Below are 128,089 nucleotides of genomic sequence, written 5' to 3'. Positions count from 1 at the left end.
ACGGACCGCGAGATCGTGACCTGGCTGAAGTCGGACGCTTAACCGACTGCGCCACCCAGGCGCCCCTGGTTCTTCTTTTTCAAAACTGCTTTAGCTATTCAAGGTCTTTTGCATTTCCAAATAAATTTTAGTCAGTATGTCAATTTCTTCAAAAAGCCTGTTGGGACTTTTACTGAAAGTGCAATGAATCTGGTGATAAATATGGAGAGAATAGACATCTTCATAATTGTTGTGTCTTTCAATCCATGAACATGGTATGACTTACTCTCCATATATTTAGTCTTTCAGTTCTCTCACACCACACGTCTCTGACCATTCCTCTGCAATCATATCTCACTTTGATGACAGCTGGGAAAAGTTTTCCACTTTTAAGGACCCAAGTGATTAGATCGGGCCCACCCAGATAACGCAGAGAGCGGAAGTGGAAAAGAAATGAAAGACAGAACCCTGGGAAGCACTCGAGCTCATATAGTGAGCCTGGCCTCATGACCCTTCTCTCAAGAGAGGGTGCCCCCTGGAACTGCAAGGCCACGGGCCAGAGCCAAGGCAGTGGTCATGCTGGAGGACCCTTGGGGTGGAGGATGCCAGCCTTGCCCCTGGCAAGCATGCGACATTAGGACACTTCCTTTACCCATCTCCCGTACCCATAGACCCAGCCCCAGCAGAACAATGACACTGGCCAGAAGTGACTAAATGTTAACATACCTTTCTGTCCCTTCCTGACAGGGAGGGGAAGGGGTGCTCCAGGGGTCAATGGTTGCTGTAGTTCACAGGGTGGAGGTCAACTGCTATGTTTACTGCTGGTATCGAGTGGCTGAAATAAACAAGACTGTCCCCACCATATGCATGAGCAGAGCTCCTGGACCTGAGAGCTCAGAAAGCAATGTATGAGGGGTCAAAAACAGTGGCCTGAGCTCCACGTTACCTTCCCCTCTATTTGACTCTGGGCATCCCTTGCGGAGTCTGTGGGGAGAGAAGGCTTTGAGGGCCTGTAAGCAGGAACCCTGGGAGACAGCCAGGAAGCTGCCCGGCCCAGTCCCATTCCATGGCCCACGGACATCCCTGTGGCAACAGAGTCCCCGCACAGGACTCAAAGACCCAGGTCGAGGTTTCAGGCCCTTTTCCGAGACGTACTGCCCTCTCCTGCCTCTCAGCCTTCACATCGTCCTCCTCGTTTTAGTCACCTGGAACCCGGTTTTCTCTCTCGCAGTATTAAGAACCGTCTTCAGAAGGCAACACATGAAACCATTTTCAAACTGACTTTAATCTTTTTTTTTTTTTTTTTTTTTTTTTTTTTTGCTGCCCAAATATTGTACATGCAGAAGCCATGTGAAGAATTTTCTCCTCAAGGGAACTGGCAAGAATGTTGGACGAAACAGCCGGCAGTCCTCCCAGCCGTCCACCTGCCACCTAGGAGCCACAGCAAGTTTGGGAAGATGGTGCACATAGAAAATGTATAGAGCGCAGATATAAAAGGCTAATTGCTTCTTATCTAAACAGTGTGCTTGTCAGTCCCTATCAGCTATCTCTTTCTTTGCAGGATGCATTTGGAAATTCTAAAAAAGGGGTTCCTGCCTCCTGTGAATTTACATTCTAAAGGAGTGGATGGAATAATCAGGCCAACTTTTCCTAAGGAAGCAGCCACTCTGCCTGCGGAGATGATGTCTGGTGAGAGATTCTGGAGAGAGGAACGGTTTTAAGAAGCAAAATACTTTGACAGGAAGTAAGTGCCCTCTCTCCTCCCATCAGAGACCATTGCCTTCAACGTCCTCAGGTGTTCAACTCTCCCACGGATGTCATTCTAGAAGCAGAAATGAGGACTGACCCGGTCTCATCTGCTGGTGGGGATACTGACCTACGCAGGGCGCAGCTGAGGTTGTGACATCACATCAGCACCGTGAAAATTGTCCGTTGTAGACAACCCTTAATTATTTCTCATCATTATGCAAGAAGAAAAGAGGGAGAACAAACCACGAAGAGGGGGAAGCAGAGTCTGTTAGGATTCCCAGAGTTCTTGTCAGAAGCAGCATCTGGGCATGGACGGATGAGGACCTGCACCCAGTTGGGGCACGAGGGGCTGGAAGGTTCCGGCCTGTGGAACCAGGTGCACCAGGCTCAAAACCCTCCTCAGCTCCAGATCAGACTTTTAAAACCTGGAAGGAACCATGCAGCAACTAGCAAATGCTCTGATTTTGCGGATGAGGAAGCTGAGGCCCGGAAAAGAGAGGAGTCTTGCCCAAGGTCACAGTTTTGGACAAAACTGTATATAACAGCCTTCCATTCCCTGTAACCAGCTGTCCAGGCCATTGACCCGTGGGGCGGATGCTCTGCTGCCCATGGATTCCCAGGGCCCATTTCTGTTAGCCAAACTCTCTGGGCCCCAGTCTCGCGGACCCTTCCTGACAACGGGGTGGACTCCTTGGGGTGGGGGTGGGGGGTGGGGACCAGGGCCCCTGGCCTTACTGGCTAAGTGTCCAACTAGAGCCCCGGAATGTTTTCCCAAAGCAGTAACGCACTTTTCAACAAGCATCGCCCCAAGCTAGTCTAGGCCCCTGACAGAATTCTCTTACTGGTGTGGTTCTCCTCACAGGCACAGCCACGCTGGGCCCACAAAAGCCCGAGCTCAGGGTTGGGGGAGGGGGGGAGAAGGAGTTGCTTTGCTACATGGAAAGATTAAGCCCTTTGTCAGAGAACAAGGTCCCACCATCAGGCACGCCAACACCTGCGGCCCAGTCGGTGCCCGGGGGGAGACCGAGTTGCTCTCTTTGGCATCACCGACATTGCTCTGAGATGCTCAGGCACTCTCAAAATAACCCTTTCCCAGCCAGACCAGGCCAATCCAGCCGCCATCAGGCCTCGCCTGATTGGGCGGGACCCCCCTGCCTTCAGTCGCGAGTGTTTGGTTTTGCCCCGTCCTCTTCTGACCTGAGTGAAAAGCAGACTTGAGGGAGAAGGCAGGGGGCAGTCTACACGCCCATCGCTTCCCTCTTCGTTCAGTGAGAGAGAATCCGGTACAGGAAGCAGCATTTTAGAGAACCTCTTTGCGGGCCAGGATATTGGAGAAAACGGCGAGGAGAGGGAGATACAGGGAGGAGTCGGGCCGGGAGGCAGGCCTCTTCTTTTCCGGCTCCTTGCAGACGCCGCGGAAACGCTGCTGGACAACCTGGCCCGGAATGGTACACCATCTCCCGCGCCCAGGCGGGGGGCACCTCGTCTACACCATCAACAAAGGCAGCCATTTCTTGCACAGAGTTTGCACAGTGCAGGAAGCAATCAGAGACACAGAAGAGCGGCCTTACTGAAGCTCTGCTGCTTTCTGGGCCGAGGAAGAGAGGGAATGGGAGGCAGCGGGAGCCCCGGAGTCCCAGGGTGGGGGAGGAGCTCAGCGTCTCCTGGGCAGCAGGGCGAGGAGCAAGAGCCCTGGTCGCGGGTCAGGGCTCCTGGTAACGCAGTCTAAGATTGTGCTACATTTCATTTCCAAAGACGGACCCTTGGAGGTCTCTAGTGTCTTTAAGGGGTGGGGGAGGGGCCTGCTCTCCTGGAGGCTGGCCCTGGCAGGCGTCATGCCCCTGGGAGAACCGGCGATCCCACCAGCGATGGGCTACACGAGTGCCCTCTCTCTGGAGCCCCGGGGCTCTGCCTCAGCCCCCTGGAATGCTGGCATGCCCCAGAGGGCCTCCTTAGCCCACCACTTCTTTCCTGGGAGAACTGGGAGGTGGAAGAGACCGCATGGGGAGTCCTTTTGGAGATGGTTCTTCCCTGAAGGATCAAATCCCCCTTGTCAAACCTAGACTTGGCCCCGTTTACTGGAGCCTGATTCATACCAAAGGCCCTCAGACCTTCCTGTAGGGAAGGAGTCTAAGAAGGAAGTAGGACACATGGAACAGAGCAGAAACGTGAAGACAGATGCTCTGAATCATCCGTCACGGTTCCTGCCCACAGCCCAGCAATGCCGCGGGGCCACCCCCATCTCCGCCACATCCTCCACGAATCCTGCCTGAGCAGAGGAAGGGGAATGGCAGAGTCCCATCCTGTACTCAGCTCTGGGTTTCACCTGGGGTGAGGAGGCCTTCAGAGCCAGGAGGCTGTACCTGGCAGCGAGTCGGTCCCAGTTCAGGGAGAACTCTGGAGGAGATGGTTCCTTCCTTCCCCACCATCCTCTCCTCAAAGATGCTGCCCTCCCCAGGGAAGGACAGGAGTCTCACTAGTGCTCCCTCCCCTCCTGGGACAGGCTCGCTCCCAAACGGTTTCTCAGACAAACCCCTGGATCCAGGAGGGCGAGAAACAGACCCTTAAATCCAGCCATTCACCGTCCCACACACATCAGTCTCATGTGACCTCACCATCATGGGGAGCGGGGGGGAGGGAATCCACTGGGGATTAGTAACTTATTTGGTGCCAAGGGTTAAAAAGAATAATTCCCTAAGGTCTACCCGGGGAGGATTGCTTCCCGCTAGAGAGGTGGGAGAGTGAGTGGCCCAGCTCTTGGGCAGTTTCGGCAGCTAGGGACTGTAGGCAGGCCCAAGTCACCACACGTCAGGCCCCATCTCTGGCTAGAAGTTCCACGGTGCTAACCAACCCTCCCCCAGAGGTGAGGGCATCGTTGCCTGCAGCTACCCAGAGGCCATTGCTCTGCGGGCAGCCCTCCACCTTCTCTGTCTTCCTGGGCCCCTAGAGGAATGAAGGTGATACCCCTCAGTGATATCCCCCGTTCCCTGGGGATGACTGTGTGGTCTGGGTATCACCACTCAGTGCTACATCAGCAAATGTCTACACTATCCTGTGGATCACTACGAATCCCACCATTCCAAAAGTGTAGAGTACGTTCACACCGTCCTGAGGGAGGCCGCTCTGAAGGTGAACACATCACGGACAAAACAAAAAAATACCCTTTTGTGAGCGAGTTTCCTCCCTTTCCCGACCCTAGGGTCAAAGAGTAGAGCCCTTCACCTTATTTTTAGAAACATGAGAAATGCATGCATTACCCAGTCCCGACAACGGGAGAGAATTTCTGCCTAGAGAGAAAACTCGACCCAGCTGCCTCCTCCCTCGCTCTACGCCCACAGCAGTCCTCATCTGTGATAGACAAGGATGAAGGCTCCGGCAGGAGCCAGGAGCCCATTCGATTCATTTCTTACTGCCCGTACCCACTTTCTGTCTGTGGGCAGGGCTGATGGGGTTTTCCTGGGAGAGAGGTGACCGGGCTCTGGCTTTAACCTGATGTGGCTTCCTGCCAGGAAAGGAGGCCCTTTGCGCAGAGACGCTTCCACCTCCACCTGCCCTCAGAATCCGCCTCTCTGCCCATCCATCCAGCTTTGGTTACAGATGGAGCCCAAGCACTCAGGCCCAGAGACCCCTCCACTGCTCGGCGGGGTAGCTCCCCTCCACCTCGAGTAGGTGGGTCAGAGTCATCGCAACACGTGGGGCTGACGCCGGGGGAAGAGGCAGAGGGACAGTCTTCTCCACACCTTGACCCCTCCTGCCACCTCTTTGCTCCCCACCAGACGCGGACCCAAGGGCTACTGTGTCCATCCCCTGGGCAACCTCTAGCCTTTTGCCCTAGACCCGAGGAGGAAGAGGACAGATTTGGGCATTTCCTAGCAGACATCTCACAGGGCCAGTCCAGGCCCTGGTCCCCACCCACAGGGCCCAGCTGTCAAATGAAGTCAGGGTTTTTGAGTGGCTTTGGGAAGCTCCAGACAAGGGTAGAAAGAAAGCAGAGGCAGGTGAGGCGCCTAGGGCCGGCCAGGCCACTCTCCAGAGGGCAGCTGCGGAGCGCAAGGAGGTGGGGAGGCAGAAAGGGGAAAGTATTGCTTGTACAGAGCTGGTGTCTATGGCAGTCTAGCTGAGTCCAGAGCCAGGCTGTCCATGGGGCCAGAAGGCTGGAGCCCAAGTGAGTCTGAGCTCCCACACAGGGACCCTGGTCTGGAAATGAGCAAACAAAGAGAGACCCAAATGATCAACCTCATGCAGCTAATCCCCAAAGGTCAGACAGGATTCTCAAAGGGCACAGGGCAGGTCAGCCCCAGCGCCCCCCATTCCAGTAAGCAGCCCCACCCTCAGCACCTCCTCCACAAGCCAGGCCCCCCCAGCATGAGCCCAGAGAGGGACAGGACCACCCCCAGGGCCTGGAGAGGACACAGGTGCCTCCAGGGACCATCTGCTGGGGCAGATAACATCCCCCTTCTGAGGCCAGCCTCCTGGATGTCAAGACCCTCCACGTCCACACCTCCTGGGATCCACTGGGAGAGCTCCTTTGGCATGTTGGAAGTGAGGAGGTTCGGAGGAAGACAGGAGGTGAAGAACATGCCTAAGGGAGGTGCCAGCACTTCCCTCTAAGGGGCCTGGCCAGCAACCTTGGGAACTAAGACTTCCTAGCGTCTCACCCATAGGAAGGAGGCAGCTCCGGCCCGAGGGAGAAGATGGTCTCCAAGCCCTCAGCTCCCTGGGCATCCTCTGCTCCCCAGGCCCCTGGCCAGGGCACCAGATGAGCATGGCACATGCTGCAGATGCATTCAGTGGGAAGAGCTGCCAGAGCGCTCGGGTGGGGAGGAGGGCGTCGGGTCCCAGAGGGGCCTCGGGGTGGCCAGCTGCAGTGGGTGCTACATTCCTCAAAAAAGAGCAGTGGTGCTGGGAGAAGCAAAGGTGGAACAAAGGACAAGACAGAAAACTAAGCAGGGACCGCCAAGAGGCGGCCCGGGCGGGGACATGTGGGCTCGGCCCCGGGCACAGGGCCGGGCAGGACGGACTGGCGGCCACGGCCCCCATTTTTACCCCTGGACTCCGGGGGGATTGGTGCCCACACAACACTCCTTTGGGATTCTTTTCAACAAGACACAGAGGGATGTGGATTGTAGCCCATGTAGTCACCAAGACTGACTGTACCCAGACAGATGAACAGATATAACGTGGTCACACACAGACACAGACACACACACACACACACGCACACACACTACAGTCTCCACTGCCAGCTGGGACGGGCCCAGTAGCCAACAGGCATGCAGCAGGGCAAGGGGGCCAGAAAGACACAAAGACTATGTACAAGGGAGGGGAGGCCATCAGGCATCCCTTCCCACACTACATCCTGGCCTCTTCTGGAGGTCCTTAGGAGCACGAGGGGCTGGTGGCACTCTCCAGGGAGGACTGGGACAGGCGCCTGGTGAGGGATCCAAGCGAAGAGTCTGCCACTGAGGACGTAGGGAAGAGTTTGTACCAGCCGGCGACCGCGGCGCTCAGGTCCAGCTCGTCCAGCATGATCTGGGCCATGCCCATGAAGCATTTATGGTCCATGCGGCCGTAGTCTCCCCAGACGATCACCTGCCGGAGGGGTTGGGGGTGGCTGGTGAGACAGAGGCACTGAGCCAACTCCCTGACTCCAGGGCTCAGTAGTGGGCCCAGGAACCTGCAAGTTTCACCAGAGCACAGATGAGACAGAGAGAGCTGGAACGAAGACTGATCTGGGGCAACAGCTTACTGAGCACTTAAGATGTGCCACGGGCTCGATCCTACAGACTTCTATCTATTATCTCAATTGTTACAACCATCTAGGTAAAGGTGTTACGTATCGTTATTTTGACAAAGAGGACACTGGAGCTCAGAGAGGTTGATTAACTAACGCAGAGATATACCGTAATTGGTGGCAGAGCTGGGATGGGAACCTGGGTCTGCCTTCCAGAGCCTCCCAGCATCCCAGATGACAGTCTTCCCCATCAAGGAGCAGACTGAGAGTCCAGGACCTGAGTCATAGCTCCCAGTCTGCCGCTGGCTCATGGTGGAGCTTGGGGAGACCCCTGGCCCTCGCTGGACCTCAGTGTCCCTGTCCATAAAACTGGAAGAGGGGACTAGATGAGCTCAGTGATTTTCACACTTGTGTTTTTATCGGTGGATCCCTTTTTCAAAGCGGAATCCCAATATATGCGTGCGTGTGCGTATGGAAACAGACACCCAAGATCACCCCTTCCCCCACAGAACCCTGGAGTTCCACAGCCCTTGCCATTTGCAACTCTGAGGGCTGTTGCCATGCAACCGCCTCAGCCCAGAGGAACAGCCCTAGATGAGCAGTCGCACAGCCCAGACAGTCCTTGGCTCAGGCCTCCCCTCCGCCACCCACGTGGCCTCCGGCAAGGCCAACAGCCACAGCCACCACCGCCAATACCTAGCGAGTAGCTGTCCGTGCGCCAGGCGCTATGTGAGGCTCTTCACATGCACCTCTCGTTTACTCTTCACAACATACCACCCGCAGACCGTGATGGAGCTGGAACTTGAACCCAGGACTGAACCCAGAGCCCAGCCCCACTGTGAACTATCCCCACTTAGCCTCTCGAGCACCTCAGGAGCCTCATCTGCGGCTGGGGGTGATGATCCCTCCCTCCCAGTGCTGTTGCGGAGGGCACCGCACTCTCAGGAAGTTGGGGCGAGGTCACCTCGGCCCCGGGGGTCACCCTGGCTCTGCAAGTTACCAGCTGAAACCTCACATGGGTCACTTCCCCTTTCTGAGACTGCAAGATGGGGATCATCGTACCTACTTCCCAGGACCATCTCGAGCACAAAAGGAGGTCAGGACTGGAAAGCACTTAACACAGAGCCTGGCATGGAGCTGATGAGCAACAGACATTAGCGCCGGCTGGAAAGAGAAGGCGGCGGTCACACCCTGCTTCTACCTACCAGCAGGGCAACCTGGGGGACAGTGGAGCTGTCCCCCTGAACTCTGGTTTCCTAATGAATCAACCAGGGGCAATAACACCTCCCTGGGCTGTGAAAACAAACGTGTAAAGCGCATCAATGCACCTGGGACGGTGCCCAGCACGGGACACATCATACGTGGAAGAGATCTGAAATGACAACCTGCGGTTTTTGAGGATTGCCCCATCGCACTCACCTGCAGCACCTTGCCCTGGGGCCCCTCATCAAAGAGCAGAGCCTGCTGGTACAGGGGGTCACAGGTCTTCTTGGCGACCTTTGTCTTCTTTTTGGCCAAGCAGGCCCCATTCTCAAGCAGGTAAACCTTGATATAGGTGGCTGCGGGACGGGAGAGAGCATGATGGGAAGGGTCCAGGAGAGAATGCTATGCCCTGCTCCACCCCCTGACATCCAGCTGGCCCTGGAGGTGAGCAAGGTGAGTGGGACGAGCTGACCAGTGGACAGCAGTAGAAAAGATGGACTCAAACACTGACTCGTCCATCCTCCCCTCCCCCCAACCCTGTCCACTGGCCTTCCAGGCAAGCCAAGTCGAGAACGCGGCTCTAGGCCAAGGGCAGCTGAGGATGTGCTAGACCCGGAGCTCAGTTGCATACCCCTCCCTGGCAGGACCCCAGATGGAAAACCCCTCTCCCTGCTGCTCTGCCTTACCTGGGAGGGATTTGGAGCCTGGTTTGGGGGTCAGGCCCCGGGCCTCAATCACTTCCACCTCCAGCTGGCCACTCCGGTCCATGATGGCAACATGCACGTCCCCTGCAAGGGAGAACAGGGACAGTCCAGGCAGAGGCAGACGCAGGGGCAGGCCGGCCAGCTGCTGTAGAGAACGGCGTCTGCAGAGGATGCTACAGCACTGGAAAGGGCACAATATGCAAAAAATTGCATGTGCCAGGATTGCTCTGGGAGGCCACTTGAGAGCAGGCTGTGAAATACTTTGATAGGTCCCCTGAGGAGAGGCAGGGGCATGGCCCTCAGTGGGGGCCATGCTTGAGTAACAACAAATGGCTGCCAAATTCCCAGGTGAGGCTGGTTTCCTGGGGGGCTTCTCTCTCACCGAACAGGACAGCAGGTGTGGGGACAGAACTTCCGGCGTCAGGAAGAAAGCGAGGGAGGCTGTGGGTTTAGCGGCTCTTATTCACCTTCTACACAGCAGCCCTCCACCACGCCCCAAAATACATTTTGTCAAACAAATATAGACAAAATACCAGTTTGAAGAGACGCAGAGATAGGAGCTTGTGTGGGACAGGAGGCCCCTGCCTGGGAACGAGGGGCCTGTTCGTACCCTTGCCAAAGGAGGGAGGAAAGGCCGGCTTTCCTGGGAGCAGAGAGCTCAGAATTCCTCACTATGCTCCCACAAGCGATTATCTCGCTGAGGCAAGTTCTGTGTGAAGTCATGTCAGTTATTTCTAGAACTCTTCGCTTTGTTCGACACCAGTTAGCAGAATTTGAAATTATGCATTAGTCACTTGGAGCATCCTTCAAAGGAGTGCAGAATCACAAGCCTGATGCGGAAAGATTAAAATGGGCCAGACTTTGGGTTCAGCCACCCATTTTAGATACACTGAGCTATCGTGCAATTGTTTGTATTTGCATACTTGGGAAGACGGGGATTTATTACTTTCAGGAAACCTCCTGGAAGTCATCGCCCTCCCTCTAGCTATTTCTGACCTCCCCATGGGGGAGTGGGAAGGGGGAGGTCTCACTGTAACATCCCTAACAAGATGAGCAAATACAAGCCTGTCCTTTCCACTTCTGGACACCAGGCGGCACCACACACAAATGTTCTAGGCTGTGGTGGTGCAAAAGCCTTGTGGAGATGGCTGGCTCCTCTCACTGCCTCCCAGCCCCTGGCTGGGCCTAGGGCTGGGAAAAGCAGATTCCCCAGGCCCGTAAGAGCCTGTAAGCAAGGGCTGGGAATTAGCCAAATCCTACCCAAGAGCCAGAGGAGAGCTGAGGGGTCTCCGTGGACCGCCCCTCCCAGCAGACAAAGCCTCCTGTGTAAGCACATTAGAGCAAGACAGGGCAGTATGGTGGGATGGAAACCCAGCTCCACAGCTTGGCTTACGGCAGAGCGCTGTCTGAGCCCAGCTCTCTCATGGGCTGTGACGTCAGCACTTTGAACCTCAACACTTTGAACCTGTGAGGTCAACATCTGAACACTGTTCAAATGAAGACTGAGTCCAGATGTCTGGGGCAGACTCCTAGGTAGGACTGATGGGGAAGTTAGTTCCTGGGAGGAGCTGCTTAAAGCCAACACAGTATCTAAGAGAGGGAAAGAGGGAGGGAGGGAACCAGAGTGCAGCTAAAAGGACCAAGGGTAGACTCTGGGAAACAGGTCCTAGCTGCAAGGAAGGGAGATGAAAAAATTACTTAAAAGGCTTTTTTTAGGTGCCAGGCACTATTAAGTAACAAGTCAAAGAAGACACACTTTCTAAGGAGTTAATGAAATACTTCACTCAAAGCACCGAATAGGAACTCAGTGAATTGTTGTTAGATTGCAGTACTAAGGCAGGTATTATTATTCCCATTTTACAGATGAGGAAATTGAGGCCCAAAGAAGGGAAGTGATATGGCCAAGGTTACACAGGGCATCAGTGGCAGAATGGACTTGGTGAACGTCAATGCTGTGATGATTTTTGTTCACCATTTTCCGCCCAGCACTCAGCACCGCCAGGCGGGTAGCAGGTGGTGGGGGGGGAGGGGGGTGGTGCGTGGTGGTGAGGGCAGGGGTGTGCTATAAAGCTGCTGCAGGGTAGCCAGCAGAGCAAGGCTGGCTCCCCTTGTCCTCTCTGATGAGAGACAGACTGAGGAGTGCCGGGCTCCTTCTTGGGGCACAAAAGCCGGAGTGAGGGCTCCTCTCCGCAGCTCACACTGTGTCACACAGGGCCCCCACCGAGCTCACCCCTTCCGCCCTACTCACTCTGCCCTCAAGGAGACTCACCCATTGGTGGTGTCGCCAATGTCTGTCGCCCCACAATCTGGGCTGGTCCCAGCCCATCCAGGAAATCACTAAACTGGCTTTCAGCCCCGAGCCGGGTGGTGGGGAAAATGAACCTGGAGGAAGAGGCAGAGGGGTATGAGGTGGTCTAGATAGTGAGATGCAGTGGCTTTGCCCCAAGGACACTGGGCCATGCCCCTCTGTGCCTCAATTCCCCACCCCCTACACAGTACGAGAACACTACTTTAGCTGGGAACAAACAGAACTGCTCATCTCTGCACATTGAAGAAAAATACTTTGATGTCTCTTGAGAAATAATAAAGATAATAATGTTATTCAATCCTCAAGCACCAGGATTTCTAAGATAACCCTTAGAAGGCAGGGCTTGCTGGGCACCTGTGTCCTCCCCAGGGGGGTATGGATGCCAAGAACCAGAAACATAGGCCAGGAATTTCAATGCCTGGAGCAAGTTCCGAGAACTGAGGTTTAGTTGACCATATGTTTGAAATCCAAGTCAATAATCTGAGGTGGTGCCCCAAACAGCAGCCGAGACCAAAATAACACAATTACAGGGTTGAGATAAAAGGCGAGTGATGGTGGGTGGTCCCTGGTTGTGGGGGCCTGGAAATAGTAACAAGCAAACTGACAGTGATTGAAAGTTGGCCAGACGCCAGCAGCACACTGAATGCTCAGCATACATTATATCATTTCATCCTTCTAGCCATTTCCGCGCTCCAGGGGCTATTATTCAGTTTTACAGATGAGAAAACAGAGGCTCCAAGAGGTAAGAGACTTGCCTTGACTTCAAAACAGAGAGGATGCCCAACTCATAGGGTCATGGCAGGGGGGGGGGGGAGGGGGAAGATCAGGGCAGGTGATGCATGAAAGCCCCAGACAAACAGGAAACAAAAAAATGGTAGTTATTATGTTGCTGCTGTTAACATCAAGGGGAAGTGCTACTTGTTCATGTCCTCAAGCCTAGATGTTCTGGAGATGGCCAGCAGAGAAAGGCCAGCTACTAGAGGGCTGACCCGGGTCTTCTCAGGACCTACGAAGGACGGAAGTTCTAAGACCTCCTAGCATAGCCTCGGTTCCTGGCCTGAGAGGTCAGATTGTCCCAGAATGACTCCCTGTTGGAGAGTTTGGCCTTGAGTTCCCCTTGGCCAGTGACAGGCAGGGAGAAAGACACAGGACATACCCTTGTTGAAGAGGGCCTGGATCTCCCCAACTAGGAAGTTGGCTGGGCTCTACTTCCTGGGAAGGGGCTTCAAGGCCCACCCGCTCTTACTGGCCAGCAGCAATAGCCTCATACTGAATTCTGTCTGAGAAGGTTACATACATAAAGTAACAGACTCTCAAGGTCACAGAATTAGAGAGAGCGTAGAGGTTATGAAAAAAAGGTTATAGAGTCCAATGGCCTTAATTCAAATCCTGACTCCACCACCACCGAATGGCTGTGACCTGGGGTAAAGGACCTCACCCTCTTCCCATGCCTCAGTTTCTCCACCCGTAAAATGAAGTTATAATGGTACCGACATCCCCCAGTGTTGTTGTTGTGTTAAATGAGATACTATTTTTGCTCTGATAGTAGCTGGTAGATCCCAGAGTAAAAGGCACTCACCTGATGCCCTGCATACAGTAAGATGCAATAAATGTCACTGGCCATTTGCATTCATGGAAGTGGGCACAGTAGTGACATATGAGGTCACAGAATCCTAAATAATAGAGCCACAAGGTCCTAAAGTCAATGGGCCTTGATGAAGCCAAACCAAAAAATCTTAGTCATATAACCAGTTGCATAGATTTAGGAGAGACCAAGGGAATATCTAACCCAGTGACTTTCAAATTTTTAACTGTAACCCCCCCTTCCCCCCCACCCCCAGGCAACAGAAGAAATATATTTAACACCACGGACCTCTGTGTATCCATATATTAAAAAACCAAAAATTCCCAAGGTAATTCATCCTCACTCCACAGGATATGTTTGAATTTTCCATTTCTTCTTCTAATGTTGGTTTTGACCCACTAAACTGATTTTACTTCCTGCCTGAGTCACCACCCACAGTTTGAAAAACACTGATCTAGTCCAACCTCCTCCTCTAAGCCCCAGGCAAGACCACTTGCAAGAACTCCATTCATCTGAGCCATAACAATGGTTTCAGAGAAGAATTTTAGGATCACATTTTCCTTTCGAGCCCTCTCCTCTGGAGCAGGGCAGCATGTAGGTGCTGGGGGGGGGGGGGGGGAGGGATAGGGGGTGGGGATGAGACATACAGATGGGATACACTGCCCTGGGGCTGCTGGGGGGGTTATTTGGAGGGGAAACAGCAGCCTGGAGCAGAGGAAGACTGGGGCCCAGGCGGCGGACGTCCAGGGGGGGCAGGGACGCAGAAGAACCCGGACATCTGGACTGGAAACCCCCACAGGAAGATTTCCCAGCCCTGCCCCTGGAGGGTGCAGGAGGGTGGGGCGGGGACCACAGTGGGCATGGGCTGCACGCACGTGCCCTCGGAGCTGTTGCTGTTGGTGCTCCCATCGGTAGACTCCCGGCTGCCCTGGCGTGTGACCCGACTCCGCATTTCCACGGCGATGCCTGTCTCTGTGCTCCGCCGGATGTTGCTGCGCAGCTTCTTGGTGGCCCCTTCTGTGACCCCCCCGAAAGCACAGAAAGGGAACAAGGTCAGATCGCTGAAGAGGCTTCGGAGAGCGTGCTGCCAAAGTCACCTCCCGGGAAGGGGCAGGATGGGCAGGACTCGAACTGGAGGCAGGGGCACAGGTGAGCTGGGGCTGCAGGGTCAGGGGGTCACCAGGTGGAGACCAGCCCTGGAGCCCTCACTCAGCCTTAACCCTGCCAGGCTCCCTGATGGCCACCTTCCCAATGCAATTCCAGCCTTTGCCCCAAATGGTTACGTGCTCTTTTCTCTTTTGGAAAGTTTGCTTTCTCTGGCATTCCCAGATTTGCTTTCCCCCTTACCCTCATGAACCCTATCACACCCCGACCTCACAATCCACCTCTGACTCTGATTCCTTCACAGAACCAATGAAAACCCCCATGTGAAGTTTAGCCACTCTCACATTAACCCACATTCTCAATGTGGGCCTGAATGTGGAAAGGGATGTGTGTGGCGGGCTGGAGGGGCAGTTAGGGAAGCAAGACTGACAGGGACCACTAGGTTGGCCTGAATTGACCTTGGCTCTGAAAGAGAGGTCTGCAGAAGAACTCCAGAAGCCATGCGGTGAGAGCTTACTCCGTGTCTCTGTACCTCATTTGGAGGGCCCTCTACCCTCACCCCAGCCCCCCTCTTGAGCCTTGCAGGGAACACGGGGCACTTTGCCTCTCCTAGCAGCGCACCATCCTGCCTGGGTTTCCATGGCAACCTCCTCAGCATTGCAGTGAGGTCCCACTAGACACCCTCTCCTCCTGGGGGTGGGGGGAGCAGAAGACGAGTGGAAGGTTTGCAGGGCTTTCCCCTGCTGGCGCTTTGCTGCCTACGGAGCTTCATAGGGAGGAAGAGGCACTCAGATAAGGACTATACCAAAGGAGCCATTTGCTGTCACTGGTTAGAGGCCTGGGCAAATGAAGAGTGGAGATGCTGACAGGGATGGGGAGGCTGGGAGTGGGGCCGGGAACACAGCCTCCAAAAGCAGTGGGGAGGGGGAGTTGGCTATGCTGGCAACCTCCTCTCTTGGTCACACCCAATGGTAAGTTGGGGAGGGGATGATCAAAACACCAGCCTGCGCAAAGGGGAACTTTATTCCTCCTGCTTCGTCCTACTTACCTTTCAGGAAGTCCCACTGGGTGAGGGACGGCTGAGAGGGCCGGCATCACTAGCAGATGGGATGGGGGTCCTGGGAGTGGGGATGGGCTGGTGGTGAGGAGGAATGTCTTCTCTGAAACCACCCCAGCTTCTGGGATATTGGAATAGCTACCATCCATGAGTCAATGAGACCGCTGATATGACTGTCTGTTTGCCGGCCTGTTTCTCTCCCCCCCCCCCAACCTCCCTCTCTCTCTCTCTCTCTCTCTCTCACACACACACACACACACAGTCACTTTAGCTCATGTGTATTTCTTTCACATTGACATAAGCAGATATACATGAGTGCTAATGATCACACGTATGAGTACAGTGATCTCACACACCAGGTCACGTATGCTCATATAATGGGCACACAGTCACAAATGGTCCTACCAGGTCTTAGTCATACGTACACATGACATACTCTGCCACGGACATGTGACCTTCATGCCCTAACACTTGGAGTTGAACCCATCCACTCAGTCACACACGTAGATACAAACTCATAAATGGTGTGTGACCCACCACACACACAGGGCAATAACAGTGGGTGTAGGGGACTCACGGTGTCCCTGGCTCCTAACTGCCACACCCCCCCTAACCCAGTTAGGAGTCAGAGGGTCTGTGGGAGCTGCACTTTACCCTCCCTTCTCATATCCCCCCCAACAATACACACCCTAAGCTGAAGCCAGAGCCTCACCACCCCATGGCCTCAATCCCCCCTCTTCTACAACTTGAGAAGCTTTGACCCAGCTGGGAGAAAATTTACCTTCTTTGACCTACCCAACCCACTACGAGCCCCTGGGAAGGGTGTCACAGAATCCTGAAGTGTTGGAGACACCTCGCTGACCTCCCACTGCCATAGATGGGGAGCCCAAGGTCCACATGCTCATAGGGCTGGGGCCAGACCCCAGGCCCACACTCTCCCAGTCTACTGATAGCCAACTTTTCACCCCCTCCATCAACTCCACAACGATTTGAGAGGTGATTCAGCAGAGATTCAGTTCTGTGTCTTCTGAGTGGGGAGAAAGTTCTTGCAACCTCAGAGAAAATTCCTCTACTCCAGTCTGAATTCTGTCCATCTGGGGAATAACTTTATGTAGCCTCTCTCTCTCTAGAGAACTGGGTTCCTTGCAATAGTTCTGTGGTTCCTGGAAATTGAAAGACTCAAGGAACTATCCCATCTGTCCCACCACATAGAAGGGAGAGGCAGTCAGAGCGCTCAGCACCACTCACAGGGCATCTCCTGGAAGGGTCCTGAGTCCTCTCCCCACCTTGACCCAGAGCCCAGAGCTGAGGTGGGAAGAGCTGCTGTCCCTGGTACTGAAAAGAGGAGCTCCATTTGGGCAAGGGCTGGAATAGCCCAGGGTGGGCCCTGAGTAGACCCAGCCTAAGGCCAGGCCAGAACCCACCTATGTCCTAGGACCCTAAAACTCTGACCCTACCTTCATCATTGCTCCCACAACTTAGAGAATGTTAGATATAGCCGGAAGCTGGGAGACCGTCTCTATAGTTCCATTTTATAGAAGAGGAAATAGAGACCCAGTGGAAATGTGACTTTCCCAAGGACCCACAGGGAGTTACAGAGCTAGAATGAAACTCTGAAGTTTCAGGGTGAGTTTCTTCAAGGCCACTTTAGGAAAATGTGAGGAAAAAACTGGAAGGGGCAGGCCGGAGGCAGGAGAATTAGAGAGGAGGCTGGGGCAATAGTCCAGGCTAGATATCATGGGTCCTGAACTAGGACAGAGGAGGAGATGGGTGGGGCTGGAGCCAATGCAGAGTATGGACAGATCAGGAGGAAGGAAGCTGCTGGGAAGGGCAGACCTAGAGCTCAGAAGCTGGGGTCCAAGAGAGGAGTTCTCCCCACTTCACACAGCCCAGCCCTTCAGGGAACTGAGCCATCCCATCTGGGGGCAGCAGGGGCACCCTGCTAGGATCTTTTCCCAGAACCGAGTTTCCAGAGCCAGTGCGAGGTAGCCCATACATCCCCCTGGGGCCAGACTCTCCTACCCAGAAGGGGGCTCCAAGTTGGGACACTGGCAACCTCAAGACTGGGGAGAAAAAAAATGGAAAGAAAGAATTACAGATGGGAGAGGAGTATGCTACTGGTGAGAGGCAGAGTTGTGGGGGCTAGAGAACTCACTTCTTGTTGGGTCCTACTGTGTGGCCATGGGAAATAATAATACCAACAATTTACCAGGTATCTATTATGTGCTGGCATGAGGCTGAGTGGCTTTGCATATCCTGTCTCATGTAATTCCCTGGAAAGTCTGCAAGACAGGTATCATTGTCCTTATTCCACAATCAAGGAAGCAAGCTCGGAGAAGCGAAGTAACTTGCCTGAGTCATGCAACTACTAAATGACAGGGTGTGGCTCTGAAGGCCAACTTGAAGTTGTTCTTCAGGAAAGTGCCTTCTCCTTTCCAGGCTCAGATGCCTCATCGATAAAATGAGTGTAGGGGACTAGATGATCCCAAGGGGCCCTCCCTGCTCTCCCATTCGGAGATTGGATGATTCACAGAGAATTTTGGTTAAAAGGGCATCTGGGCAATTCTCCTGGCTCAGGCCCCAGGCCTTCAGCTGTACCCATGCATACCATGGAGACAAGTGATCCAGAAGCCTCACCGTCATTCATCTCCCCTCGAGGCTTGAGATCTTCTTGGTGTTTACTCCAGTCCCTGCCTGTTGACTGTGGAGTCTGGGTAGGTGGACAGCCCCAGGCAGATCACCAGAAGGTCTCCCAGTGACTCAGGCCCCAGCCCTGACCTTGGAAAACCATCTGTTCAAATCACTTCGGGCATGAAGAAGCCTTTGGGTCTGAAGCTGAATCAGCCAGATTCCTAAAGCCAGACTCCTGGAGCCCAATACCTCCTCAACCTCCTAATCTTAATCCCCCAACCTTAATCCCACCCCTTGGTTCTGTGCCAGCCGAACTCCTGGATCCCCATCCCCCTGATTCCCTAGCACCAGGCCCACACTGCAAACACAGAGGCCATGCCTCCTGGGCCACTGATAACCTGAAGCCCCCTCCCCATCTAACATTTCTCTGAGCTAAAAAACACACTGTAGCTTGATTGCTGGAAAAGACCATCCCACGTGCTCCTGTGAAGGGCTTTGTAAAAATCTATTTTAAGGCCTGGAAAAGTCTCCCACCCTCAACTGGGAGTCTTGATGAGCATTCTCTCTGGATCCTCCGGCGCCCCCGCCCCCTCACCACCCCCATCCAGCTGCCTATTTGAAGGTTTCCTGGGGAAGTTGTTACTCTGAACAAAATAAGCAGGAAGAGATTTTAAAACAAAACCAGCTGGTGTCTGGGCTGATGCCACAAAGTGAGGAGGTCTTGGGAGGGGAGGGCTGGCTCCTCCTCCATGATGTGGGGTCCAGGGTGACTGTGTGTGACAAAGTGGGTCACCCCCCAGTCCGAGCATCACTAGGACTCCAAAACTAGGTGGCTGAGAAAATACATTTTTCAGGATGTAGCTGTTAAGGCGTGTGTGAACGTGGCTTTGGGAGGTATGTGCGTATACGTATACATGTGCGACATGTTTCTGTGACCATGGGCTGTTGTGTGTGTGCGTACGCGACTGTGCTTCAGTGATCTGGGTCTGTACATTACTACTCAGAGGAGTGTGCTTGTGTGATTTGCATGACTAGCTTTATTGTGACCATGTACAAGCGTGAATGACTGCAGTATGATTTCCTGGCAGTAGGGGTGAGTCACCTGAGCAAGTCAGCACACACCGTATGACGATACAAGGTGTGTGTGTCTCTCTTGTGACTTGGTGATGTGTAGCTGCACTCCTGCGGCTATTTGTACTTGGGAAATTCAGAGAATGCAGGTGAGACTGTATCCTGTGGATGCGTGTCTGTGAAGCCGTGCCACTTAGCACAGTGCCAGGAATACGGTGGCTGTTGAATGCGTAAGGGTGCGCACGGAGGCAGCACAGCGTAAAGTTCAGGAGCATGAACCCCGCAGCCCGGCTGCTTTGAATTCAGGCTCCAGTGACCCGCTTGCTATGTAGTTGGGGGCATCTTACTTCCCTTCTCTTGCTTCAGGATCTGCCTCATGGAGTTTATGGGGATCCAATGAGTCAGGACACGTACTGGCCCCAGAGTAGCAGCTGGTATACGGTAAGTGCTATATAAGTATTTGTAGGCATGAGGACACCCCCTGGGTGCCCTGTCATTGCAAGGTATCCCACCCCACCCCCTCCGTGTCCCACGTCCCCTCACCAGACTGGGGGAGCTGGAGTGTGCTCTTGCTCCACTGAGTCAGGCCCACGATGGCCACCATCTTGGCCCCAAGGCTGCTGCGCCGCTTCTTGGCCGTGGTGGTCCCGGTCCCACCCCCAGCCTGCTGGGAGCCACAGATTTCACCGCTGATGCTGGAGCTCCGAACCACATTCCTGGAGGCCGCGGCCGAGGCCGGACCAGGCTCCCCGTTAAACATGGTCCGAGGGGCGGCAAGGCCTCAGGCAATCCTGTGGGGGGAGGGCAGGAAACAAAGGGGTGCCACATCAGGCCCTGGGGCCACTCTACGGCAGCCCGCCACTTCCTAGCTGTGTGACCTTGGGCAAGTCACTTGGCCTCTCTGAGGCTGTGAGGATTAAACGAATCAATAAACGTAAAGCGTGTGCACAGGGTCTGGCTCAATAATGGAACTGTTCCTATTAGTACATGGCTATCCTGGCAAGTGACCTGGTTTGGCCAGGTCAAGGCAGAGGCTGTGGAGTCATACGGCCCACTCTTGAATTCCAAAGGCCTCTACACACTGCCTGTGTGATCTTGTGACCAAGTACCTCGCGGCTTCAGTGAACACCTCAGCAAAACGAGAAATAAAAGCACTCACCTCACAAGACTGTCGTAAGGATTAAATTAGAGCATGTGAAGGCGCCAAAACAGTGCCAGGCACAGAGTAAATAGTAAGTGTGATTATTGTCATGGCCAATAATAAGAACAGAGACAGCAAGACTGGCCCCAGCCTGTGGGGTCGGGGTGGGGGTGGCGGCTCCGGAAGGGGCTCTCCTGCTGGAAGGGATAGCACAGAAAAGTATAAAGAAGCAGGCACAGGTCGCCCTGAAGCCCACCACGGAGTGGCGGCCCCTGGAGGTGTTTTGATCTGATTTCCTCCCAGTCTCTTTTCTATGCATTTTTAAAAATAATTGAACTCATAGTGCAAATACAATTTTGCATCCTGGTATTTTTCATTTAACATCATATCACAAGCATTTCCCACTGTCGTGAACGCTTGGTATACATGTTTTAACACCACCATAATATTTCATTGTATAGAGGTAGCATAATTGACTTAAGTATTTCAATATCGTGACCTCTTAGATCGGGTCTGACTTCCTCCTCTGTCTCCTGTCTTCTTTTTTTTTTTTTCTTTTAATGTTTATTTATTTATTTTGAGAGAGAGAGGAGAGGGAGGGCAGAGAGAGAGAGAGAGAGAGAGAGAGAGAGAGAATCCCAAGCAGGCTCTATGTGGTCAACACAGAGCCCAACACAGGGCTCCATCTCACAAACCATGAGATCATGACCTGAGCCAAAATCCAAGAGTCGGAGGCTTAACCGACTGAGCCACCCAGGCGCCCCTCTCCTGTCTTTTAAACAACATCACTCAACACTGCTTTGATCTACTTATTTCCTTAGGATTGAGTCCCAGAAACAGAGTCACTAGGCTGAGTGTGGATACCGCTAGGAGCCTCCCCAACAGCCACACTCCCTTCCTGCTTCTTGACAGAGCGCTGGTTTTGTGCAGCCACCACCCCATCCCATTTCAGAGGCAGATCCTGATTAGTTCAAGCCAATCAGTGAGCAGCCCTCATCTTGGTAACTCGTACTGGTACAAGGGCAGGCATATGACTAAGTTGGCCCCATCTGACTTAAGGGGAAGATTTGGATTCCATGCTTACCAGCGAAGTGGGGTCTCTCTCCCCACTTCTTCCCTCAAGACTCTTCCCCCTAGAGAGGGCCCAGTCCCAAGAGGAATCCAGTGTTGTCGAGTGCAGCACAGCACAGACAGAAAGGACCTCGGCCACCCTGGAGCCTGCTTTTCTCTGGCCTTCTGGTTATGTGAGATAACGTGTTTTCCACTGCTTAAGCCAATTTGAATCAGTGGTCTCAGTTACATCCCAAAGCATCCTACCTGATACCAAGGACATAAACATTTCTCTGATTCTTGTAAAATATTGCCGAATTCCTTTCCAAAGCTGGGTTCAAAAAATATCGAAGCCCCCCCCAAATTTCAAGGCCTGTGCAGAGTGCCGAGGATACAGCAGTGGCGAGCCAGGCCGACTTGGTCCTGCCCGCTCAGAGCCTCCAGTCCAAGAGAGACAGACAGCGAGTGACTGATTATGTAATTAAATATTAAATTGGATTGTTCTGATGAGTGTTAGGGAAGACAGAGGGCATTGGAAGCCACTCTGGGGGAGCTGGGTGGCTCAATGTTGCACAGAGATGGGATCTCCAGCTATCGGCCTCTACAACTTGGCTGAAGGTCCAATGCTGCAGCAGGTGCCCTCTGCTCAGAGTATGGGAAAAACGGCTGCTCCGGCAGGCTCTGCACACAGCCCTTCCCAGCTCTGTCTCAGCCTACAGAGCTCTTCCCAGGGCAGCCCATCTCCGGTCACTTTGCTCGACCCTCTGCTCTCAGCCCTGTCACCCTGAGGGAATCTGCCTTTTCAAAAGGACATAGTTGAAGTGTCAGGTCAGGGGAGAAGGAGGGAGGAGGGAGGATGCCACTCTAGAGGATTTCAGCCCCCAGGTAGCTGTAAACGGTGGCCACTTGGCCTCCTGGTCAGCATGGCTCCTGCCAACCAGGCAGATTAGGGCTGACAGTGGGGATGAGTCAAAGCTGTGTTCTCCCTTCTTTGTGGTTGTCTGGACTGTTTTCGCTCACCCTGTGATGTACACAGAGTCCCGGATTGTATTTCTCCATCCATCCCCCATTAACCTTGCAGCTAATGGAAAGTCCCCCTGGACTTGGGCCTATGATGATCTCTTCTCTTCAGTTTCCAATTCTAGTGCCAATTTGTGTGGGTTTTTTTTGGGTACCTGCATGGTCTTTTGGTGAATGGTGGGAGAGGGCTTCCAGCGTAAGCCTAACTTACTCTTTAAAGTATTGTTGTTAGGGGCACCTGGGTGGCTCAGTCATAAGCGTCTGACTCTTGGTTTCAGCTCAGGTCATGATCTAATGGTTTATGAGTTTGAGCCCTGAGTCGGGCTCTATGCTGGCAGTGCGGAGCCTGTTTGGGAGTCTCTCTCTCCTCTCTCTGCCCATACCCCACTCGTTTTCTCTCTCTCTCTCTCTTTCTCAAAATAAATAATAAAATAAACTTTAAAAATGTTTAAATTATTTGTGTTAGGTGTATGGTAATCTCCACGTCACAGATCAGAAAAGTCAAGGCCTTGCCCATCCTACTTGGCTACGAAATGGCAACACCTGGACTCGAACCCAGGTCTCCTCTTCCCACAAAGATGTGAACACACTCAGCAGTTCCTGCCCCATCAACCCAGACCTCACCCAAAGGTGTAGGCCCATCCCTCTCACTCAGGCTTTGCCCTGGGTCTCCGGCTTTTTGAAAACTCTGCAAGAAAATTATCCCTGATGAGAAAAACCTCTCTGGGCCAGGTTTCCACAGCAGGCACAAGCATCTGGGGGCAGTAGAAACCCCACCCAGACACAGCTGGAGAAGGAAGCGCTTCCCTAGCGCAGCCTACAGGCAGCTCAAGATTATCACTCCCAGGGGTTGAGAAGGGAAGAAAGTATGGGACAAAATTCCTGACCCTGCCAACCCAGGGGCTCATGTTTCCTCATGAATAATGAATGACATTGACAAGCAGATGGTTTGACATCCAGGACTCTGCGCCATCTGGAGCCACTTTCTCATCTTTAACTACCCAGGGATCACCCAGAGGGGCCTAGAGAGCTGGTGAATGCTTCAGAGGGCCCAGCCAGATAGGCCACCCTCAAGGGGACAGGAGGAACCAGACCCAAAGCAGTGGACCCAAGGTCTTAGGGCCTGACCTCTGGTGCAGGAGTGCTGGGCAGGGCAGCCTGGGAGAATGAAGAATCAGAAAGTGGGATTAGAATGCCTATGGATTCTTTGTGTCACTTTCTCTGGGCCTTGGTTTCCTCATCTGTGTGTAAAACGAAGGGGTTGGATTAGGTGATCTCTACAAGTCCTTGTAACTGGAGAGCAGAGCCTAAGAACACATTCTGCATTGGCAGAATGGGGGCTCTGGCTGCTTCTCTGACAGTCTAGTTCAAGAGGGATAAGACAGAGGGGCACCGGGGTGGTTCAGTCGGTGAAGTGTCTGACTTCGGTTCAGGTCATGATCCCATGGTTCGTGAGTCCAAGCCCCACATCAGATTCTGTGCTGTCAGTGTAGAGCCTGCTTGGGATTCTCTCTCTCTCTCTCTCTCTCTCTCTCTCTCTCTCTCTCTCTCTCTCCTTCTTTCTCTGTCCCTCCCCCACTCGTTCTCTCTCCCCCACCCCCAAAATAAATAAATAAACTTAAAAAAAAAGAGGGGTATGGGGCACCTGGGTGGCTCAGTCAGCTAAGCGTCTGACTTTGGCTCAGGTCATGATCTCACAGTTCGTGAGTTTGAGCCCTGCGTCGGGCTCTGTGCTGACACCTCAGAGCCTGGAGCCTGCTTTGGGATCTGTGTCTCCCTCTCTCTCTGCTCCTCCCCCACTCATGCTCTGTCTCTGTCTCTCAAAAAAAAAAAAAAGGTTTAAAAAAGGGGGGGGGGGTAGACAGAGAGACAGAGCCAGCCACCTGGCCCCCATGTAAGTCCTACTTATAGCGCCCTCTGAGCCATGAGACCACAGGGACGGGGAAGGGGCAGCAGGCAGAGATGGGGGCAGAGTGTGAGGGGCCAGCAAGCCACAGAGCACAGCATCTCACATATTGGTGGTTCCAAGAGATTGCTAAATGACCTATATCCTTTCTACAAAAGTCACTTCAACAATTCTCTGCCTCTGAGCAGGACTGTCCCTTTCCCAGCCCAGTTCATGGCACCTCAAGGAAGGGAGCCCTTCCTCGCCGGGTCACAGACACCTCACTCTGGAGTTCTCTCCGCTGACCCCCATCTACTGCCACAGCAGCATCTACTACTATGGCTCGGGTGTCCCCTCCAGGGACGAGTCCTACTGTCCCCACTCCTGCCAAAGCTCCATGCCCGCAGATACCTTCCAAGCTTCCCAAGCAAGGAGGCTAGTGTTTTCTTTCCAGTTATGGATGTTTGGCCTCTACCCTGGAGTCACAGTACCCTAAGCGCTCCCCAGACCATCTCTTGAATCCTGACAGGGGTTTCAGAGCTCTGCCAGGCTACCCAGGTCCCTCATGTGTCTAACCAGATCATAAGCCTGTTTTGAGAGTCAAACAGGGCCATCCAAAAGCCCAACATAAACCTAGCTACCCACTCTTTCAACAGGAGAGACCAAGGAATCTGTCACAGGGTGATGGACTGGTAGGTTGGAAGGGATGGCAAATAACTGAGGCTCTTACCACCTCTCTCCTTCTCCCACCCACAGCAGACATCACTAATCCATCTCTTTCCCACCAAGGACAGATTTAACCTCAGAATCCCTCTCAACACAGCTCCAGCACCAATTGGTGAAAAGTGGCCCGTGATTTAAAACAGATTTGCCAACCCCATTCCAGCCTGAGTCTTTCATTTTGCAGAGTGGGAAATCAAGGCCCAGGGAAAGAGACACACCCAGGGTCCCACAGGAAGTTGGTGACAAAACTAGAGCTCCAACCCAATTCTCCTAACTCCCAGGTCCCACATCACCTGGCAGGTGCTTCCTCCCCACTTTGAAGAAAACCCAAACTCACCCAACTGATGAATCTGAGCGTGGTGTTCCACATCACAGGGGGCTGTGCCCCTACCAACAGCACACCCCTAGGGCATTTACACGAGGCTTCTGTTAACTTCTGCCCAGACAGCAGTTTTCAAGAAAGGAGGTGAAGGCAATCAGGGTAGCTTCTAGGAGGAGGTGATGTGATAAGAGTCTGGAAGGAAAGAGGGGAGTTTAGAGGAAGGGCTAGTGAAAACATCTATCTTTAAGGGCTTCCAGGAGCTTGCAGAGTTAAGAGACAGACTTCTGAGATGGCTGTGGGATGTTGAGCAAATCATTTAAACTCTCTGATTGTTTCCTACTTTGTAGAAAGCATCTCAATTCCTGGGTCCCCGAATCTGCCTGTAGGCACGTTAATGTCAAACTGCTGCTGAAGCCCCACCCATAATTTTACGACTTTTAACACACGAGGGACAAATGGAGGTCCAACGGCTAAGGAGCTCTACATCTTACTCTTTCTTCCTCAGTCCTTCCTCCCACTGAAGGGATGTCCCTCCCCAGATACTGTGAGATACCCCGGGATGGGGGGTGGAGCACTTCTGGCTCCACCCCCAGCCATGTGACCCCGAACAAGTCGTTCAGCCTCTCTGAACTTCCGTCTCCTCTTCTGTGCGGGGGGGTGGGGGGGGTGGGGGGTGGGGAATGTCTACTTGCCACCTGGACGCAGCCCCTCTTTCCAGGCTGGACTTGGTGTCGGATGGGATAACGAGGAGCAGGAAAACGCTGATTAAAAACACAGGCTTTGGAGGCAGACCTACTTGGTTCAAAACCTAGATCTGTCACTTGCAAGCCGTATGACGCCGGGCAATTTCCTTAACAACCGACCCCCCCCCCCCCCCCCAGCCTACTGCTCCTCACCACTAGAGTGGGGATAATAATGCCTGCCTTAGGATTATTAGATGAGATGCTACAAAATAAGGATCGGTAACGTGCTAAATGCTCGGTTGGCCAACTACACTGTTACTACTCATAATGGTGCCTTTGTTAACAGGGAAGGACTGTGTGGGTGTCAGTGCTCATTGGGCCGGACTGCGCACCGGGTGCAACCACTTCATGGGAAGGCTCAGAGACCGAGAGGATCACCTCTCACCTGCTTCCCCCCAGAGTGCAGGACAGCGTGGGATGTGGGTCCCTGTGCCTCTCAGTTGAGGTGGGAGCTGGCACGTGAAACTGTGCTTTTCTTTGCCAGCCTCTCAGCTCCTGGGCCCTCACTGGGTGCTGGGTCTGACTTTTGAGGGCCCCGACCCAATCCCGGTCCACCACCAGGGCTTCCCGCTACATCTCCCGTACCAATCTGTGTCCATGTCAGGGGCCAGTGTCTGCATCCACAGAAGGGGAGAAGGGTTCTCTTTTTTTTCTAGCCCTGCTTTACCCCACCCCCAGGAAAAGATGGGCGGGTGACAAGGCTGGCATATGGTGGGGGAGGCAGGCTGGGCTGAGGGAGCACACCCAGCTTGCATGGGGAGCACCATGCCAGGTCTCCTCCTGATTATGTGACCTTTGTCTCCCCCAAGCCAGACTCACATGCACAACACTATACACACACAGGGGGAGACACAGGGCACTGAGTTTCAGATGTGTGGTCACACACCATACCGACCCAGACGGATGATATACACTTAAAAGACATAATCCCCTACGTACACAGACAGGCACATGCACCCCCAAGACAAAGGTGCACAGAAGCAGCCACATTGACAGTCACAGGCGTTTGCAGACTCACATATGTGTACACACCCACGCACACTCAAACACACACACCCCTCCTTGGCCTCTGCCCAGCCCAGGGAGGTGGGAGGAGCCCCATCCCTTTAGTGGGCAGGGAAGTAGGAAGGGTCATACCTGGATCCTGGGTTCTCTTGGCTGAGGCACGCACACCAGCTCTGAGCAGGTGCTTGTGCGAGCTTGAATACGTACACACTCATACCAGCTCCGGCCCTGAGTACCACCCTCCTGGCCCCCATCCCTGCAGGCCGGACAAAAGAGCTCATCGGTGAGGTTTGTGGTGAGGAGATGAGAAGGCTGGCAGGGAGCAGCTGCTGTCACCATGGCTACCAAGCTGACCCACTTCTCCTCCACCCAGCCTGGCCCACCCAGCCCAGGCAAGGGAGGAAAGGCAGCTTTGGGCAGGGGGGCCCTCTCCTGTCACACACAGTAAAGAGTCTCTGAGGGTGTGGTGAGGGATGGGTTGAGCACCAGGCTAGTTCCTGCATAGAAAGGAAATAGCCAGACATTCTTTGAGGGCAGCAAGGTGCTCAGGATATAGCCCCTGCAAAACCTAGCCCCTGGCCTCCCTCAGCTTTGGCGCCTCTGGCTCCAGGGACCTACGTGGGTCATGTGCCTACCCTGGACACATTCTCAGACAGTCTTCATGGCAGGGCAGAGGGTGGGGCAGCCGGACCCAAAGCTCTGTCCACAACTCCAAGAGCTCAGGACACTGAAGGGCAAGATAGACCCAGAGCTGGTTGCACCCTGTGTCCTGCTCAGATCAAGGTTCCTGAGGGCAGGGCTTGTCCTCCCCCTTTGAACCAGGGGCTGCTGAAGACACGGCCATGCCTCCATTCCTCAGACAGAGCTACCGTGTGTCTTTCCTCAGCCAGGGGGCTCCTGAGGACATGGCCATGTGTCTTCCCTCAGAACTGGGGAATATAGAGGAAGCACACAGCCTTCAGACAGCTCAGTTTTGTGAGATCATTCACAAGGCAGAATGAATCACTCCTGCAAGACAGCTTGCCATAGCTCCCTAATTCTTTCAGGAGAAGGTAAAAACCCCTCACACCAAGGCCCACAAGCCAAGTGAGCCAGATCGTCCCGTGCTCTTGCTCTGCTTCTGTATTCCAGCTGCACTTGCCTTTTTTCCATTCCTCAAAAGTGCCCTGTGTCTCCTGTCTGCCTGGAATGTTCTTCTCCAGCTGACCCCCACCCTCATGTTCTGATGCCCTCTGTTTCTCTGTGTGCTGCCTTTGCCTGGCTAATCCCTATTCATTGCTCAGTCCCAGTTGGAAGGTCATTTCCTAGGAGAGTCTTCCCAAAATGACTCCCCCTGTCATGCTCTCCCAGACTCTGTACTGTCCCTGCCCGTTATGGGTTGAATTCTCCCCCCGGGAAAGATATGTCGAGGTAGTAACCCCAGTACCTCAGAATCTGACCTTGTTTTGGAATAGGGTCATTGCAGATGTCATTAGTTACACTGAGGTCATGCTGGAGTAGGGTGGGTCTCTAATCCAATATGACTGGTGTCCTCATAAGAATGCAACCACATGAAGGGCGCCTGGGTGGCTCAGTTGGTTAAGCGTCCGACTTCGGCTTAGGTCACAATCTCCCGGTTCATGAGTTCGAGCCCCATGTCAGGCTCTGTGCTGACAGCTCAGAGCCTGGAGCCTTCTTTGGATTCTGTGTCTCCCTTTCTCTCTGCCCCTCCCCTACTCCTGCCCTGTCTCTGGCTCTCAAAAATAAATAAATGTTAGAATGCAACCACATGAAGGCAGAGACACACAGGGAGAATGCCACATGATGATGTGGGCAGAGTTTGGACTGATACAGCAACAAACTGAAGAACACCAAGGATTGCCAGCGGTCACCAGAAGCTAGGAGAGAGCCACGGAACAGCATCTCCCTCAGCGGAACCAATCCTGCCACCTGCCTCCAGGACTGTTAGAGAATAAGTTTCTATTGTTTTAGGCCACCCAGTTTGTTATAGCTGCCCTAGGAAACTCATATACTGCTATTCTTAATTTGTTTAATGCCTGTCTCCCACACTCCACCTAAAACAGAAACCATGTCTTCTTCACCCTGAACCTCCAGTGCCTGGCATAGGCCTGGCTCTGTAAAAATGTGTTGAGGGCGCCTGGGTGGCTCAGTTGGTCGGGCGTCCGACTTTGGCTCAGGTCATGATCTCACGGTTTGTGAGTTTGAGCCCCGCGTCGGGGTCTGTGCTGACAGCTCGGAGCCTGGAGTCTGCTTCGGATTGTGTGTCTCCTTCTCTCTCTGCCCCTCCCCAACTTGTGCTCTGTCTCTCTATGTCTCTCAAAAGATAAATAATGTAAAAAAAAAAAATTTTTTTTAAATGTGTTGAAGGAATGAATGACAATCTCAAACAAATATTAAATTGACAATATTTATATCTGGATAGTAGAATTGTGAGTTATTTTTATTTTCTTCATGTGACATACCGTGTTTTTTTAAGTTCCCACTTTAGAAACTGTATTGATGCGATCATAAAGAAAAACTAAAATACATATTTTTCTTTTCAAAATATACATTAAAATAACAGTCATTTCCACCAGTATGTGTTTTGTGAAGAGGAAGAAGTTCTGCTATATGCTTGATAACTACTTTTTCATCGATTAATTGATTCCTCCTTGTGTCGCTAGAGTACTTTCTCGAGTCAGATTTACAGAGCTTGAGCTCTGGGGCCTTTTGGGGCATAGATTCCAGGTAGGAGGGGCCAGGCAAAGTATGCATGCTTCACAGCCATCTCAACCATCCACCCCTTCTCATAGCTCGTGGGATCTGGCCAGATGTGCCACCTGTCACCTGATGGGGGCTGTTAGACTTGGCACTTAAGAACACCACCAGCCCTGGCTGAAGGCCATTCCCAAACAAAAGATCCTACCCTCAAACTTAAATATTCACACAAATCACTTGGGGATCTTGTTGAAATGCAGATTTCAATCCCATGGGTCCCAAGTGGAACCTGAGATTTTGCATTTCTAACAAGGTCTCAGGTGATACCCATGTTGCTGGTCTATGGGCGACCCAAGGCACTGAAAGTTAAAAATTAAATACTCTGGTTGTTCTTCAAGAGTGAATGCTTCAGGGGGTGCCTGGGTGGCTCAGTCAGTTAAGCGTCCGACTTCGGCTCAGGTCATGATCTTGTTGTCCATGGGTTCAAGCCCTGCGTTGGGCAGACAGCTCAGAGCCTGAAGCCTGCTTTGGATTCTGTGTCTCCCTCTCTCTCTGCTCCTCCCCCACTCATGCTTTCTCTCTCTCAAAAGTAAACATTAAAAAAAAAAAGAGTGAATGCTTCAGGATGAGGAGACTAGAAAAGGCACATTGGGAAGTGCATTGCAGAATACCTCAAAAGATCAGCAGGATTAGGAGAGATAGAAGTGGCAGGAGAGAAATGGAAACTACCTGGGAAGGACAAGAGAGGAAGTGTTATGTTCACAGGATGGTGAATAGGGCAGTGCAGATAGAACAGGAGGTAAGTACAATTGCGGAAGAGAAGGCTAAAAAGGTAGGCTTGGCACAGCCAGTGAAGGGCTCTGAATGCAGGGCTAAGAAGCTTGACTTTAATCCTGTAAGGAGTGAAATCTGACATGACTTAGATGTAATGTTTTACAGAGCTCAATCTGACACTGAGTGCAGAATCAGAAGAAAGCCTGACAGAAGGAAAAACAGTCAAAAAGCAGATAAGAAGACTGCACTGCTTCAGACAATGCAGATGGGAAGAGGAAAAGGGTGGTCAGGAGTCATGAGAAGGCTTGGGGCATTGCCTAGAGTTAGTGATGGGACGAAGTTGGGGAGAGGAAAAAACAGAATCCAAAGTGATTTATAGGAAGGGTAGAGACTGAGAGGTGCCATCAGCAAGGCTTGAGGTCCCAGAGGAAAACACTGGCTTAAGGGGAAGATGAGTCCCATCTTAGATGTGATGAGTCTGAGATAATACTGCAACTCCCACGTAGAGGCATTGGGCAGGTAAGCAGATTCACTGGAGCTCAGGAGAGCAATGTAAGTGGGCAGGATTTGGATGTGTACCCTGAGGGGAAAAGTGGCATATGGAAAGGAAAGAGAATGCCCAGAGGGGAGTACAAAGTGAGCAAAGGGCGAGGGATAGGAGGAATATAGAATCCAGTGAAGAAGGGAGTATCAGCAGAGAAGTCAGAGAAAATGCCATGAGTATACAGATGGCCAACCTGGAGGCCCTACCACACCGTCACATCAAAACCAAGGGAAGACTTGCCCAGCCAAGAATGTAGATGGGCAAGGAAAGTCTAGGCCTGAAAAAAGAAGCACAGCTTGAATAGAAAGCAGGATTTGGATTGGTGGAGAAGAGGACGGATTCCCTGGGGAATGTCTGGGCTTCAGCACGATCCCAAGGGGCCTGGGGCTCCCAAGCACTTATTCCAGATCAGCCCTAGCACAGGAAGGACCATCCCCTCACCTGCAAACACACTTAGTGCTCACACCCCCAGAACCTACAGAACCCCTCCCCCACCCCGGAGCAGAGAAGGTGGGATAAGAGGTCTTTGGAGCAAAGCCTTATTGTGGGGATGCACATAATTTATCATCCAAATAAGACTTTTGAGAGTAAGCAGAGATGCTACCAACAATCACACCAGGACCACAGGTGTATATTAGGGTTGTCTCAGCCAAACACAGCCCTACTTTTAGCCTAGCCACAGCGGGGGGGAAGGGGGCAGAAGATGGTAGATCCTCCAAAATGCCCGTTTGATCCCTGTTCTCCCTTCCTAGATGGGGTGGCGGAACTGAGACACAGGGGATAGGAGCAGGCAAGCTCATCCTCCGAGGCAGGGGCCCCAGCCAGAGCATGTTGGTGGATGGGGAAGATTTCGCTCCCCCCTCCCGGCAGCACCATGGACAGCGGCCGGTCCGCTCGCTCCCCTCCCCCTGGCCCCTGTTTCTCCAGGGCTGCTGCGAGGCCGATCAATATTTCATGGGGGAAGGGGCTCTGGTTACCAGCCCCGCGCCTAGCCGGAAGGCGCCACCCGCTCCCGCCGAGCTCTGGGGACCCTCCCCGGGAACCCAGCACACCCACGGCACGGCCCGGCTGGGGCAGGCGCCACCTTCAGGCACGCTCAGCATTCCCGGGCCCACTGCTCTGCGCCCCCGCCCCTGCCCGGGCACAAAGACCCGCGCGCACGCCACACGGCTTCCCGCGGCCACTCAGACACACCACGTATTCGGATGCGCGCTGTACAAAGCCAGCGGCCACACAGAATAACAGGCACACACCGCACCCAGCAGCCAGCCACCTAGACACACAGCACACACACAATATGCCTCACAGACACGCACCACGTGGAGATGAGTTCACTACAGACCCACACGCACATCAGACGCCCTGCCACACATACGCAAACTCACATGCTGCACAAAAACTCCCTCACAGAGAACCTCAGATTTATCCCACGCAATACATTTACCACAGATGCACATATCACACGCTGTGTGCGCACACACGTACGACATGCGCTCACAGTCCTTCAGATATATCGTTCAGAAGTACATCACCACGGAGAGCTACATGGATCTCACACACACACACACACAGAGTCACACGCGCGTGCACACACACAGTATGCTGGAGAGCGACACTCATCTCACACACACACACACACAGTCACACAGAGTCACACGCACACGCACACACACAGTATGCTGGAGAGCGACACTCATCACACACACACACACAGTCACACAGGCACACACACATGCACACACCATGCCAGAGAGCTACATTCATCACACACACACACACTCTGTCACACACACACACACACACACACACACACACACAGTATGCTGGAGAGCTACATTCATCACACACACACACACATACACACACACACACACTTACTCTCTGTCACACACGTGCACACACACACAATATGCTTTCACAGAGACCCTCAGACATTCACCGTGGATACAGGAGCACATGTCTCACACTACCCAGGCCCCCCACCCTCCTGGAGCCCAGGCCTGCCCTCCTGCTGTGGACATGGGACTGGGGACTGGGGAAGAGTCAGGCGGGACCTCCACCCCTCCTGCCTGGCCCCAGTGTTGACTCCTGTGGATAAATTCTGTGTCCTCTGAGGACTCCCAGGGTTGCTGCCTAATCCCCGGGGGCAAGTAGGCAGCGGCACAAAGGGATGGGAAGGGGGTAACTGGGGAAAGGGAACCTTTGAGACCCCGAAGCCTCCTGGCTTTGTGGCCCCGGGGCCCCAAGCTCTGGGGCACCAGGCTCCAGGGATGGCCTTGCCCTCACTGGCAGCTCCCACGGCCTCTGTGCTCCCTGGGACTCCTGCCCTCTGGGAGGCCCTGAGGTTTGTGTTGTGCCTGGGGACCAGGAGAACTGTGGAGTCTACAGCTCCTGCTCTCCCCAGGAGTGCCCACATGCCGCCTCAGAGATGAGGGGGCATCCTACCGCCGTCTAGACACCCCAACTCCAAGAGCCTCCCTCTCTCGTGGACTGAGGGAAGAGTGGCACAAATTCTGTCTGCAGAATAATCATGGCAGGATTTTCTGAAAGAATCTCAAGACGGGGCATGTGGTGAGGAGAGGGAAGCAGGCTGGCGGAGCAGGAAGAGACCCCTACGTTTTCCAGGCAGGTGGAAGGCACCTTCAATATTACCCAGGTGAACAGTCCATGTCTCTGACATCCCCACAACACTTCCCAATTTTGCATTATCCGCATAACACTGTGTGCCCTCTCAATGATTTCTGCCATACTCTTGTACTGCTCCTTATTTATTGTGCTGACATTGACACTTTTAACTTATACGCATTTATTATAAGGAGAAATTTTGTGTTACTACTATAAATGCAACTATTGTTGCTTTTAATAAGTAGAAGATGAAAGTACAATACCTACAGTAAAAGCAAAGCTGTATTACTAAATTTTAGTTACCTGGAGTTGCCAGTCAAGACCTCTTTGTTAAAAAGGGAAGGGCAGCAGTGTTGGCAAGTTGTTAAAGACATACTGGCACTTTCTCCCTGGGACAAATTTGGACTTGATGGAGTGGAAAGGGAACCAACTTTCTCACTATGGGAGCCAATGCTCTGTCATGACAGGTCTGCGAGCCACTGAAAGTCACCTCAGGTCTCACTGAAGGTGCTACTACCCACGGTGGGAAGCTCTAGGCTTGGGCACAGTGGCTAGCTGGAGCCCTGTTACCACAGTCCAATCTGGTAACAATAATCCTTAGAAATTGCTCAGTTCTTTCCCATTTACCAATTATCCTTAGAGCCACTATCTAGTATGAGCTGCGTACCGGGAATTATCATCCCATTTCCGAATGAGAAAATAGAGGCTCTAAAAGATTAAGAGATTTGTCCAGAATCACATAGCTGTACAGGGTTAAGTCCACGAGTGGGAGACCCTCAACTCTACCTGTCTCCATTTGTCTCATCTCTGGGATCCCTTGTTCTGGGCTGGCCCCTTGCTGGGCAGTGGGCAGGAGAGGGAGAATGGTAATCTTGTATTTGCCTGCGAGGCCCTCACAATCCTGAAAGGCCAACAGGCAAGTGAGTAAGTAGTGGAGGGTAAGAACTTTTACTCTGGAGTCACACTGTGTGTCCCTAGCCATAAAAGTCACCTCTCCGAACCTGTTTCCTTGTCTGTAAAGTGGGGATAATAATAGTACCTATTTAATAGGGCGTGAGGATTCAATGAAATAATGCATGTGCATAGTGTTTGGCACAAAGTAAGGGCTCAAAAATGTTTATTACGAGGGAAGTACAAAGAATAGAATTAATTCAGATAAAAAATGGCTGACGGTGGGGAGCGGGGAGGTAGGCACGGCATGGTTCTTCATAGAGGAGAGGAAATGAGTTCCATCTTAGAGAATGAATATGATTTTGGTAGGAGAACTATCCTGTCTGCTCCCACCCTCCTCTTCCTCCAAAGACAAGTGAGAAAATTTTGGGTCTCATCTATCTATCTCTCTGCTCTGGCCTTTGAATGACAACTGACAGGCTCTTCAAAGCCTGCCCTAGCATTGCTGCCCCAGGAAAAGACACCCCTTTAAGTCACATGCCTGGGTTGTTTTCTCCAGGTGCTATCCAGATGGAAAGGTGGGGGCCAGGCACAGCCTGGCGCTCTAAGGATTCTAGCAGATGTCTTTTAAAAAGTACTTGCCCAGATAACAAAGACTCTCCCCACCACCACCATTCCATAAGGGGGTCAAGAGCAACGTCTGCAAATCTGACTTTGAGAGCCTTCCCAGCAGGCTGCAGTTGATTGGACCAGGGTGGGCACCTGACCAACTCTGAGCCAATCAGATCCTCTCATACAAGTTTGGATTTGGATCTGGCGAACCCTGGGTTCCCTCTCTGAATGTGGCGGGAACGCAGGACACAGTACAGGAACTATAGGTAGTTCAGGGTCTGGTAAAGCAGGAAAAACCAGTCCGTGGAGAAAGAAAGCTAAAGGCGGCCAGCAAGGTGCAGAGAATGGCTGCTTCCATTTCTCCTGGCCTACAGTTTCTGCCTCCCAGAGGCTAACGATCTTTCTGCCCCTCAGTTCTCAGGAATCTCTTGTGTCCTGGTAATAAACCCTTCTTTATTACCGAAGCTGACCTGAGTCGGTTTCTATATACAAGCGGAGACCCAATTAAGACGGGGGAGAAGCTGGGAGCTAAGAGGCACAAAGATGGACAATCCTGGAGGGAAAAAAAAAAAAAAAATCACTGTGCCTGCCCTGGATGAGCTCAGCTGACCGGGAGATGAGGAAGAGTCGACGTCTGTCGAGATGTAGACTCTGAGAAGATGTGGCCGAGGGAGGGTGGGTTAGCTCTGTCCAGGAAGCGCCAGGAGGGTCCTCAGAGGCTTCCCAGCAAAGGTGGCAGCTAAACCAGTTTTGAAGAGTGAAGGACGTTCTCCAGGGAGAGAAAGCTGGGGTGGGGAGGCATTACAGGCGGCGGGAACAGCAAGTGCAGAGGCACAGAGGCACAAAACAGCCTGACGTGTTACAGGAACTGCCAGCAGTTCAAAGTGTGGTGGGGGAGCAGGGAAGACGAAGCTGGAGAGGCCGGTCGGGTGCAGATCACAAAGGGCTTTGAATTCTATGCTAAGAAGATGAGGCCTTTCCTGTCAGCAATAGGGAGCTATTGAAGTATTTTAAGTAGCAGGGGGTGACAGGGTCAGTTCTGTGCTTTAGAAAGATCGCTCTGGGGCCCCCGCGAAGAAAGGACTGGAGAAGGCAGGCCTGAAGGCAGGGAGGCCAGTTAGGGTACTGCAGCAATGATTCATCTAGCCCTTTCATCCACTGAGCAGCTCACTGTGTACCTACTGGGTGCTGGGGCTGGGCAAAACAGGACCCCTGACCCCACGGAGTTCACAGGCCAGCAAGACAGAGAAACAAGGGAGAAGCAACTCCAGTGTCCTGAGTGTCCTGAAGAAGTATGAGGTCCCACGGAGGGGGGCGGTGTTCAGTTTCTGGTTGTTACGCTTCACTGTGGGAATGCCACAAGAGCTGATATGTCTCTGAAGGATAAGTAGGAGTTAACAAGGCACTAGGAGGAGTGCATTCCGGGATGAAGGAACATGTGTGAAAGTCCTGCTGCTGGGAGAGAGGAGAATGGGACCAGATGATCGAAAAAGGTAGGCAAGGACCAGATCACGCAGGGCCCTGCAGACTACATCAGAGTCTGGCTTTTATTCCAAGAAGTCTTAGAAGGGTCTTACACGGGGAAATGATACAGTCAAACATTTATCTTTAGAAGATCACTCTGGCCACAGTGTGAAAAATGAAACAAAGCGGGGCAAGAACAGAAACGTACAGAGCCCAGTCTAGGAGGCTATCGCTGCGGTTCAGGTGGGCACCGATGGTGGTCTGGCATGGGGCGGTGGGCAGGGAGAGAAACACAGGACAGCTAACACGATTGCTGAGGATGGCTGTGGGCTGTGGGGGTGAGGGAGAGGGAGGTGTCCAGGAGAACTTCCAGCTTTCCAGCTTGAGCAAGTGGGTGGATGGTGGCAGCAGAAATGAGCTGGGGATGTTGGAGGCAGAGCAGGTGCTGGCAGGCGGAGCTGGGGACCTGGGTTTGGACTCTAGGCTGATTGTGAGACATCTAAATGTGGTTAGACCTGCAGGGCTTGAGCCCAGAAGAGATCACTCAACTCAAGAGGGTAAGGAGATTACCGGGCAGCGGAGGAGGAGAGGGCAGGGCAGCGAGACGAGAGCAGGGACAGCTGGGAGGAATCCTGGGGGCAGCAGGGCCTGGGGGCAAGAGTGACCAAGAGCTCTGAGCCTGGCAAGTGAGAACCACAAAATCCAAAGGTTAATTCCCTCAGCCCCAGGGGGCATCAGGCTTTGGCTCCCACTCTCCTGGCCAAGCATCGGGCCTCAGCACAGACGCTTTCCGGCAGAGACAGCCCTCTTCTTCCTCCGAGTTACCTTCAGACTCGGCTCAGGGGACCCCTTCTCCTAGAGAAGACTTCTGGTCCGGGCATGCACTGTGCTGTCCAACAACCTGGGTTTGAATCCCAGTTCTGCCTCTTGATAGCTGTGTGACTTTGGCCAAATGTAACCTCACTTTCCTCATCTGTATAATGGCAATAATACTACCTACCTCATGGGGCTGTTTGAGGATGAGTACTTAGCAGAGAACCTAACACACAGTAAGCACTAAATAAATGTTACTATTATTAACATCCCGCCCACCTTGGGACAGTTAGTCATGCCCTCCACCTTACACCTCCTCCACTTGGGAACTATTTGTCAGTCTGTGTCTCTCCCGGCCTCTCCCTACCCTTACCCAATTTGTAGGGCTACGTACAATGGAGGGCACAGTGCTAAAGGAAAATGTGGGACCCCTTGTTCAAAATTAGGAATTTCAAGACGGTGACAGTAAAACTGAGGGTGGGGTCCTTCTAACCCAGGGCTCCGTGCAACCAGACTCGTGAAGCCAGCCCTGTCCCCGCCCCCACCCAGCCCTGGGCCTGGCCTGGAGTAGACGTCAGTGCCATGCTACAAAGTAACGTGCCAAATGACATTGGAATGGGTTCCATAATTTCCATCTGGAATTTCGTTTTATCCTTCCTATAGAAATAACATCAATTCTGTCTTATGGTTGAGGACATGGAGGTTGAGAGATGGGGTGTGCCTTGCCAGAAGTCACCTGCCTCGTGCAATGCAGAGCTAGGATGTGAACGTAGACCAGCTTGGTGCCGAAGCCCTGCCTCTTACCCTCTGGCTTCCTGGGGAGGTAGGGAGAACCTGGCCCCAAGGGGTGAACGTTGTCAACAAGGCCCAGGGGGAGGGAGCTGAAGGGACTGGGACTGGCCCCCTCCTGGGGAGAGCCACATAAACAACGAGCTCCCTGGGCACCAGGGCTGCTACACAGGGAAGGGGGTGTGAGAGGGCAAAAGGTCACTCCTGAGAAGGCTCTGCCCGAGAGCCGCAGACCCTAGCCCACGCTCTCTGGACATGAAACCCTGCCTCCTTGCCTTAAAGCCCTTCAGGGGCTGCCACTGGCCTCAGGATAACTCCCAAGCCTTTAGTATCCTGCTGGACCAGGGAGGTCCGCCCTCTGCTACCTGTGCACTCTCTACCCTCTCTCCTCCACTTCTGTCCTCCCCTCCCCCATACCAGGCCCCACCTGCCATCACCCAGGCCTTAGCCCACACTGGTCCCTCTCCTCATCGCTGCTTCTTTGCCTCAACTCCTGGTCACTCTAGGCTCCCTGAATCTCTCCTTTTGACACACGATACAGGGGCAATCACCTGCCCTGGACCATCCTGGGCTAGAAAGCAGGCTCCATGGAGGCAGGGCTGCTTGGCTCACAATGCTTGGTACATCAGGTGTCTGAAGGCATCCCCCTGCAACAGAGGCAGGAGGGTCCTGCACTCCTTCTCCCCTTCTCTCCACTCCCCCCTAGTCCTCTTTTTCTTGTCCAGGCATCTCGAGCTCAAGGTGGGAGAAGCTCAAACTTGCAAGGGGAAGAGAATCATCATAGAGTATCCTCCCCACGCCCCACCTGCCAGGCCTGGGCTGGGTGTTGTACATCCAGTTACTGTATCTAATCCCCAAGCACCTTCCAGATGGGGGTGGACTATGAATGTAAATTATTCCTATTTTCCAGAGGAGTCTGAGACCACCTGCCTGAAGTGGCAACAGAACCTATAAGTGGAGAATGCAGGATTTGAACCCAGGCCTGTCTGGTGCCCAAATACGTGGCATCCCCTCTGTCCCTATGACTCACTGTTTGGAGCCAGCTCCCTTCCAACCAGGGAGAGTTGTTTCTCACCCATGCCTTCAGTTCACACACACACCCAGGCAGCTCAGCTACCCTGTGAGATCAGCAAAACCCTAGCGCAGAAGGCAGCACCCCCATCAGTGAGAGGCCGGTGTAGAAGTCACCCCTCCCCTGGGTCAACAAAATGCCAGTGTAGTAGAAATACCCCCCAGGTCAGCCAAACACTAATGGGGGAGACACCCCCACTGTCAGCAAAATGCTGGTACAGGAGGTATACCCTGCATCCCAAGTCAGCAAAAAGCCAGTGAGAGAGAAACTTCCTCACTCCTCTCTGCCCAGGGCCCATGACATGCTCTGGGGGTGCACAGAGTCCTCCAAGGTGGTGCTTTTGGGGTGGGGTAGGGGGAAGCAATGGGGCTGGGGCGGCAGCTGCTGGGGGCAGGAGGCTGCAGCTGGGGAGCGGGGCAGACTCGGGTGAGAGTTCTCACATGGCACTAATGAAATCAACCACCAGCCTGCCCCCCCTTCCCCAGGGACCCTCCAGCCTCCAGCTGATGCAATGCCCAGGCCAGATAATTGTTTTCTTCCCTCCTTAAAGGGCCAGCTGCTGTTGCAGCTGCAGACATCACGCAGACCCCTGAAAGACCCCACAGAGCGTAGCACCTGGTTAGGGATAGGGGGAGCCCAGAAAGTAGCGGCTTGGCCCAGGCTCTGCAGAGGAAAATCCAATTAATGCCCGAGACCAGAAACGTCTGTGAGCAAGGAGGGAGAGATGAGAGTTAAGACAGAGACAGCGCCTGGCCCACAACCACATGCCCTGAGGGAAGGGAACCTGGTCCCGGGCTGGGTCCCCAATACCTGGCTTCTTTCTGCCTGCCTGTCCCGTCAAGTCCTTGGCACAGGGGTTGCTAGTGAGTTCAGTAGTTCTCTCCCAAGCTTCCCTGAGTGCCAGGTACTATGTGAAGCAGTTCAAATCCACCATTTCATTCACTCCTCCCAGCAGAACTGGAAGGTGGGACTGTTTTACTGAAGGAGGCTCCGAGAGGGGAAGGGATTTCCTCAATAGCAGCCAGAAAGTGGCAGAGGTGGGTCTGAAGTCAAGTTTGCCTGACTCTGGACTTCATACCTTGCAGAAGGTCGAGTACGTGTGGAACCCCAGGGCTGGAGGTCCCTATGCCAGGCAGCCCAGCACTGAGGTCAGGAAGGAGGGTCTATTGGCCCTAAACAGGTTCAGAAGGGCACAGTGCTTGGTTTAAGCACAGATTTCACAGACCCCTTCCCCAGTCACCTCCCCCAACCCCCAACCAGAGAATGCCCCATTAGGCTGCCCACATGCCCCCAGGGACAGTTGGCAGCTGCCTGATTACAGACTAATTGGTGGCTGGCAGCAATTCTTGGGGGGTGGGGGGGGTGGTGGTGGTGGTGGCTAGTTAACCCTCTGGTGACCAGGCCTAGCCCAGAAAGGCCCTCTCCCCACCACTTCAGGCCTCAAACCCAAGGACCCTAGACTTAAGAAGGCATCATAGGCAGAGGACCGGACCAAAGGGGCATCAGGCTTCCTATCCACACCCAGACAACATCCATGGGGCTAGAGGTAGACTCTGACATTCACCTAGGCTCCCCAGCCCCAAAGCGGCAGTGCCAGCCAGCACCCCTTGTTCCCTGGCCTTGAGTATGGCATTGCCTACTCCATCAAGACCACAGGAGCTATGGATGCTCCCTGGATTTCCAGGCCCAGAATACTGGGAAGAAACCCACTCCTCTGGGCTGGGTTATCCAGACAAGGGGATGTAGGCATGGGTCCAGGCAGCCTGGAGGCTAGCCAGTGAAGCTACCCTCCCCCTGAATGAACGGGTGTCCAGGTTGCCCACCAAGAGTCCTGCCAAGCCTCCCTGAACTCCCCACCATGGATTGACCAACTGCCTTTCCCAGTTTCCCAAAAGCCCCCTCTTCCCCTCCTAGGGCCGGAGTGAGCACCATCCCTTTCCTTTCATGGGCTGAGGGGGTTCTCTGGGCACCACAATGGTGTTTCATTGGGAGGAAAGAGTGGCTGCTTGTCAACCAGGGCACAGGCAGGAGGGAGAAAGCAGGCTGCCTTCCAGCTCCCTTTCCAGGAGAGATTTTAAGCACTTTCCAAAAATGCCATGCGAGGCAATGCTGTTGAAGACCATGGCCCCAGGTGCTCTGAGAATCAGCAAAGAACTCAAGACTCTGGGGTCCTCTACCCCATTTTCCAGGTTTCCTCAAACACCCCACGTTCCCCTCTCATACCTTAGCCCCCACCCCAGAGCCATCAAACACACTCTGCTGATCCCCTGAGGCCCCGCCCCCCCCCCGACCCTGCACACTCACATCCTTACGTGGCTCCTCACGGCCCGAGCCCCCCTCCCCCGCTGGTAGTCCCCCAGACCTCCGAAGCCCCCTCCCCACGTCCACTCCCAAGCGAGCAAGGCCTACTGACTTACCCGGAGGTGGGTCCAGGGTCTAGACAGGGAGGGGTCTCCGCCGGGCTTGGCGGCTCCACAAGGCGGGGCAGGTGCTGCCCCGGGACCCCGCCCCGCGGACCCGGCGGTGGGCGCGGCCCCGTCCCAGGCGGGCGGCGGACTCCGAGGGGGTAGGGGCGCGGGGCGGGGAGGGGCGGCGAAAGAGGCTCACGGGGGCATCGCCCGACACCGGGCCGGGCAGCTCCGCTCCGCCCGCCTGCGCTGCTGGCTCCGCAGCCGCCACGGTTCTCAGCCGCCGCCGGGTGCAAAGCCCAAGCCCCGGCCGGCGGGAGGCGAAGAGGGAGGCGGGGCCTGACGGGGGCGGGGCCTCGGCCAGCGGGTGGGGCCACTGGAGGGGCGGGGTTAATGGGGGCAGGGCCTTTGGTGGTGGGCGGAACCTAGGGGAATGGGGAGAGTCTGGATTTGCCCAGTTGCAGGCCACCCAGGGTAACAAGACCAGCCTCGAAGGGTTTGGGGTCTAGAGGACGCCTCAAGCCTCTCCACGTCTCTCGGACACTCTGGCTTCATGACTGGTCCCCCTCTCCACCACCATTTATATCTGCACTTTTTCATCCTTCCTCCTCTTTGGGGAACCTCGCAGGACATCACTGGCACCATGGTACCGCTACTCCCTGCTGGACCAGATCCAGGAAAGTCAGATGGTGGGAGATGAGGAAATGACTTACAAACTCAAATGCAATGTATAGGTGGAAAAACTGAAGCCTAGAGAGGAGAAAAGCCTTGCGCAAGTGCCTGCTGTGAGGAAAAAAAACTTTCTGTGACCAGATAATGTGGAAGACCTGAAGCTGGATCCCACAACTGGCCAGAGGGGAAGCCAGGACTCAATTCCATTCACACATTAATTAAGCTTTTGTTATCATCTAATCTACATCACGCCTAGAACTAGGGCCCGTGTTGTAGCATGAATGCTCTGGAGCAGCAGGGGCATTATTAGATTGGAGGGACAAGACAGAGACCAGGGAAACGGCTGGAACAATGGTAGAGGTGAACGGTGGGGAGAGCAGAGCCTGTGAGGATGTGGGAGAGGAGGGAGAAATTGAGATTCCCCTGTGCTCTTCCCATGCTCCCTATCACAGAGACATGGAAACCAGGGGCTCCCTTTGGAATCATGGTCCCTTTGCGCATTTGATGACAACTTAGACAAATGTGCCAATGTATGCTTTGCAGATAATTCTAGGGACTCTAGGGACAAAGGATTGGGTGGAGGGTTGATTCTTAAGTGCATATGGAAGAATAAATATGCAGGAATAAAAAAAAATCTAGAGAAAAAGGAATGGAAAGAGATTTTGCCTTACCTGATATTAAAACATAAAGTCAATGTACTTAAAGCAGTATGGTATTGAAGCAGGACTACACGAATCAGTGAAGCAAAATGGGGTAGAGGAATGGATTCAACTCCACAAAGGAATTCGGGTGTTATAAAGATGGCACTTCAGGTAAATGGAGGAAATAGGACTTTCAACAAATGGGTGAAATAACTGGCAAGTCATTTGAGGAAATGAGAGAAAGCTGTGTCCTTACCGTACACCGAAGTAAATTCCAGGTGAAGAGCATATTTATATAACAACACCAAATGTACCAGAAGAAAGCATGAATGGATGTTTTAATAATCCTAGAGACGGGGGCGCCTGGGTGGCTCAATCGGTTAAGCGTCCGACTTCAGCTCAGGTCACGATCTCACGGTCCGTGAGTTCGAGCCCCGCATCGGGCTCTGGGCTGATGGCTCAGAGCCTGGAGCCTGCTTCCGATTCTGTGTCTCCCTCTCTCTCTGCCCCTCCCCCATTCATGCTCTGTCTCTCTCTGTCTCAAAAATAAATAAAAACGTTAAAAAAAATAATCCTAGAGACGGAAAAGACTTTCCTAAGCATGGTGAAAGCTAGAGGCCAAAGGAAAAATACCGATAAAATTTAAAACTTCTATGGAGAAGACGATAGACACTATAAAAACTTCTATAGAGAAGAAATTATCATACTCAAGTTTGAGAGACAAATGACAGACTGGAGACCCTAAATCCCAGCTGCCCTCTACTACTGTCCCCTGAGAAACGGGTGAGCAGAAGGGACGGCGGCGGCTGTGAGCGGGCCAAGCACATTGCGGAGGCTCCTCCCACAGCGCCCTGGCCAGCGCCCACCTGTTCAGGGGCCGGGAAGACCCGGAAATCCCAGCCGGGCCATCTGGGTCCACAGCAGGTGCTTATAGCACAGCAGAGCCAGAGTCAGCCCCGATGTTGCTCACCACTTCCCTCGTGTGGCCATCCTGGGAACTGTAATCCTGTAATCCAAGGTTCCAGTTCGTGCAGCTCTCAGACGTTAAGGTGGGATTTTTTTTTTTTTTTTAAGATTTTATTTTTAAGTAATCTCTGCACCCAGGGTGGGGCTTGAAATTACAACCCAGAGATCAAGAGTCGCACGCTTCACCGACTGAGCCACTCAGGCGCCCCATGGGATCTTTTTTTCTTAAAATAAATAACAGCTAAATTTTTGAGGAAGCTAACAATGTTCTAGGCATTGTACCAAACACTTAACATACAGCATTTCATTAACGCTCAAAGCTGCTCTTCTACGTCCACTTTATTATCACCTCCATTTCACACATGAAGAAACAGGATTTGAGGAGAAGTGACTTGTCCAAATTCGAAGTAGCAGCATCAGGATTCAAAGCCTGACTCTTGGTCCCACTCTTGATACGAGAAAGCCAAGGCCTTGGAAGAATTCAATGAAACAAAGTTTTTTGAAGTTAACCTTGAGCCAGGCTTTGTCCCAGGTGCTGAGGATTCAGTTGAGAAAAACAGTCATTAGGGGAGACAGGCAGAGAAACATTTCTGACACAGTGAATCCTGGGAACACTCAAGGCCCTGTTAACCACGGGGGAGAGAGGAGAGGTGCAGGCCCTTGAAGCTGAGTCCTGTGGAGTTTGAGAGAGGGGTGAAGGAGTGGGGCAACACTTACAAGTCTGGGTGGAGGATGAGTGGAACTTAGGGGAGGAGCAGTGGTCTGAGTCTGACTCTGGGGTAGGTTAGAGATGAGGCTGGACAAATATACTAGGGCCAAGTTCGAGTTTGGGCAAGAAGATTTTGAGAACTTTTCTATGGTTCCATAGACTTGGTCTAGGGGTCACCTGCCCTGCTGACCCAACCTGCCTCTTTCCTCCCAGATAGTCCCCACCTGAGCTCAGGGTACCAGTTGCTTAAGTCAGAAGCCTGGGAGTCATCCTTGACTCCTCCCTCGTCCTCACCTCCATCCAGTTCATTATCAGGGCCTGCGCAGTCTACCTTTTAAATACTCCCCACGTTCATTTGCTGCTATCCGTCCCCCATGGCCGCTCCCCTCGTCCACACTGCCCTCCTCTCGCTCCTGAATCCACTGCTGACAGTGACTTGGTGTGGAGGCCTCAACACCTCCAAACTTTCACACAAGAGAAAGCCTTCTAAAACAAATCTGTCCACATCTACTCTCCTACTGAAAACCCTTTTCATTGACCCATTCAACAAATATCAAGCGAGCATTTGTTACATGTTAAATACTGAGGACTCAACAATGAGAAAAACAGAGAATTTAAAGTCTGTTAGGAGGGCAGACGTCAATCAAATGAATCCCACACCAAAATAATACATAATTACAAACTGGAATATGTGCCCTAGGAGGGCCTGACCTAGTAAGGGAGGTGCTAGAATGCTCCCCCAAGGTACTCCATCTCAAGTGAATAGCAACCAGAGCAGAGTCAAGGATAGGGTAAGAGCTTATGCAAAAAAGCTTCTCTGAGTCTCAGTTTCCTCATCTGTACCATGGGGCTATTTATAGTTGTGAGGATTAAGTGAGTGAATATATAGAAGGTCCTTAGAACAGGTCTTAGGACATAATAAATTTTCCGTAAATGTTAGCTATAGTAACAATAATTATTATTTAAATTTGCTTTAAGTAGAGAGCCAATGACGGTTTATCAGCAAAGGAGTTAAATCATAAAGAAGTATTTTTTAAGGGTCATTCTTGCTGCAGTGAGGAGCATGGTTTGGAACAAGGAAAGAGCAGATTGGGGGGGTTAATGAGGGCGATTTTGCAGGGGCCCACTGAGAGCTGTGGGGCATTTAAACCAAGGAGGCAGAGAGCATTTGGAGACATTTTGTGATTCGGGTGGGCGAAACCACTGGCCTTGGTGTTTAGTGGTAGGAGGCTGCGGGAGGTGGCAAGGGGCTCCCAACATCTCGGCCCTAGCAACAGGGTGGGTGGTGATGTTCTTCACCAGATTGGGAAAGCTTGGAGGAGGACCAGGACTGGGGGAGGTGCTGAGGCCAGTTATGGATGTGTTCAGGCACAGGCACTGTGGGGCGTCCTAGATACGGGATGCAGAAGCAGCTGATTGGGTCTGGAGTCCAGGGAAGAAATAGTGGCTGCAGACACAAAATTGAGATTGTTGGCAAATACTTGAAAATTTGACCTCAATCATCCCGTCTGTAAATGGTAGGAGGAAGGAGATAGCTAGGTGATTTTTTTTTTCTTTAAAGGTTTTATTTATTTTTGAGAGAGCGAGCGCACGCAGGGGAGGGGCAGAGAGAGAGGGAGACAGAAGATCTGAAGCAGGCTCTGTGCTGGCAGCAGAGAACCCAGACTGGGGTTTGAACTCATGAACTGTGAGATCATGACCTGAGCTGAAGTTGGACGCTTAACTGACTGAGCCACCCGGGGGGCCCCAATAGCTAGATGATTTTTAAGGTTTCTCCAACATGTGTAAGATTCCAGTTGTTGAGGCTGGTAGGACCACAGAGACAAGGAGAAAAAAATCCACGTGGCATAAAAGATTTGGCAGAGGCTCTTTGGAGGCTCTTTGCTATTCTTTCATCAGACTACCTTTTACTGAGCAGCTACTATGAGCCAAAAGCTCTCCTGGAGTTGGAAGAGTAAGACCTTGCCCTTGCCCTCAGGGAATTCAGTTTGGTGCTGGGACAAAGCAAAGGGCAATTACAAAAATGTAACCCAAGTACCCGAAGGTAAGCTTGGGAGACCAAGAAGGCTTCCTAGAGGAACTGACATCCAAGACAACACCTGAAATTCAGGCAGAAGAAAGCCCTGTGGGGAATCTGGGCTGGGGAAGATTGTTTATGTGGTTATTTTAGAGATTTTCATCCCTCCCGAATTTTTCATCTGGACTCTGCCCTGAGAGTCTATTTCAGGTGCCAGGGCCCAGATACTAGTAATTGCATTTCATAGGCTGTGTTAAATTGGTCTTCTAGATCCTTCTCCTCAATGCTCCTTGTGGCCTCAACTCCACATGCTAGCATTTGCTAGGGCTTGGATGAAGGCACAGCAAGAGAGGTGCCCAGAGTGCAAACTTAGGGAGGCACTCACTGTCAAGGGTGTGCAACGTGTCCTTGGCCCTGCTCCCCGTCCACACCCCCACTCCAGACTCTCCGGTGCTCATATCTTGCTGTCCACACACAGGGCTCTGTTTACAAAGACCCTCCCCCACCCCCATTGGCCTGGTGAAAGCTCACTCCTGCTCCAAGGCTCAGCTCTATCTGAAAGTCTACTGCTCTCACCACCCATCCCTGCCTCCACCCTAGGCCAAGGTGGTCCTCTGTGCCCTAACAGCATGGCTGCATAGTGCAAACCAGACTCTGGTATCAGAGCCCTGCTGTGCTATTTATCATCTGTGAACCACTCTCTGAGCTGGTTTCCACATGTGGAAAATGTGGTGCTGACTTCACAGGGGAGTTGTAAAGATTAAATGAGAACATGTATGTAAAGTGATCTGCAGTGATTGGTACAGACTACTCAGTAAGCGGTAGGTATTAATACTTTGTTTATACTTCTTCTAAAGCACTCATGTATTCTAATTATTCTCCTGTCTTTATCTTCACTATACCATAAGTTCCTTGGGGCAGGGAGGAGGAGGAGGAGAGGAAGGAGGAGGAAGATCTTTACAAATGACATTGAACAAGCCCTAAGACATGTCTGCTGCATAAATCAAAGAAATGACAAATTCTATGGAAAAAGTTCTGGGCAGGATATCTGGAGCCTTGGGCTCTAGTCACATGGTCCCAGTGATGGCACAGTGCCTGCCCAACTTACACTCACTTGGAAGAAAAGCTGCCCAAACCGCAAACCCTTTTGAGCCCATTGCTTTAGACCACTTGGCCCCTTTAGCTTCTAGACTTGAACAAATGGGGCCAGCACCAGAGCCAAGGGTTACCATTTCAAATATTAGCCGGTGACCTTTAACTAATGGCCCACCACAACAATCTGAGACAGGCCAATTAGAGGCTCTCTTGGACCAAGGAACAGAAAGAAACTGTCAGGTAGCGGAGGGAGTTGGAGTAGGGAGGTCAGAGACAAGTGAGCCTCAGCCAGTAAAGCCATGTGCAAGCCAAGATAAGACAGAGCAGAGACCAAGAAGCAGCAGAAGCTGGTTAGTAGGAAGAGGAGAAAGGAGCAGCCCTGTGCAGAGATGGGGAGGGTGTCAGGGGAGGGAGAATGAATAGAACAGTGAGTCCTAGGGCTGCCTCATTCCTGCTGGCATTTCAATTCCAGTCCTCACAAGAAAAAATTCTTTATATTTCAGCTACATTGGGTAGATTTCTGTACCTTGCAGCCCAATGAGGCTGACTCTACTTGTTATGTTGGTCAGTCTCTGCCTTTCTCTCTGCACCTCAGTTTGACTAGACCATCTCCATGGTCTTCTCCAGATCAATGTTTGCTTTGAACACCATGTAGAGAGAATGAATTTTAGGTTGTTGGCCACTGAGTTCAGCGTTAGTTACAGAGTGCCATGACATCCTGGCTCCCGAAATAGCTTGGTGACTGGTTAAAGAGCCTGTAGGAGGATCCAACACGTACCTGACTTTGAACCTGAGCCCTGCTGATAGTCTGCCTCCCCCTGTCCATTGCATCCTTTGTTGGATCACAAAGGAACTGAGAAACCAGGGCTGGTGTTTCTCCAGTGTCTTTGGCTGCTGAATGCCCTACCTACTGCCTTAACACTTTCCTGGACCCACTTTAGCATTTCAGAGGAGTCCAGTGCCAGGTCTGCTCCAAAGAAAGTGCCACTCCAGGAAGATTGTGAACAAAGAAAGTTTCCTTCTTTGGTGCTAAGATTTCCTGCCTTCCAGCTGTTTGGCTCTCAGCCTGTGCCCTGCCGTCAGCTTTCTAAACTAACAACTATGTTGATAATAATACTTCCTTGCTTTTGTATGGTACTTTGTCCTTTTCAGAGCATTTTCATGCTTGTTGTCTTATTTGATACTCACAGAAACCCAGGGAGAATGGGCAAGAAGTGAGGTGTAGAGGATAATACCTATCATTTCTCCCATCACATCCACCCCCCACCTTGAAACAATTTATTTTAAAAGAACTTAAAAAATTATCCCTCTGTTCTTTTTAAAATACATGAAAATAATGAGACTGAGCTTGATTAAGTGACTTGCCCAAGATCACAGGGCAGGTAGACAGGTGAGTTGGAACTAGAGTCTCCAGTCACGGATCACACTTAAGCAGGACACATCTTGCAAAACACTGCTGGCCATGGCAAGGGACCTCTGAGAGACATGGTGTGCTCGCACTACTGTCCCTCCCCCCCCCCCCCCCCCGCCGCTTTTTAAAAATGTTTTATTTACTTTTGAGAGAGAGAGCGTGAGCAGGTAGGGGCAGAGGCGGGGCAAGGAACAGAGGATCCAAAGCAGGCTCTGTGTTGACAGCAGCAAGACTGATGTGGGGCTCGAAATCACAAACCACGAAATCATGACCTGAGCTGAAGTCAGACGTTCAACCTATTGAGCCACCCAGGCGCCCCCACCCTGCTGCCCTTTTGAGGCCTCTGGGGATCGTTCACCATCTTACCGCTCTCGTCCCTGCAGAGACTTGGCTACCCTACAGTGGCATGGGTAGCACCAGGAGCCCACAGAAGGTTAGATGCAAGCATTTAGTAATGGTTCTTTACATATTGGCAAAGATAAGTGCTTTTGGAAGAGTCCGTGTTCTTGCTTTGATTACAGAGCCCTTCACAGAAGGTAAGACAGGAAAGGAAAGGCTGAGTCCCTCCTTCAACCAGCACCTCTGAAAAAGAGGAAGCAGAAGTAATAGTTCTTGCCCATCCTCCTCTCCTCAACTCTACTCCGCAGCAAGGACACCCTGTCCTGGCCCCTCTGTTTTGGGCCCCTTCACGAACTGTTCTCATTGCTGCACTGTCACCTGGTCAGGATGAGCCCACCCCTCCCAATCATAACACAGATTCAAGTTATCCTGGGAGACAGTAGTAAGTTCTCACCTCACAGTTCTAATAGGGGTAGGCGAGGAAGCAAAAGGAGTGGGAAGTCTCTGTGCTTTCTCCGGGGTCTGCCCTTGCTCCTTCCCCAGCGCCCCCTAGAGGGCATAGTGTGCTTCTCTTGTGGCATCACCCAGCCCCGCAACTCCTAATGGCACAACTGGGAAATGAGTCAAGGCAGTCAGCCTATCCAATGGCCCGGGCAGTATGTCAGCTCAGGTGAAGACAAGAGAATAGAAAATGTGCTTGGAATTTTGAACAGAGGGAATTTATTCCAGAGGACAGCTTAGAAACCTGTTGGCTTGTAGGAGCCAAAGGGCAGGGTGGGGCAGGCTAGAGAGTAATAGGTGCAGCAAGCTTCTACCAGGCTTGGAAGATCAAATGGAAGGGTATTCCTGGCTCCTGAAGTGCACTTGTTGCTGACAGTGTGCGAGCTTAGTTTTTGAAATGATGCTTCTGGCAGAGCTGCTCGAGGTCACTGGAGCCCACAGGTACCCACTGCTGCCCCCCCCCCCCCCGCCCCCCGGCCAGGACCACCAACACTGCTAGAGCCCGTGACAGTAACCCACCACTGCTGGAAATGCTGAATGTCTCCGAGCCCATAACCACCAGCTGCTGCCAGAGTCTCCAGTGGATGCAGAGAGGAAATGACTTTGCCTGTCCCGCTCCGGTCCCATCTCCTGGCATACCGTTTTTCACCTGTACTTCCCATTCGCAGAATCTGACAGGAAGCCAGTTGGCAAAGGGAGCCTGGGAAATGTAGTTTTCAGGGCCCGGCATTCTTCTGTACAAAGCAGAGCATTGAAAGGCTAGAGCAATAGGCAAATGACCAGCACAAATGCTACTGAAAGTTACACCTCATTTGGGCACCTTAAAGGCCATAGGTATTGGACGTTAGCTGATTACCTCATGACTCCATTTTCCCTTTTCTAGGATCCATGTGTTTCTAGGAAGCTGGCTCCCTGGGAGCAGAGCAGGGCTGAGTCAGTCAATCCCACTGGCCAGAATGATTGGTTCAGGGTGGTCATATGAATCAGCCAGTCCAATCAGAGGGAATTTCAGGATTTTTGCTGAGAAGGCTGGCACACAGGCTGTCTCTTCCTTGCTAGCAATGAATGAGGAAGCAGGAAGGCCTTGGGGGCTGTTGGCAGTCATCTTGGGACAATAATAGGAGCAGAAACCAGGAAGAAAGAGTGGCCTTGAAGACTGGGAGATTGATTTGGGGGCACATAACCCAGATGCTGTGGCCACTGTGTAGGAAGCTCTGGCAGAGGTGATCAGTCTTGTGCCCTTTATGGTGCCTATTAGCAATCCACAAAGCAAGACCAATTTATGAGCATCATGGAAAAATCTGGAAGAGAAAGAAAGTTCTAGGAATCAGCCACTTTTCCCATGGTCACATCTTGAACCAGTGGCGTTTAAACGTTTTTTATTGTACCTTCAATACATGTGTGACCAGTACACATGTAGCTGTATAAATAACTGAAATAAAGCTTCACAACAGTTTTCACTGTATTTACCCTGCTATGTGCAATTAATTCAAATTTTCAATTCTATTCCATTTTTAAATAAAGCTGCTCATAAATTTCTAAATGATTTCATGATCTAACGGTTAGGACCTGCAATTTGAAAAACATTGCCCTATACCATGCCATCATCAATTGCTGTAAAACTTAACTCTTGATTTGAATCATCCTAACCTTTGCTAACTTTCCTGCTTTTGTACCCATATTCCCTGTCTTCCTTTGCTCTGAAGGAAAGTTACAATGTCCCATGTCTTATTGGAGGTGAACCTCTCTCCAACCTGACACAAGAACACCAAGAATTTACCTCTGTAGCTATTCTCTTTTGCATTGCCAATTTCTGCCTGTCTACTGGAATGTTGAGTTTATAAAATTGCTCTAGAGTCTCTCTCTCTTTTTTTTAATTTTTAAATTTTTGTAGTTTTGAGAGAGCGAGTGAGGGGGGCGGGGAGGCAGAGAGAGAGGGAGACAAAGAATTCCAAGCAGATTATGCACTGTAAGCACAGAGCCTGATGTAGGACTTGATGTCACGAAATGTGAGATCACGACCTGAGGCAAAATCAAGAGTCAGACACTTAACCAACTGAGCCACCCAGCTGCCCCTAGAGTCTCTCTTCTTTAGAGTCTCTCTCTAAACTCTCTTGAGTCTCTCTTCTCTAGAGTCTCAAAAGTCTCCTTTGATCCCATTTCAATAGCCACTTCCTTAAGTCAACCCAGATATGGTTGAATGGGATAGGAAGAAGAAGGGTGGCCTAGAGGTGAACTCAGTAGAGGGATGAGGACTCTGTCAAGAAGGCAAGTAGTGGGCATGGAAGGGAGAAGAAGGCATCACAATTTATGTGAACAGACAGAAATCAGAAGAAAACTTTTTTTGTGTGTGTGAGAGAGAGAGAGAGAGAAAGAGAGGGAGAGAGGTTGAGTGGGCAAGGGGCAGAGGGAAAGGGAGAGAGAGAATCTTAAGCAGGCTTTATGCCCAGTGTGGAGCTCAACATGGGGCTCAGTCTCACAACCGTGAGATCAAAGAGCTGAAATCAAGAGTTGGATGCTTAACTGACTGAGCCACCCAGGTGTCCTGAAATCACAAGCAAATTTTGACTCAAGAACTGCCTTCCTTAAACCCCACTTTTGAGAATCCTGCTCCTTCCTTTGTTGGTGGAGCCTGGAATCTGGAGTGGTAAGCTCAAGTTCCATACTAGCTCTGCCATTTCTGAGCTGGCTAACTTTGGATAAATCACATCTCTTCTTTAAGTTTTCTCATCTGTAAGATTAGTCTAATAAAACCTACCTTATCAAGCTGGCTTAAGGATTAAATTAGATAAATACGTGTTAGCTCTTATGATTAAGGCCTTTTCCCATCCTTATACAAAACCTTACCTCCCCCCACCCACTAATAATAATTACCATAGTGACCACTTGTTAAGCAATTAATTCCTCTGTGCCAGGCAATATGCTAAGGACCTTTCCAACTGTTTCCAAGCCAACAAGGATTCCCTGGCCACCTTCTTACTGCAGAGTTTTTTTTCCCTGATGATGTACTTGATATTTATAGAGTGTCTACCATGCATCAGGAAGTCAACTGACTTACTCACATTTCATTCATTCTACAGATGTTAGTTAAGCACCTACTATGGTGCCAGGAACTTACTAGGTGTTGGAGATACCAAGATGAACGAGGCCCTGAACCTCGAAGGACTCACAATCCAGTCACATAGTAAGTGTTATGTAGTGAGGGGATGTATAGGAGATGTTCATTACCTGTGGCTTCCTTGGTCTAGACAACCCCATCTTTGGCTCCAGACCTAATGACTGATAGTGTTTGATTCTGTGTTTCTGGCTTGACTTTGGAGCCCTACTTTTAGGACACGCCTTTCAGTTCTCAACTCCCCATGGGCCATCAGGATTAAGAGAAAATTTTTGTGTTTCTTGTCTCTCCCTGCCTGGGATCCCCCTCCAGAGGAAAGAAACTTAGCAGATGTCCAAAAGACAGATAAATTGCTGGTTGGTTTTCACCCCAACACACTTTTAACACTTTCTGTCTTAATCTACTCAGTCTCCTAATTGCCAAATTCAATGGACTTTTTGTGCCTTTGCAGGTCTTTCTGGTATCACATATCATTTACTGTTCTTTGCATCTTTCACCTCTATAGCTCAGAGGGGTTAAGTAACCTGTTCAATTTACACCACTAAGAACTAGAGTTGGGACTCGAACCCAGAGTAGACTGACTCCAAAGCACATGCTTTAGCCAACATTCCCTACTGCCTTCCCAAGCAGACCAGTAGTCTAGGTCTGTGCTGTCCAATGTGTAGTCATTAAGTGCATATAATTATTTAAATTGAAAATAAAATAAAATAAAATAAAAATTCAGTGATCCCTTCATGCCCAGGCAGACTCTCTTCATGAAGCAGAAATGATGGCCACTCACAGATCCTTATGGCTCAAGATCTCCAGAAGAAACGTCCTGTCTCTACTGTACCTGTGCTTCACATCTTTCAGAGGGCTTTGCTCAGCTTAGTTTGGGTCATGTGCTCATCTGTTCAGAAACTGTGACCTGTCTTAGCAAGGGTTCCTAGAAAACAAAGCCTGAAGAAGGGATTGTGTGCCAAAGGCTTTTGTGGACGCACATTTCCAGGGCAGTGAGAATGAGGGGAGGGGGAAGCAGGAAAAGATGGGAAGCAATGCAAGCAAACGTTTGTTACTTCTTCACAATGAGCTGTGAACAGACACAGCTACTCTCTTGAGAGGTCCACCTACTTGGCCATGCAGAATGTCTCTAGACAGGTTGTATAGAGAAATTACACCTTAAAACAGACCATCAGAGGAAGGAAAAGAGAGTGGATTGTTCTCTCCTGCCACTTCCTGTCTGTTGTCTCCCAGTGATCACTGTGCCCTATGGGTAATGAAGTCTGTACTTCTAGGTTGCTTCATTGGCCCCTTCGGGAAGCCAGAGCTCATGTTCTGTGAGGAGGTGTGTCATCAGGGTCTGGAAGTTTGCAGAAGCCAGAGAATATACGTTTGCAATTAGTTGGCCTCAGGCAGCAGAGCTGTGAGACCTCACTCAGAATTGATCAGCCATGCCTGTGGGTGAGGTGGACCAAATAACTAATGGTCTGAGAGTGAATCACACTGAGAGACTGAAGAGGCACTGGGCCAAGATGTGGGGATCATTGAGATCAGTCAGACTGGGTCACATGCCTATCCCTACAGCTGATGGGATATGGAAGAAACACTGGGGAAGGAAATAGCCCATCCTTCTTCCCCTTATGCCAGTTCAGATCCTCAGAGAATCAGATACTGAGGCAGGATTAAATGCAAGGGATTTATTATGAAAAACATCTGTGAGAGAAAATGGGGCAGAAGCTGAGAGAGACTGAGGACCACCAGATAGTGATGCAAATCCAACCCTGAAGGAAGGAGCGAGAAGGAAGGAGTTCTAGGTGGAAGGGTCTCTGACTGCAGTGTAGTTTTAAGGAAAGTCTGGCAAGGCCATTGAGGAGTCCTTGAGCCACAGTCACCCATCAGAAGAGTATCCGTTTATCCTAAAAAAAAAAAATCCTGTCCTGAAATTCCTGCTGGGCTGTCAGTGGCCAGGAGCAGCCCATGGGGAGTGAAGCCTGGGAGTGAGGGGTGATGGATTTCATAGCTCAGCAGCTGGGCTGCTGAGGAGTTACACTTCTCCCAGTTGGAGATCTGAAAAGTGCATTCTCATGGCCACACACTCTCCCAGCCCAGCACTACATGCAGATGAAGAAGGATGGTTCTACAATCTAAAAGAAGAAAAAACGTACAGTGCCATTTCAGTTGAAAGGGCAAAGACATTGAGCAGGCAAGACAACAAATGTCCACCTATAGCTTACAATGTCTCATGTATAATTCAAACTCTACCTGTTCCAACCTGAACCCGTGACTTCTCCATGCTCTGAAAAAGTCCAGGAGTCTTCATCTGGAGACTACCATCCTCCTAACTGTGAAAGCTAGAAGTCATATTAAACACCTCTTGATCCCCTCTCCCCTGAAATAGTCAATCAGTTCTCCAGTCCTTCCAATCCTACCTTGGAAATGTCACCCCTGCACTTGTACACTCTTCTCTCCATTCTCACTGCTACTGATGTATTCAAAAGTTCATTGTATCTTGCCTGCACTACTGTGAAAGTCTCCAGTGGTCATTTTACAATCCCATTCCATCTTATTATCTCTGCCAGATTGTCTTTAAATGCAGTTTTGACCATGTCAATCCCTTTGTAAAAACTTCTATCACTGGGAATATAAGATGGTGTAGCCACAGTGGAAAACAGTATGGCAGTTCCTCAAAAAATTAAACACAGAATTACCATATGACCCAGAAATTTCACTTCTAGGTATATACCCCAAAGAACTGAAAGCAGAGACTCAGATAATTGTACACCAATATTCATAGTCAGCATTATTCACAGTACCCAAAAGATGGAAACAACCCAAATGTCCATTTATGGATAAACGATAAACAAAACGTGTTATATATACATAACAAAATACTACATTCAGCCATAAACAGAAATGAAATTTTGGTGTGATACGGATTAACTTTGAATACATTACGCTAAGTGAAATAAGCCAGACACAAAAGGACAAATATTGAATGATTCCACTTACATGAGATACCTAGAATAGTCAAATGCAAAGAGACAGAAAACAGAACAGTTGTCACCAGGAGCTGGAGGAAGGGAGGATGGGGAATTATTGTTTAATGGGTGCAGAGTTTCAACAGGGGGTGATGAAACAATTCTGGAGATGGACAGTGCTGATATTTACAAAACAATGTGAATGTACTTAATGTCAATGAACTATATACTTAAAAATGGCTTGGGGCGCCTGGGTGGCTCAGTCGGTTAAGTGGCCGATTTCGACTCAGGTCATGATCTCGCGGTCCGTGAGTTCGAGCCCCGCGTCGGGCTCTGTGCTGTCAGCTCAGAGCCTGGAGCCAGTTTCAGATTCTGTGTCTCCCTCTCTCTCTGACCCTCCCCTGTTCATGCTCTGTCTCTCTCTGTCTCAAAAATAAATAAATGTTAAAAAAAAAAAAAATTAAAAAAAAAAAAATGGCTAAAGTGGTGAAACAAACAAAAACAAAAACAAAACTCCACACTAACTCTACTTAGCAGAAAATAAAACCCAAGAACCTTAATCTGACCATATGTAACTTTCCAGATGATTCTTCTTCCTTTTCCTCTTACTCTATGTTTCCTCAAGTGATCTCCTGCTTCCTATATTTGCTCCAGTGGCCACCTACAAAGGGCATGCTCTTCCCCTAGTTCTCATTTTTTTCAAGACCCCCTTCAAAGGTCACATCCTTGCAAATCTTTCCCGAACTCCTCCCTGTTTCATACTACGTGGAAGTAATCACTCCCTTTTTTGAACTCCTACAGCTTGTGAATTATGTCTGTCTTTAACACTTACTGCTTTTCTTTTCTTTTTAAAGTTTATTTATTTATTTTGAGAGAGAGAGAGAGAGAGGTAGAGAGAGAGAATCCCAAGCAGGTCCATTCTATCTGCTCAGAACCTGAGTGGGGCTCCATCCCATGAACAGCAAGATCATGAGCTGAGCCAAAATTAAGAGTCGGACACTCAACCGACCGAGCCAGCCAGGCACCCCTTTTGGATCACAGAAGGCACACAAGGAGATAGAGAGGTATAGCTGAGGGTAGTCTAGCTGGCACTCTAGACAGGTCCCTCTACAGTGCTACAACTTTAAGGAATTTACCAACATCCCAGAACTGGTCTTCAACTTTATAAATTCAGAACCCTGATTTTAATAAGTAAACAGAGGGGAATCATCTCTCAAGGGGGCTCCTGTATCCACTAAGTTCACAGAGACTGGAAGTTACATAAGCCAGAATCCAATAGATTGATTTATAATGAAAAATGTCATTATCAAAAGAACTGAGATCCTCTAGGCAGCAGATCACCAAATTCTATCCCCACAGGTGAGACATTTGCTGGGTGAGCACAGAATCACACCAGGGAAGCACGTTGATCTTTTCTTAGCTGAGGCAGCCTGAGATACTCTCACCCACTATAGGGATGACACGGACAAGGAAATCCTAACGCTTAGGTCAGCTTGACTGAGGCAGGGCGTAGAAGGGCAATGCTAAAGTTTGCCTCTGTGACTGCCCTGTTTTGGGCTGTCATGGCTGATTAAGCCCTTTGGTTCACAGAATCTCTCTCCAAATAGGATATAGAATGATTGGTTGATAAGATTGACTAAGCATCTATTTAGTAAATTACAATCACATTTGCTTTCGTGAGATTCCTCCTGTATGACCTGGCCCAGAGTTTGGTTTGCTTTTTGATCGTGTTTGTAGAGAAACTCTTGGCTTACTGCCTCAGATAGCTAATTTTAGGGTTGTATTAGTCAGCTTAGGCTAGCTAGGTTATGCTACGGAAACAAACAACTAAACCTATTTCAGTGGCTTACAACAAAGGTTTATTTCTAAAAAAATTTTTTTTAACATTTATTTATTTTTGAGACAGAGAGAGACAGAGCATAAATGGAGGAGGGGCAGAGAGAGAGGGAGGCACAGAATCGGAAGCAGGCTCCAGGCTCTGAGCCATCAGCCCAGAGCCTGACGCAGGGCTCGAACTCACGGACCGTGAGATCGTGACCTGAGCCGAAGTCGGACGCTCAACCGACTGGGCCACCCAGGCGCCCCTATTTCTCACTCACCTTACATTACAGGTCATGTACATCAGCTGTGGCTCTGCACATCTTCGTTCTGGGACCAACCTTGGAGAAGCAGTTCTATTTGGGACATGCTGCTCTCATGGCAGAAGAAAAACAATATGGTGGAATCATTAGATGGCCCATTTATTTCTGTTCAGAAGTGGCTCATGTCATTTCATATTTCATTGATCAAAATAACACCAAGCTTGATGACATTAGTGTGAGAAGTATAATCTCCCAGGGACAGACAGACCAGATAGGCAGGGTTTTAGAAAGGCAGGGGCAGAGAATATTGATAATAATAGTCTACAACAAGGACTAGTATTCAGCCTGTGCACCAGTATGACTGGTACCAGTTATAATATCAAAATAGTGAAATGGTTTTGTACTGATTAATGCCTGCTGTCCCAAGCCTCCTGAGAACTCCCCACTCCTGGGAACTATTCACAAATTAGCAACTAAAGGGTTAATATCTGGCACAGAAAGCTCTCTCCAGGACAGCTTATGGATTGCAAATCTGCTAGATCAATGCTTGAGCCCTACTTGTAGTTAAATATGTTTATAATCACCTTTGGCTGATTTCCTCCACTATGTAAATTCTTATTAGTTTAATTCTGAGGGCAACGATTTCCAGGCTCTTGGAGGGAAACTGACTGAAGCCCCTATGTGTGTGTCAATACTTCATTATAACAATATCTAATAATACTAATTTGTGCTCATTCCTACACATTTTTACATCTTTTGCAACAAAGTATATGCAATAATTAACTTAATAAGTATTTGTAGAAAGACTCACTTAGCTTTTTCCCATTAGCTGAGCTCATCTCTGTACCATTTTAACATAGTATTTATTTTGGGTCTCTCTGTTTTGAATTTTTTTTAATGTTTATTTTTTGAGATTGAGAGGGCCAGTGGGGGAGGGGCAGAGAGGCAGGGGGTGGGGGGTGGGGGACGGAGGACCTGAAGCAGGCTCTGTGCTGAACCCAAAGAGCCCCGGTGCAGGGCTTGAACTCACCAACTGTGAGGTTATCACCTGAGTGGAAGTCAGATGGTCAACCAGCTGAGCCACCCAGGCGCCCCATCTCTGTTTTGAATTTTTAATGCCATTTCTCATGTCTGAAAATGTCATCATTATCGCTAACTTCTTTATGACACTTCTGCAGTTTGTGAAGCACTCTCCCTTACACTATTTCATTCAATCTCCCCAACCAACACTCCCAGGAGACAGGAATTAGATCATTTTACAGACAAAGAAATTGAGACTCAGTGAAGTCAGGTGTCGTATAGCTAGTTAGGTTTTGTTCATTCATTCATCAAATATTTATTGAGTGCTTGAAGTGAGATTTATTCAGGTTGGATCTGAAAACAGTTTCCCTGAATTCAAGTCAAGGGCTTATTCCAGTATGCTCAACACCTTTATCACCAGGGTCATACACTCAAAGGGAAGAAATAATAATAGTGTGTTGGTTATATTGTTGAAGACCCCTGCAACCCAAGTCTCAGAAAGGCTCCAAGGTCATTTATAAAATTTAAGGTAACCACTAGCACCAGCAGTTTCATTTGTCTCTGTGCTTACACCTAACCCATTGGTTCAATGTAGATAGTCCCATTCCATACGTATTTGGTGAATAAAAGACAAGTTTTGGAGCTACTCACACTGAGTTTTGACACTTAATAGCTGTGGGACTTTGATCAAGTCACTTAACCCTTTGAGCATCAGTTTTATCATCTGTAAAACAGAAATACTAACGCCTTGGGACCAAGTGGTTGCGGAGATGAAAGAGCTAAAAAGATGTAATGCCCATTGCAACTGGGGTTTTCAATCGTCTTGATGAAGTTTTAAACTGCATTTAAATGAGAAAAGCAGTGTCTATGTCAACGTAAGGTTACCAGCGACAATTCTTGGGATGTGCTGTTCTTTACTCGAGTATATCATTTTTACAGTTTTGGTGTTAAATCCCTTTTTATGGTACTGGTAGCTATCTTCTTTACCGGCGCACGTAATCTGGCATCCCCGTGTCGTCCTTCGTCCCCCCAGCTCTTTCCTTCCAAATTAAACAAACCCAAAAAAACAAAAAAAAACCGTATTTCCTAACATTCAAGGGTGCGCACCACATCAAACGCCAAGCATAGAACACCCTGTGGAAGTCACCAGGCAACGCCTCCGGGTCCCCTAGAAGGGGGTGGGGTCAGAAGGCTCTCTGATCTCATTCCGCCTCCCCAGGTCGTCGCCCCTTCCTAATTCTCGCGAGATTTCAAACAACCCAGCTTCTGCGCACTTCAAGATACTGGGAGTCAAGGCGCCAAGGGAGGGGGAGGGGAAGGTGGGGGGAGACGGTGCAAACGGCGTGGCCGCCATCTTGTTTGTGCCCCCGCTTCGCGCGCGCTCCGTTCTCCGTGACGCACGCTTCCCCCTCCCCTCCGCTGTGCCCAGGCCTCTGCATTGCCTGACTCCGCAGGAGCGCGGGGGCGGCTCCTGCTCTTCCCTGGACTCCTGAGCAGAGGCGTGTGAGTGTGCGGGAGCGTCTGTGGGAGGGAGGGTGAGAGGCGAGCGGCGGCGGGGGGAGGGGCAGCGCTTCCCGCCTTCGGCGGAGACCTCACTTCCCTCTCGCGGCTGCCGCTGTAGTTCGGTCCGGCCTGCCCGCCGCCATGTTGTGTTCTCGCCAGGCCCGCCGCTGTCGCCGCCGTCGCGCTCCTGGGGTCCGTGCGCCTCGTCGGCCCGGCCCGCGGGCTTTCTCCCATTGGCGGAAGGCGACTGCGGGGGGGCTCGCTCGTGATTGGTCGGTGGCGGGGAGGCCGCGGACCTGGCACCTTATTGGTCGCGCTGGCTCGGGCCTGGGGGGTGATGAAGGAGTCGGAGGCTGCGGGGATGCGCGCGTCTCGGGCTTGGACGGCAGGGCGGTGACCCCGTCCGGTGCAGGCTTGGGGTGGAGGCCGGGGGCGAGCCTAGAGACCTTAAGGGGGAAACAGGGTGATGGTCTGGCAGGTACTGTGGGGATAGCCTGTGCACGGCCCGGAGTGGGAGGCACTCCTAACTCCAGAGGTACACTCCGTGGAACATGCGTGGCCCATTATAGAGAGGCGTACAAGCCCCAAGGGTGCCATGCTTGGAAACGCTGAAACCTGAGTTAGGGTCTGAGACGGTCTTTGAGATCCAAGAGTGCTAGACTTGGAGGTGTTTTTGTTTTTGTTTTTTAATTCCAGCATAGGTAACATAGAGTGTTACATTAGTTTCAGGTGTATAACGTAATGATCCAACAATTCCCAACACCCAGTGCTCGTGGCGGGGAGTGCACTCCTTAATCTCCATCACTTGTTTCACCTATCCCCCCCACCTGTTTCCCCCCCGGTAACCATCAGTTTGTTCTCTATAGTTAAGATAGACTGGAGTTTAACACAGTTTGTGAATGACTTTGATGTCCATGGATGTCAGGTCTGAGGGCGTGGTATAGGAAAAAAGGCATCTGGGCCTTAGGGACCTATCTAAAGGATAGGATGAGATCAAGAATTTTGCTGGAGAGTGATAGCATTGAAACCGAGGTTTCAGAGTTACCAGACCTGGGATGTGATATGAGGAGAAAATAAACAGACCCAGCCCGAGAGGTGGATCCTAGGATGTGATATGAGGAGAAAATAAACAGACCCAGCCCGAGAGGTGGATCCTATTGGACCAGTGCGCTGGGCCTTCAAGTCTAAGAGGCAGGGGCATGAGGTAGTGACATCTTTAAGAATGAGGAAGTGCGAAGCATTGGGGGAACATTTGCAGAATTGGGAATTATAGTAAGGGAGCAATTCTAGATTATTGGGTCTCAGGACCATGCGGCTAATTTTGTAATGTTGTTATATAAAGTTTTCCTGTATTAGGAAGGATATAGGTCAGGGCTGAGTTTCTAAAGCTACTCTTGCTGGCAGATATTAGATACTTGGTATTTATTTGAATAGATATTGGTAGGTATCTCTTTAGTGGAAGAGAGCTTAACAGAGATCCTGGACCTTGACTTATTTGTTTTCTTTTTTTAAAGTTTATTTTTGAGAGAGAGAGGGAGAGCGTGAGCGAGTGCATGCAAGTGGGGTTGGGGCAGAAAGAGAGGGAAAATCCCAAACACTAATAGTGCAGAGCCTGATGTGTAGCTGGAACTCATGAACTGTGAGATCATGACCTGAGCCCAAGTCAGACACATAACAGACTGAGCCACCCAGGCGCCCCTCTTTTCTTTTATATATACCCAAAAATTACACTCATCTTCCTGTGCACTTAAAAATTTTTTTTTTTTTAAAGAAATAAGCAGATTTGAGAATAAACTAGTACATAGTTCCTTGCATCTTGTTTTGAGTAACAGGACTTGTCAACACTTTCTGGTTTGTATTTCACAAAACTTTTGTTCTAATCAAGAGTTGTTAGAGTAAGCTTGTTGGAGGTATTTTATCATTTTCCGATTTATTGTTATGACTTGAATTGTTCTACATTTGCATTTCCCAAGGTTTAGGGATCGTGGAAACCATTTGTGTTAAACTTCTCTGTTTCCTAATTTGTTTTTCCTTGTCTATGTTAGGTGGTCCTCTCTAATTTCAGATAGATGCTATAAATCTGTTTTTATACCAATTTCGAGAAACTTTTCCGGTTTTCAAATGTGGTCAGTTTGTGAATGCAACATTTTCAAGAGAGAAGAGGAAAGTAGTAGAGGAAGGGAATTGACATTTTGGGGCACATATTTCCTATTATGTAGGCATTATCATTTGCATATTGCAGATGAGAAAAATTGAGGATCAGAGAGGTTGTGTAGCTTGTCCAGTGTCTGTGTGGTTGAACTGAGATTCATATCCAAGTTGCCCAGTGGCAAAGCCTGTAGTGTTATCTGCTGTGTCGTGTTATCAGTATAAACCTGACTAGTCAAACTTCCAGATAGCATTATATTATATTATATTATATTATATTATATTATATTATATTATATTTATTTATTTATTTATTTAGTAATTCTTATTTTTTAAAATATAATTTATTGTCAAGTTAGCTAACATACAGTGTATACATTGTGCCCTTGGTAGATAGCATTGTATTTCAAAGTGGATCATCTTTCTTTGATTGCTGGGAATTAGGAGCATATTGAGTGAGGAGAACATAATTAACAAGAGTTTGTTGTACTGTTTCAAAGATTCAGACCACAGGGTAGGAGCCATGTAGAATCTAGGTTCTTCAACTAGATATTTAAATCATATCTCTTGTTTTTTATTGTGTAGAGAAAGATTAAAAAGTAAACTGTTGGAGTTTTTCTGAAGCCAGGTAGATAATAGGGGAAAGTATGTACAGAAAGTTTAAGAATCTGCATTCTTTAAAACCAGTCTTCAGAATATTGCTGACATAGTTTTTCTATATATGGAAGTGATTAATGTCAAGGAGTGAGGAACTACCAAGTATATAAAGAACTCACCTGGGAGCTTTTTCAAATATCACTAGTACTTTAGATGTTTGTCTCCAAGCACTGGGATCTGTCCAGAAGCCTAGTGCCTTCTTCAAACCGTGGGATAGTGATTCTAGTATATGCTTATCCTGAATGATGTGTAAAATTAAAACTGGATACAACAAAATATTTGTAATCCCAATTTTGCATGGAAATCTTTAAATAACTCAGGTTTCAAGGGGAGACCAATGATTTGGTAGTCTGAGTTACTTTGTGACTTAATGCAATTAGGTGAGGGTCTCCTCCCTTTTATTTGCAATTACACTGCAGTGTAGGAGATAGAGTTAAAATACAAGGGGAATTAGGGCTTGCCATATTTTGTACATTGGTCATCTCAAGCTTCATTTGGCTCAGTCATTAAGTTAGCCAAATATGAAGAATGTTACAGCATCCATGACTTAGTTCTTTTTTAGTAAGTCTAGACAAGGTTGCAAAAACAAATATACACATATTCAGCAAGCATTTCTTAATTACCTTCCCTTCAACAACGGTGATCACCTTCATTCCCATTAACTCCTTACATCCATGGCCGGTTGCTGGGCCTTGTTATCTTCTGGAATGGACCACCCTAAAAATCTGGAATCCCAGGAGGTCTGAGTAGGTCTGAGTTTATGGTAAAAACTTGAGAACATCAGCTGTGTCTTCTAAGCAGACATACTAATGTTTAATACTTAACAGACTGTGTTCATGTCTTGTTACCTAAATTTTTATAACATAATTCTGTTATTTATGTGTACATATTTTCCATTTGGTCAAAACTGATTCATTGTACTAGAAAAGATACAGGGTTTCTTAACCTCATTTACAGAGATGCAGAGGCAAAGTGAAATGAGGAGCCATGCTAGGTGTCTCTGAGGCAATTTTGAAATTCATATCTCTTTTAGTTCAGAGGTACTGAGCCATTAAGGATCTATGAATCAAGCTCAGGAATGATATAGTTAGTTACTAACTTTTATTGAGTGCTTACGTTGCACCAGCTAGGGTATAAATGTATTGTATATATTATCCACACTCTGTATGTGGTGGACACTATTACCACCTTTATTTTTGTGTGTGAAGAAACTGAAGGGTTAGGTAATTTGCTCAAGGTCACACAAGGTGGCAGAGCTCAGATTCAAACTTAAGTCTATAACTCTTAATTCCTACAAAATTTGTGGAACCCTTACTCTTAAACTGTGTTTTCTTGACACCTTAAAATATTATGAGAAAAGAAAAATTCCTGCATCTTAGATCAGGAAGTGACCTTCAGTTTTTTTCAGGCAGGTACTCTTTTACTGAGGCCCTAGAGTGTGATGACCTTGACAAGGTCACTTGGCTTGGCAAGGGGAGAGCCAGGTGTAACCCAGATTGTTGGATTCCCAGACCAGTCTCATTCCACTGGACAGTATTGCCTCTTCCGTGGAAACATTGGCTTGATGATAGGGATGACTCTAAGGCCCTTTTATATTTTGACAAGTTTGCCTCATTCATAGGAAGGAGAATGGCAGAGGACATTATTAAAGATACAAATGACCTTCTTGAGGTTTATTCCAGCCTCAGGCATACAACCTAGGAAGAACATTCCTTAGCCAGCAAGTTGTTCTTTTCCATTCAGTTTCTTGTGCTCAAAGCAGACTTATTGTGAGTTATCTGATGTCTTCCAGTCTCTTTTCATTTTGTTTATTCAGTTTTTCATGCATGTGCTGTGACTAGTTAGGAAGGCTACACGGTCATTTTAGTATTTTCCCAGTGACTCAAAGTACCTAACATAATTTAAGTAGATTAATCATAGGAAGAAGTGGATTTAAAATACTTTGGCCAAAAAATGCCCTTGGGAGGGGGTAGTGTAGTTGCTGATGCTGGAGTCAGACCTGGGAAAGAATTCTGTCTGCGTTTACCCTCTGTGTGAGCTCGGGGTCAGATTCTTGACCTGTCTAAGCCTTAGTTTCTTCCTATGTAAAGTAGTGGTAATGATACCTCTGTTACAGAGTAGTTATGAAAAATGAATACAGCAGCATATGGTAGGTGCCTGTCACCAAGTGGACCTTAGTAAGTGAGGGAACACATCCCTTTCCTTTTAGAACAGCATAAAATCTGTCAGCCTGTTAAAGCTTCCCCAATGAGAAGGTCGTTTGTAATCGTCTGTTCTTTCATGTACAGTAAGATTTCTACATGGGGGAGCAACCACGTGACATGAAAGAAATAACCTAATTTAGTTGTGGTGTTGTGATTTAGGAGTTGATTTATAGTGGATCTCTGTTATTATTAGCCTGTATTATTTATGAATGCACAAAGCAGTAACATCTTCTGCTTCAGAGTTAGGTTGTCTCCTGATTGCCTCTGTTCATTCTTGGGTGCTAAGTGGTAATGATTTTGATGAGATGAGAACTTTTCTGTATTTGCCAAATAGCAATAATTACTAAAATCAGAACAACCAGTTTTATCTTTCAGTCCAGAAAGATTTACATTATAGTCATTTAAAACTTTTTCTGGAGGTGCTTGGATGGCTCAGTCTGACTCTTGATTTTGGCGCAGGTCATGATCTCATGGTTTGTGATCATGATCTCCCAGTTTGTGAGATCGAGCTGTACATCAGGCCCTGTACTGATGGCACAGAGCCTGCTTGGCATTCTCTCCCTGCCCCTCCCCTGCTTGCACTTTATCTCTCTCTCTCTCTCTCAAAATAAACTTAAAAAAATTGTTTTTCTAATTGTAGAAGTTGTCAGTTGAAGTGGGACTGTCAGTTTGGCTTGTAGTCACCTGGTAACATTTTCTTTGAAGTAAGCAGGAAGACAGCATTGTAAAATGGTTCAAGAAAAAAAGTCTGTCTGCCTGCAGAAATTTTTTGCCAGGTTGCGAAATTTGCTGCACCCTTCCCACACTTCTCCATGTTTTAGCAGTGATGTACCTGATAACAGTGAGGCAACATTTGTGCTCATTTTCAGTGTGAGAGTTGTATTTTCTGTTTTGGGTTAAGTCCTTACTTGTCTGCAGACAGATTACTTCTAAATTCAGTGTACTTTTATACTGTGAGAGCTTTCTAATGGATAAACTTCAGGTGCAGTTTAGAGAGAGGGACTAGGCTAACCTTTGCATTTGAATGTTTCCAGTGGAATAGGTTTACCTTAAAGGTTCAGATCTTCATGTCCAAGGTACATAAGGTGTCCTCATTAGATGAATACTCTCCATTTAAAATCAACGGTATCTTGTTACAGATCAGATTTAAGAATTAATCTTTTTTTTTTTTAAAGGAAAGATTTTTTTTTTTAATTTTTTTTTTAACTTTTATTTATTTTTGAGACAGAGAGAGACAGAGCATGAACGGGGGAAGGGCAGAGAGAGAGGGAGACACAGAATCGGAAGCAGGCTCCAGGCTCTGAGCCATCAGCCCAGAGCCCGATGCGGGGCTCGAACTCACGGACCATGAGATCGTGACCTGAGCTGAAGTCAGACGCTTAACCGACTGAGCCACCAGGCGCCCCTAAGAATTAATCTTAAGTACATTCATGGGTATGAGCTATAAACAGTGATCTTGACCAGTGCTTCGATGAATGCCTCAGTGACTCATAGGGAATGATATCAGAGTATGGAATATTTTGTATGATGTCACTGGCTTAAATCTATTAGAGTTAAAGTCGTCCCACCCATTACCTGTGGTTTCGCTTTCTACAGTTTCGGTTACCCATGGTCAACCGTGGTCCAGAAGCAGATGATCCTCCTCTGACTATTGTCAGAGGATCAGTAGTAGCCCAGTGCCCTATCACAATGTCTGTCCTCACGTCACTTCAGCTCATCACGAAGGCATCTTATTTAGCGGCATCACAAGAAGGGTGAGTGCAGAGCAATAAGATTTTGAGGCAGAAAGAGACCACATTCACATAGTTTTTATTACAGTATATTGTTATAATTGTTCTATTTTATTATTATTTCTTACTGCGCCTAATTTATATAAATTAAATTTTATCTTAGGTGTGTGTGTATGGAAGAAATGAATTGTAAATAGGGTTTGGTACTATCTGCAGTTTCAGGCATCTCCTGGGCAGGGCGCGAGTGGTGTCTTGGAACGTGTCTCCTATAGATCAGGAGGGACTACTGTACTGAAGGTTTTCACAGTTTCTGTTATTGCTCACCCTTTCCTCAGGAGCTGCAAATTGTCCAGTGATCTGTATGAAGTGAGATTCTTTGCCCAATGTTAAGAAAACCTATCCTCCTCACTAGTGGTGTGATCAATTCATTTAAGAGAGGAAAGTGAAAGTACGTGCAATCTGCACAGTTGAACATCTTTGTCATTTTTAACTGTGTTAAAAATTATTGCTGTACCCTGAAGGGTAAGTAGCTTAGAATTTGCTCATTATCAGCTGACAAAGTTGTGGCCTTTTTAAAAAGCAAAGCACACTTGGTTGGCAGTAATTTGGGAGGCAGAGGATTGCTATTTATGGTGATATTTAATGTCATTTTTAGTAGGACTAAATTAAAAGGGAAAGGCCATAATGTGTGTAAAACTCCAACCATTTTGGAAGGTGGTCAGAATAGAGTTGCCTATAATCTTTTCATTCCGCTAAAATCTGTAAGGCAGCTTAGCGCAGCATTTCCTAAACTGTTTCATTGAACTTTAGTTCTTATACAATGTAATAAATGTCCTCTGGAGTTGAAAAAAGGATCCTTGACAAAATGATAGCTAAAGTGAAATGCATTTCTTTACTGCAGAGTTAGTATTCAGGGCCTTTGTGTTTACGTGCCTTATGACCCTTCAAGAGAGAGGATACATAATGCAGTGTTTCTTGGACATATTTGGCCATGGAACCCTGTTCGTGAGAACATCTAATAAGTATTTCATGTTATGACTGGGGTGTAGTGGGGCCCAGTTGAGCAGTTCTAGTGCAGAGAGCTTATGAGTAAAAAATGAATCTTTTGTATAGGATAGTTTGGCCAGTAGTGGAAAAGAATTTTTCTGGGAACATACAACACAGGTCTCCAAAGTAACATAGACTCTTAGGGGTGAATATGATTTCAAAGGCCATCTAACTCCGTTGCCAGCATCCGTGACACTGGTGGCAGCTACCATTTTTTTGTGCACTTGCTGTTTATCAGTCGGTGGTGGTGTTCTACATGCATTATTAACCACTGGTCTTCATGTTATTTATTTTTTTTACCTTAATATTTCCCATTCATCTACTTTTCAACATCTGCATTGCTACGTTTTCTGGTAACTAGGGTACTGCAGTGTCTTGTTTTCCCTGCTATCTGTCTAGAGCTGCCAGTCTCCCACCCGGTCCCACTTCTCCATACTGTACCCCAAATGATCTTTTAAAAGGGTAATTCTGAGAGGCGCCTGGGTGGGTCAGCTGGTTGGGTGACTGACTTCGGCTCTGGTCATGATCTCACAATTTGTGAGTTCGAGTCCCGCATTGGGCTCTGTGCTGACAGCTCAGAGCCTGGAGCCTGCTTCGGATTCTGTGTCTCCCCCTCTCTCTACCCCTCTCCTGTTCTCTATCTCTCAATAATAAATAAACATTAAAAAGAATTTAAAAAAAATAAAAGGGTAATTCTGATTGTGCCAGTCCCATGCTTAAACTCTTCAATGGCTCACTGTTGTCCCTTAGAATAAAGTTCTAGCATCTTAGTCTTGTCCAGCCCTGTTCATGTTTCTGAGTTAACTTGTAGCCTTTTGCCCCTGGGCTACTGCCATACCAAACTATAGCCCTTTCAGGAATGTAATGCTTTATGTCAGCTCCAGGCCTTTGCACATACAGTTTCTTTGTCTGTCTCATTAAGTTCCTATTCTTAGGATTTAAATCTCCCAAGAAGCCATTTCTGACTGGCCTGAAATTGAGTTAGGCCATGGGCTAAGGGGCTCTGCTTATGTCCTGTACTGTGCATTTGTTCCTGTTGTAACTCTTAACATAGAGCACTATGATTGCCTGTTTTAATTTTCCTCTTTGTTATAATAGACTTTAGTCTCATTGAGGACAGGGACTGTATTGTTTAGGATCCCCACGTCTTAGCACAATGCCTACACCTAAGTATTTATTGAATGAGTGAAAGTTTCCTTAATCTTTACAGCCTTGCAAGATGGTTTATAGTTTAGGAAATTGACCTCAGTGGGGTTAAATACCTAGTTTGAGGTTACTCAGCTAAAAAGAGGTGAAGAGGGATTAGAATCTAAATCTGTCTAGCTGCAAAGACTGTTTTTTCCCCCCTGCTTCTCCACATGGCTGCTCTTTTTCATCTTGTCTTTACATATTCCTGTCAAGTGTTCAAACAGCCTGTGCTAACAACCCCATCCATAGCTTCTGAAGCAGCTTGTGCCATCTTTGGACAGCTCTGAGAGAATAGAATAGTTTTCTAGAATAGTTTTCCATCCATTGGTCTTAATTTATGCTTTGGAGAATATAATTTATTTTTAAAAACAAGTAATTCAGGGGCTCCTGGGTGGCTCAGTTGGTTGAGCGTTCGACTTTGGCTCAGGTCATGATCTCATGGTTCCGTGTTCGAGGTGCGCATTGGGCTTGCTGCTGTCATCATGGAGCCTGCTTTGGATCCTCTGTTCCCTTCTCCCTCTGCCCCTCCCCCACTCACATTCTTTCTTTCTCTCTCTCTCTCAACTTAAAAAAAAAAAAGAAAAAAAAGTAATTCAGGGGGCCCCTGGGTGGCTCAGTTGCTTAAGTGTCTGACTCTTGATTTTGGTTCCAGTCATGATCTCATAGTTCATGACAAGCCTCATGTTGGGCTCTGTGCTGACAGTGTGGAGACTTCTTGAGGTTCTCCGTCTTTCCCTCTCTCTCTGTCTCCCCCTCCCCACTGGCTCTCTCTCGCTTTCTCTCAAGCATTAAAAAAAAAAAAAAAAAAAAAAAAAAAAAATTCAGAATTTATAATCCACTTAAGGTCTCATTTATTAGTTTACTTCATTAACTTGTTGAGCAGTGATTTACTGGGCACCAGCGCTATATTCCTTATTCTAATGATACTATCATTCCTCAAAATGTTTCTGGGACTTTGCGGTTCTTTGGGGGTTATCTTCAGAACTTCTGCCAGATTCTTTTGAAAATGTGTGGACACACTTTTTTAAACCTCAAAGGTGGATTTGGTTTGGGAAATAACTAATAGTTGTTCAGGACCAAGTCAGGTGAAAGAAATGGGTCAGAAGCTATAATCTGGCAGCCCATAATTTCTTTGGTCTGCTTATAATTAAAAAAAAAAAAAAAAAAAACAAAACCTGAACCAAAATTGAAACTGGAAAGATTTAACATTCAAACAGTCTGGCTTTCATGTTTGTATATATTTTTTCCTTAAACCAGACAAAATGATACTATTTATGAAGTCATTGCTGTGGTTCTGGAAGGGATAATGAGGGTATAAGGAATGGGCATAATAGATGTTCTCTGTGATGCTATTTACAATATTTTAAAATTGAAGATACTGAGGGATTAATATCTAAAGTATACTAAAAATGTCTGCATCTCAACACCAAAAAGTAAACAGTCCAGTTAAAAAATGGGCAGAGGACCCGAAAAGACATTTTTCCAAGGAAGACATATAGATGGCCAACAAACACGTGAAAAGATGCTCAACGTTACTAATCGTCAGGAAAATGCAAACCAAAACCCAATGAGATATACCACCTTACACCTGTCAGAATGGCTAAAATCAAAAAGACAAGAAATAAGTGTTGGCAAGGATGTGGAGAAAAAGGAACCTTTGTGTGCTGTTTTTTTTCCTTCAAAAAATTAAAAATAGAAATACTGTATGATCCAATAATTCTGCTGGATATCTACCCAAAGAAGATGAAAACACTAATTCAAACAGATATATGTACCCCTATGTTCATTGCATCCTTGGCATTATTTACAGTAGCCAAGATGTGGAAGCTGGGTGTCCATCAATAGACAAGTGGATAAGGAAGATGTGTGTATACACACATACACATACATGCATGCACAGTGGAATATTACATAGCCATTTAAAAGGATTAGATTGTGCCATTTGCAACAACATGGATGGACCTAGAGGATATCATGCTCAGTGAAATAAGTCAGAGAGATGAATATTATATGATTTTTACTTATATGTAGAATCTAAAAAACAAAACTAATGAACAACAGAAAAGCAGAATCAGACCTATGAGTACAGAGAGCAAATTGATGGTTGCCAGAGTGGGAGGTGGTGGGCAAAATGGGTGAAGGGGAGTGAGAGATACAGGCTTCTAGTTATGGAATGAATAAATCAGAGGAGTGAAAAGCACAGCATAGGGAATATAGTCAGTGATACTGTAATAGTGTTGTGTGGTGACAGATGGTAGCTATACTTGTGAGCATAACATAACACATAGAGAAGTTGAATCACTATGTTACACACCTGAGACTAGTGTAACATTGTGTGTCATACATCAAAAGGTAAAAACTATAAAACATTGTAGACAGTGAAGTCATTAACATAAAACTGATAGAATTCAGTGGAATATACTCCAATTGTAAATGATATAGATACAGATTTGATATGGAAAATTGTTCACATATTTAAGTGAAAATTACAAAGCAGTTTGTGTAATATTATTATACAATATGTTAGATGATATTAAGGGACTAACTCAGCCTTGTTTCTAACTGACATAAGCAAAATACAGTGTTTGATTCTGAGTGGTTGCTTTAAAGGAAGGTATTCTTAAAAAAATAGCCCATCTGCCTAACTGATAACATCAGTACAATACTGCTTTATACATCCATCTCATCAACTTAGTATATAAGTCACACAATGTATTTAATAGTCAAGTGAATATGGCTTTGTATTCATATCACAACATACGAAAAGTTCATTTTTCTCTAGAGGTTGTCTGATATTTCTTGAGGCTTCTAAGTGTACTTACTTTACTAAGTCAGTTAGGGACAACATCAATAAAATGTTCAGGGCACTGAAGAGCCCAGTTTCTTTGCTGCTATTTCTGCTTCTGATGTAATTGATACAGCATAACCTCCAAGATAGGTAATCTTGGGGGACTGAACAAGACTGTCCTTGACAAGACTTATCAGGGTGGTTAAGGCCAACTTCTGTCATAACTCTGGTCCTTCGGTCATTCCTCAGGATCCCAGAGCAAGAGCTGTTCTGGCATCAGCTTTTTGTGTTCAGGATCTGACTTTTGTTTCTTTTATTGACTCTGAGGCTCTTGCTACAGTGGACTAGTATTCCTTCATGGCTTTTGTCAGTTGGAGCTGAATAGTAGCTGCCCCTTCAGATGGGACATACGCTCTCCAGTTTTCCTCAGTCCTCATTACTCGTTACTTCATTGACACTGTGGCTAAGGTTGGGTTTGATGTATTGGGGATATATGTGGATATAAATAAAACACAGCCACTAACTTCAAGAAGCCTTCCTCTGGTAATAGAGACATGGTTAAAAGTAATTATAATGTGTGATAAATGCTATAGTCAAGTGTATATTTAGATGTTATTGAGTATCTACCACATGCTAGGTGTTAATGCTGAGTGCTTTTTTTTTTTTATTTAAATTTTTTTTTTTTAACGTTTATTTATTTTTGAGACAGAGAGAGACAGAGCATGAATGGGAGAGGGTCAGAGAGAGGGAGACACAGAATCCGAAACAGGCTCCAGGCTCTGAGCTGTCAGCACAGAGCCCGATGCGGGGCTCGAACTCACGGACCGCGAGATCATGACCTGAGCCGAAGTCAGCCGCTTAACCGACTGAGCCACCCAGGCACCCCAATGCTGAGTGCTTTAACCTTATATCATTTAAACCTCAATGCTCCCATGGGTTGGTGTTATTTATTTATTTTTTTTTTCCATTTTATACATGAAGAAGTGAGTTAGGGATAGATAAACAGCCAGTAAATAGGTAGCTATGATTCAGAATCAGTTTTCTGACCAAGAGCATCAGTTCCCTTGCTGCCTACTTTGAGAGCTTGAACCAGGTAACCAGAGGCAGTCATTTTGCCTCATAGTGATCTGGGTGTTTTTTTAGGGCAAGACAATGCAGTTGTCTGTTGCAGAGGGCTGCTGATATCCAGGACCAGGGAAGAATGTGAGTCGGAATTCCAGAGATCCCATGAGGCTGTTAGTCCACAGTAACAACAGGCAAGAGAAGGGAAAGCTATAGTAAGTAAGTACAGTATAGTAAGCCGCCAGATGGAAATTCTAGGATAATTTCAGTTCTCTTCCCACTAGTAGCTTGAATTCTAGTAAGGTGGCTGTTGATGAGAGGGGTTCGAGTGGTTTTCTTGCAAACCTTCCAAGAACTAATAAAAACTACGCCAAAGGTATTCACAGAGTATTAAGGGACATGTTTGGTTTAATCGGGTATCAAAGGATGGGCATGTGGAACAACAACCAAATCTTGGCCTGGATGGGTGATGAAAAGCATGGGGAAGATTTTTTGTAGCAGCTGGGAGTCCTCCCACACTGCCCTTTATGGCTTAGGAGTTGGTTTCTGCAGGGTTGCAGGGTATGCTGGAGATGGAGGAGAGACAGCCCCTCCTAGTAGCTTTGGGGCCTTAAGGAGAGAGACCTTTCTGCATCTTAACCCTGTATAAAACAAGGAATTTGGACTGGATGACTTCTAGCACTTTACAGTTTTTCAGTGCTTACTAGGCACAATACAATATACATGTGTTAACTCATTTAATACTTATGGTGGCTCTGGATATAGAATGGTGACATCCATGTATTACAGATGAGGAAGCTGAGGCTCAGGGTTAGTTCAGTGTCATACAGTTAATAAGCAGAGAAGTCAGAATTTGAAATGAGCTCTGCCTGATTCCCAGGTGCTTAGTTGTTTTTTCCTAGTGATAACTAATTAATAGTCAGCGATGTGAATGTTCTCCCTCTTCCTCTGCTTCCCACCTCATATAAGCTTCTTGCTTCCTTCCAGCCGACTTGACCTCCAGTGTTGAGGGGTTGAAAGACTCTAGTGTGGATGAGACACAACTGGCTTTTTGGCCCTCTGCCTTCTCTTCTCAGGCTGGTAGCTATTCAGAATCTGGGATCGAAACTTCTGAGAAAAGAACTATAATACCTGCAGTTCTGTAGCTTCAGCAGTCGTCCTACAACACACCCTGTTGGCATAACTAAACTCTTATTTAGATGCCATAGTAAAATTGCCACACAATCCCGTAACAGTTTATTTTGTGTTAATGATTTAATCATTAGTTGTTCCAAGTCCTGATAAATTATAAATGTGATTTGCTACTGGTTAAATGCCCCTAATACTTCAGTAGTAAAATGCGTATCAACTTATAGGGTGCTATTTTGTCATATACTCAGCTAGGTCTCTAACCATCAGGTGAAGTTCAACATCAGTCAGATTTCTAATTTTTAGATTAATGAAGGTGGGTTTAACGGTTTATGCTACCTCTACATATATGTGACTCCTAAGAATTTCCTTGGATGTGCCCTGGGGTGCTCCATGTCTTGGTGTCAGCCTTGTGGTACAATAGAAAGAATACCGCCCTAGGTTGGGACCTGAGTTTGCATTCTAGATGTATGGCTAGGGGCCAGTTGTTAAGCTTTGTGAACCTCACTCTTTTTCACATATAAAAGAGGATAGTGAGGATTAGAGGGGGAAAGTCTGTGAAATATCTAGCATAGAACCTGGCACTAATTGGTGTTCAGAAATTAATTCATTGCAGTTTGAGAAATGAGTAGAATGTGTGTAGAGAAGTTAATATGGATGGCAAAGTGATTAGGCGGACTACCTTGCTTTTTTTTTTTTTTTTTAATTTTTTAAAAATGTTTGTTTATTTTTGGAAGAGAGAGGAGAGGAGTGTGAGGAGGAGAGGGGCAGAGAGAGAGGAAGACACAGAATCTGAAGCAGGCTCCAGGCTCTGAGTTGTCAGCACAGAGCCTGATGCGGGGCTCGAACCCATTAACCGTGAGATCATGACCTGAGCTGAAGTTGGAGGCTTAACTAACTGACCCACCTAGGGACCCCGACCACCTTGCTTCTATTTCAGGACTCTGCCACATTTCTGCGTATGCCCATGATGACTTTTCATGTAAGGTCAGCTGAGGTATTTCTAGAGAAGGACTCGTCCTGAGGAAACAGTCGTGTTTGTTTCATCCTGGGATGCTTAGTTTTCATGGGAGGAAGCAGTTCTAAGGAGATTGTTCAGAACTTTCAGTAATAGTGCAGTGTTTCTATTTGACCCATTTTGTAAAAAGAAAAGAAGACATGTTAACTGATTTTCACCTTTTTTAGGAGGTTCCTCTGAATACCTCAACAGTTGGGCACAAAATCCATAAGCAAATCTTTGACCACTGGTAAACCTCAGCACCCCAGAATGTTTTCCATAACTGCAGTACTTAGAGTATCTTTCCTGGGCTCATACCTGCTACTTATTCTTGAAAATGTGGTAAAAAGTTTATCTTCCATGATATCAGAACTCTGTAAGATTAAAAGCTGATAAACATTTTATGACCATTCTAAATAAATTAATCCGAACTATAATATGCTTTAAACAGTGTAATCACTGGTGTTCTATCTCTGCCAGTGTTCCCCACCCTTTATTATTATATTTCCCTCTTGGGTTCCTGGTAGACTTTTTGGCAATGCCACTGTCCCTGTCACTACCTTCTGACATTACTGCAGAATTTTCCTGTTTAGGTTAGTTTGTGTTTCAAAGTAAGGTGATTTTTCCTAGCACTAATATATGCTTTTTTTTTTTTTTAACGTTTTTATTTATTTTTGAGACAGAGAGAGACAGAGCATGAATGGGGGAGGGTCAGAGAGAGGGAGACACAGAATCTGAAACAGGCTCCGGGCTCTGAGCTGTCAGCACAGGAGCCCGATGCGGGGCTCGAACTCACGGACCGCGAGATCGTGACCTGAGCCGAAGTCGGCGCTCAACCGACTGAGCCACCCAGGCGCCCCTAATATGTGCTTTTAAAATTACCAGGGACAAGATGACAGATTCCTTTTTAGAAATCCTACAAACTGTTGTAAGGCCATTGGTATCACTCTTTGTAACAGCTGTTAAAGAGGTTACATTTTCTCTGGAGCTATTTGATGAGCCCACCCTGGTTTCTTTTTCTTCTTCTGTTAATGCTCAACAGAAAACTGTAGATAGTTAAGCCACAACTTTCAGATCTTGTGCACATTGCTTCTCTGGTTTACTGCCATAGGATACTGTAGCAGTATCTTACAGACATCTTTGATGGCCAATCAGAAGCAGTTAAATTACCTTAAATTTTTTAAATGGAACTCTGACAGCCAATAAGAAATCCTTTGGGTGGGAACTGTAACAACCCTTTCGTGTGATTTTAAAAGAACAGTTGTAAATTTGCAGTTTCCTGTGTTTTGGAAGCACAAGAGGCCCTAGTGCATCTGCTGTGTGCATTTGCCAGGCATTTCCAAGCCTTAAGTTCCCTGTAGTTTGAAGTCTGGATCTGACCCCTGTTCTGCTTCTCAAGGTAACTTTAAAACAGGAAGTGTACAAAGGAGGTAACTGATGACGTGAACAGCCAATCATGGCTTTGTGTTCTTAGCTGATAAAGCAGCTCAGCCAATGGGACCACTCTGGAGGCAAGGTTTGGTGTCAAATAGCATGCTAGATTGAATGCCTTTGACTGTTAAAGTGGAAGGAGGCTGCAGGGCTTCATTGGAGCCTCGGAGTTTTTCACTGAGGCAGGGGTCAGCTGAAAGACAAAGAAAAATGGCGAATAGTTTGCTGGGGGGTGGGGGGACAGCTGTTCGGGTTTTCACTGGAGTGGACATTCCAGACTCAGGTTTCTGCATCTCCTGCTGCCTTTTGTTTCCTCCGTCCTTTTGGGGGGGAGGGCTAGGAGTGACTTAAATTCTCCCTGTCCGAGGAGATATAAATAACTACATGTAAAATTAATGCAGTTCCCGGTAAGTTTAATTCTTTGTTTTGTGTTAAAATGGTAGAAACTGTTTAGCTTCAGAGAGTGTAGACAAGTTGCACTGTTTCAGAAAATGGCCACTTTACATTCCATGCATACCTTTTGGTGCACCTAGAATACCTTGTTCTGTTTAGATTTTGCATGCCCTTCACCTAGGATTTCTTTTCCTAGTTGAGTATTGACAAGATCAGGTACATGAAGAAAGGCTAATCATTTTTCAGGGGCACACAGAAACAAGGCACTTTCTCTTCGCATTGGGTAAAACTTAACTGTTTTCCAAATAATTTTCCTTTGTTCAAGTGCACTGAAGCTTTCCTACAGAATAAGCTGAGTTGTTGTAAGACTTTTTCTGTTTCCATGCACTTTGTTGACATCTGTGTTTTCAGAGGTGGAAACAACACTATTGCTGTGCTAAATTTGTGTGAAAATACGGTTTGCACGAATGCAGCTTCTAATGGTGAAGGCCCACATGGCAGTGTGAAATTCTCCCGGTAACTTTCTTGATTTACCTGTCTGCTTCTATTCTGATACGTACCAACTAATTAAATAACAGTCTTTGTTTTGAAATGCACATTTGAGCTTGGAATGCTGGTGAGGAACATACTTTTCCACTATATTGGTAGTGACAAGAGCAAATCTTTTTCTGTCAATTTCACACATTTTTGTCAGGCATTGATTTGGTTCTTTAAAGTGATGTGAGCAAAGTGCTTTTCATTTTCTGTATGAAATATTTCGAATCCTAATTTACCTGCAATTTGTGAATTGGAAAGTTAAGAGTACAGGCAACCCTATCTTTTGCCCTTGATATATTTTTCCCCTCTTTTAGGGATAGGAAGCTAATGCTGGTTGCTAATCAGTAACCAGCCAGTTTTTGTGAATAGTGCACTCTTCTGTCCCGTGTACTAACATCTATAATACACTTGATTTTAAAAAGCAGTTCTTTGTTTTCTTCTTATTTGCAAATATGGAATGAAGGTCATTGGAACATTTCTGCAGCAGACTCAGTGTGGAGCAGTGAGCCAGCAGTACTCAGTCTCTGGGTAGGGAAAAGGAACAGGCCCTAGTAGAGAAGTTTGGAGGGTGTTGATTTGCCTTCCCCTGGCTTCCCCTCCTGTAAGGGATTTACCTGAGAGGATCGATAGGGGTTTAGGTTCGGGGCTCTTTGAATTGGAGTGGTGTTGCAGTGAAAGTTGCTAGATGCAGGCCTCTGTCGTTGCTCGCAAAAGTGACCTTGAAAAACTGCCGAGGAGTTGAAAGATTGAAGGACAAAGTTTGTTTATACAGATTTAGACTGAAAAGCTCTATTTAAGATGAAAAGAGACTGTACTTCTGATGTTCAAGTCGAGTGGTTAGTAGGAATATGTTATAGATTCAGATTAGGAGTTTTCAAGCAATAAGACAATGGGGCTGCATTCATTCTCTCTCCCACTCTTCTCCGTTCCTTCCCCCAGCAAAAAAATTCTAAATCCTTTTGGTATGATAGTTGAGTGAACTGCCTAACAGATTCAGAATTCCTTGCACGCTACCTTGTCTTCTGTGTAATCTAGAGGGTTCTTTAGTGAAGAATGGCATTTCAGGAGTTCAAAGCAGTTATGTTTGTAAAACTTCTTTGGGGGAATTGGAATGCTTATGGTAAGAAGACTCATTCTGGGAAGTTAAATCATAAGAGAAAGGAGTATGTGTTAAGGATTACATTTTAACAGGTAATTAATTTCCATTTATTTTTTTATAAGTCATTGATTTATATGTTACCAGTTGCTCCAGGTTTTATGTATGATGTAAAAAACTCGTAGATACGGAATGACTCTGTTAGCCTGGAAGAGGGCCTGGAGCAGGCAAGGCAGAATAAGTGGGGCACAGTACGAGGCCTTGATAAAAACTCTTTCTCTTGAGAACTTTGTGGATTTAGCTTCTTGGAAAGATATGTGGCTATTGCCTCTAGCTTGGGTTCTTAACCTTTCAGAATCATGGACTCTTGAGAATCTGACCCACTACCTGGAAAAATGCATATAGGCATGCCTATGCAGAACTGGTGACTGAGAAATCTTCCAGTATATGCCGAATGGTCTTTATGTGATCTCCTCATTTAATACTTTAGCCAGATAAATGTTTCCCAGAAAAAGGAAGGAAACTCTACTTCCATAAGGAGCAAAGGCCTTCTAGAGTTAACTATAACTTAGACTAGGGGTTGGTGTGTAGGGATGGGTGAGGCTTAGATGGGGTCTTAGATTTGGGCATTTGTTTACTCTGATGACAGTATATGAAGTAGTATGGTATAGTAGCAAAAGCAGGCTATTTAAAGTCAGGAGACCTGTGTTCAGGTTCCACTCAGCTATCACCAGCTTTGTGAGCTTGGGCAAGTCAGCCATTTAGTGTCAGCTTCCTCACATGTAAAAATGGGGCCTAAAAATAGCACCTTCCTATTTAGTGGTGAGGCTCAAATGAGCTCATGTATGTCAAAAGTGCTTTTGCAAATTGTGAATTGCTACATTAATATAAGTTGTTACTAATCCAGACTGTTGGGGGAGGGGTGTTAAATACTTAGGAAGATAGATGGGCATCAGAGAAAAGAATGCCAGTATTTTAATATTTTTACAAAGGAGTTTGCTTAAATTTGACACGTCTTTGTAAGCCGGTTCCATGTGCCTTCACGTGCATATTCCCATTTGTGCTGACATGATCCTATGTAATTCATATGTTGAGACCATCAAACCTTCCCTTACCAGGATTCCTTTGAAAGAATTTTAACCCCTTTTTCAAAAATTAAGAGTCTCTCAGAATAAGATGAAATGGGAATGCTGATTTTTAAAAAACCCTTACTAGATTTAGGAACCTCTCAGTAAAAACTGGGAACCTGTTCTGATTTGTGTTATAATGCAGGTGAGTTCTAATAGTTAGTTGCAGATGTTTACTAAGCAGAGGTTACATTTTTAGTTTGTGCACCAAATATTTATAAAGTAAACTGGAGCCATTTTTTGTTGTTGTTTGCTTTGTGGTCATATGATTTTTTTGGTCAGTTTTCAAGCTTGGGAGGTAGTTATAGCTTGCAAAGTAGTAGCAAACCAGTCAATGTTGGGATAAAAACTAAAAAAAAAAAAAAAAAAAAAAATAGTTGGTCTCTCATCAAAATATAAGCACTAGCATGAATTTCACATAGCTGATACATATTGTGACAGATAAATTTCCAAGATAAATGGTGGAAACCCAGGGGGGGTTCTTTATCACCCATTTTACATGCCTGGTGTCCTCTATTTTTAGGACTCTTTTTCTTCCCCTGGGGTGGGGTGGATATTTTGTGATCTATTTGATTTCCTGTCCTATTAAGTCACTTCCTCTCAGGCGTGGTCAGTCAGCATTGATGTCTGCCTCCTTTCTGTGCATTGAAAGAATCATTCACACAGAATAAGGTTTGCCAAAATTGGCATTGGCCTCTCCAAATAAAAGTCCGCTTCCAGGGATGTGTATATTTGAAAACAACAGTCATGGTCACTGTGGGCTTTCTGTTCCTAGAACAAAATGAGATCTCCTTTTAGAGAAGCTATATACTTTTCGTGGAGGCATCAGTAACCCCAAAAGCATTCTTAAAGCTAATCATTTATACATGGTCTTCTTCATGAGTGGATTTATTTTTGCCTATTTCTATCCCCAATAACATATGCATACACAGTTTTTATACCCTTAAGCTGATGGAAATCATTTCAGGATCTAGTCTACTTCCTTTCTTGTAAAGTGGGGAAGTTGATGCCCAGAGAGGTTAGGTGCCCTTGTCTGTCAGCTGCTTTTTTTTTTTAATTTTTAATTTTAATGTTTATTTTTGACAGAGCAAGCAGGAGAGGGACAGAGAGAGGGCGACAGAATCTGAAGCAGGCTCCGCAGAGTCTGATGCAGGGCTCCAACTCATAAAAAAACCGTGAGATCACAACCTGAGCCGAAGTCAGACCCTTAGCCAACTGAGCCACGCAGGTGCCCCAGTCTTGTCAGCTTTTTAATGACTGGCCTATGCAAATTCAGAGATTCAGCTCCCACTTAGTTCATTCCAGGTTTCTTTACTTTTTATTTTTCATATTTCTCTTCCTTTTGGCATATCCATACAGGTTTGCTGTTTGAACACAGAAGGAACAGAGAAAATGGGCTAGGTAAGAGGTTCAGAAGTCTCCATGTGGAGTCTGTTGGTTAGAAAGTCAGCAGACTTATAGTCCCTTTTGGGATATGAAGATTTCTTGCCTCAGCCAGTTGCTTATTCAGAAAGTAGAGAATCAGCTAGGAAGCTAATGGTGTCCACCTGGCTGAGGTGTCCCAGAGAGCTGGTTACTTTCATATATTACAAGGAAGTAGACTAAGGTGTACAAACACAACACCCGTATGCCAGTTAGTTGGGTTTTTGTTTTGTTTAGTTTTGATTTTTTGGTGGTGGTGGTGGTGGTGAATACATCTTACAAACAAGCTAACTCCCAAACAAGTTTGGGCCTGGTTGTTCAAGTGAGTCAACTGGTATTTATAACTAAGGTCTCAGGATCGTTTTATTTTATTGTTTATTTATTAACATTTATTTATTTATTTTGAGAGAGAGAGAGAGCATGAGCAGGGGAGGGGCAGAGAGAGAGGGAGAGAGTGAGAATCCCAAGCAGGCTCCATGCTGTCAGTGCAGAGCCCGATGTGGGCCTTGAACTCATGAACTGTGAGATTGTGATGAGTTGAAATCAGGAGTCCCATGCTTAACTGGCTGAGCAACCCGTGTGCCCCTCAGGATCATTTTAAGCATTAGACAAGACTGAAATAGAAATCGTTATCTGTATACTCCCCAAATAATATTTTAACTATGTTGACTTTAATCTTTACCACCAACAGTTGTATTGTGTGTCTGCACGTGTGTGTTTGGGTAGTTGTGGATTTGGTTTTGTTCTTATTTTGCATTCTCTGATAGACTATAATCTACTTGAAACTTTCATTTTATTTACTTATTTTTAAATGTTTGTTTATATTTTTGAGAGAGAGTGCAAGCAGGAGAGGGGCAGAGAGAGAGAGAGACAGACAGACACATAATCTGAAGCAGCTCCAGGCTCTAAGCTGTCAACACAGAGCCCGATGCGGGGCTCGAACTCATGAACTGCAAGATGATGACCTGAGCCACCAAGTGCCCCCTGAACCTTTAACATTTTTTCTTTGTAGTTGCATTTCTTTTCACCACCTTCATATATTTGAATTAAAGTTACAATTCATTGAAAGAATGAGAGCCTGAATGATGTGCATCTTATGTAATGTTTAAGTGCTGAGGCATACCGTGTCTGAAAATTAGAATAGACACAGCTGGATAGTATCTTCCTCATGTCTGAATTTCCCAGAAGCTTAGTTTTCTTTTTAGTCTCTCCTCTCTGCTGCCTCACTGTTGGGCCCAGATCTTTAGAACTTGGTCAGATTCTGTTTGTATTGTCATTCTTCTCTTCCTGTCTCTCCCCTTGGTGTCCCAAAGCCAGACCCCACTGTTCAATAAGTGACCAAAAGTTTTCCTCTGTTGATTGTTTGCTATAAATTGAGTTACAGTGCTGCACTCTAGTGAAAAAGGGCACTTGAAGGGTAAGAAATAAAGGTAAATTCCAGTGTAAATGCAAAACTAAAGAAAAAAAATCTAGTAAATGTTTAACTTTAAAGTGGCATAACATAGTTTATGACCTTGTATTCTTTAGTTCAAAGGAAGAAAGGAGACAAACCACAGCAAACAGCAGTGCTGATTCGCTTGGTTACCTTTTTTCTTGGAAGTATTATCATTTGGTCTGTCTTCATCATTTCATTTACATAGAAAACTAAAGCAAGACCTGCTTGACTGGAAATACCCAGATAGAATGAATTTTTCCTTTATCTCCTTAACCTGTATAGTTCTTACCTACGAGGAAGTCCCAAAGGTGTACGCTCTATACTTTCTTCCACTAATTCAGCATGCACGCATGTCTTATACGTGGAGACTTAAAAACGTGCACAAATAACATTTTACTCCAGGACCTAACAATCTGGTAGGAGAAACAGAGGATGTATATCAAGTACATGAAACTGATACGGAAAGTACAAGCAAAGGACACAATTCAGAGGAGGGGAGACCTCTACTTCTGACTTAGGAATGAAGGAAGGCAGTTTAACTGAGCGTTGGACTCAGGGAGGTAAGAACAAGGGCATTCCAAGCATGGGGAAAGGAGGAGCAAGGTCATGACTGAAAAAGTGCAGCATGTGCCGAAGAGAGCAGTGAATGGTCCAGTCTGCTTAGACCATATAAGGAGATGAGTTAGGGACAGGAGGGAGTGGAAAAAGAAGTCCGGAGAAGTGAGTTGGGGTCTGCTGTTGGAGGGCCTTGACTGTCAAGAAATTTGAACCATCTCTGCTTGAATTGGTGAACCGTTGAAGATCTGGGGTAATAGATTGATGTGGCAGTATCAGGTGTGTGCTTTTATAAGATTTATGAAGAGATTTATTATGTATTTATTATGTAGACATGAGTAGAATTTGAGTGGAAGGCACCAGAAACAGTGAACGATGCAGTGAGTTTGCATACTGGGTTCACAACCCTTACAGGATTGTTATGGGGGTGAAAAGGGAGAGCAATGCTAGTACCTGACACACAGCACTAAACCAGTATTAGGTATTATGATCATCATATTTGTTATTATATGGAGATGATGAGGGCCTGAATAGAGATAGTGGCCATATGAAGAAAGGTCAGGAGATGGACACTGTTGGACACTGTTACTACAGAGCCTGGAATTGATTAGAATTGAACAACAGAGTCTAGGACAACTCTGAGGTTTCAAGTGTAGGTGACTGGATGATAGAAACTGAAAAGTTAGAAGGAGCAGGTTTGGGGAAAGAGGAAGAATTTGGACACATGGAGTTTGAGTTTGAATTCTGGGTGGCTTTCCAGTTGGGAGGTCCAACATGCAGGACTGGAGGAATAGCAGAACTGGTAATGTATACTTGGAATTTGGGCTGTAGAGATTATGGCTGAACCTGGGGAAAAGATGAGAGAGAATCAAGGGAGAAAATAGACAGAAGGACCGGAAGAATAAAGTTTCATGTCAAAATTGGAAACAAAAGGTTGTACCCTCAAGCTGAGACATGTAGAAGTGAACATAGTGGAGTTGTCTAGGTCAGTGTTCTGTAAGCTTTTTTGATTGTGCACCCCTATCGTCTGAGTGTGCAACTCCCATATATGCGTTAGTATTCTTTAAAATTGCTTATTCCTTTTTTAAAATGTTGGTTTAGTTAAAACCAGAGAATATCTATAGCTTCCCTATTCCAGGCCTACATAACGAAGTAAGGTGTCATTGTTAGCCCACATTTTTCTCAGAATACTTAGAGCACCATGCGTGATACATGATCTTGTGACAAGTTAAACGGAATGAGGGCGTCAGTATCAGCCCATAGCTTAACTATTCAGAAAGCTAATATTAACATTTTCAGTGTGTGCTTTGATGCGTAGAAGACTAGAAATCCTGCTTTAAAATCGGGTGGCCTTCATTTCTTCTGAATATGTACAAATATTTCCTTGAAATGTTTTCCACTAGTTCCTTGAGATTAGTTATATATATGTTTCTGTATATGTGTGTAGGTATGTATAGCCATAAGCTTTCTTGTTTAAGTTTTAACCATATACACACTTCTGTCCAGTGCAAAAACTAAGTCATTCGATGGCCTGGGTGGCTCAGTCAGTTAAGCATCTGACTCTTGGTTTCGGCTCAGATCATGATCTCACGGTTGGTGCGTTCGAGCCCCACATCGGGCTGACAGCGTGGAGCCTGCTTGAGATTCTCTCCCCCATCTCTCTATGTTCCTCCCCTCCTCGTACATTCTCTCCAATTCTCTCTCAAAATAAGTAAATAAACTTAAAAAAAAATTAAAACAACAACAAAAACTAGGTTGTTGGTTTGTTTCCCAAGTCGCATGGGGCTTGATCTTCACTGGTGTTAACTTTATAATAAAGTCTCAAATGGCAGCCTCTGCATGAAGCATAAATACACATGTAGGAATTCGGTAGCATTTGCTTAGCAAGTAACTTATAGCCACATGATCATGATAACACTAATGAACAGCATACAATATAAATTACCAGCAATAGGATAGCCTCATCTGTAGGATTTAGCAGAACTTTTATTTTGTATATTTTATTTTTATTTTTTTGCAGAACTTTTAATATAAGGCACCTATATTTAGTTTCTAGGCTAGGTATGTTGTAATTACCCTCAATTTAAAATAAAAGTAATAAACTTTTCACTGAAGAAAAAGTGGTAAATTTCCAGCCATCCTACGTTGATTATTAATTTATATCCTGAATTCCATGATTATGTCTCTCCTGGTAGTTAAATGGCCAAATACCCATGAAGCTAGCCTTGAAGGTAGTTAAGTAGCATAATAGTATGTAATGTTTATATGAAATAGTACGTTACAGTTAATGGAATGATTTGATATCCATTCTGTCACTTGGTATTTACCTAAGGTAGGTAAGACAGAAATATTATCCCCATTTTGTGGGTGAGGAAATAAGAGGCAGAGCCTAGTGACATAAGCCCTGTGCTCTTTGCACCTTGTTACTTTGTATGAAAAACAAGCTATAGCTGTGTCCATCTTCTAGGACTAATTCTTCCTTCCACCTCTTCTTGTGTGTGCTGCTCTTCCCCAGAAAGGAGACACGTAAAAATTTTTTTTTCTCCAGAGATCACACATAATCTTACATGAAATGACTAAACAGTTGATCATAAAAGGAGCAAATATATATAGTCAAACTGAATTACTATTTTTTTAAAATTTAATGTTGATTTATTTTTGAGAGAGAGAGAGAGACACAGAGCACGAGCGGGGGAGGGGCTGAGAGAGAGGGAGACACAGAATCTGAAACAGGCCCCAGGCTCTGAGCTGTCAGCACAGCCCCAATGTGGGGCTCAAACCCACAAGCTGTGAGATCATGACCTGAGCTGAAGTCTGATGCTTAACCGAATGAGCCACCCAGGTGCCCCCTGAGTTATTTTTTTTAAGTTTATTTATTTTGAGAGAGACAGAGACAGTATGAGTGGAGGAGGGGCAGAAAGGGAGAGAGAAAGAATCCCAAGCAGGTTCCACACTGCCGGCGCGGAACGTGACCTGGGCTCCATCTCACAGAACTGAGAGAGATCATGACCTGAGTCAGACGCTTAACTGACTGAGCTACCTGGGCGCCCCTATTTTTTAAGTTTTCTCAAACATAGCCGCTTTTCTTTTCAGAACACGGCATAGTGCAAATAGATAGGTACTAAATGAGTACCACCAGTGTGGTGGGAAATTTGTCTTTCCTGAATCCTAAATTCACTAAGGTCAGGTAAGTAGTTGAAGGACTTTTTCCGAACGGATATGAGGTTAGAGTTGTGTTATGTGTTCTATGGTGTTCCTTAGTTGTGCAAATGCACACATTATGGTGTGTATTGGGCACCCCCTAGATTTGTGTTCTTATCTGGAACCACAGATTGGTATTTTTAGATGCCTTATGGTGTTTTTAGATAATCAGTTGCTTTATATTTCCTAGCTGTGATTTCTAATCCTTGCTTTACCCCTAGTGAGGTAGTTAGGACAAAGGAATTCTGATTTCTTGGAGTGATGGCTGCACAAGTAAAATAACATTGTCATCATGTTCACAATGTGGCAATAGCTATAATTTTGCGACACTGAGTAATACTGAGTCAGGTGATTCCTCCTGTTAACGTGCTCGTCTGGAAACACCTCCAGCCAGAGGGCCAGGCTAAGGCTATCTCTGAACCAAAGGGAAGCAGTAAAGGGACTTCCCATCACCAGGCCCCCAGAGAGTTAACTTGATCTACCAAACCTTTTCATCCTCACTCTTGGTTAATGACCAGATAACCCCAACTTCCCAGTCCTTGTGGGCAACTGCAGCTTTAACCAGTTTGAAAACAAAGCTCTCCACTTTGAAATGTATAAGAATCTGGCATCTTGGTCTTTTGGAGTACTTCTTCCAGGAGAATGATGGACTTATTTATGTTCCAGGCTTCGAAGACCCATACATTCTTAAGTTTTTGGTCCTCTGTTGAGTTATTAATTCTACGAAGGGAGGAGGACATGTGGTGTAAGAGCACAGAACTGAGTGTCAGGACACGTGGATTTTCATTTGAGCTCTGGCATGTGCTTGCCCTGTGCCTTCTGACAAGTCCCTCAGTCTATCTGAAGTGTTTTTGTCAGATGGGAATATTAATTAGTACCTGTGCCGTGTTTATAGCGAAAAACAAATGAGATGACAGAAAGAGAGCTACTGTACAAAGTGTACATACAGCATGCACAGATGGAAAGGACTAGCATTACCATCTCAGTTGCTTTCCACTCTTTGAAGTCGTCTTTACATTCTCAGTTCCTGACAGCTACATACCTGGAGGTAGGAGGGTCAGTGCTTGTTGGGCCTGGAGGATTTGTTTCTTCTGCTTTTTTCATTGCCTGCCTTCCTTTCAACATTTAAGTCAATGATAAAAGACACTTAGCAGAGGGCAGAATTTAGTGTGTCTGTGAATCAGCAGAATCCATACAGCCAAATCAATACAACCAAGCTCGCATTGACATTCTTACAATACCCTGCAGGTTTTTAATTGAGAATTCTTTGCTCACTGCCCTACCCCCGGTTTTAGATGGATTAACTCATCAGCACAGTCTCCCATTTTTCCAGTGGAGTCCATGATTAGAGAATTATCTGCATTCGTGGTATGTTTTCTGAAGAAGAACAGGTTTCTCTCCATACCTACTTTTTTTTTTTTTTTTTTTTTACTTTTCTGTTGGATTACTGCACAAAGGTTATTGCACAGCAGAGTACAGGCACTTAAGCAGGGGTTTCCCCATGTGAACATTTCAGAGAAAAGGACCCAGAGTGAGGCCAAAGATACTTGGAGTCTTAAAATAGTTCTTTTTTTTTTTTTTAATTTTTTTTTTTTAACATTTATTTATTTTTGAGACAGAGAGAGACACAGCATGAACGGGGCAGGCAGGGGCAGAGAGAGAGGGAGACACAGAATCTGAAACAGGCTCCAGGCTCTGAGCTGTCAGCCCAGAGCCCGACACGGGGCTCGAACTCACGGACCGTGAGATCATGACCTGAGCTGAAGTCAGACGCTTAACCAACCAAGCCACCCAGGCGCCCCTTAAAATAGTTCTTGAGGAGCTTGTATTTGTCCAGTAGATTTGTGTTGAATTCCTACTATGAGCAAGGCATGTTTCCCTTGAGGATGTGCCAGAAACAAAGACAATTACATAAGAACTGGGGAGAAGATAGGAGCAGGGAAATTTTAGGCTTAAGAAATAATGTGCCAAATAATAACATGCCACACAAGTCTGACGAAAGTGAATATGTTAATTGTAGAAATAGATTTTATTGGGTGCTGGGAATGGTTTCTTGGGGAGAAAAAAATTTAGTGGTCACTAATTAGTGAGCGTGTATATTTAATTTGTTACAGTTGTACTGTAAAAAGCAAGCTTCTTAACAGTGCTCCCCCCCCCCCCAAAAAAAAAAAAAAACGTAAAAGATTGGTTTCAGTCCATGAGATAGTCTGAATAGTTCTTGCTTTCAGAACATGTTCCCTGTACTCCAGGGTTTGGGATGGAGATGGAAGGAGCCAGAGGTCTCTTCAGAGCTCAAAACAGAATCTTTTTCTTAGCCTTTGGGGCCAGGTAGGGTGGAGGCTGCCTAGACTCTAGGTCTCCTGTGCCCTCTAAAGTAACAAGATTTCTTCTGAAGGACAAAGCAGCCACACACACTCCTAGCTTACAGAAGTCTGAGGTGTCCAAGGAGACATGTTCTAGGAATTTAAATGTTTTTGGCTTAGTCTGGAGGGGAAACCTGCATAGCTACTGGTCATTGACATTCTCAGGGATTTAAATGTGGAGCATTCCTAGTCATTTCCATTTGAATTCTTTGCTTATTTGGATCAGTACACTCATTCTAAATTTAATAGTTTAAAGGGCTTTAAAATTTATTTCTTGTCTATTAAAAGAGATGGGAGAAGATTTCTCTGTATTTGTTTTTAGCATATTTTCTAAGAGTCCAGTTTCAGATGCATGGAAACAAAGTAAGTCTAAATTAGAGGATGAAGCAAGTTGAGTTACTGGCTACAGTACCTAAGGGAGGTTGGACTTTGGACTTGATGTTCTGTCTGAGACCATTCAGGCCAGGATTAGATGTCTTATCTAGCTCTGAGCAGCGAAGATTATATGCCATCTGGCATTTGTATGATTCTTGGTATTTTTCGAGGCCTTCTAGCATGTATTTTCCCATTTGTGTGCTGCAACTGCCCTGTGAGGTGTTCCTGCAGGTGAACAAAGGCCCCCAAGAAGTTAAGAGATTTGCCCAAGATCATAAACATAGCAAGTTAGTCGTCAGAGAGGGAGAACCTCCATGTCCAGTACATTTTCTTTATGTATTTATCCTGTACTTTACTGCCCCCCACTGTTCACAGCTGAGTATTCATAGGTGCTGCCTACTGACCTGGAGACATGCAAAGGGGAAGGAAAAAATAGGAAAGAAAAAAGAACAGAGCTTGGAAAGAGACAACAGAGAAATAAGAAAAGGATGTTTATATGGTAGTAGATAAGAGTGCTATTAGCATCTTCTATTATTGTCACAGAAATGATGGGAGTAGGTGTTTAAAAATGATCATTTGGGTTAAGGATTTGAGTCATTGATCTAAGCCAAGACTGCTTATCTCTCTGAACAGTTTGAATATACACATACCTTAAAACAGTGCAAAAAGTGAGGATGAACAAGCTGACTTAAGGCAAGAACAGAATTTTAGAGCTCCACCATTAAGTATATTGCGATCTTGAGCAAGTAACTTAAGATAACTAATCCTCTGCTTTCTTATTTGTAAAATTGAAATATTGATCTCTTTATCACTGAGCTGAGTGAAGATCAATTAAGGGTAATGACTGTGACAAGTAGTTTGTGAACTCAACAGCTCTTAAGTTGGCATCGAAACATTCTGCAGAGTCCTACTTCTCACCTCTCCTGGGCACACACAAATACAGGATCCTGCCAGAACAGGAAGAGGTGGTTCTCAGGGTTTCTGAATCTCAGAAGGAATCCAGTAGGCAAAATGCCTCTTTGTTTTAGGATACAATTTAAAACTCAGGCTCCTGGCACTGTTTCTGTCTCCAACTCATGTCAGAATTCTCTTTCAGGCTCAGAGCCTGAAAAACCAGTAACTCTCCATTCTTCTTGCAAGAATTTATTTACTCTCCAGAGGTTGGAGAGTCAAAGAGATTAACAAATATTCCTGTGGGGCGGAGCGGGTTGGCCCAGCTCACTCCTTCCTGATGGAGGCTGAACAGGTGAGGGAGCTGTGTAACAGCTGTGTGATCTAGGGCAAGTTTCTCCACCTCTGGTGCTAAGTTTCCCCATCAGTAAATGAGGGATGACACTCTTCTGTCATGGAAGGATTCATTGAAATAAAACTTAACAGTTTCGAACTGGGTTCTAAATGTTATCTGATCCTTTTTGTGTAAAGGGCCAGATAATATTTTTGGCTTGCAGGTCATACAGTTTATGTTGTAACTGTTCAGCTCTGCTAATGTAGCATGAAAGCAGCCTTAGTGTAAATGAATGACGGTGCAGTCTTCTAATAAAACTTATTTTATGAGAACAGGCTGCAGGCCAAAGTTGGCCTGTGGTCTGTAGTTCACAGACCCTTGCTTTAGAATACTTCACTAAAATACTTGATTTTTTTTCCTCCAACATACAAAATAGTGTTTTATTGCTGTCCTGTATGGAGGGATGGTTTAAGAACATTACTGAAGAAATGAAGAAAGTGTGTGAAGTAAGATGTTTACACATCATTTTCCATTCCACAGAAACAAATCTTAAAATGTTTTGTTCATGCCTTCCTATAAGTTTCATTGCTTATACCAGATGCTGTGCCTTCATTTATTTTCTAGTTATAACTGCATTATGATCTGGCCCTTGTTTAAAAGATTATGTTGTAGTAGATAGCAAACAGAAACATGTTTTTGTTTTTGAAGCAAAGTGTTTCTGCTGCCAATTTAAAAATGTGTCCTTGTGAACAGATCTTTGGGGAGAGCAATGTGCAGCTAGTTCCAACCCTTCGTCTTTTGGGAAGCATGGTTTTTCTAGTAGGCAGTTTGAAAAGCAACTTCATACCTAGCCTCTTGGAGCTAAAAACAGACACACCCTCAAACATTGAACTTGACATTAATCAGGGTTGGGGAAAGGGGTCTTTAGTCAGGCTGCATTATTCATTCTTATAGTACTGGATACTGTATAATCACCTGCGAATAGTAACTATGACTAGCTGATACACAGTCAAGTAAGGGGTTAGAACTTAAGTAAGAAGGTTTCTGGCACTACGCTCAGTGCTTTCTTGCGTGATTAAGTAGAAACCTTAGATGAGCTTAAATAAAGATTGTTGACCCCTCTTTTCTCTCTAGTCACCCTGCCTTCTTTTGTATTCATTCATTTATTACATCAACTAGTGAAGTGTCGGTCTTCCATACCAGACCACCCCTTTGGCCTGCATGGTGAGTATACATTGCTCCTGGAGTGCCTTAGTGGAATGACTGGCCCAGGGCCACCAATTAGTAGGCAGTAGGCCAGTTCACAGACGTAGGTCTTTTAATTTCCAGAGTGATGCTGTTTTTCTCCTGAAATTGTTGATTTGAGATTGGTTTTATTGTAGAGAACGCATGCCTCCTTAAGGTTTGAAATACTCTTTAGCCATGATTGATGATGGGTCCATCTGTACAAACTTTAGAACCAAATTGACTGGTGGTGGAATTGTTTGGTTTCAAAAGTCTCAGTTTTCAAATGTCATTTACACTTTTCTTTGTAGTTTAGAAGAATATCTAAAATAGCAAGCACAAATAAGCTTAAATCCTACCCCCTTCTTATCCATCTAGTAATTCACATTAACATTCTTTTTTTTTTTTTTTCTTTCTGTGTATCGCTCTCTCACCATTTGAAATATAACATTCCAACAGTTTTGGCTATTTCAAATAAACCTGGAGCTAACTACAATAAATATCTGAACAGTACTGGAATGTAATAAAAGGCATGCAAAAATGCTGGCAGTTGGGCAAGATAAAAAACATGTCATCTAATGACAGAGGAAGGCATGCTCAAAATGCAAGACACAAAAGGGAGTGAAGAAGGTATGTGCTTTGCACATAGGGAGATAACTGATACATGTTAAGTTGGAGATACACAGGAATGATTAAGGTTGCTTATAGCCTAAAGGCCGCAAGTTGGATTGGGGGGCGGTCATTAAAAGGAAATGGTGGTACCAGTGTTTAGATTTGTTTTTCAGTCAAAACTGGGCTAAGATATATTTGCATTTGACAGTAAGAGTATTGTTTTTAGGTGAAACCTGACTGCCTGGAATGGGTCAGCTCTAGTACTTTAATAGAAAGCAGCATTGGTCAAGGGTTGGGTTTCATTTCAAGGGAGCTTTCTTTGATCTTTTTTCCTTGAACAGTTGTTATATTAGGGTTTTAGGTATTATCTCCCAACAACATCTATTTGGTTTTAGTTATTTTCAAAGAGCTATAAAGTGGGTTTAGGAATATTGTAAAGGACTTTCATAGAGCGAATGAGGTTATGTGCCAAGAAAAGAGAGCTAAAGTCTAAAGGTACAGAGTTTTAGAAGCCAGAGCATATTGCAATAAAACTTACATTTCTATATAATTTTATGAGGTAGATCTTTTTGATACATCCTGTTTCATGTCTAGGCATGTCACTGAGGGAGGATTTGGTGAATCGTGGTACCTGGTCAAGAGTAAGAGCTTGGAATATTTCCAAGATCTTAAAAAGAGGAACACTCTGTTCTGAGATGTTTTGAAAACTGCTTAGGTCTCTTTTTCTTTCTTCATCAATGATAGAGTAACTGGATATTAGAGTGACAGCTAGATTTTCCATCCTTGAATGATATGATTGAATCATCTCGTTTCCTCCATGCTTTTCTCCTTCTCTTCCTGCTAATGTATGGCCAGAGATACTTGCCCTCCTCCTACTTACCTTTTGTCATTAATTTTTCAAACTTTTCTAATCTATCGTGGTCACCTTCCTGACAAAGTTCTGTCTTTCCAAAGATTTACACTTGGGAATGGTATGCACCCATGTTTCCAGGCTTCCAGTCTGCCTTGCAACTTGCACAAGGTGTGTATGGGGGTGTGGGGGTGTGGCCTTCCTACCCTGCCCTTTTATCTTAAATTCACTTCAGTAAGTTTCAGGTGGATTTCTGATTGTTGTCCTTCTTACTTTAAAGGCCCAGAGAGAACCCCCTTTATCTGAGCTTCCCAGAATAGCTCCTATAACCACTTCCTTTGGTTGTTCAGGCAATCCCATTAAGTCTATTTCAGGGCCACACTTTTCAAGAGACCTCTTTTTCTCAGGCCATACCCAGCAACTCTCTTGCCTCTTCATTCAGAAGTAATCAAACTGGGTGCTAGATACTGTGAGGGATCCAGAGATAAATCATATTTAGGTCCTACCTAGAAGGAGCTTGTAAACCAGAAAGGGAAATATAAGACATACACATAAATAATGATCATACAAGATAATCTGGTGAAGGCAGAAAGAGGTGCAGATCAAGGGCCCTGAAGGTTCACAGGAAGGAGTGATCACGTCCGGATGGGGATGTTTAGAGAAGACTTGTGGACAGATGGCTGTTAAGTTGAGCATTGGAGAAACAGCCTTTTTGTGATGGACCTTGATTCTTCTCTTTCTAGCTTTGGAAAGCAAACTGTTTTTAAAAAAGCAGGTAAATTAATCGATATTGGGAGTTGAGATTACCTCTGGCAACAACCGTTCTGTATACTTGATCTGATCCTTATGTCTTTATTAAATAGTTAAACATCTTATTCAGGTAGTATGAAGTAATTAACATGAATGGTAAATCTAATACTAATAATTAAATCTGGGAAATTCTATGCTGCATGTCTCATGAGTGATCTAAAGCTAATACAGCTTGATCTTAAAGCAGTTTTGTTGTCAACTGTGTATAAATAGCTTTGTCCTGTGATGAGATAGCAATTTAACATGGAATAAAAAGGATCCTGGAATATAAATCTTTCTTACTTTTTAACATACCTTCTCTCATTACTCTAGAAAATGAATCTGGCATGTATTTCATGAGCTGTAAATGTTATGAATAGGCTACTTCTGTGGCAGAATCAACTCAGTTGCAATTAATGTATTATTAAAATCAGAAGTAATAAGATTAAGGTCAGTTTATATATTTTTTAACTTGTTGGGGTGTTTGGTGAGCAAAATGCTGATTAGGTTTCATTATTTTAATCCTGTGCCTCAGTGGGAAAATATTGAGAACACCAATTTGTTCTTATAAAATCTGTTGCTTGAGATTTGGTCTAATTTCTTTTCAATTAATTTTTTTTGAGAGAGAGAGAGAGAGAGAGAGAGAGAGAGACCCTGCACTGGAGGGGCAGAGAGAGGGATCCCAAGCAGGCCCCACACTGTCAGCATGGAGCCCGATGTGGGGCTCAAACTCAGGAGCCATCAGATCGTGACCTGAGCCATGTTCAAGAGTCAGATGCTTAACTGACTGAGTCACTCAGGCACCCTGAGATTTGGTCTAATTTTTAAAGCCCTGTGTAATGACCAGATCTGCTTTAATGAAAACCTTTTGAATGAAAGTAGTCACCTTTTCTTGGAATTTACAGTAACAAAGAGGTATTAACAGAATTACCTACTCATCATCTCTGTGCAAAGATGCTACACTTGATCTTAGCCAAAAGGCCGAGAAGCAGTCTCTGTGCAGAGATGCTAGAAATCCTGCTCCTAATGAGATCTTCCATTTCTGATGAGAATACCTTTGGTTTTGAAGTCAGAAATTTATAAAAAGAGGTTTCTGGATGGAAAAATCATAAAGCCTATAACTCTAAATCCAAAGCTCAAGTGGAACTTTGAAAATAAAACCTAATGTAAAGTAGAACAGTGAGAGCTGTTCAAAGATGGAAAAGAATGCCTTATCAGCAAGCCATTTTCCCAAAACTGGGGAGGGAGATACTCATATTGAAGTTGAATGACCACTTGGGATGGGATTGAGGAGGTTCGGCAGAGGTTGGAGTAGAGCAGTGTTCTTTAGATAGGTGGGCCTTGGTGGCTTTTGATGTCTTTTTTTTTTTTTTTTTTCAGTCCTAAACTTCTGTGATGCAATAGAATACAAAGGACATTATTATTGACTATATTTTGCCATTGTCTGTGATTTTCTAATGCCGATGGGCATCTGAAGTTAGATATTTAACCTTTAGTACATTTTTCAATTCTAGAAATATTTGACAACTTCTGTTTTGTACCTAACCTTCACTCCCAACAGTGTGTGGGTCTGAGCCAGCCAGGTTCATTGATAATCTATTGACTGCACAGATGTTTGGGAACTGATCATACCAGCACTTCCTTAGTTGGGATAGTTCAAAATTTAAAAGCATACTGTCCACAGACAGAATTTAAAGGTGCTTCTTGAATTGAGCACCTTTGTAATGTTTGTGGGAACAGATCACAGGACAACCAAAACTTGTTACCAACTTTCTAAATCTCACAGACCTTTTGCACTCAAACTGAATCTACCCGTCACTGGCAAGTATACAAAAATATCACACTGGCAATGGTTCATCTTCCTCCTTTGACTGTAGCAGTTTGTGTGGCAAATTTTGCTAGATCAGGCCTATCCATGGATCCATACAATAAAAAGATTCTTTTTAAGTTTTTTGATACTTATTTTTATTTCTGGAAAGATTTTTTATTCCATTTTAAAAGGTTACATACAGTCTTCATTGTCCTGAGTACCTTGTAGATATCTGTTAATAAAAATAAACTTCTCTAGGGGCGCCTGGGTGGCTCAGTCGGTTAAGCGTCTGACTTCGGCTCAGGTCATGATCTCACGGTCCGTGAGTTCGAGCCCCGCGTCGGGCTCTGTGCTCACAGCTCAGAGCCTGGAGCCTGCTTCAGATTCTGTGTCTCCCTCTCTCTCTGCCCCTGCCTGCCCCGTTCATGCTCTGTCTCTCTCTGTCTCAAAAATAAATACACATAAAAAAAAATTAAAAAAAAAAAAACTTCTCTAGATTACTTTGATTTCTTTGTTCTCAGTACGTCTAAGAGAATAGTGTATAGGCCATGTGCATACAATGATGAATGAAAATGTCGTGGGAGCTGAGTTGAGAGGACCATACTTGGTTATTGAGGACTAAAGATTTTATCTAGTCGTTTCAGCTGTGATTCAACACTCTTCACTTTAATTCCCTCCAGAAACTCCAGGATCATATTGCTTCCTAGTACTTAGAGTTCTGTTGATGTATGGAGCTGCTTGTTGGCCTCCACCACCAGAAATTGGCTCCAAATCTTTTCCCATTACATCATCACCCACTAATGTCATTACACCAGAGTGAAATTTGCTTTGAAGATTGTACTCTTGTTTTCCTTCCATTTCTTTCCTCTCATCATTTCCTTTAGAAGGAAAAAGAAAAAAAAAAAAAAAGAGAGAGAGACCTCTAGGACAATCCCGGCAAATATTTAAGAGGGAATCAAAACACCCTCACAGTCTAAACCGATGATTTATCAGCCCTCATTCCACTCGGCTGACGGAGAGTGATCTGCCCAGTGTGCGTCCACACAGGGTCTGGAAAGGAACACGTTTGGTCACGTGATGCTTGGCTTTGGTGCTTTTCTTTCAGCCCTTCAGAATTAGTTCTTAATGATTTACATAGCTCTCTGCCAGCATCCTGTCACTGGCATGTTAAACCTTTTTAAATAATTTCCCAGAATAGAAATTCTTAGGACATCACTAAGTTTCTTGTTCTTTGTATTTAATTAAACTGTTTCTTGCATTTAAGTATTTGCCAGATAAGCATTTATGCCATCTGGAGTTTTTTACTTTCCCACCGTAAATCTTTTAAGACTTTATAGTATCATCTACTGTTCTAACTGATATGGGGGTTCTTATTCATCTTCCCTCCCCCATCACAAAAGCAGTTGACTGCATGCAGGTTTTGACCCTCTTTTCTTCATCCTAAATTTAATTCCCTGTTATTTTTCAACCACCTTTAAAGCGTCCAGTTGACAGTGTGCTTTGTTTGGCTTTGTTCCTGACAGAAGGCTTCAGGTAAGGAAAGAACTGGGAAGTGGTTCCAGTTTGGAGACTTGGTGCCACCCACTCAATTATTGGCCAAGGCTTCAGTGCTTCTGTGCCCTTGGAGGCAGATTAGCTTGAGAGTAGAAGGAATAATAATCATCAGTAGCCTCAAAGAAATGGGGCCACGGTGTCTGAAACAAAGGAATAAAATGGGCTCTTACTTTTAAGACTTGGGTTTACATTTCTATACAGTGTTAGTCACTGGGACCCTCAGTATGTCTGCTGCAGGCTGTGACATGGAATGTGAGAAACCATGTTGAACTTGAAAAAACATTGAAGGGAATGGCATTGAAAATTATGGACCAGACTAGAGCACCAACCAAGTACCCTTTTTGCCCCCTCCTAAGACAAGACATTAAAAGGCCTGATTCACATTAAGATTTCAGTTTGGATTTCTAGTAATTTTAGGTTTTCTAGTTAGAGCTCCTTGTTAGTGTCTGTGGTATAGGTTGGATAGAAGGGAAAACTTTTTCCATATGTTTTTCCTGACATTTAAGTTTGTGTCAAGAGCCTCTTCACAATTATGTACCTTCTCAGATTGAAAAATTGAATGAATTTGTGAAAACAGCCATAAGGAAAGATATAAATAACCTGAACAGAAAGTCTGCCGTTATTACTTCTAATGTATCTTATGTATGTATTTATTTTCAGTTGTCAGAATGTCCACAGAAGGAGGATTTGGTGGCACTAGCAGCAGTGATGCCCAGCAAAGCCTCCAGTCCTTCTGGCCTCGTGTCATGGAAGAAATCCGGAATTTAACAGTGGTAAGTAAGAATGAGAAGCTTGTGGAGTGTAAAGAACTATGAGATGAATAACTGAGAGTAAAACGTTTTTCATTTCAAGTACATTTACAAAGGCATAGTTCATTCCTTACCTTTGGGTGGGAACATGAAGATGTAATTTACCTTAGTGAGGTAACTACAGGGGTTTTCTTTTTATATCTTAGTGGCTTTCCTTAGGCATGTGGGTGTATAGCGGATGCTTTGATGCAGAGATAGCTTAATGTGAGGCATATCTTTTAGAGAATGTGGAAAAACAGAGCTCTCACCTTCCTTCAGTAGCTGTAGCTCATTTCTTAGTCCTGTTTCAGTGGCCCTGCCAAATTTCTGGAATCATAAATGCTGTTGGGCAATTTATTCAACAACAAATCTGTAAGCAGGCACTCTTTCTAGGTGTTAAAAGATACCCTTTAGATCAGGGTTTCTGCACAGCAGCTTTATTGACATTTAGGCTGGATCATTCTCTGCTGTGGGGGACTGTCCTGTGCATCGTAGGATGTTTAGCAGCATCTCTGGCCTCTCTACGCATGTTGCCAGTAACAATCTTCTCCAGTTGTGACAACCAAAAATGTCCCCGTACATTGGCAGGTGTCTCCTGGGGGCTAAAATCATCCAGTTGAGAACCACTGACTTAGAAGAATCAAATATAACCCTGGCCCTTGAGGGGCTTACAATCTAGTAATTACAACCAGAGTCATTTATTCAGTGAATATTTATTGAATATAATAGTGAATATACTTACTGAGGCAGGCACAGTGATGAGTCTAAAGCAGTAAAAGTCAAAGTGCTACGGGATTACAGAGGACATAGTGCTTGTTCCTCCCTGGTTGAGTTAGGGAGGCTTTAAGTAAAGGGAACATTTTTTTGGATCTTGAAATAGGAGAAGCATTCACCAGATGGAAAGGATGAGTGTGAGAGTATCTTAGGTAGAGAGATTGGCATTCGTAAAGGCCTGGAGGCCCAGAGGGGAGGGCCTTATGTTTCAGGGAACAACAAGAAGTTCAGAGTGGCTGGAGGTTACTGTGTGAGTAATAGGGGTGAGGGGAGGAGTAAAGTGGTATGACAGTGGTAGAAGGAGGTGAGACTCATTAGAATGAAAATATTTCAAGAGTGTAGTGTTATTTTCTTAGTGAAGACTGTTCCATTTGGTGTCATTTTAGCAAATACTGAAGGATCTCTCTGTTTTAGATGTGTCATTCCTGCCCGAAGGCATTAAGCATCCTAGCAGAACAGATACCGGACTCCTTCCTAATGTAGAACTCATGTTGCACTGTCTTAGAGCTAGTGGTCTTTAAATCTCAGATGTAGGAGGTCAGTTTATTTGCTTATTCAGCAAATATTCATTATATACCTACTGTGGCTGTGCTACTTACCGTGGATCCAGTAGTGGGCCAGACAAGATCGTTGCACTCACAGAACATGCATCCTGGTGGGAGAGAGAGACTCTATAAACAAGTAGTGAATGAATAAAATAAAATAACTTCTCTTTGTGGTAAAGGCCCCACTGACTTCAGGGCTTAAAAAAAAACAGGTTCATATTCTGATGTACCTGTAGGTCATGTTTGTTTATATGGGACGTTTCAGCAGCTGAATTTGGCTTGGCTTTTCTCAGAGTGGCTTGCATTCACAGATGAATTTCCACTGAAAAGTCATTGTTTCTTTTATTTAGTGTAAAGGTGGTGGTTACCTATACTGTCTCAGATAGAGGAGAAAAAGAAATGATAAAGTAAAATGTAGGGTATTTTGCTCATATTTTGAGTGGGTAATCTCAGTCACGCTTATCAGGTGTTGGTGCAGGAGTCAGCCAGGCATAAAGCTAGTGCCCTCCTGGGCTGTGGTGGGATTAGGCCAGTGCCGCAAGTCGACACTCCAGCTTGAGCATGGAAGCAAAAATTCAGGATCAGGCAAGTGGCCAAATAAACTCTGGAGGTTCAAGCTCAGCATTTTTCTGTAGTTTGAGTTTTGATTTTTTTTTTTTTAATTGTGGAAAAGAATATGTAACAAACTGTGTCATCTTAACAATTTTAAAATGTATAGTTTAGTAGTGTTAAGTATATTCACATTATTGTGAAACAGATCTCCAGGACTTTTTCATCTTGCAAAACTGAAACTCTATACCCCTGAAACAACAACTACCCTTTGCCCTCTCCCCAGCCCCTGGTAGCTACCATCCACTTTCTGTTGCTGAATTTGACCACTCTATGAGTACCTTCCATAAGTGCAATTGTACAGTATTTGTCCTTTTTGTGACTGGCTTATTTCACTTAGTGTAATGTTGTAGCTTATGACAGGATTTCTTTCCCTTTTAAAGCTGAATAGTATTCCGTATATATGTGTATACCACGTTTTGTTTATCCATTCATCTGTCAGTGGGTATTTGCGTTGCTTCCACCTCTTGGTTATAGTGAATAATGCTGCAATGAACATGTGTATTCACATATCTCTTTGAGACTCTGGGCTTTGGTTTTTATTCGCCTTGGTTTAATTTGCAGGTTTGATTGCCAAAAAAGCAGATGGTGGTGTTGACCAACTTTTATTCTCTAGACAGCTAGTCTACCAGAGGTTCAAAGTGGGTTACTCTGAGAGATTCAGTTTTAGTTCACATTTTATGAATGAAGAGAAAGACCAGCAATGAGGACAGTTGTCTTTAATGATTCTTCTATAGATGGCTAAAGCTTTTTTCCCCTTGAAAAAGACTCCTGGACCACTACCATGGGAACGCTTAGATGCTTAGAGCAGCGGTTGGCATTTAATAGGTGCACAATAAATATTTAAGTGAATTAGACTCCCCTACTTGAGATTGAGTGTGAGGCAACATCAGTGGCGACTTCAAGTAGGGATGCGGTCTACTAAAGTTGGGGTGCTCTTTCCTTTGGTAGGACCCTTCTTTCTCCTCTGCCTGCAGCGCATAAAGGCATCTTCCTCTCTGACTGTGTAAATACTTTAGTATTTAATCTGTGCCTTTCCAGAACTCAACAGTACTTACAACCAGACTTCTTCAGATATGTCAGAGCCTCTTAGGTTGACATCTCAAAATTTCGAACAGATTTTTAAAAAATCCATAGGTTCAAACTGTCCAAATGTAAATAAAGGTTTTGCGAATATTCATAAGGTGTTGGAGTCCCTCTAAAACTGGGACAAATTTGTTCTAAAAACAAATTGAAATTTGCTAGGTGATCTATTTCATGATGCATTGGGAACACTGGACCCAATCATTTTGGTCTCAGCTTTGCAAAAGCAATTTATCTTTCATCTCAGCTTGGCCATTATGTTCTCCTCGCTCTTAAAAGTCTCTGTAATTGTCCATAAATCCAGGTGATGTTCAGTTGGGATTGAAATTGGTTAAAAATCATACCAAAATGATGTACACTAGGATGATTGTGCAAAGTACCGTATTCCTGCTCAACAGAGCTCTGGGAACGATAATTAACAGACTTCTTGGCATTGAATTTTATCCCTCTAGACCTCTTTGAAAGTGGGGAAGAAAAAGCTAACTTCATATTTTGGGGGGCAGGTGGGGAAGTGCAGCAATGCTGAATCTTGAAAAATCTCCTCCTCTTATTCCCTCCATTCCGTTCAGCCTTTAGTTAGCTGTAATTTGATGCGTAGGCCACTTTCTTTTAATTGCCAGTTACATCTTATTTATTGGTGCCTTCAGATTGGACGGTGACATTTCTAACATTACAATCAAGCCAGATAACCGTTTAAACAAGAACTTGGAGATGAAGGTTGGTGGGCTGTTACAAAACAGGTCTTGTGCTGTTTGAGCCCTTCCTGTCGAGCAGCGCCTCTTTAAAGTTTATTGTCTATATGAACCAGATGAGGATCTGGTTAAAATACAGATTTTGAGGGGTGTCTGGGTGGCCCAGTTGGTTGAGCATCCGACTTCATTTTGGGGTCATGATCTCTCAGTTCGTGGGTTCGGACCCCATATCGGGCTCTGTGCTGTCAGTGCCGGGCTCACCTCAGATCTTCTGCCCCCACCCCCTGTCCTGCCTCCATCACTTGCTCACTGTGGCTCTCGCTTGCTCTCTCTCTCTCTCTCTCTCTCTCTCTCTCTCTCTCTAAAATAAACGTTAATAAAATATATATGTATATATATTTATATGTGTGTGTATATGTATTATATATATATTATAATGTATGTATATTATATATACACACACACATATATATGTATATAGATTTTGATTTAGTACGTTTGGAGTGGAATCTAAGTTCTGCATTTCTTTTGAGTTTCCAGGTGATGCCATTGCTTGGTCTGAGGACCTCACTTTGAGTAGCAAGGCTTTTAAAGCAGTGGTCCTTAACTCTCACTGTGGGTCATAGTCATCAGGCGAGTTTTCAAAACACTTGATGCCCCCTAGAGTTCCTTGTTCAGTTAGTTAGTCTGTGGTAGAGCCCAGGCCTCTTGATTTTCAGAAGCTCCCCAGGTGTTTCTAACATGCAGCCAAGGCTGAGAATCAGTGCTTTGGAGAGGATTAGAACATGGACTTTGCTGGAATGCCTGACTGGGTAGGACTGGAAAAGATTTCTCATCATTATTTGAAACTTCGGATGTTCTTTAGTGCAGCCTGAGACCCGTTGACTTTTCTTTGGCTCCAGATTCTCAGTGAGTGAATTCAGACTTCTTGAAACTCGGCGGTTTCAGATGGCAGTGTTTTTAATGTAGTTCTTTGGTTGTGGTCAGGATCATGAGAATTTTCTGAGAGTGAATCTGTTCTTCCCCCTTGCTGATATCACTCCCAAGGGTACAAAAGAAAAGTCAGTATGTGTCAATTGTTCGTCCACTTGGATCAGCATCAGGAGAAGTTAAATGCTATTCACATCAGTTGCATGGCTACCATTGATAAGGGGAGCAGGGAATTGAAAGGCAATTTAGTGGACCATAGCCTGTTGCTGGTGAAAGGGCTCCCCTCTCCAGTAAGCTTGTCGTAAACCCTTACACGTGACTGAAAAGGTAGGATGAGATTATAGAAGACTGGGGTCTTGTCAGCAATAATGAACCACACACGCACATATGAAGATCCACTTTTCACACACTGCGCCTTGAGATCTCAAGGTCTGGGGATCACGATAAAGTTTCCCAAAAGAAAAGGCTTTTTGGAAGGGAGACTTAGAGCAGAGTTGTTTTGTAAATTTCTGCCACATTTTATATCTCTACAAGATGGGACCCGTTTTTGTTTGAAGAATGGTCTCATAGAAATTCTAGAAGTAATAGATTGAAGAATTATTGATTGAAGAATAGTCTCATGGAAATTCTAGAAGTAATACTCTTCTCTTTCAAGTTGGGGAAGGAGGTCTTCTCAGCTTTGGGCTTTGGTTAAGAAATTTTAGAACAGTCGTGTGGAAATACATTAAATAACCAAGCCCAATGAGAGCACACTTGCAAGAGAGTTAAATCTTGTGGTCATAATCTTGTGCTGTATGTATCACCGTGGGAGGCCTTCCAAAGGAATTATCCCCAGCATTCTCTTTAGCATTTCTGTTTAGCATCATCATTTTGTGTGATATGCCACATAAGAAGGAAGACCAGTGATTGATTTCTGTGGTTAAACGTTTTTTAAAATCCCTTTAGGGTCTGGCCCCAATCCAGCATTCCCTTTCCTGCTGCTTCCCTCTGTACTCAGATCATACATCTAAAACTTAAATAGGCCATGTTTTTTGTGTCACCATACTTTTGCTTCTGACTGAATAACATTCTCATACTTTTCCAACAAGCAAATTTTGTAACATCCTTTAGACACAGTTCAGATGTCAGCCCTTCTGTGGAACATTTGCCAGCTCCTCTTGTTCATTCCAACCCCTCCCCTTGCCCCACCAGCTGCCTATTTCCTTTCTTGTCACTGCGATTTTACACCCCCATCCTAGTATAGCATAGGGGGTTATATTTTTTATGTGACGGTCTCTAACAATTAAACTATAAATCTGTTCAAAGGTAAGAATAGACTTGCATCTTTTACATAGTAGCAGGTATCATACATTCACTATTGGTCGAGTTGCATGAATGAGTGAATGAAAGAGGAGAAAAATAAGTATAGAAGGAATGTATCCTCCTGTCCTTTTCTGGTGAAATTCCAGTCATTTGAACTTGTAAAGCTCTGCCACTCCAGAGGTAGTTTTAGTAGAAGCCTCATGGAAACTGTTTTACCTAAGTTGGAAAGAGAAAAGGTACAAAAATTGGTGTTGGAGGTTTGTGGAGTTGGTGAGTGGTCCCAAGCAGCCCGTTGGGTTTGTGAGGAGAGATCCAGTGTCTCGGTGTGCATTTTATCCTAATAAAACTAACTCTTCCTTCTGTAGTCATAAAAATGGATTCTGGGAAGGCTGGTGATGTTTTTCTAAAATGCCCCACTGCCTTCTTTGACATATAGTTGAGAGTTTCTTTTGGTCTTAGAATAGAAAGTTCACTTATGCATGTTCATTATGTCAAATCTGAAATAATAGCTGCTCCTTCCATAATGTGATGATGCAAATTCCCAGGTGAGCACGTTGGGTTTGGTGAGTCACATTTCAGACCACTTATAGAATCAGTCACTTGACACCTGGGCCCAGTAGGGGTTTCGCTGATTTTAGCCAGTCTCTCCCTTTGCACCTTTCTCTTCACTGCGGCTCTGAAACCCAGAATTGATTTTATTTCTAGAATTGCATCCATCACTGGGCATGTGTTTAAGTACCAATAGTATCAAAAGGGCTTAAATCGCAAATAATTGAGTAGTGCTGGTAAGAAAGCCCTTTCCTAAATTCTGTCCCTAGTAAAGTCACGTGGTTTCCTCCCAGCCCCAGGGCAGTTCCTAAAAGGCAGCTGAAAAATTTACCCATTTTTCTCCATACTCTTCCACTCCCACCCCAACCCCCAACCCCCAACCCCCAACCCCCAACCCCACCCCCAAGCAAACTTCGGAGACCAGGCCTTTGCTGCTGTGATGGGAAAGGCCCTCCTCCCCGATTTCTGGTGTCAGATTAGTGCAAAGGTCAGAAGTAGCCCATATCAGCCAGTGCTGGCTGAAGACAACTGTGGGTCACAGTGGTCAGGTGCTACTGGCACCTTGCCCTTGTAGTCCCAGAATAGAAGAAAAAACTAGCAACTCAAAGGAATGCCCTTGAGGCAAAAGTCTCATTTTAATCTACATATCGCAGACTGGTTGGTGTGCTTAGGGGGGCGGCGGTGGGCACTCAAGATGCACCTCAATATTGTGCTGGCACAGAATCTGATATTGTTTGGGGCTACTCTTCATGAGGGCACTGTTAGATGGCATTGTAAGTTTATCCTGAAACCTTTAATTGTCTGAAGCTCTGCATGGGTTAAGAAGAATTTTGCTCTGAAACTTGTATTCTCTTCATTTAATTTGTAGCTCCTCTCCTGCCATGTTTTTTGAAAGGAGGGACTAAACCAGTCACAGTGTTTCAAGATGCCTGTCATGCCCTGTTGATTGTCCCCACCATTTATGTGCCTCTTGTTACTCATTTCAGAAAGATTTCCGAGTACAAGAACTCCCACTGGCTCGTATTAAGAAGATCATGAAACTGGATGAAGACGTGAAGGTGAATTCACATTCGTTTTTATTATTCATATTGAAGTTATAATGGTGGGTAGGTTGTCGCTCATTTTTGTAGTGCTCAAAGCTTAAAAATGAAAATTTCGTTATTGTTTCTTTTTTTATATCGTTCCTGTCTAAAATTGTTAAGTGAGCTGAAATTGAACAGTTTTAATTATTATATCGTGTTTCTCTGGAAATTAAGGATATCTTGTTTTCCAGATGTTGATAATATGCTGTTTGCCTTTTTTTTTTTTAATGTTTATTTTTTTGAGAGAGGTTGAGAGAGAGCAAGCAGGGGAGGGGCAGAGAGAGAAGGAGACACAGAATCTTAAGTAGGCTCCAGGCTCTGAGCTGTCAGCACACAGCGCAATGCAGGGCTCCCAAATTGTGAACCCCAGGATCATGACCTGAGCTGAGGTCGGCCATTTAACCGACTGAGCCACTCAGGCACCCCTGCTGTTTGCTTTTTGAATCACCTATCCTTTTCACTGTGTAGGGTAAACACAAATTATATCAGCAGGACAGTGCCATCTTCTCAGTTAGCATTTTATTGCAATCTCTAGTTTGTCAATATAAGCTCTAAGAAATGCTTGATAAAGATACTGCTCTTGTTCTAATTTTTCAATCTGTGAGCTGTTTTACGTGAATGACAACCTGTGAGGTTTCCTTGCAGGTGGCTATTTCTGTATACCTAGGCGCCCACCTCCTATTTCAACTCTCAGGAAGAGAGCAACACTTACAGCTTTTTCTTTTTTTTAAGTTTATTCATTTTGAGAGAGAGGGCACACATAACACGTGAGTTGGGGGCGGGGGTGCAGAGAAAGAGGGAGACCCAGAATCTCAAGCAGGCTCTGTGCTGTCAGTGCAGAGCCCCATGTGGGGCTCGATCCCACAAACGGTGAGATCATGACCTGAGCTGAAACCAAGAGTTGGACACTTAACTGAGCTACCCAGGTGCCCCTTCACTCTTCTTATCACTGAAAACTAATAGTCCCTTGTGTTTGTATAGAAAGCTAACAGTTCACAGCAATTTTCCCTTTTATTAGCTCTCACTTCTCCTTCCTTAACTCCAGAGCTCTTTCCATGGCTCTGTCCTGCACAGACCAGCTCACCAAGGGTTCAGAGCCTTGTTTGACCAAGAGCTTGAACTTTGAAATCAGACATGGCAAAGCAGCTTACATTACTTGAGCACTTACTAAGTGCCAGGTCCTGTGCTGGGTGCTTTTATATACATGACCTCATTTGATTCCCACAACAACACTGAAAGGTTGTCTTCTTTTTCAGTATGTGAAAAGTAAAACCCAGAAGGATGGGAAGCCTGAAATTTTATCTAAATCCATTGGCTCTCAAACTCATTATCTTTCCCCACATTGTCTGTCCTTGGATTAGGACCTTAACGCTGCCACTTAACTGGCTCTTTGGCCGTGGGCAAGTCACTTTACCTCTCCTAAACCCTAGTTTCTTTAGGTTTCTTTGAAAGTCTGTTACGAGAATAAGAACGTATGTGGTAGTTGCTAGAAAAGTATTCTTTTTCCCTCTTCCTTTCTTCTGCTTGCTTTCTGCTTTGCCCGATTCTTAAGGATTTACTTTACCTTGGAATCTCTTGGGACTGCCACCTTCTCATTTTCCAGCCTTTACCCCATCGTCGATGGCAGGACGTGAGGCAAGGGACAAGTGGGCTGGTTTGAATAACATGCTGGTGATTGACAGGGAGGGCCTACATCTGTTGCAGATGATCAGTGCAGAAGCCCCTGTGCTCTTTGCCAAGGCAGCCCAGATTTTTATCACAGAGTTGACTCTTCGAGCCTGGATCCACACGGAGGATAACAAGCGCCGGACTCTACAGGTAATGTTGTAGACGTACATGGGGAAAGGGGGCAGGCAACTGCCCTTGCCTTTGTCTGCTTTTCTTGCATCGTTTTGGACCAAAGATTGTTCTTCCTTAGGTTTCTGTCAAGCTGATGTGTGTAATTGGCATATTCCTCCCACTGTTGTGAGGCAGGCATACTCTATAGCCATGATTGTATTTCCCCACCAAGAATCTGAATTGCCAATTCTCACGTTTTTCACAGCTCAGTGACTGAACTCTTCACTTGGTGAGCTTTGACTATAGACAGAGGCTCAAGTGTTTGATCTATTTCCAGATGTAAACAACTTCTGGTTGGAAGCCTTGTGAGACTCCAGGAGAGGGCAGTCCCAGGGAGAATCCATCTCACTTACCTCATTTGCCTTTTTGTTCCTTGTCTGCCTTCCTGGGAACCCTTTCCTTTTCTTTTTCATTTTCCTTTTATTTTAAAAATCAATATTCACATTGTGTGTGAACATCCCTTTACCTCCAAATTGAAGATGTGTGCTTATTTATTCTGCAAGTATTTATTGAACACCCACAGTATGCCAAGCAGTGTTCACACAAAACAGAAAGAACCCCCACACCCTTGGGAAGCCTACATTCTAATGCAGCTAGACATTGAGAACTTACTTTATGCTGCTGTGAAGGAAGCCTATGACTCTAGAGAGATCCAGTTAAAGCTGTCTTCAAGATGAGTCCAGATTAAAAAATGAGCAAGATACTTGGACAGTGTTTCAAAAAAGATACCCAAATGACCAATAAACATATGAAAAGGTGTGCGGCATCATTGGCACCTGGGAACTAGAAATTAGAACAAGACACTGGTTTACATCCACTAGAATGGCTAAAACAAAAAGGACTGACAATACCAAGTGTTGGTGAGGGAGTGGAGTGAGTGAAACTCATATAGTACTTACTGCTGGTCAGGATGTGAAGTGGTCCAGTTGCTTCGGGAAACTGGCACTTTCCAATAAACTTAAACGTATCCCCACTGTGTGACACAGCCGTTCTACTCCTGCGTATACACACTGAAGTGTGGATGTTATTGTGTAAGAATGTTCATAACAAGCTTACTTATGATGGCCAAAAACTGGAGACAACTCAAATATCCATCAAGATGGGGATATAGAAACAAAAGGTTATAGTCATAAAGTGGATTACTAGTCAACAACAATAACAAAAAACTGTTGTTCCGTACACTGTGGGTGAAATCTGAAAAAATTATTATGTTAAGCAAAAGAAACCAGAGGGGAAAAAATTATATAACACACGATTCCATATACTCTCACCATCTGTGGTGATAGAAACCAGAGTAGTGCTTGCCTCAGATTCAGGGGGGAGGGCAGTTGATTGGAAAGGGATAGAAGGACACTTTTTATAATCTTATCTGGTTGATAGCTGTGTGGGTACATATATTTATTAAAATTCATCAAGCTGTGTCCTCAAGACTTCTGTATTTTACTGAATATGAGTATTCAGTAAAATACTACTGGCTTTAACAAAGGCAAAATAAAAAAAAAGACCAACTCTAAGTATATTTGTGTTTCCAAAATACTGTAGCACACTTTGGTGTATGTTTGGAGGTGTTCTTTTGTTCCCCACCCCCACTGTTCCCCCAATTCCATCCATAGATGAGCTGTTTAGATAGCTTTGAGTAGGTGACATCATCAGGAATGTGATACTGTATCGTACTGATCTTAAATGAGACCTGGCGGCCTTAAGATGCGCCCCGCTTCCGTTGGAGGGTTATTGTCAAGCTGGTGGTTGGCAAGAAGGGTGGATTGGAGTTTTGCATTTCAGTGGCTTGGGGCCATCACAGAGACAAGGGAAGGAAAAAACAAAATTTCCATCCCCTTTTGTTTTGTCTGGTGAGTCACCTCTCTTAAGATGTGATATATAGAGAGATCGCTAGGGATTTCTGTTACCATGTTCATTTACCCCCCAACATTTTATTACGAAAACATTCAAACATAAGCAAAGTTTACAGTATACTTACCTCTTAGATCCTACCGTTAAGTTTACTTGCTTTATCCCCGTGTCTGTCTGTCCCTCTGTCCATCAAGTCATCTGTTTTTAAGTGCATTTCAAAGTTTACTTTCCCCTCAAGACTTCAATATGTATATCACTCACTAGAGTTCACTACTTTTTCCTGTTTTTTTTTTTTTTTTTTTTTTGCTTTAAAATTTTCATGCAATGAAGTATACAGATCTTAAGGATCATGTGTTAGTTTTTAATTACAAAATTTTAAAAATTATTTAAAGAAAGGGAGTATCACTCTTAGAATTCCATTGGAACAGGCCTTGGTTTTGGTATCATTAGTCAATTCTAGTAACTTTAGACTTCCCCTTATTCATATCACATTAAACAAGATATAAACCACGGATTTAACATTGTGACTTTGAATTCCAAAATAAAAATCATAGCCTTGTGGGAACTAACATATAGATCCAGTGACTAGAAAATAATTGTAAAAAGCTATTAGGATTTCAATAGAGATTCAGAAAGATTATAAGATTGAATAGTAGCCTAACCTTGAAACCTGCCAGTTGAGATTGCTAGGTTTGTACAAATTTAGCTGGAGGATGATAATTTAACAATTGTGGGGCAGGTCTGGTGTAGGATCCAGCAGAGGTGATAGTTGTAGTTGGAGGCTCAAATCCCTAGCTTGTAGAGCATGAGCTACATGTAGATCTTCCGTGAAGTCTGATGTGAAGTTTATGAGTTTGGCTGTGCTTGCTTTAGCTATAGCCTTGGCTGTGGTTGTTGAATTTGGCTTAGAAGTCATCATCTTATCTTACTTGTAACGTGGAGGGTGTAAAGCCAGGTGAACTAGTTTCTCCCCAGGCTAATTTTTCACCCTGCTTTTCTTTGTTACAGAGGAATGATATCGCCATGGCAATTACAAAATTTGATCAGTTTGACTTTCTCATCGATATTGTTCCAAGAGATGAACTGAAACCTCCAAAGCGTCAGGTGAGCCGGGAAGGCATTGCTGCTGCTTCTGACCAAAGAGCACCTTGCGTGCTGGTGTCAGATATGCTCCCTTTCCTCTCTCAAGTCATTTGCTGTTCCTTTTGCTTTTCTTTCTCTAGACCAGATCCATCCTTAACATCTCCCTCTGTTACTCATTTATGGATACTTTTAACTCAGTGCCTCTGAGGTGGTATTTCAGTGAAAGTAGACAAAATGAAAGTTAAAGACAAGTTACAAACAGGAAAGTGAAGCTCATTTCAAGGTATCCTAGGGAATTTCTCAGAATTCTTAATCTGGGATGGGAGAACATTCCCAGCAAGGCACAGATTTTAGATTTTCCAGATACAAAGAAACAGCTTCTCTGTGTGCCCAGTGGTATTTGAATGGACTTTGGTTTTCTCTTACTCTGGTTTGCAGTTCTCTATATAGTGCTCTGGCTATCCATTAGATCACCTGTTAGGGTTTAAAAAAATACTAGTGTCCGGGCCCCACCCCACACCAGCTGAGTCAGAATCTGACAGGGAGGCCCAGGCATCAGTGCTTTGTCGAGCTTTTCAGATGTGCCTAACGTGCACCCAAGTTTGAGAACCACCACTTAAACCGTTTTCTGAGCAGTCATGAGAAAGAATGTGAATATCTGTCTTTCCCTCTCTTCTGCCTGCCCCTCTCCAAAGGCCACACTGATTGTCTTTTCAGCACCTTGGGTGCATAAAGCTCTTAACTGCAGTTGTAATAGACCCCTTTCCTGTAGAGCTCATTGTCTGAGGCACACGGATTGCATGACTCAGTCGGTGTGGTAGAGACACTTGGGGAATAGTGGCAGGGTCTGACAGGAACAAAGCCGTGCCTTGTTCTCCTCGCTTTATTTTGTTAATAAAATTTTAAGTGTTTTGAATGAATTATTTCATAATATATTATCCTTAGAACAGAGTCATTCAGTGACAACCATTGTCCTATGCTGTCTCATACTAATAATCAGTCAGGAAGTATAGAAGTGGGCATCTTAAAGGACACCTGTAATCCTGACCCTGCCTGGGGGCCTTTGGATCAGCAAATCCTCTGTCCCCTCCTTACTAGAGCAGGTGCCTCACTGCGGCTCCGTTCTTTCTGGGCAGTCTTTGCTACTGTAAACATCCTTGACTGGAAGCTGTAAGGTGTTCAGAGGAGCTTTCAGTCGGATGTTTACAGCGGCAGGCTGCCACGGTCGTCCCCCCGCTGCGCATCGCCTTTGAGACAATTGCAGGTTTGTGCCCACAGGCTCAGTTCCTCCTCTTGGGGTGTTTCCCTCCTCTCTGAGAAGTCACTACAGCAAGAACTCCGACTACTTCTCTTCCCCCAAAACAAATGCTACCATACCCCTGCTCTCCTTGTTGGAATTTGTTCCAGAAGCCCCCTTTAAAAACAAGGTGTTGAGCTCTGTGACAAAGTCAGGCCTTGTGCTAACTCCTGCTTGTTCTCTATGGGCCGTCTGCTGAACCAGCTGGCTGCAGGGAAGGGTCATGTCCTGTCCCTTCCTCAAGCCCTCGGTGCCTGACTGACTCAGGGTGTCAGACAGTTCCTTGTTCCATCCTAGCCCGGCTCACAATGCTGTGATCCATCTCCTTTTAAAGTATGTCTAGCTGAAACAGCTCCTTGCTGCCTGGATTCAGGTCTTTGTAGGTGTTCAAGCCATTGATTGGCGTCCTGTTGGGGACAGCTGCTGCCTGGCCTTTGAAAGGTTGAGATTGCTGAAAGCTGGCCTGAAATTCTAAGATAGCACTTTTAATCCTCTGTAGACTCAAAGTTTTCCCAAGCTCCAAATTGGCTGGCACCTCCTTAAGTCCTTTAAAAGCGCCTACTCTCCAAAACTCACCCTTTCTGAAGGAGGCAGCAGTTCATTTCTGGCTACTGAAGCAAATGTACTTTTTTCAGTTTGGGGCTGGCTGCACAACTCTGTAGTGATGCCCCTGGGATGCTGCTCATTCTCTGACATTTGTCAGTCACCACTTCTGAAAAGATTCCAGGCGTAAGCTCTCTGGTCAGGGAGGCCACTGCGAAAGCTGGGCAAGTGCCCCATTCTGGATTGATCCAGTCATTCAGAGATTGTCCTAGCGCAGGGGCTGATTTCCCACTGCTGGGGAGAGAAACTAGCCAGAAATACTGAATTGTAGATCTAAGGTCCTTGACTTCTCAAGAAATGCTTGGAAATTTCTCTTGTTCTTTGGGGAAGCCAGTAAAGGCTATTTAGAAGCAGAGAATAGTTGAGGCTGACTTCTACTCCACTAAAGCTATGAGTTGAAAGTTCCTGCCCATTGAAATGTCATTTTCTCTTCACCCATTTCTTTAAACCAAGCATAATCATTCCCTTGCTAGCTTGCCCTCCATTGGCCGGATGAGTCTTCATAATGCAGAAGAACCTTAGATGTGCCTCCTTCCATTCCAGTGATTCGAGAACAATCTCGCCTGGTCCTCACAACACAAACCTAGGCGCCTCTACTTGGTACTCTCAGAGTGACCTAGACACTGCCTAGTTCATAAACAACTTAAGGGGGAGTGATGGGCAGTTTAGGGGAAGCTTTTTACCTGCTGTCACAGTTTTTGGCAAGGAGTATTTTGGCTTTTGAAAGGGATGCTTAAAGGGTTTGCTTTTTGTCTGGCAAAAAGACTATATTCACTTGTAGACCAGTTGCAGTCAGAGATAACTAGAGACAGAGCAATCACAGGTTGGGGCTGGGAGGTGCCAGTTTCTCCCTCCTCCCTGACTTCCTTCAAGTTGGTTGTGGCGGTGGGGGGTGGGGGGTTCTTGGTTCTCTACACCCTCTCATTACCCAAGAGCTTTTGTAAGTTAGGTCTAGACTACAGTGATGGATGTTTTTTTTATAAAATGAGAAGGGCATTCTCAGTGGAAAATAAATATGTTGAACCTATTTCAGGAGCTTTGAAAAGAGTTGTTGGCCTTTGTTTCTTGGTTAAGGGAGGGTATCTGTATTTATCCCTGCCACAGCCAAGAGCTAATTGACAGGCTGGCCTTTATTTATAATGGTGAAAGTTGAGTTGAAATGGAGATGGTGATGATGTCACAGTTACATTGTTCTGGAAACTGAGACCTCAATGAAAATAAAGGGGACCTCCTTTTTCTTCTGCCTCAGCATGGTTATGGTCAGGGTTCAGATTGTTTGGGTCTAAAGCACAGACTGCATTAACCTAGAAAATTCGTTCTTGTTTGAGAACTAGCTTGGAAATCCAGAATGTTAGAAGTGTCTGCTGAGGCTGGGTGGGTGGCCGTTAGGGAATCTTGTCATGCCAAGACCCCAGTTCCTCAAAGCCTGGATGTCAACAGTCCTAGTATCCTGGGCCCCCAGTCACCAGGCAAGGCCTGTTCTGTAGGGGACATGAGCTCCCCACACCATGACCACAAAATCCTAGAGGTAACAAAAGAGAGTGTAGCTACTCTTTTCTGTTGGTAATAGCTGTTGGGTTCAAGAGACTGTCATACACCAACTTAAGCTAAAAAGCACTTTCCCGGGTGCCTGGCTGGCTCAGTCAATAAAGCATGTGACTCTTGATATTGGGGTCGTGAGTTTAAGCCCCATTCTGGGTATAGAGCTTACTTAAAAAAAAAAAAAAAAAAAACACTTTCCTACCTGCAGCTGTCTGCCTGGCTCTATAAATCCACCCATCATTCAGCAACCTCTTACTAAGTACCTACAAGGGAATGAATGGCTGGAACAGTGGAGAGCAAGAGTTAAGCCCTCATAGGGCTTCCACTCAAGTAGGGAGGGCACTTGACAAGCAAGCAAAACAAAGTGTAGTGAGGAAAGGACTGCACAACATAGATTGGGGCACCTAACATAGTGAGGGTATCGGGTCAATACCGGCTGTGTCATTGTCATTTTGGGGAACTTTGAGGCAGCCCACAGTGCCTCTATACCTTGAAGAAGTGTCTTTTCCTCTCTTCTTGAGCCTGGCATACTTAGCCCAGAACAAGGAATTGGGTAAATGAAGCAAATTTTCTGCTCAGTCAACCCAAGTGGTTGTATGTTTCTGTTGTTTTTGTTGTCCCAGGCAGGGGCACCGTGTGTCGCAGGGCCCTCCGGAGCAGACGCCGATCTCTGTGTCAGTGGTCGGGGGCCGGTCAACCCCGGACCCTCAGGCTCTAACCATGTTGTAGTGTGTGTAAACATCCTACACTCTCAGCTGTGAGCTCAAGGTGGCTGGGAGAGGGTTGTTTACTCCTTCTGCCATGGAAAACGTCAGCTGAAGAAGGAACAGTCTCTTCATCCCGCACATTGGACAGAATGCGACCTCCCTAGTCAGCCAAGGCCGCCCCCCAGCGGAGAGCTGTCCCTCAGGCCCCCTGGGTTGCGCTTCTGTGGCTAAGTACAACCAGAACCAGACCTGACGCTGGACAGATGTGCCTTCAGTGACCACGGAGCTCTTGATGTGCTGTGAAAAGCTAGGCACTTACCTACCAGTGCTCTCAATCCTGACACTCAATTCTGAAGTTCCAGCCCGGGGAAAGCCCTGTTTCCCTTTTCCCTGCTCTGTCCCTCCAGAGCTGGCAGGAACCAAATAAGGAGAGTGCTGCCTACTGGGGAGATTGGGGGCTGGCCTGAGATGAGAGCCTGATGTTTGGGTAGCATCTTCCCAGTGCTCGCAATTAGCACCGTTTGCAGATCACAGGCCTTGACAGCGTTTACTGACAGGCACTGCTGGTGCATGGTTTTTAGTTACGGTAATTATTTGCCCATTTGCAACTCATCACGCAATGGGTGATTACTCTGTACTTCAGAAAATTGGCTGTATGTTTTGTGAAGCCTATGGAATCTGTTATTTTTAGTTTGATTTAGCACAACTGGTCTCTTCGAATTCCACTTTCCCTTGGCTTCAAATGTAGAGAGCTCAGCATTCAGCAGGCAACTGCACAGAGTCCGTTTGGGGGAAGAATGGAAATTCACTGTGGCGGCTGCTGAGTCAGTTCTTTTCCTCTTACCTGCTGCTTCTTCTACCCCACAGGAGGAGGTGCGCCAGTCCGTGACTCCCGCCGAGCCCGTCCAGTACTACTTCACACTGGCTCAGCAGCCCGCTGCCGTGCAAGTCCAGGGGCAGCAGCAGGGCCAGCAGACCACCAGCTCCACGACCACCATCCAGCCTGGGCAGATCATCATCGCGCAGCCTCAGCAGGGCCAGGTCTGTGAGCTGCAGAGGGCGCCCACCGGCAACATGGCACCGCTTAGGTTGGGGAGAGCACGGCCGGGGCAGAGGAGCAGGCCGGTCGTTTTACGACACCAAGTTTGAAGTCTAGAAACTTGGGCTTCTCCCCAGATTCAGCCACCAGAGTGACATGTCACCCTGACCTCTCTGGGTCCTGGTTTCCTCACGGGTCACATGAGGAGATTGCAGTGAGAAGATGCTCTCCAGGATCCCTATGACCTAAAACATTTTGGAAGGAAAAAAGTCTATATCATGCCCCCATGAAGAGTAGTAACATCCCCATGGGAGGTATTACAAGTGGACCCCGTGCCTGTGTCTGCACCGGAACTAGGATTTGTTGTACCTCTAAGGAAGAGATCAGGCATCATTTCCAGTTTGCGTACTTCCCCTCCTCTTCTCCCTGTCATTTCTCTGTCACACCGTAGTTGTGTCAAGTGATCTTTTTACAGTAGCAACCAGAATATTCCCTCCCCCCAGTGGTATTGTTGTGAAAGCAGTAACATCCATGCTTGTTGGGGATCACGGGAAGCTGTGGAGAACTCTGTTCTCTGAGCTCTGACTCCAGATTCCCTGACAAGCATTAATTTATTCACCAAAGATTGAGTCCTATCCTATGTGCCTGGAATATAAGCATGAATAAAACAGTCCCTATTTTTAAGAATTTTCACAATCGGAGTGCCTGGGTGGCTCAGTTGGTTAAGCGTCCTGACTGTTGATTTCAGCTCAGGTCATGATCTCTCACAGTTAGTAGGATCGAACCCCACACCGGCCTCTGTGCTGACAGTGTGGAGCCTGCTTGGGATTCTCTCTCTCCTTCTCTTTCTCTGCCCCTCCCCTGCTCATGCGCTCACTCCCGCTGGTGCTGTCTGTCTGTCTGTCTGTCTCTCTCTCAATAAATAAATAAGTAAATAAACAAATAAACATTAAAAAAAAAAAAAAAAAAAAAGATTTTCCACAAACTAGTAGGGTACAATTACTTAAAGGTCATACCACCACCACCTGAGAAGTGTAGAAATATTCTTAGGGCTGTGTAAAGGGTGTTAAGGGATCACATCAAAAGGGATACCTAACAAAAATGTGAGAGAGGTGGTAGAAGTGGATGTCAGAGAAGGTTCCCGAAAGGGAATAATCCAACTTTTAGAGGGAGAACAGTGGCAATGAATCAGATAAAGAGGGCAAGGAGGGCTTTCCCAGTAGCACAGCACAAGCAAAGGCTTGGAGGTGGGAACCCGCACCGGGAGTGGTGGGAGGGTGCAGTCAGCATGGGGACATCTAGGCAAGTCTGAAAATAGAGGCAGAGGACACATGCTAGATAGTCTTGTGTATGCCGGTAAGGATCTGGGTTTGCCTAGAAGGAAAAAACGATGACGGAGGTAGATTTAACTATTAATTATGATTTTAGGATTTATTCCCTGCTCCCTTTTTTATCCGTATAACAAGTTTTAGGGTGCTCGCTCTTTGCCAGACACTGTGCCGGGCAGGAGGGGTTCAAAGATGATCACAGCCTAGTCCCTGCTTCAAGGCGTTCACTGTACCATGATGCCTAAGGGATCTTCTTTGGCCAAGGCTTGTGCCTCTGCAGTGGTGAGAGCTTTATCCCTCCACAGAGCAAACTTTGAGGGAGTCTACGAAGCGCTGGCTCTCATCGACTCAACATCTAAGAAGCTCGTGGTTGTTGTGTCCTGACAGCAGGGCACACGCCATACGTGATTTGACAGCTGCCAACTAGCACAAGCCTTCATTTTCCTGAAATGACTCAGAAATACCGTGGAAATCCTCTTGGGGAAATTGAGTTGGTAAAGTACAGTGATGAGTTGGCAGTATACATTTTTTTTAGTCAGCAAGAATTTCATCTATTCTCTTTGCCACCCCAGACTTCTCAGCTTGGAGCTGGTGAGGCTTGTGGGGATGGGGAAGTTGGCCTCTCTCTGTGTCTCCTAGCTGTGGTTCTCTGTTCTGCTGGTTCAGGGTGGCCTTGTGCTGTATCACCCCTGCTTAGGCCTGTAGTAATGATTATTTCAGGTTGAGTTCAGATAACCTTTGTGGGACAGAACACATATTAAAGTTGGAAGGAAAGCATATTTTGGTAAAGTGAATCCTGTGCGTTCTGTCATAAAATTGGAAACTTCTATTCCTGGAGGTTGGAATAGAATAGGCTGAGTTGAAAATCGTGGTGTGAGAGAACAGGAGGTGTTTCCTGTTGTCCTGGCCTACCGCATGTATTTTTACAGAGATCCCTCTGTCCTCTTTACCCGCCGTGTCCAGTTCATAGTAATTTCTCCTTCCTTAGTAGTCCCCTGCATCTCCTCTATAGTTCCTGGGACACATCCCCTCCTCCTGTAACTAGATGCGTAGTATACATATGCAGGCAAAGTCTGAGAGCATCAGAATAACAACATCAGGAGAAGCCCAGATTCACTGAGATTCCCAGAGTCGTCTTACTGAGGTAATTCTTAATTCAGAGTGGGACGGGACCATACCCAAATTGGGGCATTGGGGGTGTGAGTGTAGTTTAAAAGATTCCACCCTCCTGCCACTCCCATGACCGCCACCCCCTGACCCCTCCATTGCCATGTGCCACTACCACCCCACCCCCACCACATGAACCGTGTGCTGTGCCCACTGCTCTAGGTAATCTGTAAAGGTCACATCTGGGGCTAAAGTTTTAAAATTTTGAACAAGTGACCGACCAACCCTTTTGACAGTTAACGTCTACCATCTCTCAAAGGAGTAAGTTTCATAGGACTGCAACCCACTAAGTTGGTGTGAGAGACACGGAACCTGCCAGGTCGTGTGTGGTAGACAGAATTTTCTTACATCTGAGATTCTTGTTTCTGGAAAGGTAAAATCCTCGCTTTATTAAATTCTGTGACTTAGGGGTGGCCTCAGTTAACATCCACATCTTAGTGGCGTTTGCCTCTCCCGTGGGAAGCCGTGCTGGATCCAGAGCAGCCAGCTGGCCGGTGTGGGCTGGCACTGCTCTGCTGCTTGAGTGCAGCCAGCGTGCGCCTTAGTTTCCTCCCAGTGTCTTGCATGCCTGGAATGGAGTCCAGGATCCTGAACCTAGTAAATTCTTACTGACCCCGCTTTCCATTCAGTTTGCTCTCCAAATCCACCTGCTCCAGACCTGACTTTGGCCATTTCTCAAATGAACTGTCACGGTTGCTTTTGATTCTTTTGTATTGGATGTGCCTTTCTTTCGTTGCAAGAGCTCTGAAAGATTGCACTATTTGAAGCATAGAGGTGTTTGGGGCTTGGGCAAATATTCTGTACCATGAGCCTAAACATCTGCGTGGCTTTCTCCCATCTTTTGTCTTGGAGAGTAACTTTAGCAGTGCCCTGTACGCTGAGTATTGCTAAATAGTGTTAAGGTGAGTTTGGGTGTCCGTGGAGGGGGTTTGCTCCCAGTTAATTGGTCGTTATTAACCCCTTGGTAAGCGCAGTGGCTCTAATCTCGAGCTGAATCCTCTTTTCTCATACCTCCTCTCTAGACCACACCTGTGACCATGCAGGTTGGAGAAGGTCAGCAGGTGCAGATTGTCCAGGCTCAGCCACAGGGTCAAGCCCAGCAGGCCCAGAGCAGCACCGGACAGACCATGCAGGTGATGCAGCAGATCATCACAAACACAGGAGAGATCCAGCAGATCCCGGTAAGGCCGGTTCTGCCTTGCAGCCGCAAGGCGCTGTGCTCGTGTGGGGGCGGGAGTGCTTCCAGATCTTACACACAGAGGATCTCGTATACCCGTATGTGTAGATGTACACGTGTTTTTTTAAACCTATGTCCCTGTTCGCCCAGACCACAACTTGCTTCCCTGTATACTGCCTGCTTTCCTCTAATCCACTTCAGGTTTGCCACCGTGGGGCAGCGCCTCTCCACGTCCCCGCACTCCACCTACGCAGAGGATGCTGGTAACCACTGTTCCATGCCAGGACCTGACGGCCCTGGGAGGCAGTCCTGTCTTTTGATTAGCAGAGAATAAGAGGGAGGTGTACGGGGAAGGCCATAAATAACACTTGTTGCATATTCATGAGTCAGTTCCCAGTGGAGCCTGCAGCAAAGTGTATTTTTGGCTTTCATTTAACTTACCCATTCCTTCACTGTGGACTGCTGCTTCCTGTGTGCCTTGAGGGATTTCATTTCTTAGATTTGTTGGCTTTTTTACTTGTACTTGCTCTTTTGTAAGAAATGTCCTATCTTAACACTTGCCATCTATACACTGGTCATTTTGCCACCCGAAAACGTGGAAAGTGAGTGACACGGAGCAGTCCTTCTGTTTCTGCCCCTTGGTCTGCCTGTTGTAAATGACATGGAGGCAGATACAGAAAGTCATTTGGACTTGGCTAATCACTTCCTCTTTGCAGAAAGCTCTGTTTTTGTAACTGTTCTTACTAAGTTAGCAGATAGACCAAGAGAAAGCTTAGGAAAGTGGAGTGTGTGAGTCTCTGTGCCTGTCTTTCTGTCTCCTCTCCCTCCCTCCCTTTCTTGCGCTTTTGGCGCACTCTCCCTCTGCTAGAGCTTGCTCCTTCTCCCTCTCTCCCTCCCTCCCTCCCTCCCTCCCTCCCTCTCTCCCTCCCCCTTCCCCCTCCACCACCCCCCCACCCCCCCAACATACAGACCCATCAGTTTCAGGTGCCTTGCCTCATTGTGTCAGGCACTAACCAAGACCTCTCTCTTGAATGGTCCTCTGTTCTACATGTGAAGGCACCAAAACAAATTTACTTAAGCAGAGAAGAGTTCCCACTTTACAGTAACTTTAACTCAAGTCTTTTTAACCCTCTGGGGTACAGAGCTTTAGCACATATTTGTTGCAAATTCATTATTTTCAGATACCTTCTGTAGGAGTCTGCATTTCTGAACTCAAGAGTGCTCGCCCCAATAGAGGGGACCTTCAGGAGGGAAACTTTGCTTCTCTGTTGAAAGCCCAAGGAGCTGGCTTATTTATCCTGTAGTTAACGTCAAAAAGCTGCCAGGCGCCCCAGACCTGTCCTTGTGGTAGAGCACTGAGGGCAGAGCATCATTAGACGTCTAAACATAAGCCTAAAAGAGGAGCTTCTTGCTTCTAAGAACTGCTTGGAAACTCTCTGGCTCACAATTTTTCAGTCACATCTGTTTCTGCAAAGAGCTCTTCCCAGCTAAGAGGTGTAAAATCTCTGTGGCTGTCAGTATACTTTCCCTGTTCTTGAGACAAGGCTTTAGTCTTTCATCCTGGTTCCTGGTCTGGAGTTCGGGGACTCCTGGGACCAGCCACCATCAGTGTCGGCAGACGAGGCTTCCCGAGCCTCCACACAGCTGCCTTCAGCCCCGCAAGCAACTTAGTGTTGTTGCCTGGAAGCCACGTTACGGGATTTAAGGGGGGCGGTCTGGGCCTGGCATCACAACTTCCCAGCAGCTCTTCTTGACGTGTTCTCGGAAAGAAAAGACCGCAGGTCGCAATATCTTGCCCTGTCTCCTGTGAACCCGGTTCTTAACGGGTTTAGATTTTCTATCCCTCTGTTTTCCTAAGTGGACAATTCTGGAATGGTCTACCAAGAACTTCCAAGGTCTACACTGACTACCAAGTGTTGGTCTTTTCTTGGTGGGTCGCATCCCCTTTGAGACCGCAGTTGCAGAGAAGCAGTGTGACGTAACACTGCGTGCACACGGGCAGTTGCATTTACCAGCACTGTCCTCATGGAGGTAAAGTTCCCTGCCAGGGAGCTGGCTCTTGAAGGCAAGGGGAGAACTCACTCCGGGACAAGGAGGCATGACTTACCTGTTCACGTCAGGAAGTTCACCCTTGCAACAAAGGCAGGCTGGGCAGCCAGGGAGGGTGGTGTCTGGGCCCCCAGATAGAGAGAGACCAGTCTGTCCTTCTGGTACCTCGTTCATCGCCCAGATCCCGAGTGTGGATGTCTGCAGTGCTCTGCTGACTCTCTTCTGCTGAGCCATGGCTCCTCTCAGTGCAACCGCCTTGGTCTCTCCGTTCCCGCTCGAGGCACAGAGACTTCCATGGTACACTGGAGCGTTAAGAGCCTGAGTTAAAGCTTTTAGCGCACAATTAAATGCAGCATGTGGTATTATTGTATTATCTGAGACTTAATCTTAAGCATGAGGGACTCTAAAGGCCTTTTTGTAGCTTTGGTTTCCCGTGATGGGGTTTTCTCTGAAAGGTTTATTGATTCAGTTTCCCCTTGGGAGGAGTTTGGCTAGAAGCTAGTGCTGAACACCAAAGATCCTAAAAGTCCCACAGACCCCCATTGGTCCTGGCTCTTGGGGACAGAGATAGTGAAGCAGGCCAGCTTTTTCTTCCGAGATGTGCAGCATGGGGTTGGGCAGGACTGGGGCTACGGCACGGAGTGACGGCCATCTGCCGTGGGCTCCTGGCAGATGCTGGAGCTCTTGTGAGTATTGGATCAGCCATCCCGGGAAATAGGGTGGCGGGGTGTGGAGGTAGAGGGGGGAAAGGCCCACACTTTAGGGACAGAGCATTCCGATCATGTCTCACAGTCTTTGGGATACAATCCTAAGATAAACTAAGCAAACAGCTAAGAGTCCGTGAATGTTGAGGGTGCAGCCATGCTGTTCGTCACATATGTGGCCAGATCCTCTGGGAATTTTTTCCACAGTCCATTCAGGGAACATATCCTCTGTTGTGTTTTGTGACTTGTGGGGTGGGGATGTTCTGGTTTTGCCTGTGTTGACCTCTGTTGAAGAGGAGCTTTTCAGAGTCAGCTTCTTTGGAGAGCTCGGGGGGCAGGGGATGGTCACCGCAGGGGAAGCTTGCCTGGTGAGGCCACACTCAGTCCCCTGCGTCTGTCTGTCTGCCCCACCCTAGGTGCAGCTGAATGCCGGCCAGCTGCAGTACATTCGCTTAGCCCAGCCTGTATCAGGCACCCAAGTCGTGCAGGGACAGATCCAGACACTTGCCACCAGCGCTCCACAGGTATGTGCCCCAAAGGTGCAGGGCTTGGGTAGGGGACCGGCCCAAGCTGGCTTCTGGCTGGAAAGGAGGGCTCAGCAATCGCTCTCTTGCCACCTCACCCTTCAGCAAGAGACACCTCCACACCCTTCACATCTCTTCACCCCAAAGGACAGACGGGGTTTAGTGGAGGACTGGATTCAAAGCGTGTCTCTTACCGTCTTGTTCTCGAGGGACAAAGAAATGCAAAGGAGGGGAAATCTCAAGGACGCTTGTGAAGAAAGCCTGATGTATGTGTGTATATGTCTGACCAGAGGAAGCACTTTGACAGACTGCCTCATCGTCAGCCTGAGTTTCCATCTTTGAACCTAAATAGCTGTTGTGTTCTGGCAGCCGCTGTGCCCTTTGGAAAGTTAGCCTGGATTTTACTTCCCCATGCACGCCCAGCCAGAGACTGTCCGCTTCGTCTCCTCTCGTGCCCTAAGAGACGGAGGACTGTGAGCCACAGGTGCTGAGGGGACAGCCTCCCTGGGCTTGAGGATTGGGGGTTGGGGAGTATGGGCATCATTTGCACTGGATGGGGGATGCTGGTCAGGGGGAGGCATTGTTAATGGATTCTTTTGCCTCAGACCCAAAAAAAGCAGCGATCGTTTAAGAGCTGGACCCGTCTGGCCCAGTTGCATTTCTGGTGATGTATCTATTGACAGTGGTGACAGAGCTGAGTTTGTAGAGCAGGTCTCCAAAGATCTCATTTGGGAAAATATAAGGAATGAGCCAAAAGCAAGGCTTCTGAGTTCCATATAGTCTCTGGGATCATTAAAGGGCCTGTTCTAAACCCGTGCCTTGGCTCACATAAGGGCTTGGCCTTTTCCCTAATTCCTTTGGGGCTGACTGGCATGGAGTCACATCTCCAAACCGGTCAGGTCACACCCTTAGGTACCCCTCTTTTTAAAACACAAAAAACAAAAAGTCTTGTAAGATTTTAACCTGGGGTCCAAAAACTTTTCATGGCGAGGGGGTGGGAGGAAATGAGAAGGAAGAGGTTTTAGTTCCTCAGAGGTCAGTTTGGGGGCCAGAAACCAAAGCCAGTGAGTGGGGAGAGTCGGGTTGTCAGACAGGAGGGGGAAGAAGCAAGAAGAGGGCACCATTACAACAACTACATTACAACAGGTTGTGACTGTGACGGCCCGGCATGTAGTAGTACGTGTGTGTTGAACGACTGCTGAGTGAATAACATGTAAATGGCACTTAAAGGTAAATGAAATTTTCTCAGCTCGTGTGAAGAGCAGTCCTGCTGGCCACAGGGCACAGTTGACCTTCTCATCTATGAAGAATATTTGCCATTTGTCTCAGGGTCATTCATTTATTCTGTAGACATTTCTTGAATACTTAACTTTGCACTGGAGGCTGTAAACATAGCCACTTAGAGACTGGTAGACTGGTGGGAGGGGAAGGACCCCCAGTAAGGGACAACAGTAGGAAACTGTCATGAAGCCCTATCACGCCTGTCCCCTCCTTACTCCTGACGGCCTTACGGGTAGGCCTGACAGGGTGTTTTTGGCTGTTGTGAGGACCCTCGAGAGGATAGTCTGTACCTTGCAGGTTGGCTGTGAGGGTTCCAGGAGATGGTACACAGAGGACGTTCCTAGTCAGATGTTGCAGAGGTGCACATATGCATGTAAGCCTGCTTTCGTCTTCTTACTAGTCTACCAGGCTGCGTCCGCAGCTCGCACTATATGATGCGGTTCTGCACGTCAGCCAGCACGTTTCTTTTCAAATGTACTTAAAATCCCCACGTAAGATTGTAAGTACACGTGATACATGTTTTCCTTGCTCCACCCGCCTCCACCCTCCCCCCCCATCCCCCACCCCCACCCCCACCCCCTGCTTGGCCCAGACGACTTCACGTGGCCTGTCTCGGAAAAAGTACTTCATAGGTGTGCCACAAGGGCTTCCAGGGCCAAGGCCACCTCCCCGCCAGGGTGTTTCATATTCCAGGCAGATAATCTAGGTGATACGGGTTTGGTTTGGAGCCCACCTTCCAAGAATGAAACAGACCACTCACCCCTTTGCCCCGCGTTTTGCAGTCTGCATTCACTGGCTAAAGGTCTCCTGGGGTTTCTGCCTAAGCCGTAACTGTTAGGCGTTATCATGTTAGCACCTAGGAGCTTGCAATGAGAAGCAGGTGGGAAGCAGGTGGACATTAAGAGAGAGGGTTATGGAAGTTGTGTATGTTACACGTTCCGGGGTCCTCTGTGGTCCCCTCTATGGCCCTCGGCTCGGAGTAGCCATCAGTAGTTGCTCTCCTGCTACTCATTAAGCACCTGCTCTGTGCCAGGCCTCGTTCCGGGCACTTGATGTGCATTGTCTCACGCAGTCTTCACAACCCTCTCCTGGTTGTGGGCTGTCGGAGGAGTGGGCCAGACCCTGCAGCTGACCTTACTCTGCCATCTTGATTCCTGCAGATCACGCAGACAGAGGTGCAGCAAGGACAGCAGCAGTTCAGCCAGTTCACGGACGGACAGGTAGGACACCCAACTGGGGGAGGGGCCGTGGGGGAGAGGCTGTGGGGGGGGTAGCGGGTGTGAGATCTGTGGGTTTGGATGGTTACGGCAGCTGTCCTATTTTCTGTTAATGAGGGGACAGAAATTGTTAAAGTGGGTTCAGTCTTGAATTTGGAGTACAAATCCTTTAGATTTAGATTTGTGGGAGCTGAAAATAATCTCAGACATTATATAGTCCCAATCCCCATTTTACAGATGAGTCAACCGAGTCCTAGAGATGAGAAGTGTCTTGTCTGTGCTCATGCAGCTCTTGATTGCAGAACCAGGACTAGAATGCGGGTCTCCTGTTTCCTTCTTTAGGACTAGTTTTTTCTAAGCTATGCCGCTTTTTAATAGCATGGGTTAGTTGAAATGCAGCGAACATGTGACTTCTCAAGCTCTCTTGGTGCCTGGAATTTAGTAATTCTGAACTCATGTGAGGAAGGAGTCACCCTTTCCCTCTAATGGTCCCAGAGACCCCCGAGTACATGGTAGGATGACCACCCCCCCGCCCCCACGCCTGTGTTCTCTGCTGCCCAGAAGGGAGAGGAGCCGGCGTCAGGACCCACGTCTGGCCCCTGCCTGCACCACACACTAGGCTCACATGCCAGGGCTCTTGTGGCACGGGGTGGGGTGCGGGGGGGGGGGGGGGTCTTCGCCTGTGGGCTTTTTGAGGGGGGAATGCCTTTCCATAGTGGCTACCTGAGCTGCTTCTCCACGCCTCACGGGTCTTGGCTTAGTAAGCGTTTAAACCCAGGCCACCTCCTCAGCAGGGCCCATGTAGGAAACGCAGGTTCACTGTAGCCTCGGCCTGAGCCAGGTACTCGGAGGAAAGGAGGAGGAGAGGGGGTAATCCTACTGTCCCTACTAGTGAGGATTACCAAGAGTTGGGGAAATGCTGACTTCCAAGCTGCTGGTACAGTGGATCGAATTGCTTGTGTTTGTCACAGAGGAACAGCGCGCAGCCAGCCCGAGGCTCTGAGCTAACGGGAGAGGCAGAGCCCAGAGAAGTGAAAGCCACGGGAAATGCAACTCCCTGCACCTCTTCCCCGCCCACCACACACACCCCCTCACACCGGGCCGGAGCCTCCTGTGTCTGCTGCGCCCAGCCCCCGCAGAGCCCCACTCCCCCTCCTCCCTCCGACGCCTTACAGTGGGTGGTGGTCGAGGTGTCCGGGGCCCCCAGCCAACTCGAGGCCCATAGGGAGCTGCATGCCCCTCTCCCGGGGGTGACCTCACTCTCTCCTCTCCACCCCTCGCAGCAGCTCTACCAGATCCAGCAAGTCACCATGCCCGCCGGCCAGGACCTCGCCCAGCCCATGTTCATCCAGTCAGCCAACCAGCCCTCCGACGGGCAGGCCCCCCAGGTGACCGGCGACTGAGGGCCTGAGCTGGCAAGGCCACGGACGCCCAACACAATTTTTGCCATACAGCTCCGGGCGATGGGTACAGCCTCCCTCCCCAGAGGACCCGGCCGACCTCCGCGCCTCCTACAGGCTAGGACACTGGTGCACTGCGCCCCACGCTGGAGGCCGAGATTCTCCAACAGAAAGATGCAATATTTTTTATTTCCTTTTTCTCCATTTTTTCTCCGAGGAATCAATATTTCAGTATGTTGAGCTGTGTGTCCAATGCTATGAAATGAATATTAAATAACATATTTATGGCATTTTCTTGAAGAGTGTGGTTGAAGAAATACTTCTTTTGTTTTCCTTTTTTTTTTGATTCTTACCGCCACTTCTTTCCAGGAGCACATCTCCTCAGGGGGGTATGTTATCTCCTGACTCTCGGAGCAGCTGCGGCCCTAGGATTTGCCACCTTGTTCTGCCCGCAGATTGAATTAGGTGACCACGTAGCTTCTTTCTCACTAGTGGTCCTCTTCCTCGTGACCCTGTGCTCGTCCCAGAGCTCTGTGTGTTTGCACCCAGAGGCCGTGGAAACATTCCTTGCGTTTAAGAGGTGAACTCATTTGCCATGGAGAGTGGATGGTTTCATTTCCAAACCCTTCTCTCCCAGGGACCCAAGGAGACTAGAACTTTGTGCATTTGCCCACCTCCACCCCCCATTTTTTATCTTTAAAATGCATTAAAAATTGTGCTAGTCTCCTTTGCTGCATGGACTTCAAACTGCATGAAATGCAATAAATCTCATTTTAGATAATTTAGAGTCTGGGTTTCTGTGTCTGGGGCATTCATGGGCCACTTTTCTTGGGAAGGCTTGGAAATTAGGTTTGTTTGCCCTCAGGTTGCGTGTCTGTGAAGGAGCGGGACCCTTGTGAAGAGCGGGCGTCCAAAGCTAAGGGAGCTAATGCTGCATATCTGATTCAAATGGAGGTCTTCTGCTGATTTTGCAAATGAACTAGATCGGAATCTGTTTGCTGCTTGGAGACGCCCGCCTGCCTTCCCTCCTAGACTACCACATGTGGGCCAGATGCAGCGGTGTCCTGCTGGTTGAGCGTCAAGAGAGCATCTCTCGTGGAAGAAACTGTCTCTGTCCTTCAAATCAGGACCCGGATCAGTCCCTCCACTTCTGCCTTGGCGCAGGCTGCCATTCTGAGCTGCCGGCTACAGCCGTGCCCATTACCAGAGGCATGGCATCTGCCACGGAGGGCAGCCCAAGCCTCTTGTT

At 46.8% G+C, this 128,089-nt stretch overlaps 2 protein-coding genes and 1 long non-coding RNA gene across 8 annotated transcripts in view; 2 read left to right on the top strand and 1 right to left on the bottom strand.

Moving 5' to 3' along the window:
* Positions 1-1,470, top strand: part of LOC132673847 (uncharacterized) — a 6,939-nt gene extending 5,469 nt beyond the window's left edge. The window contains exon 3 of the long non-coding RNA XR_009608232.3: positions 1,323-1,470. This is a non-coding gene — a long non-coding RNA (uncharacterized LOC132673847). The remainder of the gene's footprint in view (positions 1-1,322) is intronic.
* Positions 1,471-6,896: 5,426 nt separating this feature from the next.
* On the bottom strand, positions 6,897-59,097 carry RIMS3 (regulating synaptic membrane exocytosis 3). 3 transcript variants are annotated; one of them, XM_060626746.3, is made up of 10 exons: positions 58,226-59,097; positions 50,911-51,355; positions 50,574-50,788; positions 25,282-25,458; positions 19,669-19,916; positions 14,138-14,279; positions 11,639-11,751; positions 9,352-9,453; positions 8,882-9,021; positions 6,897-7,320 (listed from the first exon to the last, which is right to left on the bottom strand). In XM_060626746.3, the coding sequence occupies exons 5-10, from the start codon at positions 19,883-19,885 to the stop codon at positions 7,108-7,110; spliced, it is 927 nt and encodes a 308-aa protein (XP_060482729.1). In that variant the 5' UTR covers positions 19,886-19,916; positions 25,282-25,458; positions 50,574-50,788; positions 50,911-51,355; positions 58,226-59,097; the 3' UTR covers positions 6,897-7,107. The 3 variants fall into 3 exon arrangements, with proteins under 3 accessions (XP_060482729.1, XP_060482727.1, XP_060482730.1); XM_060626747.3 differs by lacking the exons at positions 50,574-50,788; positions 50,911-51,355; positions 58,226-59,097 and adding exons at positions 8,525-8,626; positions 41,713-42,037 and having other exon boundaries at positions 7,219-7,320; XM_060626744.3 differs by lacking the exons at positions 50,574-50,788; positions 50,911-51,355; positions 58,226-59,097 and adding an exon at positions 41,713-42,035.
* A 1,409-nt stretch (positions 59,098-60,506) lies between these two features.
* On the top strand, positions 60,507-127,621 carry NFYC (nuclear transcription factor Y subunit gamma). 4 transcript variants are annotated; one of them, XM_060626739.2, is made up of 10 exons: positions 60,507-60,730; positions 98,339-98,451; positions 105,937-106,008; positions 107,737-107,850; positions 110,731-110,826; positions 115,822-115,995; positions 119,511-119,669; positions 122,835-122,942; positions 125,384-125,443; positions 126,412-127,621. In XM_060626739.2, exons 2-10 carry the CDS (start codon positions 98,347-98,349, stop codon positions 126,841-126,843), a joined length of 1,320 nt encoding a protein of 439 aa, XP_060482722.1. In that variant the 5' UTR covers positions 60,507-60,730; positions 98,339-98,346; the 3' UTR covers positions 126,844-127,621. The 4 variants fall into 4 exon arrangements, with proteins under 4 accessions (XP_060482722.1, XP_060482723.1, XP_060482725.1 ...); XM_060626740.2 differs by lacking the exon at positions 60,507-60,730 and adding an exon at positions 77,400-77,517; XM_060626742.3 differs by lacking the exon at positions 60,507-60,730 and adding an exon at positions 78,448-79,231.
* Positions 127,622-128,089: the final 468 nt, after the last annotated feature.

This window comes from Panthera onca, chromosome C1 (genome assembly GCF_046562875.1).
Source record: "Panthera onca isolate mPanOnc1 chromosome C1, mPanOnc1 haplotype 2, whole genome shotgun sequence".
In the NCBI taxonomy this organism is placed as follows: Eukaryota; Metazoa; Chordata; class Mammalia; order Carnivora; family Felidae; genus Panthera; species Panthera onca.
Note: the sequence above shows the minus strand (reverse complement) of the source record. Positions and strands in the feature narration are given on the sequence as shown.

What these genes read in the sequence shown, in the direction of transcription:
- RIMS3 (XM_060626746.3), bottom strand. Translation starts at nt 19,885, where the DNA reads ATGTTTAACGGGGAGCCTGGTCCGGCCTCGGCCGCGGCCTCCAGGAAT. An exon ending in ATTGGCGACACCACCAATGG is followed by an intron (nt 9,454 to 11,638) that starts GTGAGTCTCCTT and finishes TCTCCCTTGCAG; the next exon opens with GGGACGTGCATGTTGCCATC. An exon ending in AGGCTCCAAATCCCTCCCAG is followed by an intron (nt 9,022 to 9,351) that starts GTAAGGCAGAGC and finishes CCCGTCCCGCAG; the next exon opens with CCACCTATATCAAGGTTTAC.
- NFYC (XM_060626739.2), top strand. Translation starts at nt 98,347, where the DNA reads ATGTCCACAGAAGGAGGATTTGGTGGCACTAGCAGCAGTGATGCCCAG. An exon ending in GAGAGATCCAGCAGATCCCG is followed by an intron (nt 119,670 to 122,834) that starts GTAAGGCCGGTT and finishes GCCCCACCCTAG; the next exon opens with GTGCAGCTGAATGCCGGCCA. An exon ending in GCCAGTTCACGGACGGACAG is followed by an intron (nt 125,444 to 126,411) that starts GTAGGACACCCA and finishes TGTTTGTCACAG; the next exon opens with AGGAACAGCGCGCAGCCAGC.